Source organism: Diadema setosum, chromosome 22 (assembly GCF_964275005.1).
Source record: "Diadema setosum chromosome 22, eeDiaSeto1, whole genome shotgun sequence".
NCBI classification, from domain to species: Eukaryota; Metazoa; Echinodermata; class Echinoidea; order Diadematoida; family Diadematidae; genus Diadema; species Diadema setosum.
The window spans coordinates 24375182-24519360 of NC_092706.1; the positions used below are offsets into that span (position 1 = coordinate 24375182).

A 144179-nucleotide genomic window follows, 5' to 3' on the forward strand; every position below is an offset into this window, starting at 1 on the left:
GTGTACAAATAAGTGATTTTTCTCACCCACATAATTGTTTAATGGTAAATCTTAAACGCCATGTAACATGTGCCTGCATTTAGTTGAAAAGGCTAGTGGCAATGGCAATGTTTACATTGAACAAAGAGAAAAGTCTGAACTTTCAAACAGTTTGCAAATATTTTGTTCCTGTTTTGTTTTGTTTTCTAGCAACTAACAAATGAGAGAGAGAGAGAAAGAAAGAGAACAGATAAGAATGCACTGGGTAAATTATGCATTACCAGTGAGTGGGCAGAAATTTGTGTAATGGGTTTAATTTATGTGTGTATGCACATATGTGTGTTTTATAATATCTGTATGCGCATGTGGGGGTGGGGGAGTATTTAGATGCGTGTTGACATTATTGTAATTTCAGTATAAAACATGCTATGATGGTAAAGTTTTAATCTTTACCACACCCCTCATTCTGATTCAGCAAAGTATAGAAGTTAAGAAAAAAAATCAGCATTTTAAGTCTATAAATCATGGAAGAAATAGTTATACAAATGGAACAGGTCATGCAAAACTGCTCTAGCAACATGCACAAGAAAGTCCCAGAGTTTTGAGAAATGCAGAGCATTTTGAGACTTCGATTGTTGACAGAATAAAAAACAATTTATGTATTTCTAACAAATATTAAATTTGTTGCTGACAAGTTGTCGCATCTTTTGGGGATTTTTTTTTTTTTTTTGTGGTCTCAATGTAAGCACAAAATTTTATGAGGTCTTTCTTTTTCTTTTTCTTTTTATGTTGGGGGTACAAATCATACTGTTTTTCCCTCAAGCAGAAAGCCATCCATGTCATTGCAGTGGTATCTCACAGTCATACATGTACTTGTCTGTCGATGCTGCTAATTACGCCAACATATGCCAAGGTAATTACAGGTTGTGCGACTATGCATGAAACCACAGGAAGTGCGACGACGAAGCAACATCTTTCCCTGTTTTCGAGTTTTCTGGCTCCGGGGTCCATAATTGCTTGTAAGCTCAGATAGCATAGCAGTTCATGCAAATCAGATTTAAAGGGAATGATCTGCCACTGGCCAAGGATACTGTGAGTGCTTACACTGAGGCCATTTCTGAATCAGACAGGTGATATACATCCTGAACGGAGATGTTACATACATTTGAAAAGGTCATTTATAATGAATGCAGTTTGATCAACTTCAAGGATCAGTGAAAAGATTAATCCATTGAGGACGAACTGATTTTGCTACAACACGCATTTCACACAGACACCTGCCCGAGTATACTCGAGACTCATCCATTTGATTATGTTTGTTTTTGAAGTGATGCATTATATACTTATTTTCCTTGAAATTTCTGTTTTGGCACAGATGATATCACCTACATGTATGCAGATATTATTTTAATGTGCTGTCACATGGAAACTACAATACATGTAGCCATCTTGATCAAGTGATTGCGATATCATTTCACTTTAGTTGATGAGAAGTTTGCACTTACACGTAAACGGATCGTGTATAGTTTTGGTTGAGACCAAACTTCAGGTTTCTAACATTTTGGTGAGATAATGAGAACCTCTTATGAAATATGAAAGAGCATGTAATTCCAAAAGGAATGTACCATTTATTTGATGAAAATTGGTCTTGAAATGGCTAAGATATCCAAAACAGAGCGATCCTAATACAAGGTTCTAACCACCTTTTATTACGGTCGCTTTTTTTTTTTTTTTACTTTGTTTATGGCTGTCTCAGCCATTCCAAAAGCAACTTTCATCAAATAATTTTGAATTCCTCTTAGAATGGTATGCTCTGTACTACCTCATGAGTGATATCTTGGTATCTCACAAAAAGTTAAAAGCCCAATCCTCATCTCCACCAATACTATACCATCCCTTTAATGTAAAGTTACAATGTGTGTGAGATTTTTTATAAGAAGCAGGAGAAATATTATTCTCTTCCATCAGTATACTCCAGAGACACTAAAAGTTACATACCCACATCCTGCAACTTTAAAGGTACTAGCCCACATTTGTAAACCTGCAGCAATTGGTCTCATAGTTAGCATGGAGTTTGGGTATGATTGCAGTAACACCTGTGCAAAATTTCGTTCCAATTAATCCATTACTTTCATAAAAATAAATGAAAATGCACCGTATGCATGCGTGTAACGCTCGCTAGCTCCGGTCCACATACGTACTACTTGCATACGATACATGTGTAAGTTACATGTACGTATAGTAGCTAGCCCCGGAGACCGCGCCGCAAGGCATGGTCCTGGCGGCTACCTCGCAGCTGAGCGGGAGCAAAAATCACTGCCACATTCACGGCGACTTCACAAATAAAGCACGGCTAAATTTCTATCATAAACACAGTGACAATTAATACATTACCTTTTCGACTTGGTTTTTCTCACCCATTTATCTAGAAACTGCAAAATTTTCTACATTTTTTTAGGAGTGATAAGCGGCCTGCCCTAGTGCAACAGTGGAGAGACTTGCTGCTATATCAATTAGTACGCATTACGCATGCTCTCAATGCACTGCACTGCATGCATGCTGTGCGCCTGTGCAAGTGATTGTGAGTTTCAGTGAGCATCGGTGAGCTGAAGATATTCGCGTTAGAAGACAACATTCTCTGCATCATAAGCAATGAAATGCATCAAACAGTCGCCGAAATTAATCATTTAGGTTTAATCGACCCATGTAAGTATTCCTAGTAGTTTTTGTTAAAAAATTAAGGAAATATAGCGCCGAAACGGCACCTGTTTTGTACAACTCCTCGATCTGAATGCGAAAACGGCACAGCCCCAACGCTGCACGTTGGGGCTCGTCGCAGTTAGTACGTAGCTAGCCCGCGCTCGTAATTCGATTTTGGGTCGGGTTGACCCAGTTTGAAAATTGATTTTAAAACGGTGATTTTCTCTCTTTTATCGAATGGTATAGACAAAGAGCAACAGGTGAGGTATGTTACTGTTATAACTTGTACTTGAAGTCATATTGGACCTGTTTTATGCAGTTTTGATTTTCGTGGGTTTGCAAATGTGGGCTAGTACCTTTAAGAAATTCTTTTTCTGCATTGTTCGTGGAAATGGTAGATTTGAGACATTTACATTTTATGTGTGGGATGATAGCAGCACTTTGACTATTAATCCTACTTGATCGTGGAATTTCCACTGACTTTGCACGGGACCTTATTTCTTTTTCGACAGTGCTGGCCTCATGCCATGCATTTGTGTGTGTGTGTGTGTGTGTGTGTGTGTGTTTCTCGATGGCCATGTTATTTGTGGTGCACGGAAAGGAAAACTGTGCAACGTGCCCGGGAGGTGTAAGTTTCACGTCTGACCCTCTCTTCCCCTTCTCCCGCAGACGCTGCAGACTGAAGCATCATGGGACGAAAGCTCAACCTGTCGCACCTGTCGGACAACGAGTGCCGGCAAATTCTGGACGTCATCCAGCGAGACTTCAGGGTGCGACACAACGAGAAGGAGCGTATAACGTGAGTACTGTCTGAATCCCGTCCGCATTATGATGAATAAGGTAACGTGTCTGTGAACGTGTAGCGACACATCTCACAACACGGTTAATTTTAATGCAGAACTACTCATTCCATCACACATAAACTGGAAGATGCACCCACAAGAATTACAAACACAATCTGAAGGGACTTACATATGTAGTTCACCTCTGAAACACTGAGAGGTATGAACCTCCTTTGGCAGTTTGTTCCAGATTGTGGGACTACGAGAAGAGAAAGTGCACTTACCAGCCTTTGGTGATGAGTTTTAGTGCTTACTGGTGCAGTATGCAGCTGATATTGGAAAAGAAAAGGAATTACCTCCTGTAATATTTTCGGAACATGCCAAGATAGTCAAGCAATTGACATTACTGTAAAATACATAGTATTATGTTGCAGTGATGTCAGTTGTTAACATTTTATCTTAACAACTGATATTTACTTCTTTTATGGTATATGCATTTTTTTTTCAGTCTTTTTGCTTTAGAGTAAAGTGCCTTGAGCATTTAATCAGAATGAAAAATGGTTGCATAGAAATAGTATGTATGTATATGTATTATTATCAAGATATATTACATATATGTATTAATAATTAATATTATCAGTTTATGGTGTCAGAGGAAGTAACTTCTGATGAAGTTTGTCATGATGACATATAAGATACAACTCATATGAAAGATTGAGAGGAAGAAACCTGCAATTGTATGAGATATGACATGCGATATAAAGACAAATAAATCATAGAAGTGAACAGACACAAACACAGATGCACATACACACACACACACAGACACACATACAGTAGATTCTCTGGCATCATAACTCTGTTTTTTATTGAATAATCATCTGAATGTAAGAATGTAAGAATGTACAGCTTATCACAGAGAAAATGTGACAGCTTTATTTCCCTGGTCTGGGTTCAAAGTGAAAAATTATAGATGAATACATGAACATGTACATTTTAAGTACAACCGTACATGCACACACATGAGTGCTTATCCAGAGAGGAATGTTTAGCATATTCATGTAAAGCTATGACATTTACCTTGATTCACATGGATGTGGTTCAGTTGCCAGAGGACAACGGAACAAGGCAGTCTTCAAATGTAAAGGCATTCTATTGATAACTCACTTTAGAGGAGTCTGTGCCTTTGAATGTTTCTGTAACAAATATATGGTGTTATACAAATGCTGTGGATCACCATATCATCATCACATTAGGGAACGCACACACAAAAAATGTATCCTAATTATACAACTGTAGTATATTGAGTCACTGTGCTTGCATGCCTATATTCCTTGAAAGGAATAAGATGAATTTTATATATTGGCAAAAGAAAGACACAATCTTATTAATCATGTTAAAATGCAGACATCTTGCAGAGGATAAAATTTTTCTTTGGGAGTAATTATGATATCATGTATAAGCCAGAGAGAAGGAGAGAATTTACTAGTGTTTACTTTAGAGAGCCGTACTCTTTAAATTTGTCTTAAGTCTTGTCAAGTGAACGCTGCATTAGCAGTGCTTGCATCACCAGATTTCATATCAGATGAAAGATAGTTGCGATGACGATAAATGGCAGAAAACTAAGGAGCATGTCCATGCCAGCCAATCTTGTCGGCATATCAGGGCCAAAAGACATTTAAACTACCTTAGCAATGGAGGATAAAGTGTTTTGTGCAAATTAGAAAACAAAACAAAAATCCATTTTCACTTTCAGAATAAAATAAAATTTCACTGCAATAGTAATTTTCCCTACATTATGGAAATTAGAAAACAAAACAATTTTTTTTTTTTCTTTTCTGAACAAAATCAACTTCACTCTAGATAGTAATGATTTTCTATACAGGATGATTATAATTCTCTAATTATCTGCCATTACTCTTCATTAGGTACATTGACTTCTGGCTCAATGCTGATATGAGTTTTATCTATTTAGTGCTAATTTGATGAGATTGTTTTTTTTTTTTTATGGAATGAATTGATTTTTTAATAGGCTCTGTATAAATAAGTGATTTTTCTCACCCACATAATTGTTTAATGTAAAATCTCAAATCCATATAACATGTGCCTGCATAGTTGAAAAGGCTTGTGGCAATGGCAGTGTTTCCATTGAACTAAGAGAAAAGTCTGAACTCTCCGAGCAGTTTGGAAATTTTTTTTCCTGTTTTGTTTTGTTTTCTAGCAGCCAACAAATGAGAGGGAGAGAGAGCGAGAGAGAGAGAGAGAGCGAGAGAGAGAGAGAGAATAGATAAGAAGCGCTGGGTAAATTATGCATTACCAGTGAGTGGGCAGAAATTTGTGTAATAGGTTTACTTTATGTATGTATGCACATGTGTGGGTTGTATAATATCTGTATGTGTATGTGGGGGTGGGGTGTATTTGGGTGTGTGTTTGACATTACTGTGATTTTAGTATAAAACATGCTATGATGTTAAAGTTTTAATCATTTTCCATACCTCTCATTCTGATTCAGCAAAGTAAAGTCATGGTTGTTTACAAGTATGTTACAAGTATTTAGTATGCAGTGTAGAGAGCCGTACTCTTTGAAGAAATAATTTACCATTTGCAGATGAAACAAAAACCCAAGATTAGTGTTTTATAATAGTTATAAAATGTGAGATAGGGATAGAAACAACCACCCTAAAAATTGCAATCAGTAAAATCGATGTTAAGAATTGTTAAATTGATACAAAATGTGAACAGTAGTTATAATAAAATGTTTCCAGACTAAACCATCTACAGTTATGGTTTATTGAGAAAAATACAGATATCTCCTCATATTTCAGGCTTTATTGCAAAAATCTTATATGATAGGATGTTTTATGGTACAACAGACCTACACATATATATGCATTAGATATCATATCTTGAAAAATTTTTTAAATCACTGTTCCCAAAGGTAAACAGAACCTTTAAAGTTGTCATGGTCACGTCAAGTGAACGCTACATTAGCAGTGCTTGCATCACCAGATTTCATATCAGCTGAAAGATAGTCCCGCTGACGATCAATGGCAGAAAACTCAGGAGCATGTCCACGCCAGCCGATCTTGTCAGCATATCAGGGCCGGAAGACATTTAGGCTACCTTACCAGGTTGTTGGATCATTTAGCAGATGAGGTGTTGCTTCACTTCACACCCAGTTTCTGATACGTGCTTGCCGCTATTTTGTTTGGGAAGCCAAAGAAGCCGGGGTACCTGTTTCACAGCAGATGTTTTCCTCTTATGTGTCCACTTGCTGCAGATTCACAGACAAATATAAAGCTGAGCTAGAAATGTCTCATTGATCCAGTTATTTTCCATACTACTGGTATGTATTAATCGAAAGAGCTGTTTCAAGACCTGGGTAACATTTCATAAAAGATGTTAGGGTAGCAGCTGTTGCTAGAATAGCAATTTCTGGTAGCAACAGCCAATCAGGAAGCTGGATTTGTGCTGTTACCATGACACTTGCCATTCCAGCAAGAGTTTCTTCCATAGCAACTATTTTTTTTTTCTGTGAAATGGAGCCCTGGCATACCCCATATCCACTAGAAAGGAGTGTCTGCAATGACAAATCTTCATGGAGTATATTATGGTGCCCTTTAGGCACATTTTGTTCTAGCTAGATCATATTCTTTTCTGCCACGCATTCCTGATAATGTTTGCAGATCTACAGTGTATTTTGTTGAGTGTTTGATGCCTTCACTGATTGAAAATCACATTCTTAGTGTAGAAGAAAGACCAGGAAATTCAGTGAGAACTCTCCAGGGGAGATTTTGACATTAGGCGTTTTCACATCAGCCCAATGTTTCGAAATAGAGCGCTGTTTTCTGACTTGGGAAATTTTCCCGACAGCGAAATAGCGCGCTATTTGATAATGTGAACACAAATTAGCGCGCTAATTGTATCACTCTGACCGAGAAAATTTCTCGTCTCCAACTCGAAAAATTTCTGAAATAGCGGGATAGTAGCACGCTATTTGATAATGTGAAAACGACTCGAGAAATTAGCGTGATGAATCCCATCATGCCTAGCGTGTGTGACCCGATCGATCGAGACACACTGCACACAAATCATGAGGAATTTTTGAGAGGGCACACACATTACTGATGCTGTTTGCACATACTCAGCTGTCGAATTAGCTATTTTAAAATTTCTAACTATTCGGGCTACTCGCTCTTCGGGCTGATGTGAATAAGAAATGAAATAGCGCTCTAATTCGCAATGGCGGAAAATATTTCGAGCTTGGATTTTTATCGGGCTGATGTGAAAACGCCTAAAGCTCGATACATAATGTGTGTCTGCTAGCATGTATATCTCAACATCAGCTGTATTAATGTGCAACGCATGACAAGATATTGATGAAGAAGAAGTATTAGATATTTAAAAAGGGATGGTACAGTATTGGTGGAAATGAGAATTGGACTTTTAACTTTTTTCGAGATACCAAGAAAACACTTATGAAGTAGTACAGAGTATACCATTCTAAGAGGAATTCAAAGTTTATTTGATGAAAATCGGGTTTGGAATGACCGAAACATCAAAAAAACAAAGTAAAACAAAGTGATCGTAAAAAGTGTGGGTCCCACACTTTATTAGAATCGCTCTGTTTTGGATATCTCAGCCATTTCAAAACCAATTTTCATCAAATAAATGTTGAATTCCTCATAGAATTACATGCTCTTTCATGTTTGATAAGAGGTTTCTCATTATCTCACTAAAAAATGTTAGAAACCTGAAATTAGGTCTCAACCAAAACTATACTATCCCTTTAAGGTATAACGCATGGTAGAAATTAGGGCAATTATTCACTTAGCAGGGGACACTGCTCTCAAATCAAAGCAGAGTTTCAAAGCGTAGTAGATGTAATACTATGCTGCCAGACATAACGACACCGGTCACAACATGCACACGTGCGTGATGTTTCATCTCATTTGATTGTGAATTAAAAGCAAAACAAAACTGTTCCCATGTGTAATGCATATCTATCTGTCTGTCTATCTATATCTATCTGCCTATATATCTACATCTATATCTAATATCTATCTATATCTATATATATATATATATATATATATATATATATATATGTATATATATATATATATATATATATATATATATATACACATATATGTATATATATATATATATATATATATATATATATATATATATATATATATATATATATTTCCTTACCTTGTTTGTAACATGACTGTAGAATGAACAGGGTTTTGAAAGCCCACGTCAGTGTGCCCACAATTCCACTCTTTCTTCACCATTTATTTTAGGTCCCTTGTAGTGGATGCCACGACCAGCAGGATTTGCATTTGATCAATTCATGAGATAGTGTTGACAAAGTGAACCCCAATATTGAACCCCATCTCAAACACAGCTTTACGGAGAGCTTGTAGTCTTGATCCAGACTGTTTTTCTTTGTCTTCCTCAATGAGGTATTACATTGTATTGCTTTCTTCTTTGTTTGTGACTGACAGAGATTAAGAACAAAGAAAAAAAAACCAACAAAAATAAACACTCAAATTTCCTTCGGAAGATTACATTATCATTCATATCACCCAGTCAAGATTCTGTTTTATAGTAAAAATTGATTTCTAGTAGAAATGTTAATATCATGGAGAGAAATCTACTTTTTCAGCCTTGAAAAAATGGGTGAGAATAAAATTTCCCTAGTCATATGCTTCATAATATTATGATTTGTAATAGTAAATACAATGGATAAAACATGGAAAAGGATAAAAATTATGTACGCTTAACCTGTTGAAGACGAGTCCTAAGTATACTCTGGCAGGTGTCTATGGAAAATGGAAGTTGTGGCAAAATCAGCCTGTCCTCAACGGGTTAATTGCAGGTACTGCAGGAATCAAAATCATATTGGTGTATTGTTTGGTAACAAATATGAGCAGGTGTGAATCATTTAATCGTCAAAAGTCAGAAGTAAAGGGATGATTTTTTTTGGAAATGTTTTGAAATATTTTGATTTTGAGTGCAAGAGAAAAACGAAACCAAAGTGGGAATTTTATTAGTCTAGGATTGGGTAACTGGTTAGGATGTGGGCGGTGCAGGGAGGAGAAATTGGGTATTTTTGTTAACCGCGCAGCTTATCTGTGTCTCTGTCGGCCCACTCTTCACGCCTCTTGTTTGCTGCTCCCCCTCGCTATATTCCAAATCAGGTGACGACAGACCTGGGTCCTCCTAATGTCGTCTTGCTCCCACTGTTTGTGAATTCGGCAACATACCCTCCCCCGCACAATCCCTATTATGCATTGCCTCCTACTGCCATCCATTTATACATAAACAGATAGTAAAAAGAATGGTGTAAATCTCATGAATATTAATATATATTGCAGTAAAACAGTCTTGAATTCTTGAAAAGTAGTATTGGATAATACTTTCTAAACAAACTGATTTAAATGCCATACATTGTAGCATGGTTTTAGCAAAAACAAAGACAAAATCAAAAATGAAACAAATCCCCCAAAGAAGCCTGAAACAAAACAAAACAAAACAAAACAAAACAAAAAAGAATTGTTAGGATAATTAGAAACAAGCAAGCACATACATAGACTTTAAACACTTTCAAGTCTTGAACAGTGCTTACATTTAAGCTCTAGGTAAGCTTATTTTTTGTTGCTTTTTTGTTCTTCACGAATTTGCACATGATTCGGCACGCCGTACACCGGGGTACCGTTGTAACCTGGGGTTCGGCATTGTGTAGCACCGTCTCGTGTCCATTATCATACAGTTGTACAATGTTGTCATGGCGACTCTTTTCTCATCATCAGCACCGATATAAATGGATCCAAATGCCGATAATCCTTCCATGTCAACTTTTAAACAGTGAAGATTACATCAGAGCTTGTAAATGAGGGAAAAAAGTTATTATTACATATAGCATGCATACACATGTATTGTTGCATAATCACGAACAAGAAAACATTTTTGTACAAAATAGTGCAATTTTTTTTTTCTATGCATTTTAGATAACCCAGGGTACAACGCTGACAAAGAAATAAATAATCCAACAAAATGGTGAATTTTCATTCAGTAGGCCTATCCCAGAGGACCAAATATTGCATCATACACTACATTGTACATTGGATAGGATTTTAAACAGATACATATTAATCCCATTATTATCAGAGACAAGGCATGTCACCATTACGTCACCTCTTCAAAAGCTGAATTTGGCATTAAGAAGACAAGATGGTAGAACACAACATAGTAGAATGCAGTAAAATAATCAGTGGCCAGTATTTCATTGAAAGTAATTGGTCCAGGTTACATTCAGTACAACAAGCCATGGGTAGGGCAATGTCAGTTTACTTTGCATTATATTCTGTTTGCCATTGATGGAAGCCATGTGTCAATTCTCACATCGAAGCATTGCAACTTTGGTTGTTTTAGTTCCTTTTTTTTAAGAAGAGAAATTTAATTTCAGCAACAGGTGGAAGGTGGTGGTAAATACTGACTTAAACCTGTTTAACCTGTTGCAGACTAATTCCAAGTTTACTTGGGCAGGTGTTTGTGGGAAATGCATGTTGTAGCAAAATCAGCCCATCCAGCTGGCTATTAGACATGTTCCACTTTGGGATATGTGTGTTGTAGGAAAATAATCTAGTAGTCAATTGGTTAAGACCTTTGTTTTGCCCAACTGGATGCTTTATGCCATTTCTACACTGTATCTTTTCCTACTGCAAGATATTTTGAATTACTTTTGAATCATGATTTAGGACAAACTGATTTAGTGTCTACTTTCATAGCTGAAATTTCCAAGTACACGTGTATGGTTATTACATCTACAGATGATGTGAACCTGATAGAAATCCCACTCTCATACAATAGCAAACCTTCACAAACCTACTCACACACACAGACATACACATGAAGGGGGCCACAGATAGGGCAGTTTACGTAGTGATATCTGAGGGAGGCCACCATGGGCAGTTCATAACCTTATAAAAGACATTATTTACCATTTGCAGATGAAACAAAAAGCCCAGCTTTAGATTATTGCTTCAAAATAGTTCTAGAATGTGAGTTAGGGATAGACACAACCAATGTAAAAAAAATTATGTTAATCAGTATAATAAACATTATGTGTTGTTTACAAAATGTGAACAAAAGCTATACATTGTTTCTAGACTAAACTGCCTACAGTTATGGTTTATTCCAAAAAAATAGTGATATCTCCTTATATTTCAGGCTTCATTGCAAAATTTTTATATGGTAGGATGTTTTATAATACAATTGACCTACAAATATGCATCAAATGTGATAAATCAAACATTTTCTTTTAAATAATTGCTTTCAAAGGTAAACAATACCTTTCCTGTTACTAGGCCAAGTTTCACTGATTTGATATGGCAATGTGCTTCAATATTGCATCATAGCATGGAACTACATGGATCTCACTCTGCTGGTTTCACAGTGGTCTTTACTTCCTTCTGCATTGCTTTGTCACAGTGGAATATCAAAGGCAGAAAAATATTGTGTGATGCAAATGTGTAAATGCACTATATCAGATACTGTATTTCCTTTCATTTTTCCCGTCTAGCTGATCATTTTTTCCCCACATCAATATAAGAACAATTTGCTGCAGCAAGAATACAAAATAAATAAAAAAATGGTAAAGTGCACTTAACAGCATTTATGAGATGTGGTTCTGAATGATAGGATCAGTGTTTTTGATTCATTATGTCTACAATTTGTCAACATGGTGAATAAACAATGCATTCTCTAGTGACGCTATAATCGAAAGAAAAGAGAGAAAAAAAAAAAGGAAATATGTAAATACCCCTTTATTATTCATGCAACAGACCGAGGTTAATGTTAAAATACTTTGTGATATATATCATAGCTTTATATTTGAGTTGAATATGAATGAAAGTAGAGTAGGTTTCTTACTTTACAACAAAATATGCTACATACTGGTCAAAAGAATATTCAAATCATCAAAATACAATGCAAGGCATAGAATTATTTACAATAGTATTTAAATGAACAATGAATGGATAAATAAAGCAAGGCTTATTTTCTTAAAAAGAATAACAAAACCAAAGATTTAGGTTTGTAATGAGAGAACTATGAAATATGATTGAACCAACTGAAAGTGGTGCTTGCAAATTCAACTTGGTTCCTCTGTAAAGATTTGTTGTTGTTGTTTTTTTTTTCAAACTGGGGGGTAATTCTATATCATCAGTACGTGACTGAATTAAAAATAAATAAGATTAGATCTTTCTAAAGCAATTGCTTGTATGATTTTATCAACAAGGTAACCTGAAGGTTGTTTCTATGACACTGTACACAGCAGTTTCTATTTGGTGGCTACATGTAGTTTAGGCCTTGCTCGGTCCATTGTACCTTGTTATTCCAAAATCCCCAACTCCATGAACAAAGGGTTTAAAAAAATATATATCTTTTCCTAACCAGATTTTTTTTCTCGTTCATAATCAGTGAAATTGTAATTTATCTCTGCATGGTCACGCAAATTCTAAAATAATTGATGAATGAATATTGAATGCAAGCGTAGGTGAACGCACTAATGAAACAGTTCCATTACCAACAGTTCGTCTGTTGAGAATGAGAAGGGCATTAAGTGGTCGTGAACACTATGGCCCGAATTCACGAAGGTGGTACAAATGAAACCATGGTTTAAACCATGGACAAAAACCATGGAGCGCCGAGTGTCGCACGGAATATTTCGTTACGAAATTGGTCATTTCGTCGACAAAATGACCGTTTCGTTAACGAAATTATCATTTCGTGGACGAAATGTTCATTTAGTTACAAAATGTTGTCATTTCGTTACAAAATAATCATTTCATCGACGAAATGACTGATTTCGTAACGAAATATTTCATGCGACACTTGGCGCTCCATGGTTTTTGTCCATGGTTTAAACCATAGTTTCATTTGTACCACCTTCGTGAATTCGGGCCTATGGGTTTAGTTGCAACTTAACGCCTTTATCATTCTCAACCGACGAGTTGCAAATATTGTAGCTGTAATTTGTAGCCTGTCGCTGCATTATCTGATGAACATTAAATCCAAAGCATTGTAAAATGTGGTCTTATCTGTAGTTGAAAATATACATAGATGCAAATAAGTTTGATACCTCAGTGGCCACCTGTGAATTGTAATGTCTGTAGTAAGTTACACAAGATAGGTTCTTCTTAAATTGTCCTATTATGTGTGAATTCCAAACTAAATTTATATGTACCTGCTTCTCATTCAACTGCATGTAAACACTGAAGCTCATTGTGTCAAGAACCAGTCATGTTATAACCCGCTTTTGTTTCTTTCTGTTCCCGCAGTATTTTCTGTTTTATGATGTTTTTTGTTGTTGACATAAATAGGGACAAATTCTATACCTTTGGAAAATGTTAGGATCAAACGATGCCAAAACCAGTGTTCCCAGAAACTCCCTTAGGCTCTACCAGACTGATCGCATTTTGTGGAAAAGCAATCGCATTTCAGCTCTGGTAATGTACAATGTAATATCAGTACGACAGCTTTGGGAATACTGCATTTCTGAAAACTTGGTTATGCAAAGATTTATTGCAGATGTTTAATTATTCAATCCTCCCCCCCCCCAAAAAAAAAAAAGAAAAAAGAAAAAGAAAAAGAAAACAACAGCAACAACAGCAACAACAACAAAGCCAAAATAAAGGTTCCTGTGGTCATGGTTAACCTGGAAAAGTCAAGTAATTTTGAAAATTTTTTTCCAGGCCTGGAAAAGTCATTGAAAATGCAAAATTATAGATATATCATGGAAAAGTCATGGAAATCTAGAAATGTGTATGTTTTTTTTTGCAATTTAGTGATATTCTTTTTTTTTTTTTTGCCATTTTTTATTTTTGGAAAAATTTCATCTAATAAAATTGGACTAACTCGTTTGCTACAGACAGCATTAGGGTGATATGATTGTATACACTGTCACTTTACATGGACACTACTATCTAATAATAGATTTTCATTTATCTACCACTAACCTCTTAGGTTTTCTTTAAGTTACTATCTGGAGAAAGTCCTGGATTTCTTAAATTCTGCATAGAAAAGTCATGGAAAAGTCATGGATTTTTTTTTTAATGTAAAAGGGGCAGGAACCCTGAAAAATGAACAAACATATAGCAATGCAAAGGAATTGTTTGTATTTAGAGTGGTGATGGAAAACTTCTTTTTTTTTTTGTTAGCATGCATGAAGAATATTCAAGTTTACTTCAATGTGATACACTCCTCATTTATCATACGTACTTAAAGGAAAGTCTGTCATCTTTCCCAGTATGTGTGATTTGTATCGCATCATTGGATACCTATTACTCAGAAAAATTCCATCTGCTTTCCCCAAATAACAATTCATCATGAGAAGTGGGCCATGGTTTCCTAGAACACCTTGAATACTTCCTGATAATGCCTTTTGCAGTCACAAACTTTCCATTTGCTGTGAAATGATTCGGAGAGGTGTTAGGAGCTAAGGATGAAATTGGGATCGAGGGTGATGCTCGATTCGTCAATCCCCTTTAGAATGGAAACGACTGATGGGCTGTGTGCAGCTTTATGACATTTTGAATTGTCCTGTTACAGCTAGACAGAGGGCATTGCGTTCTTCTGGCTTCACCACCATTTATTTCCAACTCCTGTCAAATGAAGTTGATGCATTTTATGATGTGTGTGATATTTTTTTGTGTGTGCATGTCACGAGACCAACACCCACGAGTCCTACAGCCTACGAGTCATACAGCCCACGAGTTTGACAATAGGCAAGCAAGGCCCACGAGACCGACACGTTAAACCCCGTGTTGTATCTGTTGAACTCGTGGGCTGTTTTTACCTAGTGTCGGTCTCATGGGTTTTATTTGTCTAGTGTCGAACTCGTGGGCTGTATGACTCGTGGGTGTCGGTCTTGTGGGATGACCCCATTTTTTTCCCCTTCAAAGCTTAACACCCTTTGTGCAAAGATCTTTGATAATTCTGTATTTAAGTTATTCAAGATATGAATGAAGTTAAGGGAAGATAATGCACAATTTTGCTTCTGTGGAACCAGAAAGGTTTGTATGCATTTTAATTTTGCAAATTTTGCCAAGATTTGCAAAATTAAAACACACGTGAAAGTTTTTCTACACTATTCTTTATATGCTTTGAATGCCATTGACAATTCATGAAAATTTCATGCCGTGAAATGTCTGGCTTTGTACAGTAAATCTATACACATTTTTTTTTCTTTTCACACCATATTCTGTTACAGTATTCTACAAGATCGATTGTGTACAAAAGTATATCAGACTAGAGTAAAATTCAGGCTGAAGTGCTCTTTGTAATATATTCTTAATTTACAAGATTATCTTACATTTGATAACTTTTTATCAATTGGTATTCATATTCACCTCTGTAATCTAGCTCATATTGCACTTTTGTTAAACTGACTGAATCTGCTAACAATTGCAGAACTGCTCAAATGTCCAATAACAAGCCGTCAATGACCGTGGATCATGTAATCCTGTATGATCCCCATTACGTGTGCAGTGGCCTTCACATGCTATTGTTGCCTGATTTTACCTCTGTACATATAACTAACTTGACTCTCTGATATTTTCCTTGGCTTTATCTGTAGTTTATCCCTGGAATATGATGATATTAAAGTGATCAAGCCCATACAAGCATAATAAAATGCTTCTGTCTAACTAAAAGGTCATGGTAACATAATAGGGAGGGATGGAGATTAGCTAATATTTGAAGAGTTTATTTTCAAAAACGACAAGTCCATTTTTGAAGATTTTTAAGTACGGTCTCTGTCATTAAGTACAAAATAATACCTTTTAAATGATATATTGGTCACTATTATAAAGGTACATTTTTGAAGTTTTGGTCAAAAGAAGCAAAAATTTTCTCATTATTCTCTTTATTTTTCTTGACCTTTAATCAGAAATATCTCCATTTGGCAAATATGGACTTATCGGTTTTTGCGAACAAACTCTTCATTTGTTCATTCAAAATTTTTAGACATCTGCCGCGATCTGCTAAAAGCAGTATAGTTCACCCATTGAGGACAGACTGATTTTGCTATAAACACGCATTCCCCATGGACACCTGCCCAAGTATTCTCAGGACACGACTTCAACAGGGTAATAGGGTTTAACATTACAGCCAACTTTCTAAATGGGTTAAGGTTTACAAGAATGACAAAATATTTATTGATTTATTGGTTATAACATTACTATACTACATGGAATGCAGCATCTTTTATTTTTTTATTTTTTATTTTTATTTTTTTTTTTATTATTTTTTTTTTTTACTCCAGTAGTAACATTTTGCTCTTGGAGATCATCATTATTCATGGCATTCTGTTTTATATAATCTTTATCATTCATGGTGCACTAACATAGCCTTCGATTAGCCTGTCTTAGGATGAGATGACTTTGCTATTTAACACACATTTCCCATAGACACCTGCCCTACAGTACATGAGTTTACTGGGGACTACAGTTGTAGTCTTGAACAGGTTAACCCATTGAAGACAAGTCCCGAGTATACTTGGGCAAGTATCTATGGGTAATACGTGTTGCAGCAAAATCAGTCTGTCCTCAACGGGTTAAGCACAAAGTTGGATGACTTCAGGAAGCAGACATGAAAGAGGGGCACACATTAGGCACTCTCGGAGACTTATTATTCTACTTCCACATCATCTGGAGATGGCATCCTTTATACAGTCATTGGTTTTGATTTCTTTCTGGCCTTTTGTAACATTTTATGCCGCCTCCGCACAACTTCCAGAAGGTTTTGTGCCAGCGTTGGTACAGATGTGCACTGGCAAAATGTAGTGTGTGTTTTTTGACCTTTCATCACAAGAGCCCAGAAAGAGCAAAAACAAAAACACTAGCAAAAACATAAAACGAAGAAAGAAAGAAAGAAAAAAAAAAACATGCTTGGGTTGAGTTTCCAGAAGTCCTGGAATTGCATTTGGGTTCAGCTGTGGGAGATATATGTTTACCTACTTTTTTTTCTCTCTCTCTTTCAAGCAGTGTTCTCTTTGCACATTTGGCAGAACCACTTTTTTCTGTTTCAGGTCAATGCTCCATCTTTCTTTTTTGTTGTGTATTGTATGAAAAAGCTTTGATAGCTTTGAAAACTTAATACTGCATTTCTCTCTTTCTTTTTTTCCTCCTCCAGTATCAGCAATATGCTTTCAGAGATCAGTCACAGTATTTTGTTTTGTTTTGTCATATCTTAACATGTTATTGATAATTATAATGTGCCTTCTAAAGTTGAGAATCTGTTCTGCTAGAATTTGTCACTATTCTACAAAGAAACAAACAAACAAAATTCTTATTTGAAACCTTCTTTTGTGTGTTTTCAGTATTGTTTTGCCATCAGCAATTCCGGAAAATATTATAAATGCTTTCCTGGAATTGCGATTATGGGTAATATACCTCTGTACTATGTTTTCCGATGAGGTGTTACCTTTTAGCATGTGATACATGACACTGTCCTTTCAAAATTCATGTTAGATTATTTTTACTCTCTCTCCGATGAGGTTATTATTCCACACCTCATTAAAATTTATTGGATGTCTCATGATTCTGATAATCATGCATTCAGTGGTATCTACCAACTCCATGCATGAATAATGTAATTAATATGCTATGAAAAATTGCTTTATCATCACTTTCAAAGACTCGTCCAAAATAAAGATATTAAAGCTCACTTTGATATTTGCTACTTTATTCACAGTGCAAATACTCAAATTTGATTGCTGATCAGATTTTTTTATAGCATTTGTCAGACGCCAAAGAATATAGATGACTCGAATTTATGACATGAAACACAAGTGTATTGCCACTTCTGTCCTGTTCCTAGAGCTGTTTGATGGTAAGAGCACATGTGCATGCAGTTTTTGTAGTATTTTACGATTGATTTGTGTCAAGCTGTTTTCAGTGAGATGTTAATGATAGGCCATTGCACTTGATGGCTGTATTTGAAGCTCCAACAAAAGAGTACAACTTGTAAGACATTTGGATTCACAAATACATCAGTTGCATTTAATTTTTCCACTTGCACAACTGAAATCATTATGACAAAAATCAACAATTTCACATCAAAATATAAATGACAGTACCCCCACCCAAAATAGACATAATTACATGTATACGTACAAATATTTCATCATATCTTGACCCGTTGAGGACGGGCTGATTTTGCTACAACACACATTTCCCATAGACACTTGCCAGAGTATACTCGCAACTCTTCCTCAACGGGTTAAGATGAACAGGTGGAGGAGACCTGCCATTAATAAGCAATTGGCTTGACAGGGATAATGGACTATGGCAAATATGTCTATAGAGTGCTCCCTTATTTTTAACTGAAGGAACACAACACATACACACAGATGAAAGGGATAGTATAGTTTTTGTTGAGATGGGGATTCAGGTTTTAACTTTATGCGAGATAATTAGAAACCACTTTATGTAAGATATGAAAGAGCATAACATTCTACAAGGAATTCAATGTTTACACATTATGAAATTCTGTTTTGAAATGGCTAAGATATCCAAAATAAAGTTAAACAAAGTGGTCTTGATAAAAGGTGGGACCCACCTTTTATCAGGATCTCTTTGTTTTTGGATATCTCAGGCATTTTAGAATCAATTTTCATCAAATAAACTTTAAATTCTTTGTAGAATTGTATTCTCTTTCAGATTTCATTTAGGTGGTTTCTAATTATCTCGCAGAAAGTTAAAACCTGAATTCCCATCTCAACCAAAACTACATTATCTCTTTAACAACTTTAATTTCCAAGCATTTTTAACATTGTCAAAGTTAATTGTCCAGAAATATCACAAAATTAATTGCTCAAAATACTTTGAAGTCAGTTGCCCAAAATAACAGGTATGGCCTCTTTGTAATGAAGTAAGGTGAGCATAAGAGAAGAAAGTGTAGTGTGTTTTACAAATGTGACCTGTCACAACAAAAGGATCCTAAAGTTGCTGACAGCTGAGCCGAGAAAATCAAGTTTGAAGTCAGATCGTTAAAATCGGTCAAAACGAACAAATTTCTGTTCTTGGTGTAATTTTGTAGTCTAATGTATTGTCTATCATCTGCCGAAATTTCGAAGCAAAATGATCAAAGGTAAGGCAAGAAATTAGTGTTTTTCTGGGCCATGATTTTTCAACTTTCAACGGAACAGAAACGTGTCCGAAGATTTGGATTTAGTGCCGCAGCTAGACTCTGCCCCTAGCAAGGAGAGAGTGATATTACTGGTCAGTGCGTAGCATCCTGGCTACTGATTGGTCCTGCATAGACCACTGGGGCTAAGCTTGAATGAACATCTGGGATGTTGTTAGGAGCATACTGTCTATTGTCAAGAAGTGAAAACTGTCTTGCCTTCCCTTGAACATTATGGCATTGGAAGGAAAACTTTGAAGGCAGTTTTCTCGAAACACTGATTTCCTAAACCACTTGATATGTGCTAATAAAATCATTGATATCTCCTCAACCGAGTACTTTTATGACTCATGTTATGTATGAAATTAAAGCGGAAGAGAAAGGGAATAATGAATGTTATTTTCAGAAAATTGTTTCTCCCTGACTTTTGGATCCTTTTGTTGCAGCAGGTCACAAATGTATTTTCTTTCGGCAAACCTGTTTGGTCTTTTGGTGCCCCTGTAGAATGCTGCAAGAGATTACCACCCCATTGCTTGGACTGCATCCCCCACGTGATGATATGCATTCAGACTATGGGTGCCACGCTGCTGCAGGGACCCAACGATGCATGCTAGCCAAACCTCAAGAGGGGCCCTGTTTCTCGTCAGACCTCATTAATATTCACGGGGCTCATCTGGCATATGAAATACATGCGGGAAATCAATATTTATGACGATCTTGTGTGGAGGGACAGATAAAGTGGAATGACTGAAAGAGAGAGAGAGAGGAAGTTTGGAGTGTGTGTGTGTGTGTGTGTGTATGTGTGTGTGAGGAGATAGATAGATGGATAAAGAGAGAGAGAAAAAGAGATAGGTAGATAGAGAGAGAGAAAAAGAGATAGGTAGATAGGGAGAGATAGAAAGGTAGATAGATAGATAGATAGAGAGATAGATTGGTAAATAGAAAGATAAAGATAGGTAGATAAATAGATAGATAGATAGATAGAGAGAGAGATAGATTGGTAAATAGAAAGATAGAGATAGATAGGTAGATAGATAGAGAGATAGATGGAGAGAAAGATAGGTAGATAGAAAGATAGAGATAGAGAAATAGATATATAGGTAGGTAGATAGATAGATGGATAGAGAGATAGATAGGTAGATAGAAAGATAGAGATAGATAGATAGATAGGTAGGTAGATAGATAGAGATAGATAGATAGATAGATAAATAAATAAATAGATAAGTAAATAAATAGAAAGGTAAGATGACAGATCTGAGAATATTTTCTATTCCTTCCAAGTCACTTTGACTACCAGGTCATAATATTAAAGCAAGCTGCTGAAAAAGGAGATTTACCTTTTCCATTAATTTTGTATCATACAAAGAGCAGTTATGTGCATTTTGAGCAGGGAAGTGGTGACAATTTCAAAATTTGCCCAGATGTCCTAAAACTGTCAATGAATGGGGTTATATAATCCCAGCAATCTCGATTGATTTGCAATGGCCTTTTTGCAGGACTGTCAGATTGTATTACCGTAGTAAGCTGACTAATATGATGAATTCCTGTAAGCTTTTTGGGGGGCTGGAGGAATTAACCACATGCCACTATTATTGCTTAACCATTTGAACAAAGTTGATGAGTTCAAAAAATTATTAGTTTGCTTTCTTAGCCTACTTGTTCTGTGGTTCTTTTGTATGCTGTAGGCCTATTTGACAAGTGTGACTATTGGCGCAAAAGTTCCCTCGCCGAATGTGACCTTTTGCACAAACACAAGTACCATGCATGATATGTTCTACTACTTAATGTTGATACAGTGAACTTCAAACAATATTTCATTTTATGTGTGTGTCACCTGTGCCTTTTTGTATTTACGTTTCTACCTTGTTTCTGCTTCGAAATTCACCAAGCTCCTTCTTTGTAATTATTATCGTAAGTGCTCAGTTGCATTATCCCGTTGAGGACAGGCTAATTTTGCAACAACACGCATTTCCCATAGACACCTGCCCGAGTATACTCAGGACTCGTCTTGAACGGGATGATAAAGAATTATGAAATGAAGGATACAAAGGTTCCACAGTAATCTTATGAATATTGCAGTGCATTAGAATGAGTCTGGAGGTGCAGACTCGAACAGAGAGTTGTGTGTGTGTGTGTGTGTGTGTGCTGAATCATAAGATATCATTATCAGAAACAGGTGAATTATCAGATAACAGCATATTTTAATCAAAGCTTGGTAAACTTATATTCTATTATGCATTGTGATGAAATTTTATGGTATTCAATTTCTGCAAAATATTTGTTTCTGTTGGAAATGCAAAAAAAAAGAGTGAGTGAATGAATGAATGAATGAATGAATGAACGAATGAATGAACGAATGAAAGGATGAGTGCAAGTTTCAAGACATTGCATACCATGGGGGTATGCTTTATATGCATGATTGGAAACTGCTTTAATACTGTTTATTCAATAAATCATCATCAAAAGGTTTTACCAATGTATTTTGCACAATTTTTTTCCCCCATGATACCCTAAAATGATGGGATGATTGGAAAAATATAATTTAGTGCATTCTTTTCTTAGACAAGTAGTTTGTACAGACAATTGCAATTGTCATAAGTTACTGTAATGACAGAAGCTATTGCTGCATCGAAAACAAGTGTTTTGCACTTTCTCTATGGCTGCTTCCACTGCAGTAACAGCAGTGATTTGAAGTTGCAGTTTTTGGAAACATCCTTTGAGAAACTAGAGCCCGATTCCTTCAGCAATTTCTTTCTGAATCCAAGGCAGCAAAGAAGGACAAAATTAGATTGTAAGATTTGCTATATATGGAAGATGGGTTTAGAGACCAGATTGTGGAGGTATTGCACGGCTCCTGAATTCCCTCAGAGACCCAGGATCACACGTATACTGGACAGACTTATTACCCTTCCACCACTGGCAGAGGTTCTAATATTGATGCCAGTTTGTGGGATAGGAGGTAACAGCGTCACATAGAGATGCATCATCCATTTCCTGCATGGTAAATGAAAGGTTCAAGGTCAATGAGGGAGAAAGGGGGAGGGGGTGGGGGTAGGGGGAAGTATTGGGAAGAACAGGCGCCGGGGAGTTAAAGCGGGGCAATAAATGCTTGAATGGTGCGAGCATTTCGCGGCAGCCAAACAGCTTGCCGTCGATAAGTGACCTTGCGGAGGCTAAGCATTACACGACTGAAGGGGAGGCCAACGCCATCTGCGTGTCCCTGATACTGACGGCGCGAGGATTACGAACAACAGCGCTTAATTATAACTTGATTAGCTCCCCATACAGAAACAATCAGTGAGTATGCCGAGCGCTGTCCCTGAATACTGCTCTGAATTGGATAGGCCATGTGTGCTTGGCTCAGATTAAAAGGCATTTTCTGAGAACAAATTACCACCAGTATGCAATTTTTAACAAGCGCTTGTCAATCTGTTGAGGATTTCATGCTTTAATCCCTCTTTTTGTCTTTATCTGGCAAGCAATACTTCATTATGGTAGTCAATTGTTATTTCTTTTCTTTTGTATTTTATATCTTAATGTAAAACAATGCCGGCATGACATAGCATGACCCTGAAAAAAAACAAACAAACAAAAGTTTACCATTTGTTGTGGGATTGCAGTTTAAACATGAAAGTTTATCTATAGATTAGAAGATGTACCATTCTTGTTGCCATAGCAGCATAGCTCCTAGGCTTTAGAATCACCAGATCTCGTAAATACAGTAGATATAGTGAATGGAGTACCTATGCTCACCTTGCTGATAGCATGCCTTTATGCACCTTGCATCGCTTAGCCATTGAGGCATGTTACTGTGTGTAGAAGAGTTAACATATTCACCTTGGGCACCTGATAGTCCTGTTTTGAAGTCGAGTGAGAGCTTTGATTGTGTTGGAGGAATCCTGTCTAACCGCTTTACCCTTTGTATGCTCCTAGTGCTGATTGTTGCAGAAAATACCATGGTTTGTATACACTGTCCAAAGCCCTTGACATAGAAAGAATTAACCAAGACCCTCCCCCTTCCCACTGACCATGTGATATTATTGATATGATTATTGTGATATCGGATTAAAAAACCCCCAGAAAGAATTAACCAAGACCCTCCCCCTTTCCACTGACCACGTGATATTATTGATATGATTATTGTGATATCGGATTAAAAACCTCCCAGAAAGAATTAACCAAGACCCTCCCCCTTCCTACTGACCATGTGATATTATTGATATGACTATGTGATATCAGATTAAAAAAAACCCACCCCATATGAATTGAATTGAATTGAATTGAATGGCTATAGACCCATAAAAGATATAGTGTTCTTTGCACATATCTTAAACTGCAAATTGGCAATAACCATGTGCTTATTCTTCATATTCTTCAGAAGGCTTATCATTTTAGTTAACAGGATAAACAAATTTTAAAGTACATTGTGTGCAAGTAACAATTCATTTTATCCTTTTCTTTTATTGAGAACATTCAGTAGTTGAGTTGTTATACATGTACTTGTAAATAAGAATACTCAAATATTTGTCACTGTGAGTGTGCAAATTGCAAATGATTTAAAGAATAGTAAAGTAAAGCAAGGAAAGTGAAAGAAATTATATTTAGTAAGAAACAGATTAGAGTGGAGAACACAGCGTATTGTGTAAAATGCAAAGCTGACTACTGTGGTTTTTTGAATGAGCAATAAATCATGAAGCAACTTCATAAAATAGGGCACAGAGTGAATATCTAGACAGTTCTATAAAGAACACTTAGTGGCTGGGGTACAGTTCGTCTCAGCAACTTTGCCCTTTTTCCCCTCTCCTTCCTGCCCTCCCCCTCCCCCTTCGATAATGGACTGACCCACTTCTGTCCGTGATTTGGAGTGGTAATTCAGTCACCTGAATAGCCCAGATGTGACCTGACACACTAAAATGTCACCCTCTCCGTTGCCACGGTGAATGAAATCTGAAGACCCTCCCCCTACCAAATCTAAGGAAGATGTAGAACTACTGGGCCAGCCAGTGTACTAGAAGTAGAGGATGCCACATTATTATTACTATCATTGTTATTATTGTTATCTTTCTATAGGCCGTGCTTCTGTTTACAGCTATTTCATTAACAAGGTGTCCATTTTCTTCAGCTTCCTTTAAAGCAGACAAATAAAAGACCAAATGCCTCATTATGGATAAATGAATGAATAACTCAATTTCTGGAATGAGATATTAGCCTTTAGATAGCTCGAGTTTTTCTACTGCCAAACGGATCTTGCTTGTGTAGTCTTCATTCTTCAGCCTTAACCCGTTGACGACGGGCTGATTTTTGCTTCAACACACATTTCCCCTAGGCACTTGCCTGAGTATACTCGGGACTCGTCCTCAACGGGTTAACCTGAATTGTATGATATATTTCTGTCTTTTTATAACGGTATGTCAGTGAATGTACATGATTGTGATGCCCTACAACTGTATTGCCTGATGTATTGGCAGCTTCTATGATTAATTAATAATTGGGTAATTTCCTCCATGTTGTAGGTATTAATCAATTGCAGTGTCTAATTTTAGTGTGAATACGGTTCAAAGCTTACTGTAAAAGTGGACATTCTTTTTTTTGCACATTTTGTGCAATCAGAAACTTGTGCCAAAAATAAAAGCAGGCCAATATTTTTGCTTTGCCATATGTTCCAGCAAGTAATGTCTTTATTTCGTGGAATCAAAAACACAAAATCCATCTTACCCAGGCAAGCGGGAAAACGTTACTCATGCAAAAAAAAAAAAAAAAAAAAAAAAATTATTCACTTTCAAGTAGTCTATTTATAGTTTTTTTTTTTCTTTTATATGCTTTCTTAAAATGCATGATGGATTACTGCAGGTGGTACCTGTCACAGTTCTTTTTGACACTCGGTGCTTTTCCTGAAGGTTTCTTTTTTTCTGTGTTGTCTCATGTAGTTGGTCTCATTACCACTGGCAACCCTATTTTGAGCTTAGCCCATTTAGAACGAGCTGATTTTACTGCAACATGTATGTCCCATAAACACCTGCTTGAGATACTGCGGACTAATCTTCAATGGGTTAACCGACTAGCCCGACATAATTCTGACAGTCTTGTCCTGCATTGTACTGTAAACGCAGAAATTCTTGTGGTTCATTAACCCATTGACGACGTGTCCCCGAGTATACTCGGGCAAGCGTCTATTCGAAATGCATGTTGTAGCAAAATCAAATCGTCCCCAACGGGTTGATCTTTGTGTATTTCACACTTCTGCTGGGTAGTGCAAATTCTAAAACCTGTGAAAATATCTCCGCAATTTTCTCCGCACATTGTGAATGGGTTGACAATTGTGCAGGTCGAATTCAACAACCCGCGGATATGTTTTTGAGTGGGTCAGTGCAAAAAATTAATCATGCGAAAAGAGAGAGAGACTAGGGGAAGGGAGAGAGAGAGTATGTGTGTGTGTGTGGGCTTGCTAACTTTGTGATAAGATCAAGTTTGCTTGAAGTACTGAATGGTAATGGAAAAGCTTCGCAAGATTTAAGCTGAATGTCTTGGTACATAAATGGTCATAAATGAAGTCTTAGCATTTTCATAGCTAGTCAATAAAAGTATATATGAAATATGACTTAGGAAGCCTCCAACAGTCCCTAGTAATTGTGTAAAACAGGAATGAAATAAAAGCATGTTTCTGAAATTATATTTTTCTATTCACAGTTGTCCCAACTCAGTCTACCCATGACGTAAAAAAGAATATCTCAATGGCTCCTATGGGATTTGTCATGTCTCTTAGAAATGCCATACATTATATTTTTGTCATTTTTTGCACATCAATTGGACCCTTGACATGTGGCATCCAAAATGGCCACCCAGACTGTGAAGTAATAGAAACGGCAAATTTATTCAGGTGAGCCGTCAGCCAGCCACAGATTTCTTCGCGAAGCTGGCCCATAACTCCACAGATGGGCATCTCCCCGACCCAGACTAGTCGAAGCCTGATATTTGCTCTTACACCCACTGGAGAGTTAATTTGGAGGTGGGAGTAAATGCCGTCGTCGCTGGGAATAGAAAGCCTTGCGAGCATGCGGGCATTTGGAGGGGAAATTTTCCTCGGCTCCTGAGGATGGAGTTTCATGACTGCTTCATCTTGCCCTTTAGATTATCCTCACAGACATTCCTAAAAGTTGTTACCTCTTTTTTTATGGCCTTTTGTGGGGATAAAATCCTCCTCCTCTTAAATGCAGGTGTGAGGAAAAAATGAAACCCACCATACATCAGTCAAGCAGAGGATGACGACTTTAGAAGTTACACTTATCCAATGGCATCTATTTTTGTCCTTTGATACATAACCACATTGATTTTAGCTGCTGGGTCAAGAAGATCACAGATCAGATAAGAATATTTTTCTTTGCTTAATTTTTCACTAGATAAAAAATATAGATGTTACCTAACTTTGTGTTACAGTGTTTAATAAAACCTAGAATATGCGTTCATATTAACGTGCATAATATCAAATTGATAATGTTTAACTTATATTATTGTCAGAGTGATGACTGGATATGTTCCTTTCTTCCCTGTAAACTACAAAAGAAAGGAAGAACATAATTGTGAGCTACATATGCAAATACAAATGGAAATGAGGGGTCCCTGTATCTCTTCATATTGCATGTGAGTCAGTAGAATTTTTTTTTTAATGCACTTTTTGCTCACTCCCTCCCTTGAAACCTATCACAGCCTTTGAATCTGCGATCAGCGTGTGTCATTACGATTAATCATAGCATCTTTTACTGGGGAAGATTGTCTTGAAAATAGCTTTCATGGGCTATTAGGAGAGATGCAAGAGCTGATTTTGTTTTGATATCTTTTTCGCCGTGATGGGGAGTGTCTGATGATTATTTAATGCACACAAATTTAAAGTCATTACGGTGATGTGTAGATCAATGGAGTGGACAGACCTGTATTGAAAAGTCAGCTTTGCTTCTGGAAAGATGCTTTCTTTGTGGCCAGATTTACTTGATTGTCTCTTTACTTGAAACAAGGAATCTTTACAAGTCATGGGAGAAAATCTGTGAAATGTTACATTAGGTTTCCCCTGTATATATCTTCTATTCTTTTCCACTCTCATATACTCGATCCATACAATGTGATATCCAATAAGAAGTATGGTGGCTTTCTGATACATAAGACTTTATAATTCTAATCATATAATGGAGAGAGAGAGAGATAGATACACAGATAAATATGAAGATATAGAGAGAATGAGGGAGAGATAGAGAGGAAGAGAGGGAGAGAAAATCAGAAAGAGAGGTGGCATGTGTTACTTGGGATTAGTAAGTCCTGAAGCCAAAATCCATGGAATAGTATGCCAATAGGATATTAGGAAGTTGGATATGGACAAGTGGTTTGGGACCTATTTAGAGAAGAAAACCGAAACTTTGACTTGATTGCCACAGTTTATCACAGAAGATAGCGAGGGCAATTTCCTTATACCAGATCTAGCAGTGATATTTGCTAAGTATTAGCAGGAGAATCATTCATCAAAATAATGACAGGAAACTTGAGTTGTATCGGTACATTTCGCGATCCATGTTTCTCATCTGTCAAATGGGGCAAGCTGTTTTTCATCCCACTTACACCTCGGCCCGTCTTGTCGACATGGATTCCGGGAGATACTCAATTCTGTCGCCAATTTTGACGAGGGAACATAATGCGTAGGTGATAAAGCATACAGGAGATGCATCCTTGATGCCCAGTGAACGCTGTTGTGTGGGAGAAATTAGACGTGAGCGAGTTAGGTAAATCTAATAATGAGACGATTGAGACACAAGTGTCAAGAGATGGCAGAGGACAGAGGAAGAGTAGAGAGAGAGAAAGAGAGGGAGGATAGATAGAATGTGGGAGAGAGAGAAGGAAAAGAAAGAATGAAAGAAAGAAAGAAAGAAAGACAGGCAGGATAGAATGTGGGAGAGAGAGAAGGAAACAAAGAAAAAAAGAAAGAGAGAAAGGATAGAATGTGGGAGAGAGAATAGGAATAAGGAAAGACAGAAAGAAAGAAAGAAAGAGAGGGAGGGATAGAGTATGGGAGAGAGAGAAGGAAACAAGGAAAGAATGAAAGAAAAAAAGAAAGAAAAAGAGGGAGGATAGATAGAATGTGGGAAAGAGAGAAGGAAACAAGGAAGGAAGGAAAGAAAGAAAGGATAGAATGTAGGAGAAAAAATAGGAACAAGGAAAGACAGAAAGAAAGAAAGAAAGAGAGAAAGAGAGGGAGGATAGAATGTGGGAGGGAGAGAAGGAAATAAGGAAAGAATGAAAGAAAGAAAGAAAGAAAGAGAGGGAGGGATAGAGTATGGGAGAGAGAGAGAAGGAAACAAGGAAAGAATGAAAGAAAGAAAGAAAGAAAGAGAGGGAGGGATAGAGTATGGGAGAGAGAGAGAAGGAAACAAGGAAAGAATGAAAGAAAGAAAGAAAGAGAGGGAGGGATAGAGTATGGGAGAGAGAGAAGGAAACAAGGAAAGAATGAAAGAAAGAAAGAGAGAAAGAGAGGGAGGATAGAATGTGGGAGGGAGAGAAGGAAATAAGGAAGGAAAGAAAGAAAGAATGAGAGAATGGAGACCAGGGGAAAGAAAGAGCAGAGAGAAGCAAAAGATAAGAAAGATATGTTATGGTGACAGCGCATTCTTCGTTTGTGCCCCTCTTCTTTGGAACAACCTTCCTACTCATATTCAATCCCCTACTTCCACTGACATTTTCAAAAAGAATATTTCTGGAGCAGAACTGATGATTATGTATAGCTGATTATTTGTATTTGAAGCTGATTTATATGTTTGTTTGTTTTGATAATTGTAAAGCATTTCAAAACATATAGTATTAAGCATTATATAAATATTTCATTTTTATTATTATTATTATTATTATTATTATTATTATTATTATTATTATTATTATTATTATTATTATTATTACTATTATTATTATAAGAAAGGATAGAGAAAGAAGGTAAGCAGAAGATAGAATGAGTAAGGATAAGAGATGTAAGGGGACAAGAAAGAGAGAGACAGATTGAGAGAAAGAGAGGGGAGAGCATAGCAGGAGAGAGAACTTATATAGGCTGAGAGATACAAGGAAATAAGGAAATAGAGAGAGGGGGAGAAGCTAGAGGAGTTTGGACTGAGATAGAGGGACAAAGAATTAGAGTGAGGATTACTTGAAGAGAGCAAGGAAAGGCAAAGTACATACATGATAGTTGGGAAAGGAAACATTTTTTTTTTCTTCAAGATATTAAAGTATACTATGCTTACCCTAAACAGTCAATTAATTTGCAAAGCCACCCACTGTTCATAGTATCAACAGGCAAAAAATAACAAATCAATATCCAGGTTTAAATTTGTACATGTATTTGCAGGATAATGTACTGTATTTGCTAAATTAGATCTGGGCTGGATATAAAGTTTGCCCATATCTATTCCTAGAGTAATATGAAATATGATATAACGTAAATTGCGCAAGCATCGTCTCTCATATTTCACCCTTTTGACCCCGACTAGAGTATATTATATACGTTGGAATATATTCTCAGAAGAAAGCGATATCATACTTATCTGAGAAAGATTAGGCCTACATCTTCTCCTGGCTCAGAGGTAAATTATATTCGTACAGTGCTTCATGACATACGCGGCTTCCTTCTACAAGCTTACATCACTACAGGCACTCGTGAAATGGATGATTCCTGACATCAAACTTGAGTCAAAGCTTTTATCTTTGATTTGTATTTTCTCTTTTAAATGTTTCAGTAGACCGTGCGACAGATGCATCCTTTAACAGTGTGTTTGCAATACAATGTGATGCTGGTGTGTGTATGTTTATGCATGTACATGTGAGAGGGGGAGAGAGAGTGTGTGTGTGGGAGTGTATACTGCAAGTGGTTAATAGAGAATAGTGGTAATGCTCAGTTCTTATAGGCAGATGAACACTATGTAGGTCTCACCACCAACAATATATTACTCCAGAGGGTCTACCCCCCCCCCCCCTCAGTTGGGGTGCTCAGCCTGTTGTGAAAAACACATCCCAGGTACTCAGTCATTAGTTAGACCATAATGGCATCTGTTGTTGAATTCCAAGATTTTTCTTCCCAGCCCCATCCATGCATAAGGCCCTCAGGTACTATAAATGTACACAGGCATCTTATGAGGCTTGTTAAAGCATCTGTTGGTAGTGGAAATCAAATGCAGCAAGATACATGGTATGCATCGTTTTGCAAGCCTGGGCACAACTGGGCAGAAATGGACTAAAGTGTAGTTGTTTTTCTTTTCACTACAAGCTAGCCAGAATAACCACACAACATTGATATGCACAATGTGTGAGATCTGTCAACACAAAAACTTGATAAATTTACACAAAGTTGATTTTCCTGATTTTTATGGTACCCCTGAATTATCCAGGACCAATCTTTTTGTAGTATGCTTAATTTGTCTCACCCTATTGTCATCAGGAAATGTGTTTTCTATTTCTATTACAGGAATATATCACCTTAATTGCAGTTTCTCTAGTTGCTTTTTGAGTTGTCGTTATATTAATGTCTGTACAAGCTTGTCATTTTGTAAAAAGAATGTCAATTATGTGCAGAGTTGCTTCTTTTAGAATAACTCTTGGTGCTTCTCATACTAATCAGTCATTCTTTTCTTTTTGTTAGAATGTGACATGAAGCACAATGCATACAAGTGCATAAAACTAAGAACTTTGTCAAATGAATATCAATATCCTGAAATAAGAACAAGGGAAGCAATTGCTATGCAAGACAAGAGACAAAATCCATAAAGTATTCCTGGCACCTTTGTAAGGGTGATAGATACTGGATGGTGGGGGGGGGGGGGATGGGGGACACGATCACGGGAACCATTACTATTTGAGTCATCAAGAAAATGCTGACAGTTGAGTTAAACCATCATTGCTCGAGTGTGTGTTGATGGCGTTATAATGACAATAACATATCGTAAATCCCCGAAGCGTGAACTGCGGTGACGCAGCGACGTGCGACGAGGCAGATGGGCCTGCGGATTCGTGAGGGGACTGGCAAACTCGTCCTGTTCGGGTCTGGTGGTGGGAAAATGGCATTTTGATGAGGGATGATGTTCTTCCCGCAAGATTTGATATTTATCGCATCATTGACAGCACGTCTTTGACTGACAACGGCCACGGAAAGTGACGAATAGGGTTTTCAGATAGGATATTGCGGTGCAAGTATTACAAGAACGTTGGTGGTATAAATGTGGCAGTGTATACTTTGTCCTCATCTTAACCCGTTGAGGACGAGTCCCAAGTATACTCGGGCAAGCGTCTATGGGAAATGCGTGTTGTAGCAAAAGTAAACTATCGTCAATGGGTTAACCATCTGACACTAACCCTTTCCGTTTAGCACTGTTGACTGAGCACTACAGCCCTCATTCCTAAAACATGGCTGGGAGTAGTGGGCTTAGATATAATCCATGCTATCATGTAGCTATACATTGTTGAATGCCAAGGAGAAGTTGTATGGGATGTTATTCCAGTTTGAAAGTTCGTTTTTTTTTTTTTTTTTTTTAAATTTGTTTAAGGTCGAAGTCTCATTTTCTTTAAACCCGTTGATGACGGGCTGATTTTGTTACAACACGCATTTCCCATAGACACTTGCCCGAGTATACTCAAAACTCGTCCTTAACGGGTTAAATGTGATCCTTTTCCCATCTTACTATGTAAGTCTTGAGGCAAGAAACAAACACAAAAGAAGCAAATTACATTTCATTTTAACACCTCACTTGCTTTGAAATCTGATTTACACAGAAGGCCCCATATTACTGTATACTGTCCTAAGTCCTGGCACACAAAAAAGTTAATGCTTGACGTAATATATTTTTCTTTGCTTTGTCTTCACTTGACTATATTCTGCATTGGTTATGTACATGCACTGTATGATATAATTAAGTCAAATAAGTTCATTCCTGAAGTCCCTCAATATTGCATTTCAAAGAATGTTTCTGAATCATTTCATGCACATTTTACATTAATTGTCTAACTCTGCTGATAACATGCTGTATTAAAAATGTTGCTTGTAAGACACTCCACAGATTACTGCACAAGGATTCTGCTGGTGTCAATTACTGAAATTTTCCAGCCTTGTTAATTTCTGTCTGGCTGTCTGTCTGGCTGTCTCTCTGTCTGTCTGTCTATCTGTCTACTTATCAATTCTCCTTCCTGTTCTTGCTGGCGTGAGAATAAGAATGACGAGCACATGGAACATCATATCTGTGTGGTGTTACATACCATAATCATGATGACTTGGCCTCAATTCTAGCATGCGCATACAGAATTGTTGGCTCAATGGCTATGCATGGCCATGTGGAAGGGAGCGTATATACTGTACTTGATAAATATACACAGTATCCCATGTGAATGTGAACATGTCATCAAGTCCGTGCCTGAGCATGTATCAGTGGTCTTCAAGAAAATCGGAATGCTGCAGCGTAAAGCAGATACGAGGCTTACATACGCTTTCTTCTAACCCTTACTGCGCTGTACTCAATGATTAACATGCACACTGGAGTTCTTTCTTTGCCTTATGGCACGAACGTCTAGAAACTAATTGTCAATGAATAGAGATTACCCAATCCCCAAGTCCCTGTCGTGTCACAGTGACCCTTCTGTGCTGGATTGCAGCACATTGTTAGACCGGAGTGAGCTCGCTAACTTTACAATTAGATCAAGTTTGGATGGATTAGTGAATGCTAATTAAAAAGCCTAGAGTGATTACAAAATATGTACTTACACGTAGGATTAGTGCCTGGGTGTGTAAATGATTAGACAAAGGACTGTTCAAATTTTTATTGAAGATGAAAGACATGCTGATAGTGATGATATTATGTGAAGAAGTGGAATTTACAGAAAGGGTGTGCAGATGAGGAGAAGAAGGAAGTAGACATAGGTGAAAAAAAAAATAAGATGGCGTGAATGACATAGGAAGAGTAGAATAAGAAGAAGAGTGGATGGAAAGATGTACACCTATACAGTGTGTGGTTGATAGTGATGGAGAGTGTAACAATATGCCTGCAGTCATCCCACTATTTAGTGATTAATACTGGCCGATGCCTAATTTATGAGCCTCACTGAATTTTACAAACTATTTTCCTTCGCTAAGTTCAAGGGCAAACTGTCTTGCTATGTGCTTATAGCTCATGTATTATCTGAGATAAACTATCACACCTTTGCTCATTGAAACTACACATAGGTATAACCATGGATAAATTCTAAGGGGCCATTGATAGCAATAAAAAAATCATACCATGATCTGTGATGTCACATTAGGGCAACCATGCTCAAGAAAATATGAGGAAAAGTCAACCATATTTCCATTGTTCTAGCATAATGACAGAACACTTGACTTGCATCTTTAAGAAGACAGGGAGAATAACTATTATCCTTTTATGTCAGTAAGAAGGATATAGTAACAAGAAGTTTAAAAAAAAAAATTGATATGATTATTTACATTTAGCATTTATATAGGTTTACAATCATAAGTATTTAGATAAAATCAGGTGTATGAGATAATGCACAGCCCTTTTTCTGCCTTGCTTCACCACAAAACTGAACTGTGGCTGGTTTATTGCAGATCAGACAAGAGACACTTACCTTTTCAATTCAACGGACTCAGATTAAATTTCTAGAGGATTATTGCGTAAATATAGAAAGACAGTGGTTTAATGTCTGGTATGATCCTCATTGCCAGTAAGTTAACCCATCTAAATGTATAAATCAGAAAACACATTTACCCAAGACTTAATAAGAATTTATCTTTTTTTAATTTTTTTTTTTTTTTTTTTTTTTACCCGTTGAGGACGAGTCCGGAGTATACTCGGGCAAGAGTCTATGGGAAATGTGTGTTGTAGAAAATCAGCCCGTCTTCAGTGGGTTAAAGATATGAACACACTTCATTTTCTTTTGTGTTATATAGACCCATATATATTTTTCCTTTTCTGTAACAGGTGGTGGTCAGAGTTGATTTTAACTCAACTAGTTATGCCCGGGAGCTGACATATTTAGAAAGATTATCCTTAATTTGCGTATATATTTCTGGCTCTGTTTTTTCGGACCCGGTAAATGTCATCGCAGTGTTTGTGGGCAGGGGAATTTAATAAATCAAGATTAATGCTGGCCCGATGCTGCCTGAGCTGTGGCTGTGCAGTAGAGAGTAAAAGGTCTGCCGGAGAGAGAGAGAAAAAATGAGAAGAGAGACAGAGAGAAAGGGAATAAGAACTGCGGCAGACAGACGTGTACTCTGTACATTGGCTGCCTGATGCCTGTGTCTTTATGCATGCTCCTGGATAAAAATCAGCATAATGCGAAGCAAATTCGAATCGTCGTGGTTACATCGTCTCACATTTTGAGAGTATGAGTCACACGCAGAATGTGTGTGATGTGGGGGAAAGGGAGTCAATAGGTATTCTTCTTAGATTATATTCTGTGTCACTCTCTCTCCCTCTCTCCCCCTCTCCCTCTCCCTCTCTTTCTCACCCTCTTTCCATTTCACTCACTCACTCTCTTTATCTCTGCATTGTTGTGTTTATTTCTCTCTTTTCCTCTCTTTCATTGTATATATTTCTCTCTTTATATCTCTATTCAGATATATATTTCTTTCTTTATCGTTAGGTATATATTTCTCCCTTAAGCTCTCTATTTAGGTATATATTTCTCTCTTTATCTCTCTGTTTAGGTATATATTTCTCTCTTTATCACTCTATTTAGATATATATTTCTCTCTTTATCTCTCTATTTAGATATATATTTCTCTCTTTATCTCTCTATTTAGGTATATATTTCTCTTTTTATCTCTCTGTTTTATAGGTATATATTTCTCTCTTTATCTCTCTATTTAGGTTCATATTTCTCTCTTTATCTCTCTATTTAGGTATATATTTCTCTTTTTATCTCTCTTTTATAGGTATATATTTCTCTCTTTATCTCTTTGTTGTTGTATATACTTCTCTTTTTATCTCTCTGTTGTTATATGAATTTCTCTCTCTGTGCTGTGATCTTGAGAAATCCAAATACTGTATATACGCTGTTATTTTCGCGTACAGATAGGTCATTGAATATTGTTGGTGTCATGTGTCTCGTATACTAGCATTTTTTCACTGTTCTTGCACACTTGTGCAGTGATTAATCTTTTCACATGTTTTCTATGTTTATATCTTAAATACTTGTTGCATCCTTTCATTTCTCATAGTAAAGCCACCATGGAGAAGACATTGTATTGCTTATTGACAACAAAATATGCCACCTTGATAGAAAACTACAAGATAATAGAAGTCATTGTGACATGTATTGTCAAAAAACTGTTTCTAGTAATTATCTTATCCCAGAATTTTTTTATTGATTTTTTTAGTCTGTTTTTACTTTGTTGTACATTTTTAACAAGTGAGCTTTAAGACTAGTAAGGTTACTCCTTAAGTCCATTTGCCAGTTAAGAGTATGGCATAACATCTCTTGTTGGACCATCCTCTTTCTATGCTGTTGATGTTGTGCTATTCCATCTAATGCAACTGTACTCCCTCTGTCTTGAAAATACAATCAGTTTATCACATTTGAAGAAATTAAGACTTATTGCGAAACAAGTTAATGCAATTCCTTGCCATACTGAGAAATTTGCAATTAATCCTCCAAAAAAGGAAGAAAAATATTAAGACAATATAGAATATTTTAATCATAACTTCAAGAATATTCCTTGTTTTGCAACAAGTGAGATATCATTGCAAAGGTTTTATTTTTGCTCTATCTGATAATGGTCTTACTTTGAAATGTTTAATATGGTGCTTATAAGCTGTTTTGCCGTCAAACTCTTCAAAGACTGTTTTAATCACCTAATTTCTCTTTCATGAATCCAGACAACATCAGAATTGAATCTGAATGGTGACTGGACTTATGACCTTATGACATAAAAGCATAGGAGACAATGTGAGTGTTTCAATATTTTTTGTCTTTCAAGCCTTTGGGACATGTTAACCCATTGAGGACAGACTGATTTTGCTAGAACACACATTTCCCATAGACACCTACCTGAGTATACTCAGGACTCATGCTTAATGGGTTAAACGGGGCACCAATGTGCATAAGATGTAAGAATGGCCTCACAGTGGTTTGTGTGTAGTCAAGCATTCAATTTGTTCTCATTCACAAAGGCTGTAGAGCATGTTGGTGTGTAACATGGAGTGTATGGTGAATGTTTGCTATTATCCCATTGCTTGCCACAGCTAGGTGCACAATGCATTGCAGCTATGGCGAGTGGCAATATCATGTAGACCATGGGTTAATGTACCATTTGGATGTATGCCATATAAATCCTTAAGATCAGTATATATTTTGCTTTCCATTTGTACACATGTATGTTGCTGTAATTATTTCCCTGCAAGTTCTTGAATCCCCTTAGATCGACATTGAAAAGATGGCTATGATTCAGCAGGAGTATATCATATCATGCAATATATGTGAGCTATATAATACCAAGTAAATTGATTTGCACATTCTGTGGTTAACCCTTTAGTTCTGTGATACTGTAATTCCTATAAAATTATTTAGTAACATATCCATTTTAGACTTAAGTAAGTCAGACATGCCCTTGTGAATTTTGAAGTATGAGAGCCCCATAGAAATGTCATAATGATACATTAGGGATTAGGAGATGTTCATATCCAAAATGTCAAAGGAAAAGGGGATTAATGTTGTAAAGGACAGTTATTACTCGGTGGTTCAAATGCTGACATGAGCTAATTCAGTAAATGCAGCTGAATATTAAACTAAATGCAAACTAGAAGCAAACCTAGATGGAAAGTGCCATCACATAGAGTATAGCAGTGTGTGCCCTTGGTAATTCTTGCAGTGCACACTTCAGTCAAAAGAAGGGAATCAATTTGCATTTTGTCACCAAAAACAAACAAACAAACAAACAAACAAACAAACAAACAAACAAACAAACAAACAAACAAACAAACAAACAAACAAATAGCTAAAGCCAAATACTGAACAGACAAACAAAAGTCAAGTATTGAAGATGATTTCATTTTATGCAAATTCATGAGTTTTAAACGGTTACCTCCATGATAGAATAAAAGGTCATATTTTCCAAGATGTATACATTGCAATAGCTTTTTATGATAATGATGATAATAATACTACTTATGATGATGAAGATAATGATAATGATAATGATAATGATAATGATAATGATAATGATAATAATAACACTCACAATTATTATAGGTGTCGTTACTAACCTGCAGAGGACGAGTCCAGTATATGCTCGGGCAGGGGTCTATGGGAAATGCGTGTCGTAGCAAAATCAGCCCATCCTCGATGGGTTGAAGGTAGCCTCTTCAGTTTTGCCACTTACTCTACCAGTGGGCCCCAACATTCTTATTACCGTAGTGTTGCCAGGTACCCATTTATACACCTAGGTTGAGAGGGACATTGTGGGTGAAAACCTTGCCCAAGGTCTTTTCTTGTTTATTTAAAGATGAGTTTAAAAGAAGTTACAGGAAGTGTATATAATTTGTACCATGAGACTGTGTAAAGAACATGTGCAAATCAGGGTTGATCATACATTTCTCTTACTGTGAAGGTTTAATGTTGCCCAGACATGTTCTTCCCTTACCATGAATGTCCTTTCGAGGTTATGACATTCATTACAATATTTACCGGGAAGTGGTTACTGTATTTATATGTGTGTAGTTATTTCCTGTGAAGTACGGGCCATCTGCAGCACACAAAGAAAGCTGGTAACAAGCTTTACGACAACAACAACACCTTGCCCTTCAGTGCCAGGGAATGGATCAGCCATTACTTTTTTTTTTCTTTTCTGTTACTACTATTGGCAACAAGGAGAATGCAAAGTAGAAAAAAGCAAAACCCACAAACTCACTCACACACACACACTCACACACAGCAAACCTACAGTATCATGAAATATATCAGAGCAAAACACGCACACACTGGCGTAAGTCTTGTCTGACATCTTTTTGGATAAACATGTTGCTATTTTAGTACTACAACAAAGATACCAAAACCGGTAGCATTTACTGGCTACAATCGTAATACTTGATGTATGATTGATGTACATGTTTGCTCCTAAAAAAAAGAATGTCAGATGAGATTTGGTAAAATGGCACAAGGTTTAGAATGTAAAAATGGCACAAGGCTTAGAAAGTAAAAATGGCACATGGTTAAGAGAATGATAATGGAACAGTTAAAAATCAAAGATAGTCAGAGCTCCAGGCTGATTTAAAGACTATCGCTGCAATGATATGATATGTTCAGATCTACTAAAGAAAGCTGTTGTTTTAAATGTGAGAGGTATCATACTCACACACTCGGCGTTTTTCAAGATAGGTGCTTCTGGTCTGTAACCTTACATGTAAGAACTGTTTTGTTGGAAGAGAATATTGGAGCAAGTATCTCCTCTTTTGAGCATTGAATATATATAAATATATGATAAAAAAAACATGTGTTTTATAAGCTGAAATGTATTTACTTGTCAAAAATAGGTTTGAATTTGAAAAAATTGCAACAACAACAAGGAATTTCTATACAGAAGAATTGTGAATTTTGAAAATAACATATGTACCATATTACTCAGTATCATTTCTGTATTTAGTTTCTGAGCAAAATATGTATTTTTGTTACAAAGTTAAATTCATATTTGTGCAGGCAAAAATATATGATTACATTATGTAACAGACTTCACACAGTAGTCCAAAATAATTGTAAGTTTAAATAGAAATATCAGGAATTCTAGAAATTACACTCTAACTTGTATCCTTTATGAAAGAAGATGTTGATAGAGTACTGGTACCAAAGTGTGATGTTATAGTCATTCATCGCCATGGAAACTGGTTTTAAACAGCCTCATCTGCAGTCAGTCCGCAGCACGTATGCTAATGAGCCGATCCGGCAAGATTTATTCAGCACTCTCGTTGACGATCTTTGCGTTCGAAAGGTGTCTCGTCGTGCGAGATTTTGCGAGACTTTGATAGGGCTATGGTTTTCACAGTGTAGCGACTTGTACATACATTTGTCATGGCTACAAGTCACGGTAAATTGTTCTCCAGACTTTGATCTTTATTTTTATACTAAATTTGCGTATAACATTGGATCTTATCATGACTATATAATCAGTTGAATTTGCGTAAATTTTACCTGCTTTTCACGGAAGATTTTGTCGTCTAAAGTTCTTTTTTGGTTCCTGACTGGATTAAGAAACTGTTGTTTCTGATTTTGGCTTTTTCGTAGAGAGGAAACTTAGATGCTCATCATATATTGGAGTCAAGGAGACGCAAGCATGATTTATACTAGTTTTTCCGTTTTGAAATGTCTGTAAAATTCACTCCTAAGCCGGAAGTATGCTCCACACAAAGTGTACAGTGGCGCGAAAGAGCTCTCTCATTGGACAGTGCTTGCATTCAGCGCTTGAACTACACGCGTGCCAAGAAACCGCAAGTGGCATGAAACCGTTGTGTAGCAGCGTAATGACGTAATGCAAGCGCTGAATGCAAGCGCTGTCCAATGAGAGAGCTTACTCTTGAGATTACACGGTTTCAAGCTGATCAGCACTGACATCGATGTATATTTTACTGGTTCCTGACCGGATTAAGCAACAAATTGTCAAGATATTTACATGGATACAAAGATTAGGAGATGGACTACCAAATAAAGCATTTTCATTGAGACGCAAGGTGAATTTGATATTTTTTTGACGTCTTGAACATGTACTGCACGAATTACTTTTTTCATCATTTTTCAAGCTCAAATTACGCTATGATATTTTCATTTACAATAATTTGAGTAACATGTGACGATAGTTTACATATTTTCCTTGAATTTGATACCAAATTTGTGAACATAATGTGTATTTTTGTTGCCGAAAGCCCAAGGACAAAATCCCCTTACGCAGCTCATTACGAATGCAAGCCTAGAGCGGGCTTGCATACGAGTTGAATAAATACGAGCGAATTATCGGGTGCTGCGGACTGACTGTCTGGCCCAAATATCTATGAACAGTATTGTTGCTATTAAACTGAGTTTGCACCTGGTTCCCCAAACTACATGTATTTTGACATCGGCACTTGGGTACTTTATTCTGTAAGCAATGATGACACCCAATTTTGTGTGCAATAGACCCACAACACTTTAGAAAATGAAAATATGTTCCCTGGGAATGAAAGAATTAAAACCAAAATTGGAGCCAAGATAGGAAGGGTGGAATGTAGATAGACACAAAAGACACACACATTCACACATAAAAACACTATACACACATGCACATCATTAGATCCACAAGCACAGAGACAGGCATTGTTCAGGGACATGTTGATGTCAAAACAGAACAAAACAAAACCAATTTACAGTCTGGCATACACCTGCTTTATGTACTTACATGTCTCTCATTCTTCCATGCACATGGGGGGGGGGGGGGGGTGGTGGAAAAGAAAAGAAAAGAAAAGAATCCCTGACAAGATGACACTTACGACAATAAATATCATTCATTTTTGGGTGTGTATTCTAACAAAATCTTGCACCTGTGTGTGTTGAAACATCTATTCTTCCTATTGTCTGCAATGATGTGCATAAAAACTACATGTTGTAATGGAAAGCCTTTGCCCACTGATTTACCGTACATTATGGCTCTCTGGCTCTATCATCTATCAGATCGGATGGCTCTCAGGGCGTCCTTGAAAAGAAAACCTGTCTGTCCCTTGACACTTTAAATGCCAATCGTTGACCATGAAACCAAATAGCTATCTGGCTGGCTGTATTCTTCCTGCTCGTGGCAGTTAAAGGGAAATTTGCATCCCGATATTATGTTACTTTTTTTTTGAAAACAGAGAAATCAGTGGTATAAATCAGTGAAAATTTGGGGAATATTGTATGCATGAAAAGAAAAAGTTGTGTTGGAATTGTACAATGTTAGAGAGTATTATACAAATATGCTACTGTATGTGATCTACGTGTTGAGCAGCTTTCGATTTGTTTTATACAGAAAATTTCAATAATGTTCATTTTTCTGAGATATTTTGGTATGGACAGAACTTACTTGCTGATAAGGACACACAAAATGTATACTACTCTTACATGAATCAAGAACAGGTCTGAAGAAAATATTGTGTGGGTGAAAAATGACAGTTGGTGTCTTTTTGTGTTTAAACCAATGGAGAGACGCACAACACTTGCATTATATAGAGTTGCCATTTTGCCTTACACTCTTTAACTTTACCAATTCATAACTCTCTTGTGTATGAGTTTTTCCCCAAATCTTCAATGATATCCACTTCTCTGACTGCTATGTTATTGTACAGAGCAACATAAAATCAGGATGAAAGTTTCCTTTAAATGTCAGTTGTCGACCATGAAAATGAAAAGCTGGCTGGCTGGCTGTCTTTTTCTTTCTCATGGCAGTTAACGCTTCTGCTAAGATCAAATGCACTGGATGAGCAATCATGCCTTACAAATAACATCGATAACACACATCGCTAGAAGCTTTGGAAAGGTCAAGCAACTATAATGATTCTAAGCAGGGATCTTTAATGATCCGTTTGCATTTTCTCCTAAATTTGGAATCTATGGACGACGATTGTATCATCAAATCATTAGCATGATGTTATTGTATATTTGTGTTTATTTGTATATATTTGGCAGTAACTTTTTTTGTTTTATTTCTGTAATCTTACATTTATCAATGTCATGCGTGAAATCAATATTTTTCAATCTTGACCTGGTCATGCCAAAGTAATATGTTTATTTTTTTATTATTTGTTTTGAGAGATTGTATCGGCATTTGAGAGATGGCTTTGTAGATTTACAACTGGGCAGGACTTAAGCTTGGTGATTTCACACTTGTGAACACTGTCAGCCTGTTTATATGTGACATAAATTACATGTCAAAGTAATATGTTGGGGAGAAGAGTAATAAAAATACCATTAATCCTCCAAGAGATAACTTTGTAACTTGAATGTCCATATTTCATCTAGCAGTAAAAGTTATTTGATTGTTCAGGAGAAAAAGAAAATGAAACATGATATGGAATGGAACATCCTTGTCCCTCAGAAACAATGCTATTATTGTCTAATTACCCACTTCAATGGGGAAATTAGCATTGTCCGTCATAGCCTGCAGTTTTGATATGCTGAAGCAAAATGTTTTTAAGAGAAAACAAATTGAAACCATATTATTTTAGGGGATTGAATATATTTTACATTAGTGAATGGAATTATGGCATGAAGGAATAAAAGGTTAATTAATTGAGCCCTTTCTGTTGAGGACGAGTTCAAAGTTATTTCCCCTGGACTGACTTGGGTATAAAGCTTGTGCTAATTAGATTAAAGCTGTGTAACCCATTACAATCCATCCGTCACAAGTTTATGATGCATCCCTTCAATGGTGCTATATCTCTCAAGTCTGATATCGTGCAGATTTCATGGACTAGTCTCCAAATCGCAGACCATTTCTCACATTTCACATCACCGTGGCAACATGATGCACTTTCAATGCGTTACCTGCTGACTGGAACCATGGCATCTTCCTGAGAGAAATTGAAAAAAAAATTGAATTGAAATACCCCCCCCATGTTTATCCTCCACATCAAGGACATTAATCATTTCCAATTTTTACCGATAGATTTATAATTGAAGGACATTGTATCCTAAACATTTGCCTCTTTTTTTAACCCAATGAAGACTAGTCCCAAGTACAGTGTATACCGGGGCAGGTGTGTGTGGAATATATACATGTTATAGCAAAATAAGTGCGTCCTCAATGGGTTAAGATTGAAGCTTGACAAGTGGATACGATAGTGCGTGTCTCTAAACAAACAAGAAAAATTTGATGGGTCTTCTGGCGTCTAGACAGTGCAGGCTATACACTCTGTGAGGTCATGGGTAATTAGGCCTTAGTGTTGAAATTTAGCAGTTCTAAAGGATGCGAGATGGATACAGTGTTGAATGGAAGCAAGTCGCACTTCTATGATTAAAGTAAGGGCTCCGAACTGAACGTACACAACGAACATGAACATTAGCCTATATGCACAACTCATTTCCATGCAAACACTTCACATTCTGTACGATGTACCGCTGCTCTTTTTTTTTTCTTTTTTTCTCCTCAATCTTCCCTCTCTCTTTCTCTCTTTCTCTCTCTCTCTCTCTCCCTCTTTATCGTCACTCAGGTGGCGACTTAAATATTATATTCTTATTATGTCACATTGTTTAGACATTCATATATATGGATGAGGCCATTGTCCTCATCAAGCGTTTGCTTATAATGATGGTCTGCTGTATTTCTGTTACATCCAGAGTTGCTTAATTTGTCTTTGAATGACAGATATATACGGGATTCTATGTTTGCATAAATATTAATATGCATAACGTAATGCCTGCTTGTTTTCATTGTGTTAGAAAAAATGTTGGACAATCGAATTAATTTTTTATCTGTTTTAACTGTCAGATTCAAATTATACTGTGCTCAATTAGTTCATTCAATTGACTTTGTATTTCATTTATGTATGAAAAAGAAATTCAGAAAGAAAATAAAATCAATCAATCAATCAATCTAGGGGGTTAGAGGAAAAAAAATGAAAAAGGGAGATGATGATGCTGTATAATGAAATGAAGGAGGTACATAAAGCAGAGAGAGATAGAGAGACCTAGGGTGCGTTTGAGCGCTCTCCTAAAGCGTACGGTATTACCGTACTGTACCCACGCCAGAAGAGTGCGCGAACGCTCCTAAAGTGTACCGTACCGTACTGTACCGAGCCAAAAGTGGACCACTTCCCAATGTGCTCCAAAAGCGTACCAAGGGCGTACCAAAAGTTCGCTGTAAAGCATGCGCGTATCATGCGAATACGTCACAATGCAAAAACATCATTCTCTTTGTTCGGGAAAGCTGTAAGTAGTTCAAGCGCCAGGTGAATGACATTCTTGCTACAAAAATGTGTGGCCTTTTCTAAAAATAACTCTTGAGGTACGCTTTCTCAACAGAGCGCTCGAATGCTCCAAAAATGGCACAGTTCGGTACGGTATGCTTTGGTTCAGTTCGCTTTGGTTCGCTTTAGAGAGCTCAAACGCACCCTTGGACATTAGAGAGGTGGTAGAGAGGAGATGCCATCAAGAATTAATCAGCTTAGAAGTTGACTTCCTGGTAAAAAGATGACCTTTCGTTTTAGAATATGAATATTTTCTATAGTGTCTAACCATTTCAGTGTTGTTTTTATCATTACCACTATTAAATGTATCTGTGTATGTATGGATGCATGTCAATGTGGATGTGCATGTTTGTACTTTGAGGATGGTTTGATTTTGCTACAATACATATTTCCCATAGACACCTGCCCGAGTATACTCGCGACTCGTCCTCAACAGGTTAATTATTGTTGTGACCTGGAAGCGAAGAAATGTATTATAAATTATTACGGTACATTAGCAGGATGAGAAAAGGAACATTCTAACTTGATATCCTGATATTGAGAGAATCATTTCTGCAACTTTCTCTCTCTGTATTCTAATGAGTGTAATGGGATTCAAGGCTGATAAGACTTAAAAAGTGAGAATGCTAGTGGTTGCGACCTAAATGCATAATTAGATATAACATGTAAAATTTGTCCTGTAGATTGATTGGACAATATGATACAAGCCAACCTCAGTTGAAGAACACCCCACTGTGAATGAGTCATGGTCAATATACTACATCACTTTTGATTCATTGCGCTGTATGCCGCCAATTTATGCTGGACGTGCACTACCATCTAGCCACCTGCTTCCAGTTTGAGAGATGGGGGCAGACATGACCCCTTTGTCTTTCCTGGTGATGTCACGGCGTGGGCGTGAGCATTCGGCGGCCCACTTGTTATGATGTCCGTGTTTCTTGCGCGATGACTCAGCCACAGCATCTTCCTAGGAATAATCATTGCTGTGTAAACAAGATGGCTGAAATGCTTCTTTTAAGGGGGGAGCACTTGGAGATTTGTTGATAAGATGGGTTCGGCAGAGAAAAAAAGGGGCGCGTCGCACCACTTGTCTCAGAGTGCAGTCAAGAGAAACCGAGACGGTCGTAAATTGGCTTTTCATTAGAGCCTTCTAATCACCAGCGATAATGTTCCAGACAGTATTGTTTCTAACATGATTTGAAGTTTAACTGTTGACTTGTGTGTTGCAGATAATCACATGGCTGTGTCCAATCTTATCAAATGGTCCAGGTCAAAGTTCAGTCTGTCTTTGAGTGAGGAGTGGGATGTTTTTCTTATTTTTTTTGTTAAAATGATTTGTGAAATTTCAATGAGATATTATTTTAAAAGAGAGCTCTCCTCCTCCAATGAAATTAGAAAAAAAAATATGAGATGAATTTCAGCTGTACATTCAAGATTGTTTTATTCAGATTTGTTGAAGTATTTATCCAATCTGTTTTCTTTCTTTGAGGAAAAGCAAGTAAAGGACCCTTATAACTACTGATATGACTTCTTTTGATTGGCTTGTCATCTTTAATGTACAGCTGTAGCTTTATATCACAACATTTTCTTTCACTCTGCGTGGAAAGTGTTTATGAACCTTTCCAGTAAATTTAATGTCTCTGCCATATACAGAAATATTGTTTTCATTTCAAAAAAAAAAATTATGACATGAAATTAAGGAATACTGAAATGGTGTTTTCATATCAATGCTTGAAATTTCATGTAAGAAAATTAAGAAATTTATTGATTACAATTTACCAAAATATTTACTGACAAAGATCCTTACATAGCTTACTGACATTAAAGGTAGGGAATCCCATTTGCATGCCTTAAATGAATAGTTGTATAAATACAGTGGTATGTTGAAGAGAGTATCATTTTAGAAACTCCCATTAAGTATTGAAAGTGGAAGGTAACATTTAGTACATTTTTATTGACCGTTAGATTTTGAATTGAATTTTTTTCGGGGCTCACCGTAAATTCCAGTACATTACTAGGCTACCTTTGCAGACCCATGCACTGCATGTGTGTCCATCATGTATATTTTGTGAAGAAAGTTCATAAAAACTTACAAACATTTCTATATACATTCTTGCCACACACTCTATATGTTATTACATCAGGTCTTATACTTTTAGATTTGTGTTTATAGATTTAAAAAAATACAGAAGACTGCAACAAAAAGGCTTAGGTGTGGCTGACACACAGAACTACTGAGTAGTTGAGTTTTGTGCATTATTCAAATTGTAGATAACTGTTGACTTCCAAATTTCTCAGCAGTGGCCTAAACAAGTCCCCTGAGGTTCATATTTAATGTTTTTCTGCATTTTGGGAGGTCTTTAAAAGGTATCCCCTACCTTTAAGGAATATGTTGAAGATCTGACAGCCATTTTTCTTTTACTTGAACATAACTGTGTCATTACTATGCTTACTATGAGCATTGTATATCTTAAATGGTTGTAATGCATAAATACAATGATATGACCATGCATGATTTAACTAATTGGAGAAAGTGATACCAAAGTCAAATGAATAAATTGAAAATAAAAAAAAGATAAATATTATAGATAATTTACTCATAAAAGTTAAAGGGAGAGCTCTTAAAGGGCATACCATGGGAATCAATGTTAATTTTTACTGATAAAGAGAGTTGGATAAAGCATTAAGAAGTGAAGTGCTCCAATGTTCTGCAGACCATGCCTTATTATCTGGAGTTGATGGCACCCATCTTACCTTCACCACCCCCCCCCCCCCACCTCACTGCTGAGATAATGACCTGTCTTTGGAATGACCAGTTTATGCTCCAGATGAGCTTGGGTTTTAGGCATCATCACAAAACCCCCGCATTTGGTTCCCTGGGGTCGTAATGTAGCCTTATTACAAGACTTTCATTACGCTCGGGTCATGTTAAGATGTTCTGCCTGGTTTTCATTGATAGTCAAGATGTTAAAAGTGAAGATGTACAGCTAGCTCTGAAAATGCAAACACAGTGATGTCTGAACTTCTTCAAAATTCATACGTAAATTGGTTTCATGGACTTTGATTAGTCCTATTCATGTTCCTTTTAACCCGTTGAAGACTAGTCCAGAGTATGCTCCGGCAGGTGGCTATTATGGAAAATGCATGTTATAGCAAAAGCAGTTCATCCTCAACATGCTAAAGAAAAAGCAGTTGCAGTGTGGAGGAAGCAGTAAAGATCCTTGTCTCCATGTTAGTGATCCATCTTTTTGGATACCTTGGCAGATTTAGAGGATGACCACTTCTCATGCTAATGATAAAATGATAACGTACCTCTTACTGGCAAAGCTTGAATAGGTCTGACATTGACGAACAGTAAAATTTAAGGAGAAAAAGAATGTTTGTTTGTGTGTTTGTGCATGTATGTGTGTGTGTGTGTGTATGTTGGGGTACCTCTTGTTAGTAGGCTTTATGTTCCCCTCACATGTTTCGACATCGAGAGATGACCATACTATGTAAGTTTCATAAGTGAGTATTGCCTTGGTGGAGTCAATATAATGATAGCTGTTTGACAAGAGGCTGTAACAGATGAACTCTTTGTATACCACATTAATTCCCTGTCCATGTATTTGCCTGTCCATGTATTTGCCTGAAATTGGTGCACATTCAAGTCAATGGCACAGAAAGAGTTAAAGTTTGAAAATCAGCATTTGAAGAGTTTGTTTGCAAAAACCAATAAGTCCATTTTTGAAGATTTTGAAGTACGGTCTCTGTCATAAAGTACAAAATAAAACCTTTTAAATGATATATTGGTCACTACATATAAAGGTATATTTTTGAAGTTAGGTCAAAAGAAGCAAAAATTTTCTTATCATTCTCTTTATTTTTCTTGACCTTTAATCGCAAATATCTCCATTTGACAAATATGGACTTATCGGTTTTTGCAAACAAACTCTTCATTTACAACGCCGTTATACCATTTTTCTTGATGAAGCATAAGTTTCCCTGTCTTAACCCATTTGAGGACGAGTCCCAAGTATACTCAGGCAAGCATCTATGGGAAATGCGTGTTGTAGCAAAATCAAACCGTCCTCAAGGGGTTAAACCTCACTGTTTAACTCTACTCACTGATTAGCATGTTTCCTTTCTTTGCCCATTGGCTTGGATGTCTGGAAACTATCGGGCAATGGATTGAGTGGTCAAATTGCCTAATGACCCCAACATCAGCAGTAATGTGGACCCACCCCACCCATCATTTAAAATGTATGGTCAGGGGCAGATCCAGGAATTCTGGAAAGGGGGTGGGGGGAGGGCATAAAAAAAAATATATATATAATTAGGGGGCGCACATGCCCCCTGTCATTTTCTTTCAGTTTAACAAAAAAATAAAAAAATAAGGGGGGGGGGGGGGCGTGCACCTGGTGCGCCCCTTCCTGGATCTGCCACTGACTGTAGCACATGAAATGACGTTACGAAGATACATGAAGCTCACTTTGTGTGATAGATACAATGTACTGTAAAACAAGAATGTTCATGTGCATTTTAATTTCATGAATTTTGATACAGTCAAGATTCGCAAAATCACATCACACACAAAAAATCCCGTCTACACTATGGATGCATTGAATGCTAGTGACAATTTATGAAAATTTCATTTTCATTCATTTCAAATTTCCACAAAAATGTTTGTCGACTCCAAGTCGTGAAAATTTCATGCTGCAAAAACATCTTGCTTTACAGTACGTATTTTATCTGTCACCATTACCTTTGGTATTGTGAAACCAAATAGAAGCCAAAAGTTCATAAGGACGACAGGTAATGCAACTGTGCTACCCTTCAAGAACTGTGGTCATGTTTTTGTAAGCTGAAAGACTGATTATCTTTGATTAATTGCCAAGTTTTACTGAGTTCAGAGCCAACAAATCTGTCTGCAGTAAGTACTAAATGCTGTATAGGATCTACTGTGTACATGCGTAGTTTTATTTTGTTGCTTCACTTGAAAGTGCCTCCTTGGAAGATCAGACTAAAGTGTCGGCATTAAATCAGGAGTGAGAAATTTGTGTGCCAGGCACATTGAAGATCCAGTCATGTCCAGCCAATTGCTAGCCTTTGCCGACATACACGTCCCAATTTTATGGGTGTCGGCCTTCGCTTTGTAGGTGGAAGTGAAATAACCTTGCTTGGATGCAGTATAATTAGGAAGGGGGATGGGCGAAGGTGGTGGTAGCAGGTGGTGTACAACTGGTATCAAAGGCAGGGTGTGGTATTAACCTTGTATGTTTCCAGTCAAAAGCTGTAACTTGGCGGGCTAATTCACCAGCATTTCATTAAAATGTGTGTTGTAGCAAACTCAGTCGGTCCTCGACGGGTTAATCCCCTTCAACCACCCCCACCCCCCCCCCAAAAAAAAGAGAGAAAATAATGGCAGTGTTAAGAGAATGCCCCCTCCCCCTCCCCCTCCCCCCCCCCCCAAAAAAAAAAAAATTATACAGTGAAGACAAGAGGCTTAACCTGTTCAGACTAGTTCTTAAGTATACTCAGCCAGATGTCTATGGGAAACATGTGTTGTAGCAAAATCAGCTCATTTTCAATGGGTTAATGTGATTCCCATTCAGTGATAATCAAAAGTCACAGGATGTATGTGTAGAACAGGGAGGAATGCAAAGCAGCAAACGTGGCAATTGATACAGGTAGGGCTGGTCAATAGAACAACTACAAAACAATGTTGTTAAAGGGAGAATATAGTTTCGGTTGAGACATAACTTCAGTTTTTATTTGTTTGGCATTTTTGGTGAGATAATGAGAAACTTCTCATGAAGTATGAAAGAGCATGTAATTCCAAGAGGGATTCAATGTTTATTTGATGAAAATCGGTTTTAAAATGGCTGAAATATCATAAACAGAACATTCTTAATAAAAGGTGAATAGATGTCAAGTGAATAGATCACCATGTGACTTGTCATTAAGCCATGGGAATAGTCTTTAAATAGAGTGATCTTTGTGGGTAAAAATAAAAAAAATAAAGACATTGTATGTTTACAAATTAAAAGTGAACATCTTGGCTACTTCCTGTCCAAATTCTAATCTAAATCAAAATGCAAAAAGAATATATATACATTGTATGTGTTTATATATATATATATATGTGTGTGTGTGTGCGTGTGTGTGTGTGTGTGTGTGTGTGTGTGTGTGTGTGTGTGTGTGTAGATATTTAGATAGGTATAGATATATAATTTTCCAGTGTTTCTCTGTCATATTGTTTTATGACTACATTTTGATATAAATTCTCATATTGTGTTTAAAGAGACCTGTACCTTTAATATTTATGTGGATTCAGTAAGTATTAGAAGCTTGCAATATCGAGAATACAAAGTACAAACATTAAGAGAATTGATGACTGTATATCTCTGTATTTTTTTGTGGTGGTGTGTCATTTTTTGATAGAGAAAGTAGGTATCGTTTAGCATGAAAAGAGGAATTACATTAAGAGAAAGACTGGAAAAGTAAGTATCAGGAAAAAAGCTGTTAACTGTTTTGAAAAAAAAAAAGCAATTTAGCACAAGCTGAACTGGGAAATATTTCATTTCAACTCAGATGGTTCTTTTAATTACACCCAGAGAAAGAGTGATACATGCACATAAATAACTCAAATTCAATATAGAGTGAATCTGTTATGATCCATATATTTTAAATGGCATAAACTGATATTGCTCTATTACAGTATCAAAAGGTAATTTGCAGGAAATGTCATCCTGTACATTGGAGGCTGCCATCCGCTGAGTGCCGTCGTACTGTCGAATGCACGACGATATTACAGATCAGCATAAATTGGGCATTACATTTAATGGAACAATGCGTCAATTAGTAGTTATTTTTAACTTGGAGTTAACAATGTATTGATTTCCGCTGTGCCAAAGGGAAACTGGATAATGGAGCAATTTTTGAGCCGTGCATAGTTTCATCGCTGGTTTAGTCCATTATATTATGGGGGGGGGGGGGAAGTAAAAAAGCCTGAAAATGTGAGATGCAAGGAATGTAAGCAATTCTTTGGAGAAGAATATCAGCATACACCTTTAATACAGACATTTAAGTTGTAACTATAGGTATAATTGCAACCCTTCTTGTTTGTTATTTCATTAAATGGTTTCCACTGTATGTTTTGTCATTTATATCATAACACCCTGACCATAGATTGGGGTAAAACATTTATGGCTATACCTGAGATGTGGGCCTTATTTTGTTCATGATATCACTGAAAGAGGTAAATTATTGGTCAGTATCAAACCCAATAATTTCACATGCAGTGAGACCTGAAGGTGAACTGTGTTTTATTCAGTGTACAAGTGTAACATAAAATGATAACGTAGACTGATGGAGTTATTCCATGACATCAAATTTCAGTGCATAAGGAAGGTTAGATGTTTGTTTGTTTGTATGTGTGTTTGTTTTCTGTGTGTGTTTGTATAATTGTCTTTTTGGTTTTGTTGACTTTAAACATCGTGATATTTAAATGTAACCTATTGTCAGTAGAAGTTATATGAAGGAAGTGAAGAGTTTCTTTGCAAAAACCGATAAGTCCATATTTGCCAAATGGATATATTTACGATTAAAGGTCAAGCAAAATAAAGAGAATAATAAGAAAATTTTTGCTTCTTTTGACCACAACTTCAAAAATATACCTTTATATGAAGTGACCAATATATTACTTAAAAGGTATTATTTTGTACTTTATGACAGAGGCCGTACTTCAAAATCTTCAAAAATGGACTTATCGGTTTTTGCAAATAAACTCTTCAAGTTTTTACAGCTTAATCAAAGTTATATGAAGAAAGTTTTTACTGCTTAATGTAATTATAAAATGTAGAAATGTGTTTCTCTCCTTTTTTTCCCCCACTACATTTCATGTATGGTCTAATGAGACAAAGAAAACTTTTTCCTGATTTTGCTGTGCTGAATCTGTGTAAGACTCAGTTCAAACAAATACAAGTTAAGCAAGATATTTTGTTTTTGTTTTTCTTGTGCAAGCATCACAGAATGCAATGTGTGAAATTTCCACACTGTGAAATATTCAACATTTATGGTAATGATGAACCATGAGTTGTCTTCTCACAAACTGTACATCTACTACTTAACCTGTTGAAGATGAGTCCTCAGTATACATGGGCAGGTGTCTATGGGAAATGTGTGTTGAAGCAAAATCAGCCCATCCTCATCGAGTTAAAGCCTATTCCATCAAATGTAGACTGTAAAGTGAGATATTTTTACGGCATGAAATTTTCATGAATCGGAGCCTACAGTCTTTTTCGTGGCATGAAATTTTTTTGCGAATTTCCACTGGCATCCAATGCATAAAGTTTAAACAGGAACTTTCATGTGCATTTTAACCCATTCCATACGGGAACCTGGTGGCCCGTGTATCAAGTCTGTGGGGATTTTGGAATTCAGTATGGAACGGGGTAATTTCGTTGATCTTGGCTCGCAAAATTTAGCAGTAATCCCCAAATGAATTCAAACCCTGATTGAATCCAGAAGAGAATGCACATGTTGTTATCTCTATAATTGTCACAATGCTCATAGACATGTGATCTACAGAAGATGTAAACCCATTGAAAAAGGATTCCATTTCCAGTGATATAAACCCACTGAAGACGAGTCCTGAGATACTCAGATGAGTGTCTATGTGGAATTTGTGTTACAGCAAAATCAGTCAGTCCTGAATGGATTAACCTTTTATTAAGCCTGGTGATTTTGCTGTGTAACCTGCCATGCTGTTGCATCAGTGATGAATACTCAAAACTTGATCTTTCCATGAGTTAGCCAGCAGCAGTGAGGATAACAGTTTGCCTTTAAAGTTCAACCGTAAATCCATGTTTAAAAAGTAGGGATTAAGGGGATGAGATAATCTCTATTTAATTGATGAGTTTGCAGGCATCTGTGCCAATCAGCAAAGACGACACTCCAGTGGAAGTGCCAATTAGCTAACAAAGCTAGAGCATTAAAATGCCTTGTAACAGGTAAAAAGTAAAATAGGTATTTGTATTAATCAGTGTGTAAGCACATGCTTTATTATTTGTTTGAAATAGAAATATATTAACCGTTGTAAAGCTTTAGCTGAGAAGCCCTTTCAGTGAGAGGTAATTCTTGTACATAGTCTATGAACTTTTATCCGTTGGATTTGTAGTGTGCAAGATATGCAGCGTAATACTAGTATCCATATTCTGTCCTACTTTCCCCTGCAGTACCCAGTCAAATATAAGATGACAAGGGTTTAAGCAGCTTTCTGTAGTCCAGTTCTTTTCCTCGAAAGCTACTTTTCATGGATTCTGCATTATTCATGACAGGCTGTTAGCTGACACCCTGTGGTTTTGTTGCCAACTTGCATCCACTCTAGTGATTTATGGCAATAAATCATGGTAATACGATCCTTTCCTTTGAGCTAGCTGGTTGCTCCCAATTACCTGGGAAGGTAAGGAAAAATATATATAATGAGAGCAATAATTTCATCCCATGTATCTGTGCGGTTGGGTCTTTGTACACGGCATCCATTACAGTATCTTGTCTATTGTTGCAACAGCAGCGCTAATTTTTTCATGACTTGATCACCATAAAGCTTTGTGATCAATGGGTTGTACCAGAATGTTGTTTTGTATGCATGTGCTTTGTGTTTTTTATCCAGCTTTTCTGGCGATTTGCAGTCATGGGCCTCTGCATATGGACCCGTGTCTTAACCCACTACCTCCAATATTTCATAAGTCTCTGCAGAGTTAACCTGCTGCACTCGGTTCCTGGAAGCAAAGAGTTAGCCCATTGAGGACGGACTGATTTTGCTTCAACATGCATTTCCCATACACACCTGCCTGAGTATACTCAGGACTCGTTCTCAGCGGGTTAATCTTAGATTCAGTGAAACAAAGGACTTTTTTTTTTGGTAACTGTTTTGTTTATCTGCTTTATGTTAATTCAGTCTACTGAATTCCTTTTGTTTTAATGATGATAATGATGATGAATAAAATGTAGTGCTTCATATGGGCATTTCTTATCGTAATGATACAGAACAGTAAACTTGCATTAAGATACAAAATATGATTAATATTGTGATATGTATAGCAAATGACCCCAGAAATTAATTTTCATATCATTTCCGGCATTATTTCTTTTTCTCTTAATAGAATGGTATCTATTATATTACTGTATAAAGGGAAGTGCCTTTTGACATTTCCATCAGCTGTATTTGCTTTCAGTGAAAATTATGTCAATACCCCAGCTAATTGTTTCTCCCCTGCACTGCATTGTACTTGGAAAGCATGTGTGACCTTTAACCACTAACACCTGATTAGTAGCCTAACACTGGCTTCACTGTAGGAGTTCTATGGAAGGTGAAGGCACTCCTTTGTGCATTGTGAAGTCATAGTATAATAGATGGCAATGAATGGTATACTAGGGAATATTGCATGACTTCTGAAGGGCCAGTATTGCACAAATTGAAGATGAGTGCAATATTGGGCCCTAACGAGTGCAATATTCCCTTGTATTCCATGAATTAAGCCAATCAATGTCGTTATTATCATCTATAATCATTATCTAGAAATGGCATAAAATTTTATTGAAGAAGTATACCGCAATTCTACCACACACACTGTACTCTGAGTTCAACACTGCACTGAAAAAGGAGCGGCTCACACTGTACTTTAATACACAAACGTACAGTGGATATGTAGCAAGATATTTGCGCACCTGTGAATTGTAACAATTAGAGTTTGCGCACTTAGTACATACCAAGCATTTGCGCTACTGCTGAGACAATGCTATACGATGTATTATTGAACGGCCAGTAACAACGGTAGCCTAAGGGGAATTCATACATTGACCTATGCATTTTGTTCAATACGTTCTCACATAATAATAATAATAATAATAATAATAATAATAATAATAATAATAATAATAATAATAATAATAATAATAATAATAGTGAGACTCTTATAGAGTGCACATTTCTACCTAAAAAAGATACTCAAGGTGCTATAGAACAGAGTACATATTGTGTCACGTTACAACAGTATCACAAAAAATAATAAGACAATAAACCAACAAACAATAGGCCTATATATGTACACATACTATACATACAGGTATACAAAATTGTCAATTTAAATTGAAAATATAAATATAAATATAAATATAAATATATGGAACAGTAAAAATTGAGTGGACAACAATACGCATTTTTAATGCACGCTAAATCATCCTATACATATAATAGTGTACATTATGGCATTTACTTTAAATAACCTGTTGAGTATGGCATGATTTTGCAATAACACGCAGTTTCTATAGATACCTGCCCGAGTATACTCAGGATTAGTCTGCAACAGGTTAGTGTATGTTTAATCCTTACTACGCTTCATTCATCGATTGGTGCACATGCTTGTGTGTCTTTTGCTTTAGAATATGTAACTTTGTGAAGATAAGTTTGGTAGAACAGGGCTTATTTGGTCTTGTAATTAAGTGCTTTTTAACACGTGATGAAGATGGGCTGATTTTACTACAACACGCATTTGTCATAGACACCTTACCGAGTATACTCGGGACTCGTCCTCAACGGGTTAAGATGAAATCTAGTGAAAATTCATCACATAGGTTCCGCTGTGTCAAATGACACATAACATGTGTAAGATTTTGATCAGCTGCAACTGCAACTGTTCAGTATTAATGGTCTCTTTAGAAGAACAACTGAACATCTCATACCTTCTCCCCCATTATCATGACATGGGAGAGAGAGAGGGAGAGAGAAAAAAAGCATTGCAGATCCTGTAGTGATGTCCTCTTTATCAGTGAACTTTAGATGGAGCTATCAGATCTTTTTTGAATGAGACTGTTAGTCCCACTAAAGGAGATATCAGCCACACTTTAGACAGATCTCATGAATATATAAAACTTTCTAATTTCCCCACAGTGTTATTCCGTTTCTAGACAGCAGCTAGAATCTCTATCTCTCTCTTTCTCTCTCTATTACCCACTTTCTGTCATTTCGCTCTCTGTCTTGTTGAGGCCATTAATGTAGAGGCCTTGATGAAATGAGTGTAGGCTTTATTAAATATTCAGTTTCAACTGACTCATGCCAAATCACCACCCCGTCCGTCGACAAATACTCTCAGTCATGCCAGATCCCGTCCAATGCCAAACTCACCACAGTGAGCATGTTTCTCGGCGTGAGGAGGAGCAAATGGCGCCCGTTCGTCATGTGAGTATCAGGGAGCGGTAATTCCCTTTTAATCCAATCTTTCGTGATCATATTAACGTTCTGTTGCACAGGGTTCCAAATGGACTCGTACTGCCGGTGAAATGAACACTAAGGTTTGAATGAGGAGAGTTTGATTTGCTGTTGTGATTTTTTTGTCAGTGAGATGCAGTGAGGGAGTGTAGATTTTAGGATGTGGTAGCCATGCCATTGTACATGTATGTACCGGATGCATGTGGATGTAAGAACGCATCCCTAATAATGGGTTGGGAAGCTGATGGGAGGGTGATGCCACTTGTGTGAGATGCTGTGCCGTATCTCGCTACATGAGAAAGGGATGTGTAAGTGTCTCTTTTTTTCTCATTTTTTTTTTTCTTTTCTGAAATAGCCTACTTTATGTGTGATGCAAGTGTGGGGCTTGAGTGTACATACGATAGCTTTTCATCATCATCTTTGCCATTTTTGCTGCCGAGAAATAAGGCGCCTTTTCCTGTACAACATGAATCTAATGCCACATGTGTTCCCTTGGATTGTAAATCACCAGATTGTTGTGTTCACAGAAAAACAATGCAAACGCACATGATTCAAGGAAGGTGTGTCTTGAAGAATGATGCCAATGATGGCGAGGCCCGTAAGTGTAACTCGCGCCTCCCGTAGGTTCTTGTTGTTCTTCCAGGCAAACAACAGTACAATGTCATGAGATGGAGAAGTTAGTTACCTTTGCAATAATGGTACGTGCATATGTTGGGACATTTACACGTATGTAAATTTTATGTATCTGTGATGAAAAAGCAGGACTTGTAAGGTTTACTTTATGTCGGCACCTTGATTCATGCAATAGACAGGAATGAGGAGCTTAACCCATTGAGGATGAGTCTATGTGTCTGTGGGAAATGCGTGTTGTAGCAAAATCAGTCCATCCTCAACAGGTTAAGATGGGAGAGAAAAAGTTTGACGTACATGTTTTAGAAAAACATCAATTGCAATAGCAAAAATAAAAAATAAAAATTGGTGTATACGCCTATGGGGTAACTGGTCACAGAAGATAGATGGATAGTTATGGGTATTACTTTTTTAAAGTCTTTCCTGTCCAATCATTTAGCAAGATATGCAGTGATATTTGCATGGATATTGCCCAAACTACATGTAGAGACGCTGAGTGTGCAAATTATAAAAATGAGGTTAAACTGTTGCTGACATTGCTCAAAGCACATATTTTAAGGCAGGAAAATGACTATTCTGTCTGTAATACGTTAGGGTTTTCTGCACTGCAGATTTGATTGCAGAGGCAGCACAATCATTTGTGATATTGATACAATTAAAAAAACAACAACAACATAGGATAAGGGCTATATCTAGGGTTGGGAGGGTTATGCCAATACGATACTTTTTTTTTCTTAGATAAGTACTACATAGAGCTTGTTGATGGATCTGATTTTGGTTGAAAGATAACTCTACGACATCTGTATATGATTATACACTGTAGGGGATTGAGACAGATAATATTCTGCATATAGTGTATAATTATGCATAGCATCGTGTTGAGTTGATGGTCAATCAAATTGTGATTCAAGGCAAATTATTCCATGGATGGGAAAAACCTAGGAAATGGTTTTGAGTTGAAAGACAAAGATTTGATAATAGGTATGTGTGTGTGTGTGTCTGTCTGTCTGTCTATTTTTTGTGAGGTTTTGTAATCCTTGAAACAAATGCAAATGCTATTCAGCTGTGTAAATAATCCAGCCATTCCCGTCATTGAACAGTATAGCCCTGAGGTATGAATTCTTTCTGTGTTCCCACCCGGCGTCAACATACATGTAACATATGAAACACAGTCAAAGTATGGTGAGATATTACACCCTCTGCTTTGCAACAAAAATTTTGCTGATCTAAAAATGTATGTATTGTTTTATCAAGGGATTTGCTAAGGCTTGTTGTATCATAAACAAGCTTTCTGTGATTTTATCATCATCAAGTTGCAAATTTTGTGATTTTTTTCTAGCATTAGATAGAATACGTTGTACGCTGTATGTACCGTAATTATGTCAGTCTACTTTATTGACTTATTCAAATTTATTGTGTTGAATATAATCCCTTTTATATAATGCCTGAATAGATCCTTGTTATTTGATTGGTTGTTTGACATTGATCATTTAGCAAATTTCACTCTGACATCATCATCCGTGCAAATGTGGCTTCATTTACCTTGCAATTTCAAATCCATACGAGTTGCTCCATTGCCCGCGTGCCGAGAGCCTGGCACAGTACGCATGTAAACGCTTGTGTTTGCAGTGTGTATGCGACAGCGCACTAGTGTAAAAGGCACTCAGTGAGCACTCTCTCGATCTCAGATCCCGCATATTCTCTCTTGTTTCTAAATTCATAAAACATCAAATGACAAGGAGTTTGAACAAATACACAAGGTGTTTAAACAAATAATAAATGTTTTTCATTCGTTCAATGGACAGAATATTTCATTCGATGAAAGATGAAATTTTTCTGATCCATTCAGCAAGGCGCAGCCGAGTTGAACGGATTGCTTCATCTTTCATCGCATGAAATATTCTGTCCATTGCACTCATAAACATTCGTTATTTGTATACTAAAGTATGGCATCATTTTGTTTTTATAGTCCACAGAAAAAAAAATGTCATTAGAGTATTGTATTTTTTTATGAGCAAACATAGTGTTCCACCATCACACAATCAATTCATATCACTCACTGCTTTCCCTTTGGCAAACCCATGCGATATATAGTCATCTATCATTTTGTGATGAAGTGTAGATAAGAGCCAAAGCAAGTTCAGTAGTACCAGTACCAGTAAAGTGGGTAAAGGTCATAGAGGCTCTGCAAACACCTACTTGCAGCTAGCCTAAAGTTGGCAGCCTTTTTAGTATGGGCATAAAGCCATGAATGAACTTCATAGATGCGTGTGATTTAGAGTACTTAATTGCATTATCCATGTGGTGAGGATTGAGGGAGATAGGGGAAAGGGGCAAGAGACAGGCACCAGGTAAAAAGCATCGGAGTGCGGTGTTTGTAGGTTGCCATGGTAACACACTTATTATGCCTCAGCAAGGGATGTTATGTAATGACCTGTGAAAGCTAGGGATCTGGAATGGGTCATTTTTCATATCTGAAGATCCCCAGGATCATCCTAATGAGCCCTATTCCACTGTTATTAACCTGTTGAGGACGGACTGATTTTGCTATAACATGCATTTCCCATAGACACCTGCCCCAGTATTATTAGGACTCACCTTCAATGGGTTAATGATGCAAATATATACAGGATAGATATGTGTAGATAAGGAATCCACAAAGAGGACACTCTTATTTTTTTCTGATGGAACAGTCTCAAGTTATCGAATAAATTTAGGGTGCATTCTTTGTCCACTTTATCACTGAACTATTACAGAATGGTTTGGTTTTATTTTACAGTTAAAGGTATCATTTCTTGTTTTCATTTTTAGTTTCTTAGCTAGGAAACTGACTTTCTTTTTCTCCCTTCTTTCCAACTTTGTTACTTTTTTTTTTTGTCTAGATGGTGGGAGGGTGATTTAGGAATGTCAGCTATAAAATCTGCTTTCTACATTAGATCATATTCCAGTGAAATTCGACCACACTGCACTGTTTATATTTGATGATGAGTTCATGATTTATTGCTATCTCCCTCAAAGCCACTGAATCTCACAAGGGAAAGGATGGTCGTTTAGTGATCAGCTGACTATGAAATGTGGTTTTGGGAGCTAGAGACAACAGTGCATGTCAAGTATGTCAGAAAGAGAGAGAGTCAGAAAGAAAGAAAGAGAAATGATATACACTTAACCATTATTTGGACAAATTAGTAGACCATACCTACAATACATAATGTCTTTTAGTGACTATAATTATTCAACATTTTTGGAGTGATGGTGAGAAAGCTTAGCATGTTAAAGTAATGTACCTTCAACAGCTTCAACATACACACCTCCATCAAGGTTATAGGGTCATAATACCACAGAGCTCTTTGTTTTGTGTTTTTAAGTTTTTATTTCACATTGCACATTTTGCAAGTAAATTATATATGTAGCAAGAATTAAATGTGCATATTGCCAAGTACACCAAAGAAAAGAATGAATACATCTGAAATATGAGAAATCCACAAAAAGGCATTGCTTCTCAGGCATACATGCTCAGAAGCTGTCATAAGATTAATACTTACTATGAATTTTACGGATGCAAAGCATTACAACTTGTAAACTTGAAAAATGCAGACATCAAAAGAATCTTAAGATGATATGAATGTCCATTAAACTTCACTATAAAAGAGCCGCCTTGATCACCCAAACTGCATTTGTCCTCTAAAAAAATTATCTTGGATTGGGATCATGAATTGGCTCACTACCAAAAACCTATAATTTTAGCTCTCTCTCCACCCCCTATATATTTCTTTTCTGCTGCATCTGCCCCCACCTGTCTGTCCCCCCTCCCCTCTCATATATTTCTCTTGCTCAGTCTGCCCCTTCTCTCTATATATTTCTCTTGCTCAGTCTGCCCCTTCTCTCTGTATATTTCTCTTGCTCAGTCTGCCCCTTCTCTCTATATATTTCTCTTGCTCAGTCTGCCCCTTCTCTCTATATATTTCTCTTGCTCAGTCTGCCCCTTCTCTCTATATATTTCTCTTGCTCAGTCTGCCCCTTCTCTCTATATATTTCTCTTGCTCAGTCTGCCCCTTCTCTCTATATATTTCTCTTGCTCAGTCTGCCCCTTCTCTCTATATATTTCTCTTGCTCAGTCTGCCCCTCCCCTCTCATATATTTCTCTTGCTCAGTCTGCCCCTCCCCTCTCATATATATTTCTCTTGCTCAGTCTGCCCCTTCTCTCTATATATTTCTCTTGCTCAGTCTGCCCCTTCTCTCTATATATTTCTCTTGCTCAGTCTGCCCCTCCCCTCTCATATATTTCTCTTGCTCAGTCTGCCCCTCCCCTCTCATATATTTCTCTTGCTCAGTCTGCCCCTCCCCTCTCATATATTTCTCTTGCTCAGTCTGCCCCTCCCCTCTCATATATTTCTCTTGCTCAGTCTGCCCCTTCTCTCTCTATATTTCTCTTGCTCAGTCTGCCCCTTCTATCTCTATATTTCTCTTGCTCAGTCTGCCCCTTCTATCTCTATATTTCTCTTGCTCAGTCTGCCCCTTCTCTCTCTATATTTCTCTTGCTCAGTCTGCCCCTTCTCACTATATATAATATATCTCTCTTTGCATCTCTCCCTCTCTCTGCCTACCCCTTTTCCTGTCTCTCTATGTATCTCCCTCACTATCTCTCTCTCTCTCTCTCTCTCTTTCTCTGTACTCTTTGACTTGCTTCAAGTTCCACTTAATAAGTATGAATCAAGTGACATGCTAGCCCATGAGTTACAGTGTTCCTTTTTCATGTTTGATACATGGTAACATCGTGGCCAGTTGAAAGATGGTACAAGACAGGGATATATTGTATTATTATTATCATTATAATATTTATTATTCCTCAGGTAGCCGAGACAGGGATATATTGTATTATTATTATCATTATAATATTTATTATTCCTCAGGTAGCCGACCTCCTTCTGAACCTTTACAACTCATTTTGATATTAAAGGCACCGTTACTCAATTATTTCATGAGAACTACCTCATTTAACATTATAATTCATATCGATAGTGCATCGTCATTTGCCTGTATCACCAGTTTCATGTTTTATGATATTTTACTCTATCTTTTCATACTATGACTTTTTTTTTGCCTTCAAATTCCTATTTCGTACTCATCAAGCAACAACCGATCGATCAATGTCATATACTAATGGAGCAAAAACTGGCTCCAAATGACTCTGCCATACGTTGAGGAAGAGAGTGTCTGTCGTGACAGCCTCTTCTGGGAGCGACCACCGCTTGATGCTTCCACGTGGTCCTAAATTATTCCTCCAGCAATATGTCTGTATCGCACAGTCATCAGCATGCTTTCGATCAACACCATTTCTACTGTTATTTTCTTTCACTCTCCCTATATCTCTCTTTTTATTAGCCTCGGTTCAAGGCTCTTATCCTTTCTGTTCAAGGTCAAGTTTTATCCATAATGATGATTATGCACTGCAAAAAGTCAGGTGTTAAATATGAAACACTGAGCTGGTGTTAAATTTCAGGTGCTCATTTGGGGTGTTTATGTTAACACTTTGTGTCACTTCAAAATGTAAACTTAGAAAAAAAAAATAGGTACTTAGTTCCTGTTCTTCTTGTTGATTTTGAACTTCAAAAAAGATGAACAAGAACTTCCTGTTAAAAAGAGAGAAATGTGAACACATTTACACCAAAGTAACACCACTTGGTGTGGTCTCCTGTTCACACTGGGCGGGCATTATATCATTGAAATTAACACTAGCAATGTCAAATCAACATCATGTAGTGTCATTGTTGAATTGATACCACCGCAGCTGTGAGTCAAAATGCAGTATCACCAGCTACAGTGTCAAATTAACACCACAAAGTGTCAGGTGAACACTTTTCAATACCATCACAACATACTGTCTACACCTGTCGGTGTGATCCTTTATTGACACTGGTTTGTGTTAGATTTAACACACGTGGTGTCTAATCTAACACCAATATTTTTACAGTGTGATGTCATTGGAGTGTAGCATGCTTTGATGAGTCAAAAGGGAATTGAAGTCCTTTGATCCAGAAAGATATGAAGTTAAGTGCCAAGATAAAATTTTACTAAAATGTAAATAAGTGATAAAAACACAAATTACCTGCAGTCATTTTTTCCACATGACAGCCTTAGCATCTTCATTTGTCAATTAATGTCGTGTGACTTAAAGGTTATTTTTACTTTCTTTTCATTTTATAAAGGTTGCATTCACATAAACTCTTGAATTGCTGTTCAAGAGTCATTTGCCATCTTTGACATTAGATTAGGTTCTAGTAACTTTCCTGATGATGCAAGCATGTTTTTAAGACAGATTACAAAGTCTCTTCCATCTGACATTGAGTGGAAGAAAATATGAGTAAAATGAAATATGAGAAAATATGTGAGGTATATCGCCACTGATTAATAGTGGTCACACACGCAAATAATTATATACGTGTATGACCCATTTGGCCAATTTGAGTAGGCCTACAAGTACTTGTTCACTTCATATGCTGAAATAATCAAAAAGGTATTTTATGTGTAGATCTATATTTATGTATATATTGTTTTTCATGGTTGTTAATTTACCTCTGTGTGAAAGAAAAATTCTCCCTTGATCAAAGGTGACCTTCGACCTTTTCGACCTGTTCAGAACACGCCAAAAATACACTTGCACCACAGAACACTATCCTATGTCATGAATTCATGATGTATCTTGGGGCTAGACTATTTGTCTGACTGCCTATCTTCCCTTACTTCTCCCTTCTACTATCCAGGGACCTCCAGAAGTATGTCTACGAGGAGGCACAGAAGCGGATGGTGTTGTCACGGCAACAGAAGTTCAACGAGAAGCACTGCATCTGCTGTTTCTCATCCTTCGGATTTATCCTGAACAGGAAGACCCAGTGCAGGGTACGTTGGCAGATGCATGGCTGCGGCGAAGTAGACAAGACTTCATCCCTTTCAGGATTAACAGGATTACTGCATTTCTTGAGAATAGAGATGCTGATGTAGAACTGTACGTAAAAGAACGAACAAAGAAAAGATAGAAAGAAAAATGAAACAAAAAAACAAGGACTGTGAGAAAAAAGCATATGAAATAGTTGTCCTTCAGATTTTAAATTATTTCTGACCATGCATGCTTCAACATCCTGATGTTCTACAAAGCTTTTCCCACTTTTTTTTTTTTCAATTCATTACATGGATGTATATAAAAATGGGAGGGGAAGATGGCAGTTTTCTTGTTTTGAATGAAGAAACTCATGTTAATCTTTGCCAAAAGAGTAAATGCATAGTGAAAAAAAAAATAGAGCATAATGAATTGCTTCCATTTATAGAAATCTAAGTGCTAACTTTGAGATGTGTGGTTATCATTCAGTAAATTCCGTGTCTCCAGTATTTACCAAATTTGCTTTATAAATGCACATATCATACTTGCCAACTAGTAAGATTTTATCAGATTCAGTAAGATTTTTTTACGTTAAAAATAGCAAAATCAGATTTTCTGTCAGAGAAATCAGATTTTTAAAAAATATTTAGATATACCTTTCATGTGTATTTTTGGAAGATTTGACCGAAGGTAAGATTTTTAACTTCAGTTTGCATATAAAATAAGATTTTTGCAATCCACAAGTAAGATATTTCATCTTGAAATGTTGGCAGGTATGACATATGTTCATATAAAATCATTACATTTATATGAAAAGGTCAATATTTTACTATTCAGTGGACTTAAAGGGAAAGTTTACCCAAATATACATCCAAATTGAGTGAATGTATCATCATTAGTAGAACACATCAGTGAAGTTTGAGGAAAATCGAGACGATCCACTCAAAAGTTATGAATTTTTTAAGTTTTAGTACTGCTATCGCTGAATGAGAAGACTATAACAGTTTGTGATGTCATGGCAGAACAACACTATCTTTATATTATAAAGAAAGAAATTCAACTTTTTTTCATTTTCATTTTCAATTGTTCATTTTTCATTCTCAAATTTTCATTTCTTTTTATCTAAGTATACATTCCTGTGAAAAGAAAGTGAAATAAATGTTGAATTACCTTTAAATTTCCTTTGTATTTTCTTTATATCGTCATTCTGCCATGATGTCATGAACTGCAATAGGTTTTCTAATCCAGCAATGGCGGAATTGAAACTGTTAAGAAAAAAACAACAACAACAAACAAACTTTTGAAGGGATTGCCCAATTTTCTTCATATTTCACTGATTTGTCCGACTAATAATGCTGGATTCAGTCAATCTACATGACCTACGGTATTTGGATGAACTTCCCCTTTTTAAACCTAGCTGTTGAGGGTGGACTAATTTTGCTATAACATGCATTTCCAATAGACACCTGCCCGAGAATAATTCTCGGGACTCGTCTTCAATGGGTTAGAAATCCCAAAGAAAATTGTGACAGGAAGGCATGTTGATCATTTCTTTATGCACACTAAGGTTTCAGTATTTCAATGTAAGGAGAAGTCAGATACCAACTATAGGGTTGCAGTGCTTCTAATCTGTATTGGAGTACTGTGTGTCTTGTACTGGTCAGTGTTTGATCAGCGATTTGATCAGTTTAAAGATAACTTTTAAATAGTGTGGTAGCTTAATCTTAGAACTAGAGGAACTATGGTGACTGAACTCTGTAATGATGTTCAAACACATGAAAAGAAAACCCTCCATCTTAAACAGAGAAAAAAATTAAGAATTATGCTTTCACTATCATCAGATCTGTAAACAAATATTACTCGTGTCAAGAAAGTCTTAAAAGAATGATATTGTTTGGGCTGAGATGGAGTTTCAGGTTTTTTCATTTTTCTAAGATATTGAGAAACCACTGATGAAATTTGATGAAAATCGGTTTTGGAATGGCCAAGATATCCAAAAATAAAGTGGTCATAATAAAAGGTGGGTCCCAACTTTTAATAGGACCACTTTGGGTGTGTTTATGCTCAATTTGCAAAGGTAGAATCAGCGTTTTGAAACACTGATTCAAAACGACGTTCACGGGAGCACTGTTTATACTGTATATACCTTTTTTTCTTCGAGTCTTGGAAAGAGCGTTTGCGATTGCTTCGCTGACCTCAGCAGAGGCAGGTCAAATTGGGGCGCGCGCTGCGATCGGTGGCCTGGCCTGGGAGAGCAGCTGGGAAAGACATGCGTATGCACAGTACATGGGAAAACTGCACAGGCAAGGGTAGCTGGCTGGCCGGGCGCGCGCTTTTTCACGTGAACCGGAAAGGCGTTTAGATGACGTCACTCCAAACACGTTTAGAAACGCTGTTGCGTTTATGCTTCCCCGTCAAACGTGATTAGTCAGAAACACCGATCGTAAACGCACCTTTTTGTGCATTTTGGATCGGCGTTTTGGATCGGCGTTTTGAATCAGCATTTCTATCGAAGTGAGCATGAACGCAACAGCGTTTTGCACTAATCACGTTTCAAAACGCTGATTCTGGCCCGAAAGGGGAAGCATAAACACGTCCTTTGTTTTGGGATATCTCAGCCATTTCAAAATTGATTTTCATCAAATAATTTTGACTTCTTTTTAGAATTGTATGCTTTTTCAAATTTCATAAGTAGTTTCTTGTTATCCCACAAAAACAAAGCCAAACAAAACAAAGCAAAACAAAACATAACCAATTGTCAATCAGTTGCAAAAAAAAAAAACAAAAAACATAACCAAACCAAACCTGAAGCCCCATCTCACCGAAAACTATACCATCCCATTAGTAAGTGAATGGTTCATTCAGACACTGTTGTGAATGGGATATACTGAGGAGGGGTTGGTAGGGGTGCATGCACTGGTTGTTCAGTTTTCTGTTGATATAATTTACATCATCCGTACACAAGAATTGATAGACCTAATAGAATGCCTTTTTTTTCCCCCACAAGTTTCTGTGATCACAAAAACCAGCTAAGAAATTAAAATAGTTAGATTCAGTGTCATGATTATCTGACTATCACCTCTGTCATTACTTTCCACTGACAAACTTTCCTCTTTTTCTGATTCATTCAGGTATGCCAATTCTTCATTTGTAAGAACTGTCGAGCGAAGGCAGAAAACAAAGATGACACCATCTGCATTGCGTGCATCCAGCAACAGTAAGTCCTCTAGTCTCGCTCCAAGGCTGCTGGAGTTGTATACAACTTTTATGTTTGAAGTTTTAGCCATTATTGTTGCTGTTTTTTTTTTTTTACCTCAATGTCTCAAACAAAAACATGATGTATGTAAAGGCATGTCTCTCCCTTATTAATCTGTAAGAACTGTAGAGCAAGGACCAAGCAAAAAGATTAAATTGTTACACCTGTATGCATCAAAAGCACTCCAGTCATCTTGAGTCATGTAGGCTTGCTTCAAGGCTGTGAGTTGCACAGTGAATAAAGTCTTAAGTCATCAAAGCGAGGCTGCTGTTGGTTTTGTTTGTTTGTTTGTTTTTTTTTGTTTTTTCATCTCTCTGTAGCAAAAGTGGCATGCAATACGTGCAGCTTCTATACCTGTGAAAATAATATATGAAGAGTGCTGTTTAATAAACAAAAGTGACCTTACCTGCCCCATGCTGCGGTACAGCTTGATGTAAGAGGCTGGTGAGTCACTGTGACTAGTGTCAGCATTTATGATCATTAGTTATAATTTAGTCCCGAGTTCAGTTACCCGTGGCTGAATTTAGGCGCGAATGCATGCAGGTTCTTTACCAATCGAAACCTGTAGAGTGACGTGAAATATGAAAGATGACCTTACTAGGAATGGCGCCTTCGTGTCAAAGCAACCTGTATTAAGAGTGAGTCACCAGACCTCGCTTCAATTCACATCAGCTTTTGCTTTGCAATTTTATTTACAAATTCTTGTAGCAAAATGAATGCGTGACAATATGCTGAGTCTACATTTTGTAAGAGCAGCAAAACAAAACAAATAAAAACAAATTTAAGCAAATCAAGTCCACAAAGACAGCAACTACAGAAAGACAACAAACTTGCCTGGTCTAGTTTGAAGCCTTCTGGAGTGCTATGAAAACAGACTAAAGATTAACAGAATTAAGAATTTCTCCCATAATGAACAAATCTGCTGTTCAGCATTCAGTGTGCCACATTTATATCTTTATCGCACAGGGGGAAATTGTGAGCGTCTTTAACTCATGAATGTTGCATAGTCAAAAAGATCTCTCTTATGTATGTAAAGTCATTCTACAAATTACATGTATGATCTTGCCCCAGGCTAAAGAACCCAAGTGGTTGCTTTATAAATACACCCACTGCATATCAAGAGAACATAGTAAAGGCTTGTGTTGTATCTCTGTTTGAAGTTGTTGGCACACTTTATACAGAGGTTGTCATCAACAGACAGTTAAACAAATATTGTCACTGTGTGCACTGGTGATAATCCCCTATCATACCCACTATTAAAACTCTGGTTGTCTGGCAAGACCACAGTAGAACATGTTTGTTTCACTAATTGCTCTTGATACAGAACATGCATCCTGTAGCTTTAACCTGTTGAGGATGAGTCTCGAGTATATACTCGGACAGGTGTCTATGGGAAATGTGTGTTGTAGCAAAATCAGTCTGTCCTCAATGGGTAAAGGCTATTTAAAGTCATGTGCTACCTGTAAGGCCAAAGCTCCTTCATAAATAGGCTTTATGAGAAGTTAGTGTACAGTGCAGTTGTGTTCATTTTGTCAATTTAGCCAGAACCAATGCATCCTGTGCTATTGAGGCAGATAGCTCCTTTGTAGCACTATTTACCAGCAGGACAAACTTGTACTGTAAAAGTGGAAATTTTCGCGGTGTTGAAATTTTAGCCCATTTCGCGCAACCAGAAACTAACGTGAAAATAAAATCACGTGAATATTTTTAGCATGCCATATGTTCCAGTAGTTGATGTCTTGATTCCATGCAATTAAAAACATGTGAAACTCTTCTTACTGGGCTGAGCGCGAAAATATCCACTTTTACAGTATATATGCCAAACTTTACCGGGCTGTGTCCAAAAATCATTTCTACAGCTACATCCAACTATGGCTAGGAAAGTCAAATAATGATATTTGCTCATGAGCAGAAGCAATTCAAAGAATGGATTTGCGTATTTTGCCCTGTCATGCTTAGTCTTTTGCTCTTTTTTAAGTAGTTCTGGATGTTAAATTGTTACAAATCATTCATTTTACCTCATGTGCAGATGAACCACTACACAGAGATGCTTTTAATTTGTGACTGTGCATCACAAAGCCAACAAAGATGTGCACATACTAATTTTGTGTGAGGACTGAAAATAGGTGAAATGGGTCAACCTACCCAATTTGACTTTTTCATTTTTCTGAAAGAGCAAGTCTTATTCTACGTTATGCTGAAATTTGGGACCATAAGACGAACAGGAAAGTGTGTTTTAGCAGTTTTTCTCTGACACTTTTTTTTTTTTTAGAATAGTGTGATTTGGCAGGGCTCCACACTAACTTTTATTTTTGATGGCCCAAAGGCAAACATCTGACCTTTTTTGGTGGCCCGATCAGGCCACCAAATTCTTCATTTCTGAAATTTTGGTGGCCCGACGTGCGTTTTTGGTAGCCCTGGGCCACCGGGCCACCGTTAGTGTCGAGCCCTGGATTAGGTGTATCTTATAGTATCCTTTTCATTTCTTAAAAACCCTGTATACACTCTTCACTTTCAACTCCGATAACTTTAGAAAGAACAATATTACTGCTTTGAAAGTTCACATTAATCATGGACAAAATATGTTAATAGAGCATGCTTAATTTCAGCTTAATCTGATAATCCCTTCATTGTTGCTCCGCTGATTTACATGCTGTTTTTGTCCCATTCATCGCACAGCTAGCTTGGCTTGGTAAAAATTAAGCACTTGAATAGACCTTGTACTTCAGAGCCTCTTTTCTCAGTTCACACTTTTCTGGAGTGTGTGCTTTCTTACAATATTTAGGTAGGTTAGGAGCATCCATTTAAATTGAGTTATACATCATATTAATATTAATATCTGCTCTTTTAGAATATGCTCTTCACTAAAAATTCATGTCTGGCGACTTTTTGTTGGTTTGAGATGCAGGGTCACATTTGGTGCACACTTTGAATCTTTGCTTTAACTGTGCTAACCTGAGACCTTCAAAGAACATGCTCTCGTCAGTATTATGATGGACATACTTTCAATGACAAAAACAGAAACAAAAATCCCCTAGGATGAAATTGCTCCTGGCTTTGGGACTGCTGTGAGGGAACTAAAGAAAAAAACAGGAAAGAAAAATGTAAAAGGCAGAAAAAAATAGATGATGGAGTTGTTTTTTTGGTAAAAGAGATAGAGGAATTAAGGGATGCAGAAGACACATGGCTTCTTTTGCTGTAAATGACAAGTGTGGAAGCCATAGGGGGGAAAAATGTCAAAAACAAAGTGCATGCTCTTTTGAAGCACACATACAAGTGGCTAGAATTTGCAGCACTCCAGTTCGCACATTCGCTGACGCACTCTTGTTGTGCTACGGGTTGGAACGGTATGAAAACATGTGTGCGTTTGTGTGTGTGGGATGAGATTTCTGCCGCAGTAACCTTTTCCTGAACCCAGCCGAGCGTGGAGCTGGAGTTATCCCAAGACTCGAATGCTTCAGGGAGATGACGAAGGCAAGGCAAAATATCCATCTTGCGTGAAGGAGGGGGGGGGGGGGGAGATAGGTGAGATGATCCTATGGGACATGGGATACAGCGGAAACAAATATCCTTCAAGAAGAATGTGGTTAACACACTTTTACATGTATTGCATACCATTGTTGTGTGTTTCCTCTCATTATTTTTTTCTAATTTGAGGCAAACTTGAGTTAATCACCACAGCTTCAGGGTAATCACACTGGTGCTGTGATGAATTGGTACCCCTGTTTGGTGTTTGCTGCACAGCTCATGTCGGTTTACCTTTTCAACTTTCAGGTCTGCTATCCTAGGGGACATGTTTCAGAAAGGGGGGAAAAAGTTGCCAAACAGAATCAAATATATCTAGTTCTTTCTATATAGGCATCCCACACTGCTAGTGATGAAATTTAATCTAAAGGGGGTATCTCACTGAGCTGCTAATGTCTGCAAACGTAGGGAATTTTAGGTTGTGTAAAGGTTCATAAACACCTGCAATCAAGTTTGCGTTCTTGTAAACAGTTACAATTCAATTTGCAAACAGTTTTCATTGGCGCAAACAGTTTTTCTTGTCACAGATAAATTCGGAACACGTTTAAATAAAATCCACTTTTTTTTCCTACCGTGCTCAAACTGTCAAAATTTGCTTACAATATGTGAATTGTTATATATCTTACTGACAAAATGCAAATTGATAGGCTGATGAAGTATTTGTCTAACCTCGGGTATATCTAAGGGGATCAGATTGTTGGCACACCTTATACTTCTCCCACACTCCCAGTCCAGGAAGTGAGGAAGAATGTAAACACTCTGATGTCTAAATATGTATTGTGTTTGCGTAGAATATCTCTGTGTACTCAAGAGATGTCACACAAACACTTAAACACACATACAAAAAAAAAACCCATACCAGATATAAGATAAAAACAACTATTGGCCTTTCTGCCACATGTTCAATAATAAAGGATTATACACGTATCAATCCAAATTTCTTCAAAGATTCTGCGATATTCCCTTAACTTCTGGGCCTTGCGTACAAGTTCAGTTATTTGATTTTTTTTTTTTCATACCTCAAAATTAAAAGGAACTCTGACAGACTTGGAATGTCTTATGATATCTTCATTAGGCGTTTTCACATCAGCCCAATGTCTCCAAATAGCGCGCTATTTTCTGACTTGGGAAATTTTCCCGATAGCGAAATAGCGAGCTATTTGATAATGTGAACACAAATTACCGCGCTAATTGTATCGCTCTGATTGAGAAAATTTCTCGACTCCAACTCGGGATATTTCTGAAATAGCGGGATAGTAGCGCGCTATTTGATAATGTGAAAACGACTCGAGAAATTAGCGCGATGAATCCTATTATGCCTAGCGTGTGTGACCCGATCGATCGAGGCAAACTGCACACAAGTCATGAGGAATTTTTGAGAGGACACACACATTACTGATGCTGTTTGCACATACTCAGCTGTCGAATTAGCTATTTTAAAATTTTTAACTATTCGGGTTCCCCCCTCTTCGGGCTGATGTGAATAAGAAATGAAATAGCGCTCTAATTCGCAATTGCGGAAAATATTTCGAGCTAGGATTTTTATCGGGTGATGTGAAAACGCCTATTGTTTCCAGAAAGTGTCAGTCACAGTCCTCAAGATTTTTTTTTTAGATTTATGTTTTCTTTTTCATATTTCTTTGAGATAAATATTTTGTTAGTAGGGATCTATGAAAGTGCTGTATGTTCTGTTTTAATGATGTAACCTTGCTGAAATATTGAGCATTTATTGAGTGTCCATTGGAGTTCAACAGAAAGTAATATTGAATATGATAATATCATATTATGGTAAATGAGTTATGGATTTTTCCTTTTAAAACTAATTCTGTCCAGATTATTAAAGAGTGAGTGTGTTTTGATGACCTAAGGTTGACCAAAATGTTCACAAATGGGACATACTTTCCAGACATCAAGTCCAACCATTAGTTCATTGAAGCACACTTCTGGAATGCTAAAGGTTATACAAAACCCCGACCTTGCACTAACACCAGTCCCTCTCATCACCTTCTTTCCAGCCGTGCGTCGCTGCGGAAACGAGCGCATCACCTCTGCTTTCAGTGTAACAGCTTTCTGTCCTTGAACTTTAAAACAAAAACAAAAACACACAAAAAAGAAAAGACTGAACTTGTTTTCATGTGCAGAAAATGGATTTACAAGACAGAATTCTTTCGTCAGTTTCTAATGTCTGGATGTTGTCTATCCAAAGTCTTGGATTAAAATCTTAAGATCATAACTTAATAGGGGGATGTATGAGATACTGCTGAAATGTAGTATTCCTCTGTCTGTCTGCATTAACCCTTTACCACGCATGAGTTTTTCGTTACATCTGGCTAAAGTCGCTGTTGGAATCACTTCAGTTCCCATAAACATTTCCCATACACACCTGGCAGAGAATACTCGGGACTTGTCCTCAACGGGTTAAAAGTTGTTTTAACTGCTCTGAACAGTAGCAGGCATGTGCCTGGTGAGAAATGTATCCCTGGTTGTCCAGGGTGAAACTTCACAGTATCCACAATTGAAACCTCATAGGAGAACAGACAGACCGACAGACAGACAGACAGACACACACACACGCATACAGACACTAAGTGCAGTAGCATACATTGATTTCTCAATGAGGATGGCTGCGGGAGATTCAGGTGCGATAAAATCCTTGCAATCTAAGATACTGTATTGTAGCAGATGCTTTTGAAGGGGTTTTCCCTCTCTTGCCAGCTATCTGCATTTCCTATGTTCTTGAGTGACCCTGCATATCACACAACCCACTAAAATATGCATCCATGGATTTTCCCTAATGCCTGAAGAAAAATTTGAGTGCACTCGGCTGATTTGGAGTTTTGGGTGTTTTCTATCATATTCAAAGTTTCAAGGAATAAGGTTAATTCTAAGTAGTATTTCCCCCAATTTGTGTAGGTCATTTTTTTTTTTTGTGGTTTTCAAGTTGGTTATGCCCATGTTCCACTCATGAGATTTGTGTAAGTATTCATATAAATTCTACAAAAACCTGAAAAACAGCCAGGAGTAGCTTTGAGACATTTACACAACCCAGTTGGAGAGTAGTAGAATAATATTTCTGAGTGTACGAATCATTACCCTAAAATCTAGATACTGTACAAGCTGAAATTTTTGCGGTGATTTTATTTTCGCGAATTTCGCGAATCGCCTTTGAACTGCAAAAATAACAACACGCGAAAATAACAATGCGCAAATAGCTAAGTTCAGTTAGACCCTCGCAACCGCAAAATTAACAACACGCGAAAATGTCCTCCAAGTAGCAATTTGCAAAAATATCTGTATGCAAAAATTTCAGCTCGTACAGTAGTCTGGATAATCTGGAAATATATTCATGTACTTCTTCTTCCACAACATCACAATTGCAATTCTCCTACTTCTTTCCACTTTACAGAGAACTGCAAGTACGGGCATGTGAGTGGTTCTACGCCCAGATCCGAGCCAGGTACAAGAGATTTGGCAGTGCCAAAGTGGTCCGCTCCCTCTACAAGCGGGACCGAGACAGAGGTAAGTTAAAGGCATTGTTTGCCATTTGCAGATAAAACAAAAAACTGAGCTTTAGTACTTCAAAATAGTTATAAAATATGAGGTAGTGATAGAAACAACCAATGTAAAAATTTGAATCAGTATTTATAATTAACCTGTTGAGGATGGGCTGATTTTGCTACAACACACATTTCCCATGGACGCTTGCCCGAGTATACTCGTGCGTCCTCAACTGGTTATTTAGGCCTATTGTTCAATATACAAGTATATGATAAAATTGTTTCAAGAATAAATCATTCACAGTTAAGGTTTATTGAGAAAAATAGTGACATTTTCTCATATTTTAGGATTTATTGTGAAATCTTTGTATGGTAGGAGGTTTTGTGATACAACTGACCTACGGTTGTACACATATGCATCAAATGGATAATGCAAACATTTTTAAAATCAGTGCTATCAATGTTAAACAGTGCCTTTAGGTTTGAGAAAGAAGAGAGTATTGAGTTCCCAAGCATCTATTTGTATACTTTATTTTAGGGTTTTCAAACAAATAATAATTGTTTATTAGTGCAGTGGACAGAATATTTCATGAAATGGAAGATGAAAATAATGATCCAATCAATGAGGCACAACTTTGTTGAATGGATCAATGATTTGTTTGATTTTTGTTTGATAGATACTTTATTTTCTGCAAATCAACGTACATAAGTTACATAATCATGAGCATGTAGGAAATATACAAAGTAAATTCAACACAGAGTCGTTTGATTTGCGTAAACAACGATATACATAACTTACATAATCGTGAACATGTAGGAAATATACAAAGTAAATTTAACACAGAGTCGTTTGACTTGCACAAACAACGATATGAAAAAAAATTAATGATATAATATACAGTATGCATGTCTATGCAGCAGTGATTACAATAACAATTGTAGTTTAGAAACGATTATGCAGAAGGCCGCCATTATAAGCATTGCTTGAAAAGATGGCCGGCCCGAGGAAAAGATAGGGACATACTAGATTCGTAACAATACAAATTCTGCTGCGAAGATAGTAGGGGAAAATATACTATGATGTGTGATGGTGGTGAATGTGCATGCAGGTGCTTGAAAGTGCATAAGGGCAGATATGCAGGAATTTAGAATAATAAAATTGGTTTGCTGGAAGAGGGGACGATATGCGATGTTGCTATCGGGAGACCAATATTAGTCATATAAATTGTTTGTTTTTAGTTCATATTTGAGATATACTGTAATAAAATGTACTTCTTTAAGTTTGCTTTGAATGAAAACAAGGAGGCACACTGTTTCAACTCCTCATGAAGAGTGTTCCATGTATCCGGACCGTGATGTCTAATCGACTTTTGAGCAAGTAAAAGCTTTGGATTGCTTAAATGAAAATCATGGGAACGACGGGTAGGGTATGAGTTCATCTTTCTCCGAATGAAATTTTCTGTCCATTGTACAAATGAAAAACATTCATTATTTGTTTTATATAACACCAAAAAATAGTTCCTTGTCATTTGATGTTTAATGAATTTAGAAACAGGAAGAGAAAATGTGCGAAATCTGAGATCAAGAGAGTTCTGAGCATTGTACGCTAGCATGCTGTCCGTCAATGTGCTTGATCGCATGCACACTGCAAATGCAAGCATTTTACGTATGTAGTGTGATGGACTCTTGGCGTGCGTGCAAATGGAGCAAATCGCATGGATCCAAGATTGCATGGTACAACTAAATCGAGCCACAATTGCACGAATGATGACGTAATAGTAAAATGTGACTAATGATCAATATCAAACAACCAACAAAATGACAAGGATCTCAGGTGTTGTATAAATCATAATTATTGAGAAGGGAAGGACTGGGGTGGTGGGGAGGGGAAGGAAGGGGTAATCAAAAAGAAAATCAGAGAGGTTTCTGTAAAACGAGGAATGCATTTTGATTTTGCGAATTTCGCGAGGGCAAAATTAAAATGCATGTGAAAGTTCTTGTCTACACTTACGCATTGAGTGTTAGAGGCAACTCGCAAAAATTTCATGTCGCGAAAAAGGTCGTCAGCTCTAATTCGCGAAAATATCGTGTTTTACAGTATCAAAGACCTTCAGAGAATTGCTTGATTTTAGATAACTTCAAGACGCAGCAAAGTGCTATTTCTACTGTGGAGTCATCATGAGATACTTTTCTTAAAGGACAAGTTCACCTTCATAGACATGTGGGTTGAGTGAATGCAGCAACATTAGTAGAACACATCAGTGAGAGTTTGAGCAAAATCGGACAATCCGTTCAAAAGTTATGAATTTTTGAAGTTTCTGCTCAGTCACGACTGGATGACAAGACTACTATAGCTTGTGATGTCACATGAGTACAATGGAATAAAGAAAGTATAAAGAAAATTCAACATATTTTTACTTTTCTCGCGTAACAAAAGAACACTCGACTTCTCTCTTTCAGAAGGCAAGGGGAAAAATATTACCCTTAACATACGTCAGTAACAAGTCAGAGAAATGTGCACTTTATTCAAAAAGTAAAGTTTTGTGAAATTCTCTTTTTATTTTCCTTATATTGTTTTATGCATGTGACATCATACACTGTAGTAGTCTTTTCATCCAGCAGTGACTGCACAGATACTTTAAAAAAAAATCATAACTTTTGAACGGATTGTCCGATTTTCCCCAAACTTGCAGTGATGTCTTCTACAAGTATTGTTGTCTTCACTCAATCCGCATGTCTTTGAAGGTGGACTTGTCCTTTAACCCTTTTGTGTGCTTGAATATCATTTAGGAGGGAAAAAACCCTATAGCATTGTACATAATGAACTTGCCTCCCTGACAAAAATGAAAATGTACAAGTTTCCCCATATCCAATATCTGCTTTAGAGGTAGTAGAGTTTAGATTGTCACATTTCATAGCATTCATGTTTTCATCTTCCCTGTGAACGTAATCCATCCCCCTGTACACAACGTGAAGTCTAATATTTGTATAATAGTTATGATAAATTTGCCTGAATTGTTCATGTAAGCTACATTTCATATCCATGACTTAATCTTTTTATCCTGAGCTTAAACTCTTGTAGGTGCCAAGAGCATCATTTTGTGGAAGTTGGAATTTCATTAGCAGCATTTGGCCAATTTCTAGAGTAAATCGGAAGGAAAACTCCCTCCAGGTATCGTTTGCACATGTACGCCATCCACCAACGACACACTTGTCCCCTTGGGGAATTGGGCTGGCATATATTGGTGAGCTGCTGGAATACAATATGGCTCCTCCACACCCCCATTCCGCCCTACGGATATAAGAGCAAGCATCACTTAGCTAGTCTTAAATTTCAGACATTTACCAAAGCAAAATCTACAACTCCTACAACAAGCTTACTGAAAATGATGTTGTACAAAGCAGATTAACCAGAAAATCGTGGATGTGGTCCACACAGTAGTATATACTAATACAATGTCATTATATCATTATAGCATAAGGTGTGAATAAAGGCTCACAAAAAAAAACTTTCCCACAGGAAAACACTGACGTGGTCAACATGGTAGTGTATACTGATACAATGTCATTATATTATTATAGCATAAGGAGTGAATAAAGGCTCACAAAAAAAAAAAAAAACTTTCCCACAGACAAAAGGCAAATTCTGTGTGTCAAAAGGTAATGTAAATTTATACGTCTAAGGACTTTTAATGCATTGAGGAACAGTCCTGAGTATGTTTGGGCAGGTGTCTATGGGAAATGTATGTTGTACAGTCGCAAAATCAGCCCGTCCTCAATGGGTTAAAAGAAATTAGCAAATACATGCATGAGTGCACCTTGATTTCCAGTTCTCTTAAAGTATATTTCTCTTTCGTGGTATAATGTGAATGAAAAAGGAAGAAAGAAGAATGATTTCTCTTCACCATTGCATGTATTTGTGACCTGCTACAACAAAAGCATCTGAAGGTCGGGGGAAGACAATTTTCTGAAGATGGCATGAAATTGTTCCCTTACTCTTCTACTTTAACTTCATATATAACACAAGTCATAAAAGTACTCGCTTGCGGAGATATCGATGATTTTATTAGCACATGTCAAGTGGTTGTGGAAATCAGAGTTTTGAGAAAAACGCCTTCAAAGTTTTCCTTCCGACGCTATCATGATCAAGGGGAGGCGAAACAGTTTCACTGCTTGACAATAGAAGGTATGCTCGTAGCGATCTCCGCAATGTTCATTCAAGCTTAGCGCTAGCGGTCTATGCATGACCAATCAGTAATCAGGATGCCACACGCTGACCAATAAGATCACTCCCTCGTTGCTAGGGGCGGAGTCTACGTGTAGCTGCCGTGCTAAATCCAAATCTTCGGACACGATTCTGTTACGTTAAAAAACGGAAAATCATGGCCCAGAAAGACGCTAATTTTTTGCCTTTCGTTTAATCATTTAGCTTTGAAATTTCAGCAGATGATAGACAAAACATTAGACCACAAAATTATGCAAAAACAAAACCAGAAATCCGCTTGTTTTGACCAATTTTGATGATGTAACTTCAAACTTGATTTTCTCGGCTCAGCCATCAGCGACTTTAGGATCCTTTTGTTGTAGCGGGTCACATATAACAGAAACAGCTATAATACATGTATGGGACTGCATTCACGGAAATTACGTATATAAAGGCATTTTGCACGGAGAGTTCCATATCTGCAGTGGATGTGAAAGTGGTGTAGCGTAAAAGGTTAACAAGCAGGTAGCACTTAACATTTTACATGGATGAATTGTTGGATCCATTACTGGCACAGGGCCATCAAAAGCTGCATGTACATGACTTTATAGATGATGTTTGATATTTGGAGGAAAAGTAGGGGGGGGGGATAGAAAGGCAGCTCAGGAGTAGGGAAAAAGATGTGGAAGGATGAGAATGTCCTATTTTGATATTTGAATGAGGTTCATGCTTTGCAGTTTGCTTTGTCCTTATTAGTGTTTGTTACTTGAAGTGCAGGAGTTTGTAATATTTCCATTGAGTTCCACATTCAATGGCAAGTTTTGGAGATTGCTCTATGCTTTCAAGGATGCAGATACTGTATTTCCATGTGAAATACTTACAGTATCTCTGGCGTAATTCCTTTTTGTGTGTACATCCTTAAGGAAGAGTGTGTTTTTCCCATTTTTGTCTGTAGTGATGAGTTCTCACAGTGGGTCTGAATCCATTTTTGTGTGCATGCAAACAAAGCGTAATCTTCTTGTCCCTCTGGGCAGCCATTTCTGTCAAAGGGTCTGTAAATGGAGCCTATGATAAAGGTGACAAGCCAACATCACTTGACAGTGTACATCAGTGGCGTGCCTCAAACCTCCTTGGGCAGAGCCTAGAGTGAGATGGTGTGAGGATTGCTTTACTCTTGCCTCACCTCCACCTCAACATGGCATTGGCCATGCACACACACACACACACACACACACACACACATAGCTTGTAAATGTAACACATAGAAGGGATACATGGAGGGGAAGGGAGGGGGAGAGGATTGTTTGAGGGGATAGGTAGAGGGTGATTGAGCAGATAGCAGGGGTGTCCTACATCATCTAGAGGCAAGGGGAAAATCATCCAAAGCTACTCGTACATGTACTTCATTCAACATCTTCCATGGGACTGAGAATGTTCTATTTTGGTGCCACCCTTTCTCAAAAGCAGTGCATGGGCACATTAAGGATTATTGTATGTGTGAATATGTGGGGGGGGGGGGTAGGTGTTGGGCTCTGAATGAAGTCTGTCTCGCTGCACCTATTGGGGACGCCTTTCAGGGAGAAATCACAGGACAAAATCCAATCAGAAGTTGTCATGCTATTTGGGATTTCTTTTTCTTCTTCTTTTTCTTCTTTTTCTAGTTTGTTTTAGTTATGCAACTGTACAGCCCTTGTCATACTGTCGAGAAATATTGGTTTACATTTTGATGTGATTTTATTTGTTTTGTGCATTAACATATAAATATAAAATGTCAAATGATGTATATGTGCTATCGATACATGATTTTGACAAAGCGTATGAAGTGTAATCATTTTATTGATTGAGGACGAGTCCCGAGTATACTCGTGCAAGGGTCTAGGGGTAATGCTTGTTGTAGCAAAATCAGCCTGTCTTCAGTGGGTTAAAGATTGCTTTTAAAATCACAACCTGTACATTTGTAGAACAGATATAATTATTTTGTTATCTTAGAAAGATAAGTCACAAAATTGCAAGAGACAATCATCCTCAATAAGCAGTAGAATCAATGATGGCTCTGAAAACAAAGGATAATATATTTTAAATGCGGGCTAAATGGAGCCACAGATTTCATGATGCTTAAATTCATTCAACCTGTTAACTCATTGAGGACTGGCTAATTTTGCTACAACACGCATTTCCCATAGACCCCTGCCCGAGTATACTCGGGACTAGTCCTCAACAGGTTAAAGTTCAGTCCAGAGTATACTTGGACAGGTGTCCATGGGAAACACATGATATAACAAAAATCAGCTTGTTCTCAATTGGTTAAAGCAAGTGCCGGGATATGTTGTTTGGTGAGGAAAATTAGAGGTACATGTAAATGCACTTGTTTGTAATACAAACCAAAATGAGTGAAGAATCATTCTTGATACAAAAATCTGTGAGTTATAATGGATGAGAGGTAGATGACATAATTTATTATCTTCCTCTCTCTTTTTGCTTCTTCATCTACCTTCTTCTTCTTCTTCTTCTTCTTCTTCTTCTTCTTCTTCTTCCTCTTCTTTTCCAGGGAGTGGCTCTGAAGATGAGGACAGTCAGAACAGCGATTCCGGGGTGGACAGACAGCGCAGTCCCACTTCATTCGGCTCTGGGTTTGATCTCTCCTCCCTCATCCACGGCCCTCGTAGCGACCAGGAGACCAACACCGGTCAGTATGACATTTCACTTTCCACCCCCACTATTTCTTGCCTTGCCTCAGTCTGTGCATGTTCTTTTCTTTTCTCTCATCATTTCTTTTTTTTCATTTATGCAGATAAGATCTTCAGCAGAAAGTGCACTATTACAGTGCAAAGACATTTATGGATCTCAGCATCAACTGCAAGAGCATGCTCACTCTTGAGTACCTTAAGAGCATTTGCTCTTACAACATCAGTCAATGCTTACTGCAGAAAGCATTCAATTTCACACCCTTTGTAAAAATCACATTCTCTCACATCTTGCTTAACTTGCCTTCACTGATTTCTCTTCATTTTAACCCGTTCCTCCCGCAATTTTCTGAGAGCCTTCAGTGCTCCGAAAAGGGATTCGTTTTTCCCGTCAACAAAGAATAATGGACAAGTTGGTAATCATCCTGTGTGAATGCAGTCAAGCAGTGCATGTTTCCCCTTTCCACTGTCAACTGCATGTGCTGTCGAACAAAGCAAAATATTGATCACATGCGAGGTATGAATAAAGTGTGCCCTGATGGGCTTGCAAACTCTTTTGTTATACACGATACGGGCATCTGAATGGGGTCAGGGAAAGTCAAAATCTATTGCGCTCAGTCCTGATTGTTCATGTTCTCATTAGAATCTTATAGCTAAGCAATATGTTGGAAAAGTGTGAAGTAGATGAAAATGCAAGCAGTCTTCATACAAAAAAAGAAAGAAAAAAGAACAGATATTGATAGAAGAAATTCTAATCATTCGATCAAAGTCTTTTTTTTTTTCTGGTCAGCTTAACTCAAATAAACTTGAATTTAGACCATAAATGCAGACACTCCTGTCTACATTATAGGAAACTGGTATACCAGGTTCTCATAATATGAATACAATCGTGTAGCTGCCGCTGGTATACCATATTCTCATAGGGAATGGGTTGAGCCTATTTTGTGTTTTTCTTGGCTGTTTTATTCCTTATGCAATAATTTCTTCTCTGCAGTCAAAGTTCGTTCCATTTCATTTACTTGTTGGACTCAGTTTTCTTGTGTGTGTCTTTGAGTAAGCATTACAGGGGATCATGCTTGCATAAAAATAATGCATTATACATATGAAAGCACATAGTGTTGTTTTTAGCTTGTTTTATGTAAAAAAAAAGTTCATATTTGTTACAGCTGTTGAAGGCTAAAGCAGGATATATCTTGTGTTTGTTAAACCTCTGTTTTCATCTTTGTAGATACAGGCTTTCATCATCTTTGAAAAGGAAAACGAAAATACAAATTGACCTTCAAAGATAAGATCTAGAAATGACTCCTCCATCTGTTTCTTAATGTGGAAATAAGAATGCAACTTCGAACAAAATATTTGTTTCCCAGCCTTCGGGCATTTTATGTGACATTGATGACAGCATCTTCTCAAATGAGCAAAACATGTTGGAAGCCCAAGAGGAGGAATGGTTATGAATGTTTCTCCACATGTTTCCACAAACATGCCACTAAAAAAGGAACTTTTGTATTTTTTTTTTTTCAGATCCATTGTCATTCTGCAAATTGAAAGTGACGTGCGTCTGAAGGTCAATACTTCTGCCTGAAATCCCATCAATTTGCTTTTTTTAAAAAACAATTTTTGCCTGTTTGGAAAAATATATAATATTATATATTCATATATGTAATGTTTAGGTATGCAAAAAGAAATGGCTGAATATCACATTCTACACATTCTATATAGAGTAGCCTTGATATGAAAGAAAGGAAATGAAACATGACTAAACCAAGCTATCAAAAGGCACCCTTCACTCTATGCCTTTGTGAAGAATCATAATATTCAGAAATTCAGACGTTTCAGCAGAATGTGCCCTACGCTTCGTGATAGTGCCGATGAAGATGACAGTAAAATGTCCGTGACATTCATCAACCATTGATCAAACAAGTGCCCATATGTCTAGGACATTTGGCATTTTATGGTGCAAATGTCATTTCTAATGCACACTTTCAGGAAATCACCAGGAAATGATATGGAACTCTAAGTGCCTACCATAATATGGCAGTAAGCAGTTAAGAAATAGAACAGACACATGCAGAGATAGGAAGTGATAATGTTGCTTATGATCTAAATTTTGGCAACCAAATTTCTCACATATGCTTTTCAAATATCGGAAAAGCGTCATACAGAACCTAGATACCCATTACAACCTACTTATATGTCAGTGCATATCTTGGTCTTGTACATTTTGTTTGTTTGTTGTCGTTGTTTCTTTGCTAAGTTGTGAAGAACCTGACAAATAACATTCAGAAATGAACATGAAGAATTTACAAATTTGCGATAGTATGCTTTTGTTGCGTTTGTCCCTCAAACCAGAATTGGCAGCCCCATGGAAGAAATTTGCCGAGACGGATTTCATTTTTCTTTCGATAGTGATACCGTTGTTGTCTAGAGTAACCCCTCTTAGGACAGAAATCCTAACCAACTCTGACAGCTTTCACACTCCTTCTCCATCAACAAACTCTTATCTTTAATTACTGGTTTAGGTGGGTTCTTATAATTTGCTCGTGGAGAGAGACCCTGTGTGCCAACATAAGAGTTCAGAAACCTAAAGAGAAAGGATAGATTGGGATGGGGGAGAAAGGGAAGTCAAACAGAGAGAAAAAATAGCTATTAACCCATTGAGGCTGGACTGAGTTTGCTACAACATGCATTTCCCATCGACACTTGCCCGAGTATACTCATCCTCAATGGGTTAAAGGGATGGTACAGTATTGGTGGAGATGAAAATTGGGTTTTAACTTTTTTTGCAAGATACCAGGAAAACACTTATGAAATAGTAGAGAGCATACCATTTTAAGAGAAATTCAAAGTTTATTTAATAAAAATCGGGTTTGGAATAGCTGAAACATCCAAAAACAAAGTAAAACAAAATGATTGTAATAAAATGTGGGTCCCACACTTTATTAGGATTGCTCTGTTTTGGATATCTTGGCCTTTTAAAAACCAATTTTCATCAAATAAACATTAAATCCCTCTTGGAATTACATGCTCTTTCATATTTCATAAGAGGTTTCTCACTATCTCACCAAAAAATGATAAAAACCTGATATTAATGCTCATCCCAAACTATACGATCCCTTTAAGGTGAGATAACAATTTTTGTTTTATTAGCCTAGTGATTTTAACAGAAAAGCAAATGCAAAGTGTTCTTTGTTAGAGTTTCTACACATAATTGTAGTTTCTGTGCTACTGACATGTTTAATTATAGAAGACTCACATTGGAAGCATTGGTACCAATTCAAGTTGAAGTTGCAGTTGGTGTTTATGTGGGCAAAAACTGTTTTTTAAGATGCAGATGAGTTCAAGCAGAGTTTTATGTATATCATATCACCTTTAACCCATTGAGGATGGACTGATTTTGTTTTAACACACATTTCTCACAGACACCTGCCCGAGTATTCTCGGGACTCGTCTTCAATGACTTGACCCGTTGAGGACAAGTTTCGAGTATACTCGTGCAGGTTACTATGGGAAGTGCATGTTATAGCAAAATCAGGCAGTCCTCAACGGGATAAACCACCCCTCTCCATGAATTTTCACACATTCACACACAGGACACCTACTGCACGTACGCATGTGTACAGTAAAAGTGTGAACTTTACATTTGGGGGCTGGGTTGGGAAGGGCCCATTGATTTGTACATCCCTTGATTGGATTACTGGTTCCCCTTAGCAGATGGGCTGGCTGTAGGGGTCTGTGCTACATCCTCTCAATGACATCAATTTCACAGGATACATGTTTGAAATCAATAGGTCAAGAGACCAGAATGAGGGGCAGTGGTGTTCATGGGTGGGCATTTCGTATCCTGCCGTGTATATTAAAAGTATAATTATGTCACCTTTATGTGCGTCGGCGTGTTTGTGAGTTTTTGCGCATGTTAGCATCACAGAGTGTGCATTTGTGTGTGTGTGTGTGTGTGTGTGTGTGTGAGTGTGTGGTTTTCTTTCTTAGGTCACAATGTGTAGGTGTGTGCTTGCACATAAAATGTATACTCAATCTTGATAGTCTCTATTATGTGTATGTGTCACAACACATTATGTACATACACCTTGTAAGTGTGTGATATATCTGCCACAGTGTGTGTGTGTGTGCATTTGGATGTGTGCATCACAGTACCTTGCATTTATTTGTGTGTGACAGGGTGAACCAGTTTGTGTGGGGAAGATGAAAAAGTGGTTGGTGTAATGTTCCCTGATGTTTCTACATTCATAGCTTAAATTTGCCGTTGTAACATTTATAATTAACGTCCCACATACTATTACACTAGCTATTATGCTCCTTCATGCATGTACTTTAGGCACTGTTTGGCAGAAGGGTTGAATCATAAATTTACAGACTCCGCACAATTTGCATTTGTGTATGTAACATTTATATGAAAGGTGATACGTTCAAATTGAATGTATGTGTTTCCTTGCAAACCAGATTTTTACAGAAAAAAAATGTGTCAATGTGCTCTAAGTTCATTCTGTTTTGTCCATCAGAGAAGACCAAAATATACCAATATAGGCACTACTAATTAATATGCAGAATTTGATTGCAACATCAAATGGTGCTTAACCTGATGTACGACTAAACTTTTCAGATACAGTAGCAGCTCCACTGAAGGGACCATAAAGAAATATATCTGTGGATAGTTTCCAGTTCAGTCCAAGCTTCCCGATGGTTCCAAATAATATCTCCCGATTGGGGTGACCCTTTTCAGGGAATTGGGAAACCATTCAATAACACATCATCTGCGTCCATATACGTCCACATGTGGGGAAACGCAAATTGGATAATTTCTGTTGCCAGAGCAGCGCCGTCCACCAGATTTGCGGGAGTAATTTCGCGGCCGCGCTCGCCCCCTCTGATAAAGATGCGCTCTCGGTGATAGCAAACCACCTGTGCGCGAGAGGGAAATTAGCCAATTACGAGAGAGGGTGCAAAGCCCTACAAACAGTGTCATCAGTATTCGCTGAGGCAGAGAAGGATATATGCTTTGTCAGAGAGAGAGAGAAAAAAAAAGAAAGATAGATGGATAGAGTGAGTGTGGGAGAGAAAGATAAATATAAATAGATAGGTAGAGAGCGAGAAAGGGGGGGGGGGAGAATAGTTGATAGGAGATAAAATGAAAATGTCAGGTTTGGGAACTTGCTATGCATCTTCTTGGCTTCATTCCCAACAGACACTTCTGAAGGTCAGGAGAAATAGGGAATACGTTTAAACCCCTTCTGTGCATGGGACTCTGAACACCATTATAGTGCTATGGGTTTTTCTGTGTCAATTGGCATTTAAAGCATACATAGGCTTAATATTATCTCCCCTGCCATGCATATTCTGAATTCAAGCAATGTCAAATTTACCCACCTGACAGAAATCAAATCGTGAAATATGGGGCATTCTTCAGACCATGATTGAGATTTGATGGTTTTGATACAGTAGCAGAAAAGGACATTATTTGCTTATTTTGATTGCTACTGTTTGTCTGTCTGTACATGTAGGACTGTAAGCTACATTGTACATCATGTTTGGAAGGAGAAAGGGATGGGTAATAGATACTGCAAATGAAACTTTTGCATTACAATGTACATATACAAAATCAGCATACTAACCTTTTGGTCTTTTCCCTGGGATTTTGAAAAATCGATTCATTAACAAACAGTTTGTCCACAACAACACAAAGCATCATTCCATATATTTTATAGTTTTCATGAAGAAATGATGACTTTTTGTTTCAAAAGTAATTGATTGAAGCTTAAGAATGTACTTCAGCTGATGAATTTGGAAATATTTCTCAAACTTTCATTGACAGTCAGGTCATAAGTTTTGATGGAAACTTTGTTTCAGGTTGGTTTGTTTTGACACAATGAGTTGACAGCTGTTAAAAAAAAATAGAATAAAAAATAGGTGTATACAAGATACCCTGCCTGGAAAATCACCTCTCATGAATAATGACGTTACCTCATTAGCAGAGGATATTGCTGTGTGTAGGTTGAGGTAATGGCATATCACACCAAAATTGAACATGGTGATTAAAAAAAAAAAAAAATGTAATGTCTATGTGTATGTGTGTGCGTGAGTGCCGTGAAATATAGCTACACTTGATGACAATTCTAATAATATCTAATTGTAGAATTCTGATAAATTGTCTTAACTTGGAGATGCTGTACAGATGCTTCAAGCATTCAATTGAAAAGAAAACAAACAAAAAGAAAAATTTAAGAACTTGTGGGTGAACTAATGAACTGTGAACAAATTGCATTTGATGACTTTTCCAACAAAATGATACTGCTATTTGCAGAAAAACTAGCTAGGAATTTGAGAGTAGGCCTTGTGCTTGTTCAAGATTGCCTGCGTCTTCTGTCAACATGACCCAAAATTTGACAGAAAGTGGCTAGGGTAATCCCCGTGATATAATACATATGATTCTGTAATTGGATTGCCGGTCACCGCTGCAACATTCCCTCATGAATGAAACCAGTGATGAATTTCTTCCTGTGTCGTCTTTATGAGTCGTCTGCGTGCCTGTCAAGAGGATGGGTCACGTGTGTCTGTTTTATGTACCGACACGTGTGTGTACGTCTGTGTGTGTGTTTGTGGTGTGTGTGTGTGTGTGCGCATGGTGTTGCTGTTCTTGAGCATGTAGTCATCCTTGTGCACTGTGATCTACTAGAAGCAGCATCTAGAACAGTAATTATATGTGTGTGCATCTGTATCTTTTTTTTTTTTTGGGGGGGGGGGGGAGGGGGCTACTTTGTAGGGAAATGGGGTGGGGGGATTTGTATGATTACACATGTGTGCAATACGATTGGTTTTTCGACACATACTCAATCTAACCGTTTTCATTTAGGAGCTGTGCTTGTGATGGGATGGGGTAAGGGGGGGGAGGGGAGTTGGTGCTGGTGGTGGTGAGGGGGGGGGGGGTGTATGATGGCAGTGGAGACTTTAGATTAGGCTACTCTATCTTTAGAAGTGAGGAAATTGTTCTCACTGTCCTTGTGGCCCAACGCCGTGTTAGCAATCTTTGATCTTACCGATGGAAGGGCTCCTTTCCGTCCCTGTCTGAATTTTAAATGTGTGACTTTGCACTGTGGCTGATGCCGGTTCATCGTAGCCTGGAATGTGGGCTGTTATTACCTGCAAATTAAGCTGGAAAGTCTGTGATGGGACCGTCATTATCATTATTGTTATTATTATTTTTGTACAAAGGAGCATTTGCCTCATTTGGAATTTGTCTTCATTCTGCGTTTGATACCTGGATTAGGAGAATTTTCTGAAATGGATATGAGCATAATCCTGCAAGGCATTTGAATTCTTTGCTTCAATAAAGAAAGGTATTTTGTATGCTTCTGAGTAAGTCTCAGCATTTCTAAATCATTGCACCTTAAAAGAAAATTTTACTTGAGTCTTTGCATTGCGACTTGTCCTCCATTATCTAGGACCTATGTTAATACATGAAGAGTTTGTTTGCAAAAACCGATAAGTCCATATTTGCCAAATGGAGATATTTGCGATTAAAGGTCAAGAAAAATAAAGAGAATAATAAGAAAATTTTTGCTTCTTTTGACCATAACTTCAAAAAGATACCTTTATATGTAGTGACCAATATATCATTTAAAAGGTATTATTTTGTACTTTATGACAGAGATCGTACTTCAAAATCTTCATGGACTTATGGACTTATTGGTTTTTGCAAACAAACCCTTCACATGTATTTTTTCTTCCTTTTTAATGAATCACGATCCTTTTTCATCTTTTCTACAATTACCGTGTCTTTTTCTTCTTGAAGAATGTCACCATGCATTCTGCTTCTTTGCTTAAATTTAAAAACTATATTTTGTGTATTCCAATCAGTGCATTTTCCCAATGTGTGAGTTTGAAGTTCATTCTATATAAAGTTTTTGTGTGTGCTAAGATATTTCAGTTTTTCTTTGGGGATGATAATTCCAGAATAATATGTGTGGCGCTCCGTCGGAATGAGTCAAAAGTCGCAAAAAATGATATCGTAGTTATGCCTATACGCGAATTCTACAGACTCTAAGCTTTACACTGATATGTAATACAACTCATTTCGACATCCCTATAGATCATAAACACGAATATTAACCACGTTTGTATATGTCAGTTGATTTTCTAATTAACGGAGAAAATCGCTCTCAAAGTTCAGGCTATGTTCAAGCTCACAAACTGTTTCTTTCACGGGACGAAACAATACAACTGTCCTGCTTAGCGACGGCGTTTACGCTCCATCGCACCCACTACCGTATAAGGCGATAGCTTGTGTATGTAAGATAATCAACCAATCGCAGGACAGGTCTATCATTAACGATTCTGACCAATGCGGCAGCCCGAATGTAAACTTCGGCGCGTTTGTGTCCGTGCCGCTGCCGCCGCATGAATGAGTCGGTACGCGTTGTGTGTCGGCTGCGTTGTGGTTTGCCGCAAGTTTTTAACTCACAAACAATAGGAAACAGTAGAAAGAAAAGAAGGCACGCAATGCGTCTTACGAGAAGCGTCTTTTAGCGAGGGCGTTGATCGCTTCCATTCTCCTCCCATGTTGTTGTCAATGGAAACTAAAGAGGATGCGTTTAGTAAGTACCAATACCTAAATAGAACCTGAGAACCTATTGTAGGCGGGCACGCAATGCGTCTTTCGAGAAGCGTCTTTTAGCGAGGGCGTTCATCGCTTCCATTCTCCTCCCATGTTGTTGTCAATGGAAACTAAAGAGGATGCGTTTAGCAAGTACCAATACCTATTAAATAGAACCTGAGAACCTATTCTACGAGTAGGCGGGGGTTCAAAAGACAGCATCGGTAGAAAAAGTCAATGAAGTTGATTAACGATAGTCGTCTTTTGAGATCGTGTTCTTTGCGTGTACTTAAAACCCTCAAATTACGCACATGGTCGTAATGTTGCAGAGCATCAAAAACTGCTTTCGCGTCTGTTCTGCTGCAGCTGTATACAGCCGTAACATTATGAATTCCCGCCATATTAAAGGCACATTTCCTTTATAGGCGTTGCGTGCACAGCCTGCTTATCACGCTTGCCAATGGTGCACATATTATACGTATCAGAAGCAAAGGTTGATGTAGGCTTGACAGCTTCACGTTGGGTTTACAATGATTGTATCATAAATATACTTCTTATTCTCAGTCACTTTTTTAATAGCATAGCAAATAAAAAACCATGAACTTGTAGCTTAAGCTAAATTATTTTTTTTTTTTACATTACATTTGCAGTTACAATCTTTCTGCGTTTGAGAAGTGGATCATAAATAATAATACTGAAAAATATTCGGAATTAAAACTTAGGCCTTCTTCACCTTGTTTTGTATTCACAAACCTTATCAGAAAAAAAAAAATGATTGCTTGATTACTTTCGGGTAAAGGAACTACCGGAAAGGAACCGCATTTAATTTTCTTGTTAACGAACCTAAGCTGATAGCGAACCATATTTCATTGTGTGATTAACGAACCTTCAGAATAATCAATTGAAGAGTTTGTTTGCAAAAACCGATAAGTCCATATTTGTCAAAAGGAGATATTTGCAATTAAAGGTCAAGAAAAATAAAGAGAATAATAAGAAAATTTTTGCTTCTTTTGTCCATAACTTCAAAAATATACCTTTATAATAGTGACCAATATATCATTTAAAAGGTATTATTTTGTACTTTATGACAGAGACCGTATTTCAAAATCTTCAAAAATGGACTTATCGGTTTTTGCAAACAAACTCTTCAATTGTATTAACCCCCCCCCCCCCCTGGAAAAAAGCATGTTAATGACATGCGTTGTCAATAGTGATAAAAGGCCCGTTTTTATTTCGTAGTGTGTCTCAGTACTCAGGTGTGCTTATTTCTAAGGATGTGCCTCTCTTAATGATTGCGATTGATGTTCAACTATTGTTCTTTCACGCAAGCTTGAACAGGAAGAAGCTTAAATTCAGGCAAGGAGACAGGTTTTCTTCCATGAGATGCAATCATTAAGACACATCTATTCACGAAAGTTGTGTGATTGCTTATGTGCTAAAGAATTGTGTCTATTACATGAATCAGGCACTATTCAAAACGGTTGAAATCTACTGAAAGTCGAACTTCGTTTTTTTTTTTTTATTTCATTTCAATTTTAAGTGGGGACAGACTAGAAATTAGTTTGTCTATACTGGCAGGAGACATTACAGTTTTCCAGTACATGCTCCGCATTTAAACAGTCGCCATATTTTCGTGGTCAGAATCAGATAATGGACACGTGATATATTACAAAAATGAAAATACAAAACAACGAACACGCCATATGTACAAACATTATGAACTTCAATAAATTAAACTTACCTGTCATATTCTGCATTAAAAAAAAACAAGCTCGCCGATTAAATAATTAAATAATCAATAGAGCACACAGCGATATCATGCATGGCAGATCAAATCAAGCTCAATTGGTGAGAAAGCTAAATGAAGTTAAAAAGTTGACTTCTCTTCGTTTCTCTTTCAATTCATGAAAACAGAATTACATTGTACATCTATTAAAGAGGATTGTCTTTGTTGCGAACGATCGCTATATATAGCACTGTTAGTCTTCTGCGCAAATCCGAATCCCTAAATACTTTAATTTTTGCTTAATAATGTAATAACCCTGCTTATAATTTCATAAAGGACTCGCAAATTCAAAGTTTCAAACCGTATACTAAAACATTATATTGTATACGGTGTATTTCAAAAAACATTTTGAATGCGTTGCGTGTTAGCATGTTAATAGCACCAATCTGCCTTTTATTTTCCGTACGTAAAGCGCACAGAAACGTAACCAAATGTTACAAAATACAGTGAAATGCATTGTACGGCGTGGTACTATCATTAGAAGTATATCCCATTCCTTTTTACTTTTATTTGCTTGACCCAAACCATGTGTCATTTTCGTAGCGACATCACTAGGAATTAGAATATATGAAGATAATCGTTACTCATTTATTTTGCGCTACGTCCATAGCATTTACATTTTCCAACTTTTATTGACATGCAGTACTATGTTACTGTATTGTTACGATTACGAATGTTGGTTATGAATTCAAAAGACTGGTTTATTAATCGAACTACAAAGGTAATAGCTGTTTTGAAAGTAGTTCGATACAAGTTCAAAACGCAATCGAAGTCATTGTCATAGGGGGAACTGATAGCTCTAGAAAACTTGTTTAGGCTAGTAAAGATTGCCGTATAGGCAATCTTTGGAGAAAGTTTTGACTTAGGCCATCTTTTGAGTATTTTGAGAAATTATATAAAGAATTATTTGTTTTGATTATGTCACGAATTAGTTTGAACTATGAGAATAAAAAGGCGCGGATACCCAAACAATGTCGTAGTTCGATTAGACATGATGGGTAAAGTGAATTCACGACTTGACTAATCCTTATACTGAATTGGTGATCACTTCTGTAAACCATCAGTTATGTCTTGTAATCGTAGTCAAAATTCTTTTGAGCGATGAGACGAAAACCAACAAACAAAATGCCGTGTATCATCGCTCGAGATTCCAACATTTGGCGTCACCCGACCAACAATAAGTGACAAATCAAATGGAATATTATGTTGTGGGATAGCAGACTGTGTTACGATTTTTAAATGATTCGAGCAATTGTTTAAAAAAAAAGAGAAAATGAGGCAAAGTTCAAGAAATTAGAAAAAAGCACGTAAATGCAAGCGATCATGTTTGATAATCAAAGTAAGAGATTACAATCGGCCGTGCGAATGTACATGATTGCCTTATTTACGTGTCTGATTTCTGTAAACTATGTGATATTTAAATTTAAGTTCCCTTCCCTCCTTGATAAAAGTTTTGTTGGGTTTTCGCTATAGGCATTTATTAGGAAACGCTGTAAAAACGACAACAAATGCCTACTATACATCAAGAGATGACCTTGCATACATGAAACACAAAAATTCTCTACATTCTGATATAAATCAACTGCTTGTTTGTTTGTTTGTTTGTTTTTTTGTTTGTTTTGAATTACCATGGTCTTTGTCGGAGGAAAGATGAAGAAAAGTAGTAGAGTGTATCACTCTCAAATCCGGATGATTGCGATAAGTGTGTATCCTCGCCCTTTCTATACAGGTACACGATTTAAGCTTGGTATGCTATTATAAAAGCCTGCATGTGTCACGCGGAAGAACTGATTCCGTGATCACTTTTAACTTTTCATAAAATTCACGTTTTAAGATGGTAACGATAGCTTGTAGGAGATAGAGTAAGTTAGCGTCCCTGACTGTGGTTCTGAACACAAAAGGAGACTGCAAAATTCCTTTACAAATTAGCAGACATAATGCCGATCCTCCAACACTGTTGCTCCATTCCGTCACTGATTCTGCTATCAATGGCGAAGAAAGAATACTGGTTGCGTGATTATCCACCCCTTGATAGCAGGAAGTTTACCTTTCATTGTTTAAGGCTTCGTTGATGCGGGGTTTACTCGGATACAAGGCGTGAACATTGCCGTCCGAGTCCTTTCATTCGAAATTCCTCAGAATACGCAATTCAATGGGCAATTAGCGCTGCTACTTGGCAAAGCTGTTAGCCATCCTAATTCTTTGCAGACTTAACCTCTCACATGTCAGCTACACGCAATACACGGCAAACAGCTATCATTACAAACATTCTAATTAAAAAACAAAACAAAATGAAGAAGCACACTTTTGAGTAGCGACACAGCTTTCCGTCCCTTTCTCAAATAGGTCCTACTTCTAAAAAATACACAGATGACAAGAGTCAGAATATCCTCCAAAGAAAACACGAGCTATCTGGGCATTAATAATGTTTGTCTTCCGATTTCTCTCCGTGCCGTCACGGCCCAAACCATCAAAAGAAATAAGGCAATAAGTTTTATTAACCAGGGAAATAATAGTAAGCATTACATACATTTGGCGAATTATCACACAAATTGTCAACTTTATAAAAACGAGAATAATTGACAACTTAGGCCCTACTATATCTCCAGAGATGAACTTTAAACAGCAAGTCACATACCAGGGAACGAAAGTTATGATTATTTGAACAAATTCATTAATGAGGCCAATTAATAACCGTTGTAAAAGTACACACATGCATGAAAAGATTTCAAGTTCGATATGTGATCATTGTATTAGCTCATAATAAAGTATCATAAATTCTGCGTGATCGTTCGTTGGAAATATTTTTTTCAGTGCGATTTGTGCGTCATGTCAATCACCACTTCATGAAATGGAGTGCATGTATCAAACGCAACTCGCTGGTCATGCAATCAATAGCCTTGGTCAGCTCACTATTATTGCGTAATTCTATAGCCCTCGCCGCTTGGCCGCCGACGCCGCCGCGCGCACCATGCTTTGTTTTGTCTTCAATGGGGTCAAGAGCAATGCCTCATTAGCATACACCCTAGCAACGGAGGCGGAGTCTCGATCTGGCAAGAACAATAGGTGCGAAACGCAATGCAAAGGCGAGCGTTCGAAAAAAATTTAACCGAAAAAAATTGTCTCAGAAAAACTGTGATTTGGGACACTTGTACTCATTTTTACACGCTGAAATTTTCTGTACAAACAGATAAAAGATAAAGGAATCAAAATCCGTCATAAAAAAATTTCGACCCGAGCAGTGCTTCCCCTTCATTTTCGGCTCATTACGGGAAAACTCCCCGTGCGACTTATGACTCATTTTGTCGGAGCGCCACACATATCTTAAAACTTGTGTTTGACAATACGACTTTAAGAAAAATTGTGTGTTAGTCTAGTCTGTGCACAACACCCACATGTCAAACTATTTCTTATTTTACTGTTCCAACAAATCAACCCAAATGCCTTTATTCTTGTGTACTCAATTCCTCTAAAATCACATAAAATAATATGTAGATAGTTATCTTAATTCTATAGCTTGTATCGTGGCTTATCTCATGGTATTTATATTCCCTGAACTTTTTGACACAGACCTACAATTTACATACGTATACAAAGTGTGGACGAAAGAAAAGTTATTCTGTAAGTGATATATTTGCATAGTAACTTAAGGTTTGAGCAGCTGATCATCAGAACAACAATTAGACAGTTTCTGGTTACATGTTTCACAATAACAGTCTTTCTTTCGGCTGTTAATATGGTTATAGGACAGTTATGGGACATTAATGGTTTGTATATTACATTTCATATTATTGTGTTGCTTATTCCCTTTTTTAGATGTCCACTATTCAGCTTACAATGTGTTGTAATATTCACTGAAATGTGATCAGTTTTAGATATTCGATATTCGTTATTGAAATAATATAAACTGTGGAATAGATATCAGCCATCTAATAGACAAATCATTTCTTCCTGATGTCATATTGAGCAGCGTATGGATACATACCGATTTGAGTAGATTTGTATTACGAGGTTTATCACATTGTGATTCCCAAGATGTTAATATTTCGTGGCCTGCGTGAGATATTTTGCAATCTGTGTAGCAGACTCATCAAGTCGTGTTTGCTGCTTGTAAAGTGGGTATAAATGCCTAAAAGATGAACAGTTTATTTGAAGTGACAGATCGGCCCTGTTTTATCTGGGTTAAGGAATAGTAGAATGATACAAATTACGTCACAGTTTGAACAAAATTTGTGGTTCTTGATATGCATTCAGTGAGTCAGGTAATGTCATTATATGAAGCAAAGTGGAGCAAGTTATTAGCAGATGCACACGCAAGCCTAGAGTGTCATAATCATACCTACATTGTAGCACAAATGCGTTAGCAATCAAATTTAGCATGGAATATGATGAAATATACACATGTGCTATTCCCACTGCAAACACAGGCAAGATGTTACAGAGCTCTTCTTGTTTGGAAAAACAGACTGAGGTTTATTTCTTGATTTCTTGTTGGCATTATCCTGTCTGTACTTGGGCATTTCTACAACATAACCCGTTGAGGACAATTTGATTTTGCTAAAACACGCATTTCCCGTAGACACTTGCCCAAGTATAGTCGAACTCGTCCTCAATGGGTTAACCTGCCAAGATTTTTTCATCAGAGTTCAGCAATCCATCCAAACTTGACCTACATTTGTAGTTGTGGATTAGTTATCCTGCTCAGGTATAGAAATGTGTCTCAGTCCAATCAGAGAGGGCAATGGTGACGTGATAGGGATTAATTGGATTAGCTGATCTCTATTTATGGACAATGAGTTCACAGGCAGCTGTGCCAGTAGGCGAAGAAAGCACTTTAGTGTGGGTGTAAATCAACGACCAAAGTGCAGTAAGGGTTAAGATTTGTTAATGTTCGAGTTATATGAAAACTCAAGTCAGGCTCTTTTCATGAAGTCCAAAGAAACAGGGATGGTTACGCTGAATGTTGGCAATTCTCACTTACCTTTATAATTGTTTTCTACATGTATGTCTCTTTTCTTTTTCTGATTTGTCTCACATAGATGATGACTGGCTGACCCTCTTGCGACCTGCCATGACCTCTGTTGGTGTTCAAGCACCTCAAGACAAGACAAATGAAGGTGCAGACACGATACTCTGTTGGTCATTATATATCTGGGTGTATCCACCCTCCTCATTGCAAATCCTCATCGCAGCTAATCATTAAGCTATATTTTTCAATAAGAAAACAAAATGGAAAGGCATTTTTTTTTCAATGACTTACTATTCTTAACCCGTTGAGGACGAGTCCGGAGTATACTCAGGCAAGTGTCTATGGGAAATGCGTGTTGTAGCAAAATCAGTCCGTCCTCAACGGGTTAATGATGATAATGACAATAAAAGTGAAGTAGTAGTAGTAATAAAAATAATAAGCAATAGTAATAGTAGTAGTAATAGTAATGATACTAATAATATTGATAATGATTATGATCATGATAAAACTGATGATAATAATAATATTGATAATGATTATGATCATGATAAAACTGATGATAATAATAATAATAACAACAACCATGATAGTGCTTATCGTCGCTGGTGTGACAAGACCTTGTATCGGCAATTTTGGTGAAAATGACTTTTTGGATTAATGGTCAAATAGTGAGTTAGTGATGTCCTGTCCAAATCCCAACTGTCTTGCTCCAAAAATGAAGCCACCACAGCATGTCAAAGGAAAGGCTATCCCATTCGCAACAGTGCTTTGGCCGCCATGTTTTTTGACATTTTGAAAATTTGACATTATGTAGATACGAGGTCTTGTCGCCCCAGCGACATTATAATTGTAATAATGTAATAATGATAATGATGATAAGTATTAGATATATAGTATTCGTTCATTAATTCATTCATTCATTTATTTTCATTCTTCTTTTTCCAACAAAACATAACACATAATAAATCTGGAATTACATCATAAACATAAACATTCAACTTTGCAAAAGATAAATGATACAGATAAACAAAAGGATTCATACTGGCAAAAAAGTACAAAGTTATGCTTCAGTTGAGAAAAACAAAAGAATTGAGGGGTCCACTAAAAAGCAAGCTTGTATGTTGTGAACTACTTAAAAAAAGAACCAATTCGAAAGAACAAATTCATAACAAGCATGATGATAGTGTCAGTATAAATGTGACCCGCTACAACAAAAGGATCCTAAAGTCGCTGACGGGTGAGCCGAGAAAATCGACTTTGAAGTCAGATCACCAAAATCTTTCAAAACGTTCGGATTGCTGTTTTTACATAATTTTGTAGTCTAATGTTTTGTCTATCATCTGCCGAAATTTCGAAGCTAAATGATCAAAGGAAAGGCCTGAAAATAGCATTTTTCTGGATCATGCTTGGCTTGCCCGTCAGCGACTTTAGGATCCTTTTGTTGTAGCGGGTCACAAATGTTAGTTTTATCATCAATAATATGGTTTATTCATTATTACAATTATATACTACTTTTGTCAGTGAAGTTTTAGTGTTATATTATTTATTTTCTGTAAGCATGCTAACTTAATAATGCTGTTGGAAAACCAAATGCAGTGGTGGTAAATAAGGGGAGAATATTATCAGAGAGAGACTTAATCAAATCAAGAGAAGAAACGTCCCGATAATGGAGAGAAGAGCAAATAGGGAGATAATGTACAGTACAAAAGAGAAAATAAATTCAGGTAAGAGGGAAATACCACTATAAACCCATTGAGGACGAGTCCCGAGTATACTCGGGCAGGTGTCTATTGGAAATGTGCGTTGTAGCAAAATCAGTCAGTCCTCAATGGGTTTGTGTTAATGTGTGCATGCACCTGTTAACTCTCAAGTAATTTTATCTCTGATCGTTATCTGCTGTCCCACTTTCACTCATTGCCAGATTATGCCATGGAAGAGATGATACAGGCCACAGAGACAGGGGCAGAGAGAAGTGTGAGTATCCGCAATGTTTGATGCTAAACAGACATATTGATGTCTTCTTTTTTTAATCGCTCTGTGCATGTTACCCAATACCATGAAAGCTTGATGAAGTTGCCTAACATCGATTGTCTGATTCACGGATGTTTATGTTATCCAGACTCTTAGGCCCAGATTCACATAAGATGGTACCATCTTTGTCCATGCTTTAAACCATGGACAAAGACCGTAGTTTTGTATGGGGCGCCCAAGTGTCGCATGGCCTATTTCATTACGAAATGTTAACATTTCGTCAACAAAATGATCACTATGTTTCAACGAAACGGTCATGAAATGACTGATTTTGTAACAAAATAGGCCATGCGACACTTGGTGCCCCATACAAAACTACGGTCTTTGTCCATGGTTTAAACCATGGACAAAGAATGACCATCTTTGTGAATTCGGGCCTTAGGTTTTTTTTTTTCAGAGGACTGTCCCACCTTAATCTGAAAAAGAAAAGTCAGAAAGGATGAGAAAAACCATCCAGCGGATGTAGTTTTGCCCAAATCGGCTGTGAAAGTTGGATGCTGTCTAGCAGGCTGAAGATGAGTGATGAAAACACAAAAGGTCGATTCAAAACTCATTGCCAACATGACTATGAGAGACCAAGGAAGTTTGCGTCCAAAGTAGGCTTTGAAGATTTGGATAGGTCATTCTGATATCAAAAGTTTTGATTTTGTAAACAAACAACAAATTCTTTGGTTTTCAGCCAAATCTCTTCATCGTAGAGTTTTCTTGACTTCAAGATGTCTTCAACTTTGTCAGGGTGATAATGGTGATGTGTATTGTGTAAATATTTAAGCATATAAATACATATCTCCATTATATCACTTTTAGATTCTTTAGAAAAACTTGCCACTGTCGCACACACTTTGTGCAGCTCTTCTTTCATATATGCTTTAAAGTTTTGTATAGCAGAGATTCTCAAATCATTGCATCATCACAGATTTGGGATTGTGTTTCATATTTTTCTGTCATTTTCCATCATAACAGCATAGACAGACCCATGTAGAATGTCATGCATATCATTATCACTTTGATGCCTACACTCCATGTTGCATGCTCCTCATTCATGCTTGTGTGTGGTTTGTTGACAGCTGTGAAGAACATTATGAATGTTTATGGTTGGAGTATCATTTGAAAAAGAAAATAAAAAGCATCAGCAAATGTAAATAAATACACTGCTACAATTTGTTGATGGAAGGAAATATGTTGTGTACAGCATTGTGAAGGGTACAAAAATAAGTAATTATAAATGCTATCACAAGTTGCTTATTTTAATTCAGTGTCAGTGTCAGTCACGATTTAAACATCATCTTCAACTTTTACATTTCAAGTTTGGTGTGCATAAAGGCACCCTGAGTTGCCAATGTCACGTAACATTGTTTATGGATGATTTGAATTTTAATGAATGCAGTAATTTCTGAAGACATTTTGTGAATAAGTCCATACTGTGTATTTTCCACTATTAATGCAACCTAAAGCATTTGTCTTTTGATGTCAACCAGTTGTTGTGCAATATGTTTCCTTTATAATGTTTCACTTCTAGTTCTTGTATGCTTGTCTGATCCTCATAGCAGAGTGTTGTTTGGGTAACAGTGTAATGCTGACAGTAAATGATGAGATTTTGAATCATTATAATTATCATTTGCAAAATTGATGACATAGTAGGTGTAAAGAATTGTTAATTTTGGGGGTTGAGTTGTTCTTTAAGTTGATACAAGTATACGTACCACAACATAAGTGTAGTCATTCTCTCTGTGCAAATGGTCACATGTGTGAATATTAGCTGGTAAGTTATTGATGATAATAATCATTGTAGTCTCTCTTGGGGCAGTGTTTGATTTCATTTGTGGCAATGCTTACCCATGAAAGCTGTTTGTTTGAAGATTAGTCATTGTCAGTGCTCCCCTGTGTTCGTCACCCTGACCTGTGCCTCTGTTTGCATGCTCCTTCTATGAGTAAGTATAAGTTTGTCCCTGTTTTTATTAATGTTTTATGATTTTATATTTTTATTTTGCTTTTGTTCTTTGTTATGAAACAGTTGCTTCTTGAATCAGTGTAAGAGAATAAATCTATCTTTTTGCTTCTCTCTCTTTATATCTCTTAAGCTAAAACAGGGCTCTGACAAAATGTGGCAAAGTGATCATTTTCATAGATTTAAAGTTAAAATCTTGTTCCACTAAGGTGCACATGTTTCCTTTTTCATTTATGTGGATAATGCTGATAATGTAAAGAAGTGTAGTAGAATACATACCATGAAAATGTCATTGTCACTGCTAAGGATTGTATATACAATGGCACTGAAATTTCCCAACATCGATTTTGTTTCAGGGAAACTTCTCAGAGAAGGATGCTAGTGAAAGCCCCAGTCTGGTGGTTTATGATCCCCATGGCGACAAAGTCTCCAAGAACTCAGAGAGTAGTGGACAGAAGACCCCACCTCCAGTCGCCAATGGTCGCCAAGGCGATGCCATGCTCTACCACGTCCTGTCTCCCATCGAGGAGATGTCATCACCAGAGTGCTCCGACAAGGGATCCAGCAGCAAACCCGGAAGCCCCGCTGTCATCAGTGATGGCAGCAAGCTGGAGGACATCAAAGGTCGCCATGGTGATGTGAACACAAGATGCACAATGGAACCGGAAGTTGAGCAAGAGGGAGATGGGGAAGAGGAAGATGAGGTGAGCATTTCACCCAGGGAGTTGGACTCCGGTATCCACCTTGCCTTCTCAAGCTCTACTGATGGGGATGCACTGCCCTGTCCCGACGCCCTGGAAGCAGACAAGATGCTCTCCCAGAGACTAAAGATGCAAAATATAGGATGCTCTGACTCTTTCGAGAGTGTAGCAAGTGCCAGTTTGAGTCTGCCGAGCCTTGATGCCAATGATACACTAGATAGCCTAGAGACGCACATCCACTCCTCCCATAGTGATCTTCACTCCCCTCCACCAGACATCCATGAGGACTTTGATTCCACAAACAGCACACTGGTGGGAAAGACGGAAAATGCGGAGGAAGAATGGAAGGGTGCAGAGCAAAACGAGAAGGCCATTCTCAGTAGGAGTTCCAGCGAGGAAACCCTGAAGAGTGATGAGGAGGGTGAGGAAGGAATCGGTGGTCGAGAACTCTCGATGGAGGAGTTCCTGGACCAGATCCACACCCGGACGTCTTCCATGACAGAGGAGGGTTATGAGGATGAGGAAAGAAGGAGGCTGGAGGATGACAATTTCGAGGATTCCAAAGATAACTTTGCCAATGAAGAAGAATCAGAAAATAGAGATCATGTCTCTTTGAATCTCGACTTCCATCCTCGCTCCTTTTACAAGCGCTCGAGATCTAGCGATGACTTCCGTGCGATGAGAGATGTGGATCAAAGTGAGGATCCAGGCAGTAACAGCGATGGAGAGGAGTCAAAGGCAAAGACCAAAACTCAGTCGGGCAGCCGTGGCAAATTTTCCTCAAACAGATTTATTCGATACGATTCGCTTCCCCTGGTTGTTGAAGTCTATGAAGCGGATAGCAACAGTCCGTCCTTTTCGCCAATAGAGTTTAACCGATCACGCTTCATCTATGACAGTGGCCAAGACAGTGAGTCAGCCAATGAAAGCAAAGACTCGCCCAAACGACAGGCTCCCAGCCATGCCAAGAGTGGAAAGCGCCCTCACACAAAGAATGGCCACAGTACTGGCAACAGTCGCCAGTCTCGCCAGACCTCGGTCGAGTCATCAACCACAGAGAGCACCCTTCCAAAAAGCACTCCCATTTCCTCAGGGCCAACAACACCAGATTCTGATCGCAAACGACAAGACAGCCACGCCACCATCTCCTCAGAATCCGAGTACTCCCCTGATGCAGTCCGCAAGGACAGGATTCTTTTCACCAAGCAACTGCTTCAGAAGCAAATGGAATACTATCAACAGCAGGCAAGAGAGAGTCGAAGGATGCAAGGTCTTGCAGACGATATTATGGATGAGGATACATCTCCGTACAGAAGTAGGAACAGAAGCACAACGGGTGTTCTCCAGAAGCAGTCCTCACTTCCAAGCCACAGCAGTATTCACGAAGATAAGGAGATACCTACTGGCTACAGAAGACTATCTCACCATGGCACCCTCCCCTCTTACTATGATTCCAATACTCTAGGACAGGATTCCTACAACACCGAAGAGCAGCATGGGTATGAAGATGATGAGAGAGATGACAGCTGCGTGTGCAACAGCGATGAGATTGTCGGTCTCCTGTCGGAGCAGGATATGTTTGACAACAGTGATGATGAGGAAGAGGAAGAAGAATTTGAAGATGCCAACACTACCCTCACTGATGATCTCAATGGGAACGGCGACAGCAATCACAATGATGACATCCTGCCGAGCACAGAAGGGTGTGGCTACGAAGGGAGAACAGAGGTAGTGGAGCTGGAGACACAGGCAGATGAGAGAGGAATGAGCGACCAGAAAGAAGAGATGATGGAGACAGATCTCTCAGAGAAGTCTGAAGTGCGATCCCTGGATGCAGCAGCATCATCAGTTGGCGACTTCAGGAGCCATGGTGATGCCACTGATGAAGATGTTGGTGTCAGTGCTCTCAACAATGAGGATGAAGATGACGGTGATGATGATGTTGATTGCAGTGAAATATTCCCAACAGACCATTGCCATGGTGATGCTCATCCATCAGATGATGAAGAGCTGCAGGACAGGGATGATGACCTCGATTCAAGAGATGCTGCTGAGGATGGTGCTGAAGAAGACACGGATGAGCGAGAGGATGACAGCAAGACATCGCAGATGCTGCAGCGGAAGACCGAAGCTGACTTGACCAACCTGACCCAGAAACTTTCCATCAAGCAGGGAGAAGTGCTCCAGTCTGCAGAAGAAGTCTTGTCCTCTGCAACACAGGTTGGTATCTCTTGAAAAGAAAAGATCCTCTTGAGGTGTCATTTTGCTATAAATAGAACACTATTAACGCCACCTTGACTGTGAGCCGCCTTTGTTTCCACGGCATTTAGCATACCATACCTCAACCGGAATTTCACCTGACAAGTGTTCCATCACAAACAGTTTTATTAGAGCATGTATACTAGAAACTGATCAATTTTCACGAGAGGAAACATGTCAAGTTCATTGTATTAGAGTTTCTAGTCTAGTTTTTAAATATTTCTTCAAAATTGAATCATTGATAATTGTTTTGTTGAGCTCTTGTTGGCAGTTGAAAGATAATTGAGAAATGTAAGAAAGCAGCATTATTCATATGGTTGTGTAAATTCATGGGAGAGATGAGAAAAGTAGAGGATATACAAATTGTAATAGAACGCCTCTTCAGTGATTCAGCTAAAATCAAGTTTTGATCCCAGACCACATATGTGACCCTGCACCTCAAAACAAACAAAAAGTCGCCAGACATGCATTTTTGGTTAAGACCATATTCTAAAAGAACAGACTTTAAGCTTTAAAATGATGTATAACTCAAATCAAATGGACTCCCCTAACCTATCTAAATATTTGAAAGAAAGCACAAACTCAGGAAAAGTGGGAACTGAGAAAAGAGGCTCTGAAGTACAGTGTCTATTCAAGCGCTTACTCTTTACCAAACCGTGCTGGCTGTGCGATGAATGCGATGAATGGGACAAAAAACAGGAAGTAAACCACAGGAGTAACAACAATGAAGAGATTATCCGATTAAACTGAAATTAAGCATGCCTTATTGACACTTTCTGTCCATATTTAATGCCAACTTTCAAAGCAATAGCGTTATCCTTTCAAAAGTTATTAGAGTTGAAAGTGAAGAGTGTGGACAAGGTTTTTCAGAAATGAAAAAGGATTCTATTAAGTACACCTAATCACACTATTCTACCAAAAATGTTCTAGATAAACTGCTAAAAAAACACACTTTCCTGCCCGTTTTATGATACCAAGTTTTAGCATAATGTAAAAGAAGACCCGCTCTTTCAGAAAATATGAAAAAGTCAAGTTCGGCTAGGTTGACCCATTTCACTTATTTTCAGTCCTCACGCAAAGTCAGTGTGTGCGACTTTATGTTCGTTTTGAGGTGCACGGTCACATATGTGACCGTGCACCTCAAAACGAACACACACACACTGATTTTGCGCGAGGACTGAAAATAAGTGAAATGGGTCAACCTAACCGAACTTGACTTTTTCATATTTTCTGAAAGAGCGGGTCTTCATTTACATTATGCTAAAATTTGGTATCATAAAACGGGCAGGAAAGTGTGTTTTTTTTAGCAGTTTATCTCGAACATTTTTTGTAGAATAGTGTGATTAGGTGTGTCTTTAGAATCCCTTTTTCATTTCTGAAAAACCTTGCCCACACTCTTCACTTTCAACTCTAATAATTTTTGAAAGGATAGTGCTACTGCTTTGAAAGTTGGCATTAATTATGGAAAGAATGTGTTAATCAGGCATGCTTAATTTCAGTTTAATCTGATAATCCCTTCATTGTTGTTACTCTGGTGGTTTACTTCCTGTTTTTTGTCCCATTCATCGCACAGCCAGCACGGTTTGGTAAAGATTAAGCGCTTGAATAGACACTGTACTTCAGAGCCTCTTTTCTCAGTTCACATTTTTCCTGAGTTTGTGCTTTCTTTCCAATATTTAGATAGGTTAGGAGAGTCCATTTAATTTGAGTTATACATCCTTTTAAAGCTTAAAGTCTGCTCTTTCAGAATATGGTCTTAACTAAAAATTCATGTCTGGCAACTTTTTGTTTGTTTTGAGGTGCAGGGTCACATATGAACTAAAGACTTGTGAAACTGGATGGAGGTAGTGTGTGTGTGTGTGGGGGGGGGCTAGGGAAGCAATCTTTCCTTTTATTTATTATTGATGAGAACAGTGCAAACAAAGTCCTGTGGTCTGTATAATTGAAGATCCTGTGTTTGATTTTTCCCTTATGTGTATTTTTGGGCTAATTAAATGTTTCATCCGTGCGTCCCTTACTCTAGGGTATGAAATGGACAACCCCTTCTGACTGCGTAAAAAAATTACAAGGCCCTTGGGGACAGCATTGCTAACATGATAATGATGTGGGTTTTCATTATAGGACAAGTTCACCTTCATAGACATGTGGGTTGAGTGAATGCAGCAATGTTAGTAGTACACATCAGTGTGTACACATCAGTAGTACACATCAGTTAGTAGTACACATCAGTGAGAGGAAAATCAGACATTCCGTTCAAAAGTAATGAATTTTTGAAGTTTCTGCTCAGTCATGGCTGGATGAAAAGACTACTATAGCTTGTGATGTCACGTGTGTACAACGATATAAAGAAAGAATAAAGGAAATATAACATATTTCCATTTTTCTTGCATAACAAAAGAACACTCGACTTCTCTCTTTCAGAAGGCAGGGGGAATAATATTACCCTTAACATACACGTTACTTACAAGTCGAAGAAAATGTGCATTTTGTTCAAAAAGTAAAGTTTTGTGAAACTCTCTTTTTATATTCCTTGTACCCTTGTATGCATGTGACATCAAACACTGTAGTAGTCTTCTCATCCAGCAGTGATTGCACAGATACTTACTAAATTCATAACTTTTGAATAGATTGTCCGATTTTCCTCAAACTTTCACTGATGTGTTCTACTAATATTACTGCATTCTGTCAATCCTTACTTATATGCCATGGACTTCGTACAATGTTAACCATGCTATAGGGTTTTCTGTGGCAATCAACACTCAAAGAATGCAAAGGATTACAGAGCAGTGTGAAAGTGTCATCTATGAAAACATTAATTTGTGAATTTCTATGACTCTTCCCCCATCCTTTATCTTGCAGCTCTCCATCATCCAAACTGAGGTAGATGCTCTGGACAACATCCTCACCTCACTGGAGCGGAAGGTTGCCAAGGGGATCCTCTCCAGCCAGACCAGCAGCGAGTACGAGGAGTCCGACGGTGGCGACTTTGACGTCAACCCACAAGTGAGTGCGGGGGACTTGCTCTGAAGCGAAAACAGGGAGGGAAGCCAGTATTCACAGACAATCTAACTCTTTTTGTGCCCACATACTTACCTGTAATCTGCCATGCTTGTTCATCAGCATTCAGATAATTCCTGCAAACTTGACCTACCTAGGTCCCGTTGCATAAAACTTTTTTCGCAACCTTAAAAAATTCAGGTTGGGATTTGCCCAACCTGAATTTTTTAAGGTTGCTAATCTAAGAATGTAAAATCCGTTGCATAAAAACTCTGGTTGGGAGCTTCCAACCGGAATTTTGTGATTTCAACCGGAAAAAAAATCCGGTTGGAGTTTTATGTAACGGGCCCCTAATTGTGAATTAGACAGGCCACTCATTTGAATAAGTGTGCCTCAGTTCAGCAGAAAGGCCATGATTATAAGACGATGAGGATTAGGTTATGTGTATTCATTTGTAGTTTCTATGACATCTGTGTCTATTGAACAAACAAACAAACAAACAAACAAATAAAAACACACCAGCTATCTGGCCAGTCAGCAATCAGAGCACAGTAAGGGTCAAATCATTATCAAAATGGACATTTTATTACCTGTTGAGGACAGAGTGATTTTGCTATAACACGCATTTCCTATAGACACCTGCCCGAGTATAATCGGGACTCGTCCTCAATGACTTAATTATCATTGAGTTTTCAGGATTTTTTTTTCAATTCAAAGTTTATTTCAGGACCACTGAATTTGATTTGTTTATGCTTTTGTAGAAGAGAATGTTTTGGTACTGAATTTTTGTATATTTTTCAATATATTTGAATTTTCATCATTCTGTCAAGTAATGCTGCAGACATTTCATCAAAATTAGGTAAACAAAAAATTTCAGTACCTGTGTGCAATCATGCATGAAAATACATCAATCCTGAAAGAGGTTTATTTATTCAGGAAGGATATCAGGCATACATTATCATTACTTTTATGATTATCAGTATTATGACTATTTTTGTTATTATTGATAGCATACATTAGTGTTATATTGTATTACTTGTATTAGTATGATTGTTATTAATATTATGGTTGCCATCATCATCATCATCATCATCATCATCATCATCATTGTCATAATATAACAAACTGAAAATTGAATAATTTTCATCATAATTTTCTCTTCATATTCTTTTACTCCAGGAGCTTGTGGAAGAAGATCTCTGTGAGCTGGAGGTACAGCTAGCTCAAACCGAGGATGATAATCCACACTCACAGGTAGAGATCTTTCCCAAGTTTTTGTGTATGTCCTAGAAGCTGCACTCTAGCAGTTGTGTGCATAATTACCTGTCTAGTGAATTGGCACCAACAACATTAAAATTGCCATTTATATGTAAGTATTTTCTTTAGTCTGCCTAGGAAGAAAAGAAAGAAATGACATAATATGATACTCAAATTGCAAATCTTCACCCACTGAGGATGAGCTGATTTTGCTACAACACATGAAGAGTTTGTTTGCAAAAACCGATAAGTCCATATTTGTCAAATGGAGATATTTGCGATTAAAGGTCAAGAAAAATAAAGAAAATAATAAGAAAATTTTTCCTTCTTTTAACCATAACTTCAAAAATGTACCTTTAAATGTAGTGACCAATATATCATTTAAAAGGTATTATTTTGTACTTTATGACAGAGACCATACTTCAAAATCTTCAAAAAATGGACTTATCGGTTTTTGCGAACAAACTCTTCACATATTTCCCATGCACACCTTGTACCTGAGTATATTCGGAACTACATGTACCATAGTCTTCAACAGGTTCAAGGAAGCTATCTTTTTGAAATGTTAAAAAAGTGTGTAGATAAGTATCCCTTCATTGAACTCTTTTGATCACACTCTGATTCATTCAGGATGACAAAGGATAAGATGTGATTTGAAGCTCCGCCTTTCCATCAATCTTTTTTAACCTGGCATTATTCTATTGAATTTGTTTCAAAAAATAATTCAGACTTCTCTTATAGAAGTTGCCTTTGATATTGCTAGAAAGAGAGACATTGCCTGGTTGTTCATGTCACTTTTTATTCTCCCTTCTGAAGATCAATATGGCCTCAGCAGTTCGCATGATCACTGCAACAGCGCTGAAAGTACTCAACACGACAGAGGCTGCTATAGAGTCGCAGCAAGACTTGGAGCTCGAGCAGGCCGCCTTGTGCAGCGACATCCACCGGCAGCACTTTCCAGAGGAGGAGGATGAGGAGGAGCATCACCATGGCAACGGGCCTCTCACAGACTTTGGAGTCCAGGAGGGGAACCGAGAACCAGAACTTATTGTAGATAGGGACAATAATGTCTTCCAGAACGACCTTGAAAGGTTTGGGGAATTCCCCGCGGGTGTGGAAAGAGACAAGAATGCCAATGCCATTGCCACATCTCCAAAGATTCTGCCTGCTCACGGAGATGGGACCGATAAATCAGCTGGTAGGAAGATGACCCCAAGCAAAGTTGCAAAAGAGAGACAACCGGATGAGCTGAGCTTTGAAGGAGTTGGCACGGTGAAGGGGGAACGTGAGCCCAGTTTGGCCTCAGATGTGGGAAAGGAGATGGGGACGTGTGATGGGGAGAAGAGAGGTACACCAAAGAATTCCTTGAGACTCACCCTCCCGAGCAAGAAAGCAAGCGAGGACAAGAGGAAAGAGGCGGGTGGGAGTGCATCCCCCAATTCTGCCTCCACCAAGCCAAAGTCTCCAGAGGCAACGGTCTCCCCCGGGTCTCGCCACTCCGGTAGTCCATCCTCCGGTCCCATCCTCCATCTCACGTCGGGCTCCACCTCCCCTCCCACGGCCACGCTTCTCTTCTCGTCGGACGACTCAGTCTGGGAGTGCAGCGATCGCGGATCGGTCCCGCCGAGCAGCTCGGACTCTGATTCCATCTTGCCTGTGGAAACAGCTCCAGACGAGGGCAAAGACATGAAGGATGTCTCAAGAGAGGACACATATGGTGAGATACGAAAATGATTTTGACTGATCAGTGGTGTGAGGATCAGTGTGTCAATTGGTGTTCTGTGTATGTTGAGACTATCAAATTGCCACCTCCTTGATAGGGACATGCAAGTCAAATCACAATAGATATCCCCTGCAGCTCGACTTCAGATATAATTGCTCTGATGCAATGTGCAGCTTTGTTACCAAGAGCACTGATATGAAACAATAGCTGATCTCTAAACCCATAGAAGATTAGCCCTGGTGTGAATTAGTCTATCTTCCAGAAAAATGTCTTGCTTTAAGATTGGATTCTCTTAGAGAGCTTAATGTCATGTGCAAAGAAAAGAAAATATTATGTAAAGATATATTTGATATGGAAAATTATGAGAATCTAGACAAAAAGTCTTTCATGTACACTTATCTCTGTTATTCATCATAGTACCTTAAATTGTGTATAATGATTAGCAAAAAATAAATACATTCATTGTGAAGCAATATATGAAATCAGCATTAATGCACTTGACATAGAATTATGAAAAAACATAATTATCTACAAGCAGAAGCTGTGGAGTAGATGACAAGGCTGAATAATAGATTTTTTTCAGGGTTGTCATGCTTTCATGAGCTCTGCTTTTTGTGTTTACCCTGCAACCCATCAAACAAAAGCAAACATGAAGAGTTTGTTTGCAAAAACCGATAAGTCCATATTTGCCAAATGGAGATATTTGGGATTAAAGTTCAAGAAAAATAAAGAGAATAACAAGAAAATTTTTGCTTCTTTTGACCATAACTTCAAAAATATACCTTTATATGTAGTGACTAATATATCATTTAAAAGGTATTATTTTGTACTTTTTGACAGAGATCGTACTTCAAAATCTTAAAAAATGGACTTATCGCTTTTTGCCAACAAACCCTTCACATGATATTTATGTCACTCTTTAATTTGGGTAAGCCTGTGTTGTGTTACATCACAATGTCAAAATGTACAGGTACACATTCACTTATTTTTCTGATATCTTGAATGATTATACATTTTCTTTGTAGAATTTTGTTCACAAAAAAGCTGCATGAAGCAATGTTAATGAAGTGATATGCAAGTGAATGAAATTTTGGCATATCATATTGGCATTCGCTGTAAATAATCTTGAACATGGTGAGGACAAGTCGCTTGTATCTCGAGCAGGTGTCTATGGAAAATGTGTGTTGTAGCAAAATCAGCCTGTCCTCAACGGGTTAATATTGATTATACCTCACTCTGCAGGAATTTCAGTGAGTCCAGCCAAAAAGCCCAAATCAGCCGAGGTCTCAGTCTTCGAGTGTCCCTACATCTCCTGTAATGGGGAGAACGACCTTAGTCCAGACTTCCTATCTGCCTTCTACGATCGGGTCTCAGAACTGGAGGAAAGGGTAGGTCCAACTCTCCATCCCAATACCATACATACCAAACCAAAAGAAGACCACTTTCCGATGTGGTCCAAAAGCGATATATGGTAACATAAGTTGACATAAGAAGAGTGCATTTACACTGTAACACACACTGCATCATACAAAGATTTGATTCTCTTCATTAGGGATGCCTGTATGTAGCGTAAGCGTACAAGGTGAATGGCCCTGTCCTAACGTAATGTGTAAGGTACACTTACATACGCAGAGAACGCTCCCAATTTTTGCCCTGTGCGGTATGGTACAGTTCACTCTTTGAGTGCTGGAAGACAGCCTTTGTCCATTAAAGTGCTTTATAGTGGAATATGGTGGACTGAACTCACAAAATCTACACACTATAGATTATTAGTAGCCATTGGTACTGTACTGTATGGTGTAGATAGTATGCAAGTTGAGAGGCATCGATTTTCCCACTATCAGGATCCACAGGGCGTATCATTGACACAGAATTTTATGGTGATACTCTAAAAACTGTTATTTTCACCTACAGATATTACTGAAAGTTGATTAGAAAACTTGGCAAATTGAGCTAAGTGCCTGAGCAAATAAAGAGTTGAGGGTATGAGAAAAGGGTGTACATTGCAGTAACATTTAAGCATAAAACGGGAAAAGACAGGGCTATCGCGTTATATGAGCTGAAGAAGTGAAGTGCATTGCTGTTGTATGAACCATGCGACCATGCACCCTACCTCCTGGTCTTTTACCCCCTCTATGGCTCCCTCCACACCCCCCTCCCTGGCTCCAGGTGTACCTCTCAGCTGGGAAAGTCTTCACCCTGGAGGAACGACTCCACCAGCTGGAGCTGGAGGTCAACTCAGTGGACTGCACCCTGCCGGACGACATCATGGCCGTCCTAGAGGACAAGGTGGCCCTGACGGTGGCCCAGGTCCAGCAGTGTGAGAGAGAGGTACAATGTTGCCACGCCCGCATCCCCCTGTCTTGCCTCCCTACCCCTCTCTGTTTGTACTGGTGTTATGATTAATTTTGTTCTATGTTGCTTCCAATATTATTAACGCTTTATGTGCCAGGTTTGCACGTCCACGTGGACGGCATGCCAACTTCGCATATTCCGCTCAAATGCACCAACCCGCCCAAACCGATCGATAAATCGCCAAATGACACAATACAATGAGTGCGTTTCTCGTGATTCCATTCTTCTCGTCATATCATTTTATCTGGTGATTGAATAACAAGGAGTGTTCCATAGTGGATTTGCCTTCAAATTTTAAGTTTCTGTCTCTGCTTTGTGTGTAAAATTCATAGATTACAGTAATGTAGCTACTGGGCATTTGAAAGAAAGGCAATGATAGATTTGACATAGAATTTACACCAATGCAATTCTTGAGATTTTCTCTACATCTTTGCTCACTTCGTCTACAATTTAACATAAATTTATAAAAGTTATGTAGATTTGAAAAACAGTATGTTTTCTCAACGCATGACTTCGTTGGTGTCTCAGAATAATGTGGCATACAGGGGGTTCCTACCATGGCACATGAAGAGTTAAAGACATTTGGTATTTGTAATAAACCAAGCAAATTTTTTAATCAGGACCAAGAACTCTATATCCTCTCCAGAGGACTAAAGGATAAAGTGCCTTCCCACGGGACCAAACAGGGGGACTTGAGCCAAACACCCCAGATTGACAGTCCAGTGTCTTACCCACTGAACCACATAAACTCTCTCAAACGTCTACCACCAGTCTCATTTCAACTGTTTCTTAATCTTTTCTCCATCTTTTACCCCTCTCTTACCCTTCTCATATTCCCCTTGTACTGTTTCATTTCCCCTTAGTACACTTTCTGCTCTCTCTCTCTCCCTTTCCTCTCTTCACGGAGTCCCTCTCGCACTATAATGATTTTCTCATACCCTCTTCCAACCAAGATATACACCGTATAACTTTTAACAAATAATGAGAATCAATCATAGTATTCTATCTGCATGCAATACACTATGTTTAGGTTGAATATATACATAGTTGAATATCACAAGATGATTATTTCCCTTTCTGTAGAATTATATGTTTTATTAGAAGTATGTGCATTGCTGCAACAATGTTCATTTGTTGCTACATTGAGCTTCACTTTGTTTTATTTTCTGTGCAATTATACATCACCAGTAGTGATTCTATTTATTTTTATATAAATAAGCAATAATGAAATAAAGGATTTTCTTATTTTGAGAAGGAGAAAGCAAACAAACCCATGGACTTGCACTGCATCACTAAGAATGTTTACATACCCTTTGTTTGAAATATTTGATGAATGAACCTTGTGTAACACCACTTCTTGACTGATGGTCTGTGAATTAGTAGTAGGGTATGCATTGTATTGTATGAAATTTGTGTAATTTTCATGCATGAACTGTACATATTACTGGAGTGCTAACTGCAGCAAGGTCGCACTTTTATTATATCAAAGTAACAATGTTTTATTAACCCCTACCACATTTTGTTGTTTGTTTGTGTGATATAGGTATGAAGGTATGAAACCATTGGAAATTCCCATTTCTCAATCATCAACTTCTGTTGATATCAAATAGTCACCTCATGGACAACTTCGACATTTATTTGCATGGCCTTGTTGATACACTTGTATCTTTCATTCTATTAGCTCAAAGTTCCTCTCTGGTGTATATTTTTTATACTGTCACAGTGATTTTAGCAGCTCTTGTTCACACAGAAAGTTTAGTGGTGAGCTTGGGAAGTAAATCAGATTCACATTCATACATCCATCAACCTTTGGGGCACCTACATCTGTACTTTTTTTAACCTTTCATGATAATGGTGGTGGCTTGTACATCCTTGGCATTTTGTCTAGAGGCTATTTTCATAATCTCTTTTCTTACATTAAATGTTGCATGTTGTATGGCTCAACCCAGTAATCGCAATGCATTTAGTAGCTCGTGTCCACACAAAAGTTAAGTGGTGAGCCCATGAAGCAAATCACATCGAAATTCATCCATCCATCAACCATCCTATTTAGGACACCTACATCAAAACTTTTCAAGCCTTTCTTGGTGGTGAAGCTGGCTTGTACATTGTACAGTGTACATCCTTGGCATTTTGTTCAGAGGCTATTTTCATGATTAGATTTCAGACATGAATATTTATGTTGCATGTTATATGGTTCTAGCCAGTATCTGTATTTCATTGATGTCATCCTGGCTAGTCACAATCATTATCTTTTTTCTTCTTTTTTTTTTTTGGGGGGGGGGGGGTGTCAAGCTCATAGCATTATTTGAAATGTTTAACATCTGCTCCAATGCATGACACCGGGCATCAGACATTGCAAGTGTGTTTGTGAAAAATCCAAAGTGAAAAAAAAAAATGCAAATGGATTCTACATCTTGTAAATCACAGTGAGTTAGAAAGTCATTGGACCTTTCTTTCAGCAATTAGCAAGAAATTATTCGGAGACTGATCCAGATGATAATGTTTTTTCTATTTCATAGCATTACTTTGCTCAATGCAATCCAAGCATGTTAAGAGGAAATAAAGGACTTATACTGAACATTTTTGTGTAGTGTATAATCCCTGGTGAGATATGTAATAAAGTAATAACCTGCTTTTCTCTCTTTTCTGTCACTATACTTTCTGACAACTGTCATCCCTTTATACCTTCAAACTACCCTTTTATCTGTCTAGTCATCTCTGTCATCTTATGTGTGTCTGGTTTTATCTGCCTCTTTGTCTGCTTACGATATGTCTCTGTGTCTTCCAATCTTCTTTGTTTTTCTGTCTATCTCTTTCTCTTCTCTTTTAAATATCTCATTGCCACCTCCTGTCTATATATCTCTCATTATGCTTCCCTGTTTGTACTCTTCTCTCCCTCTCTTTCTCTACTGATTTATTTACCTTTCTATCTATCTTTATCTATTTATCTTTATCTATCTATCTATCCATCTATCTATCTATCTATCTATCTATCTTTCTGTCTATCTATCTATCAACATATATGTGTCTTTACATCAATCAACATCCATTTTTTCTCTATCGATATCTGTCTATCTATCTATCTATCTATCTATCTTTCTATCTATCCATCTATCTATCTATCTATCTATCTATCTATCTATCTATCTAGCTAGCTAGCTACACTGTATCTAAACTGTATCTACCTATCTATCTACAATGTATCTATTATATATTTATGTGTATGTCAATCATCATCCATTATTTCTCTCTATCTGACTGTTTCAGGTGAACACAGTGGAAGACAATGTCACTAGCCTCGACCACACCCAGGATCACATCTTCTCCACCATGTACAGCGTGGACCACATACCCACCACACCCAGGAAGCTGGAGAACATCTCGTCCGCATCCTTCCTCTTAAACCATCCAGGTAGGCGGGTGTGTCCTCCCACCATGTCCATAAACCCAGGGGGGGGGGGTATCCAGAGTCCTTGGTCCAGGGAATGACTGCTCCCGTTGGCTCTTGGTCCTTTCTTCATTTATCCTTGTGGTATGATGTTCCTACTTTGCTACCCTTTGCTGACTGGTGCTACTCACCTTTTTGGTTAACTGCAAAACGGTCATTTGCACTACCAAATTTTGGTTTTGGTGATGTCTCCATTATAACCCCCAGTTTCCAATATCTGATACCTCTCAGAATATCCCTGCTACATGTTGAAACTGTCCCACAGCATATACATATTAACAAAAAGATTTCACTGTATTTGCCTTTTCTTTGTTTTTATTTTGTTTTGCTTGCTTTTGTTAGCCAGTTATTTGATTGAATTGTTTTTGCTCTGTCAGAAAATTTGATACTTTGTATGTTGTACACATTGCTTTTTTATTTTGATTTTCTTTAAATTAAGTGCAGTGATTTCCATGCTTAGCTTATGTATTATGTTTTTGTTGAAAATTATGTTTCTGCTTGTATGTCCTTTATGTATTCATTCCTGCAAAGAATAGAAAAACAAGAAAAAAAAAGTCAATATGCTTAAATGCAGAATGCTTGCTGCTTATGCTCGTATTGTGTGGAAAATCCATTATTTCTTATTTTGGTGCTTGCATTATTTATCTTATTTTGCATTTAGGCGTTAACCCTAGAAAGACTGGGGGGGGGGGACTTTTTGGGCTCCCCCTCGACATTTTTCGCAATAAATCTGTAACGTAAAAATCTCGCGCCACGACGTTTTATGACTCTTTTTTTTTAAAGTCTTGCGCAACTTTTGAGATCAAATTCGCGACGCCCAGGTACGCGGTTCTGAAGTTACGCAATATTTTGTAAGTGCATGTCAGACCCGAAATTGCTCAAAATTCTGTTTCTGACCAAAATTCATAAATGTATCGTTATTTTTACTCTTTCTGATCAAAGTCAATGAATTTCATGTTGTTTATGATCCAAATAGTGTCGCCGATGATTTCCATCAAAAAAAAAACAAAAAAACAATAAAATACATAAGAAAGAAGAAATGTTGATACTGCCGTTTTTTTTTAATGTACATTCAATAAGAATCCTACACAGATTACCTAAACCAAAAATCAGCAGTTTTGGACCTTTGATTACAGATTTGCAGCCATTTTTTAAAGATTCATGCATATATTAGCATAATTAATTCATTAAAAAGAAATTTGAATATTTGTGAAATAATTACCTATTCAGTTTTGCAAATTGCCTTGTGGGTGACGCGCGTGCCAATTTTCCTTGCGATCACGCGGTCAACGGCCAAGATCTTGGGGGAGCTCAATGAGCCCCCCCAGTCCTACGAGGCATCAAAATAGCCCAGTCTTTTTAGGGTTAAGGTTGCTACCAAATAAGCCAGTTTGTAATCAGCTTTCTGGTGCATTTTTCCCAATTGACCTTTCTTTTTTCTCATTTTGTAAAGCACTTTATTTGTTTTCAAAGTTACACAGTGTTTAAGCTTGCAAGATGTTACAATTTATGGAATTCAGGTCCAAACGAAGAATGAACTTGGCTACACCAGGTGAACATAATGAAGCAATAGTCCCTATAAATGACCATTACGTGTATATTACAGATGCTCATCTCAGCCTGTTATCTGAGATTACCTTTTTTCTTTTCACGCACAAAGTGGAATTACAAACTGGCTTATTCGCCTCCCACCCCCCAAGAAAAAAATATAAAAAAAACACGAAAATTTCTGCATCTTGCTGTCAGCCCTGAAGCTTGACCCCTCCAGTGGCCTAGGCTTGGTCCAGATTGAGATCCCGCGGAGTCGGAGACGACTGAGCTGTGCTTCTGATGGAGACGTGTCCTCCCCTCTCTCCTCCCCCTGCACCTCTCCCGATACACTGAGGCCCAGCGGGGCCCTCACAGAGACAGACGGAGGCGTGATGGTGTACTCCTGGGGCGACATTGTCGTCAAGTCCGTTGAACCCATGGAAGAATGCGAGTGACCTGACCACGCTTTGCATATTATGCCTGCTCCCTTTTGTTTGTAGAAAAAAAAAGTTAGTGTTTGTTTTTGTTTTGTTTTCTTTGATTTGCTTTCAGCTTATAGCTAGATCATTTTGCATATCATTTGCAAGCACTTTCTTGCCCGTAGCACTTTGATGTGATGTAACGGGAAAGTAGATACTCTTAATTTTGTTCTCTGGTCAAAAGTTTTAGTTATGGTGTCTACTAATTCTCTAAAAGTTGATTTTGTCATGCATTTGTACCCCGTGGAATCAGCTAAATATCAAACGATGCCAAATTTCATAGAGGCGACATGTGTTTTCGCAATTGTTATTAGCAAAAATGTGCATGTTCTTTCAGTATAATTATTTTTTTAATGTAAGCTGTTCTAGTTGAAAATAAGCTACATAATGTAGTGTCAGTTGTGTCAATATAATTTTTGTTCACACTGATTCTGATAAATCATCAATTTGTTACTAGAGTCAATGAATGATGATGGCATTTGATGTAGTAAATATCAATTAATTCCAATACTTGAAAAATTTTCTAGAATCTCATTTATGGATCTGTTAGTCTAATGGGTAAAAAATTGATCTGTGTCTCTTGTATTCACTTCAAACTATAAAACTGGATTCAGGAGAATTCTGGACATATTCAATATGATAACCATTTTAGCCAAGATAAGTCGACAGTCCAGGCTAAAACAGTCAAGAGTATTCAACGGATGAAAGCCACTGCAATGTAGTTACTGCAAAAAGGACAAAACATTAAAAGAAAAAAAAAAGACAATGAAATTGTCCATAAACTGAATATATTTGCTGGTGAGCTACTTTACATAATTTTTGGTTTTGTTGCTGGAGCTGTGTCTCTGGACGCATCAAAACTAAGTATTGGTGAGTCTAGAGAGTTGTAAAACTATCCCAGGATATGCAAGAATTACAAGTAGAATGGCGCGTATTTCAAACAAACAGATAAGCAGCTGTTTCATCACCAGCATGGAGCATCGAAGTGATAATGTGACAGTCTCTTGTTGTAGCTTGGGTTGGAACCAGATGTGAGTATAGACACTCAGACCAGGTTTCCATGGTGATGAATGGCTATGACATAATACTTTGGTACTCCATAAAGAACCTTTCACTTGTGAAATGTTCAGAGGTTGTTAAGAGGTGTCGGCAGTGACATCAGCACCATGAATGAATATGTTGAGCACCTTACTTATTTTTCCCACTGACAATTTGAACCAACAGATAATGACGAGGATGATGTTCATGGACATTCAAGTCCACCAGAGGTGAGAATAGTGCCCTCTGTTGTTGTATTCTTTGTAAAGGAAGTGTAATATCCTCAGTTTGCTGATGGAGCTTTATGAGACTATTATTTAGTATGTGCATGTTGAAAGTGCAATAAAGATGATGTTATGTTCACCACAAGTGGAGTTTGCCTAGGTCAATGAACTTTCCTTCCTTGCTTTCTCTGTCTCTCTCTCTCTCTTTCTCTCTCTTTCTCTCTCTCTTTCACTCTAGGTGTGATTTACACTCAGCTGATTGTCTTCAATGCTTTTTTTTTTTTTTTTAAGAAAGAAGACTAAATACAGTAAAAGACAAAATCACCCCAACAGAATAAAGCAATAATTATCAGAACCAGAATGCTGTTGAAAAGTCTGTTCGGGGTTCTGGTATACAATTGTATACTTTTCTATTGTGTGTGTTTGTGTTTGTGTGTGTGTGTGTGTGTTTGTAATTCTATAATTTAAGCCACCATGGTAGCAAGGACGATGCTCAGTGTTAACTGGTTATTTGCCAGAGTTCTGTCACAGTAACCAGTAACGTGGGAGTTCAATTGCAATAACATGATTAATTGATTGCAGACTGAATCAAACATTTCATTCCTTCTAAAAGCAACATTAGCTTCAACAAACTTACAAAAATAAAGGGCACCTGGATATATATGTAAAAGTTTATAATTTATTGAGATGGTTGATGCAAATTTTCAAAACAGAAGAAGAGAAGGTCCAAACCAAGTATAGTTTTGTTGCGACCTCTCTATAGTGAACTCATGATTATTTTGCATTTTGGTCTTTTTCTGTTCCAATACAGGTAACGGACAAAAGGTCAACCCAAACAGTTGAAGTCATGCACTAGAGTTAAAGGCCAATGCATTAATAATTGAGTACAACGAAGCATAGTGCACCCACCTCCGTGTATGTGACATACTAAGTAAATCAAGACATATACATTTGGTACTGTAGATTACATTGGTGATTTTCTTTTTGACATTACTGCTATTTACAGATATAGATATATTTTGTTTCTGCTGGTCTGAACTATTTAGAATGCATTCCGAGTGTCACAAAGATGTAGTTATGGAGATGTTCAATAATTTAAAAAAAAATTGATGATGCAATTTGAGTGGCTTTTTAATATTTACCATTTCATTTGTATACCAGGGTACATTTATTTCATACTTCTTATTTGTTACTTTATCACAGATATTGCAGCTGTTTTCATAAAGTTCTAATATTGATGTAATTGTATACCCATCTAACATATAAGTTGTGTAATTCTCATGAAAATTATCTTAAGAGAAGCAACAATGGAAATAGGGAAATTGAATGATAAGTTAGAGGAAGAAAGGAATAAGTACATGTTAATGTAATAATAATTTACTGTTTTCATTGTTAGAACCACAGCATTATTTTTACAGTATGTGCTATTTTTATGTCACATAATGACAAAATTAGATTTCAAATAGGTCATGAGACATACATTGTAATATATTTATATGTGCATACAACCAAAGTTGTGGATGCAATCTTATATAATAATACCTTGCAAAACCAAGTTTGGTTTTCTTTTAGGAAAATTCTGTACAGCAGACTGAAATACGTCTATACACCTGCAACCTGATGTATTTCTTTTGTCATTTTAATATTTGGTCATATATGTAAAATTGGAATGCACATAAGTGCCATAGGAAAAACATTGATAACTTAACTTAATACATGTTAGAGCAAAGATATCAAACTAATCATTGATATTGACAATTCAGACATTTAGTAAATGTTTTGTGTGTATAAAGAACTTTTACACACAAATGTAGGTATATATTAGATTAAAAACATAATATGAAGGGATTGTTTACAAAAACCGATAAGTCCATTTTTGAAGATTTTGAAGTACGATCTCTGTCATAAAGTACAAAATAATACCTTTTAAATCATATATTGGTCACTACATATACAGGTATATTTTTTAAGTTATGGTCAAAAGAAGCAAAAATTTTCTTATTATTCTCTTTATTTTTCTTGACCTTTAATCGCAAATATCTCCATTTGGCAAATATGGACTTATCGATTTTTGCAAACAAACTCTTCATATGCTACCCATTGAAATTGAAGTACCATTTTTATTATGGAAATATTCTAAGATTGTCAGACTCTGTGCTTTCCAGTGGTGTTTGAGAGTCATCTCATCTTTCATAGAAATCAGAAGAAAACTGATTATCAATTAAGCACCAATTTGGAGAAAATCATAAGAAATCAACCATGTAGTCAGGTGCATCAAATATTGTATCAATGTAATAAAGAGTAATTCATTAGGTTATGATGAAACCAGTATTGTAAGAAGTTCATAAACCAAAGCAGAGGTAATTGTAAGAAATTCTTAAATGTTACAAGTGCAATGGGAGCTCTTGATTCCTTAACCAATGTTTCATTTCTGTTTCATTTGTTTGTTTGTTTGATTTTTACAACAAAAAATCTGATATAGCAGTTTACTGTATTGTCAACAATTTGTGTCAACAAAAACATGGCGACTGTTCACACTCAAATTTGTATTGTGTGCATTTTTTCAGCATTTATATATACCAGGTCAAAAATATTGAGGGTTTCAAAATAATGTTTATGCATGTTAGGTTGTGTTCAACTCTCACACCTTTACTCCTAAATACATCCTCAGTGATAGAGTTAGAGTGCTCTCATGGATTTAATTGCTGGTCCCTAAGGAAACACAGAGTCATCCTACATCCATTGTCTATGTGAAACCAGTGAGTCATGTAGGGATTTTAGAATATTTTAATTTATAATTTTAGAATATAATATGGTGGATCTGTCTCCACATTCCATGTATAGTTACCTTTTTCTTCATTCATTACAAATAAACTTTTTTTTTTTCCAGAGGAAAACTAACTACTATCTAGTGTTTAACAAAAGTCAAGTTAAGCCATTCTCTGTAAAATCTGCTTTGCTTTATATGAACATATTTCAAATTTTGAAGATGGCCTTAATATATATATTCCTGAATTTTTACATTTTTTTCCAATGGTGTAACAAAGGGCAAGAAATTCTAGAACCCCATTGGCTGCAGTGGTGATTCACCTGATGACACTCTTCCCAAATTCTTGCATTTATCTTTTAAACCAGTGCTACAGTTTTCTTTTTAAGTGAAATATATAGCATTGTATTAAACCAGAAATGATCATTACATTCCTATGGCAAGCATGCCTATGCATTTTCTTTATTTCTTTGTTTGATGATTAGTAGATATGTAAATAATTATGAACTGTAAAGAAATTCCAGAATTTCCTGGCATAACTGTCATCAATTATAACAAAATTATATATATTTTCATGTAATCTTAAATTTTACTCCCATGCGGACTTCTTGTGTGATTTTTACACTACAGAGATTGTTCTATGTTCGTTGGTGTTTTATTTTTGATTTCTCCACCTTTTTAATGTGTTTGTGCGTATTGTTCACAAATATTTTACTCTGTGCAAAATTAGATATTTATTTAAAATATCTGTGATGCCTTTCGTTCTGTTTTTAATCTCTTGTCAATATTCTTAAAAGCAATAACTTTTGTTGCATTATTTACTACACTGTAATTCCTTTGTTCCTACTCTACTATAAACAAAAATAATGAAAATGGATTACTATGTACACTGTTAACATATTTTTAGTCTGTATAAAAGACTTTTAATGGAAGCACATGTGGCACTTTTTACTAATAGCTGTTCTTTGTCGTGTTTACATCAGCGTTGCTGCATTATTTGGTATTTGATTGTCGTAGAATGTTTCAGCAAATGGTATCTACGTTTATTAACTACGTAGTTGTGACTTGAAGATGTACTCTCTTTGAAGGCATGTACTGTGATTTTACGCCAGTTGTAGAACTGCCCAGACATGAGGGGCCCTCTCAGAAGTTCGATTTGTGATTGCTGACGTACTTTTGGCAAAAAGGAGACAAATGGAAATTGTCCAAATTAATCTCAATTATCAACGTTGTTCAGAATAAGCTTTCATAATCACTGTATGACCATTTTTTTTTATCCGCTCCTCCAAGTGAAAGATAAGTATAAATCTAGACGTCTTTGAACTGCACTAATTTCACTGTAAAAGAATATAATCCATACTTTGTTCATTTTCAAGATTGTATGAGAAATACAATGAGGGATCGTTTTGTCAAATAAGGATGAGTTTATTGTTTTGAAGATGAACATTTACACAAGGTGGGTATCCATGTAAGATTGTCTAGTATTTAATTGTATCTGTTCTCAGATGAAACTGAGAAATGAAAATTTTCATTCTGAAATGAAATGTAGACTTCATCTGTTGAAGATACATTTTCAGATTGTTTCCTTTTGGAATGTCTAGTGATGTCTCGTGCGTAATCATTTGACGAATACTGTAAGCATCTATACTTATCAGACAAGGAGGTAGCACAGAATTTGTATGAGATGTAGGCTATTGATGTATATCAGAATTGTGTTATGGAAAACTAAATAATAATTGAAAACTTAATACGTTTGGAAGGATTGATTTTTGTGTGTGTGTGATATGCGAGACGATTATTTATATTGGTGGATATCTGCAAGTAACGGGAACAGTGTAACAAATTACTTGATTGAAATGCAAGTTCTTCTGGAATTTAAATATTTTACTAAGGTTTAAGAAGTGGTATACCTTTTTAATAGATATGTTTGGAGTAATCCATGTGAGTGTTGAATTTAACAGAAATAGGCGGGAGATAGAGGAAAACGCTTATGATGTTGGTCCATAATCTTGATATTTAACGTTTTATTTCAATATAATACTATAATGCAACACGAAGAGGAATAACATGTCAGTGTAAGTACAAACAAAAGAGTATATTTAGAACATGTGTATAGATGATATACGACTGACAATACGGATAACAGCTCGTGCATTTTTAAGGTGTTTGGACGATTTCTGTACTTACTGGAAATAATAAGTCTTCCGTTCATCGTTAAAGTACTCATGATGAAACAATGATATTCATCGCCAAGTAAACCAGCACTGCACAGTTACTCTTTCCAGGAATACTTAATCCACAGCATAAACAGTGAAAGAAAAGATGGCTCCTCCAACGAAATTTACATAAATTTTCACAATCAAAACTGCTACATTGAGCTTGATGTGATGGGAAAAAAAATTAGCAACAAACTATTTCTCGAAGAAGTCAACAATACACATAGGCTATTTTACCTCAATTAAATTTTGTTTGGAGACTGTATTACCATGTAATTGCTTTTGTTTGTACCCCACCCCTTCCCCAAATAACAATTCATATAAGGAAGATAAACAAATTATTTTAGTTAATTTGAACATGTCATTCTAGAAATTAAACCAAACAACAACATATAATTCTAAAGATTCGATGCTTATGGACATTTAGAAATATAATTATCATTCTAAAGATATGCTGAAGATCCTAACACTGCAATTATATTTCAGAAACAATATACAATGATACAAATCTATGGCCCATAATTTAATCACAATATATGGTGCTGAACCCCCCAAAAAGGATTACTAGTTATCTTTTGCAGCTGGACAAGTCTCAGTGCTAGTCACATGGTGGACTCAGTCGTCATAGTGTGACCTTTACTGAGACTTGTTCGGCTGTACCTCTTTCTTTTGAATTGTTGAACTTAAAAAGAAAACAAAATACTTAGACACGTCTCTTTATGATGATTTCATAGGGTCACATACCTAACAATTTTAATGCAAGAGAGATTGAAAAATACAGCTTTTTTATTATATGATTGTGTGGGCAGTTGACATTAATATAAATGAATTATTGAAATAAACATCTATATCTATGTTATCTATTTTGATGTCTTTTCACTTTCAATCTATTTACCAAACAATTAATCCAAAGATCAGTGAATATTTCTATTTCAATTTATTGGCACGGGTATGAATATTTCGTTACAGCAAGTTGAAACAATTGGTTATGATTGTTATTAAACTTTTATTGCCAGAACTATAGGCATATGTGCTATTGTTGTTATGGCAAATCAGTGATTACACATAATTGTCAAATAGATATTTTGGAAAAGTAGTATGTGATCTGGGAAGAACTGCTAAAAGCGACTGGTCTTAATTGATTTTACCAGCGACTGTAATTTGAAAGAGTGACTTTGGTTTCATTGGAGATAAAGTACAACGAATGAGGAACATTTTTGGAGTCGTTTATCGAATGCGGTATATGAGTAATTAAATCTCCATTTGTTTTTTCTCTTAAGAATGTAAAGCACGTATTTATTGAAATCATTGATTCATCTGTGTATAGGCAATCTGTAGTATGTTTGTTGTGTGTATTCAATGTTCAATTATCAGAAATTGTAAAGAATACCATATTTGAAACTGTATTTTCTTCCATGTATTTTATTTCTCCAATTTTTCTTTTTTGTTGTTGTGAGCGTTATCACATACATGTATGTATCTATCCCTTGATCACGTATGTTGTGCATTGACTCTTTATTTATAATCTGTGAGAAATAGTTAACATTAATTGCGCTTATGGGATAAATGTCTATTGTACTTTCATATTTGACGTCAAGATTTCATTATGATTGTCATAATCTACTATAGATAGACATTATTTTCCTCATCCAGTGTAATTGACATTTTTTTTTCTTAATAGCGATACTAACTATGAACACAAAATTTGTTGATTATAGAAACATTTGCTGTCAATTTATTTAAAAAAGGACATAAGTATACATATACATTTTAATTGAACATTATCTATCCATTGATTCAAATTTGACAGGTTTTAGTGTGAACTGCTGTTCTTGGTTGACAGGCTTACATGTACATGTACAACGTGACTGTCTTATGGGTAGGACGAAGTTCCCATTTTGATAATTATCGTATCTCAAGGGCCTCTTCTATTTCTGCCGTACAGTTAGAAAACTGCAATTAAAGTGCTCCTTGGCTCTGATGTACATTGATTCAGTTTACAACGTGTTACGTACTTGATTTTTGTTTTCAACTAATGTATTAGCGCAGAACGAAAGAATGTCTATCTTTCTAAAGGACTGGAATTATTCCCTACTTTGAGCAAAAAAAAAAAAAATGCATAGCGAAACGTTTTTTTTTTTATTGTTTTACTACGCAGTTACACCATTTTCAACACATTTCTATCATTTTTGATATTTTTTAAGTTTTTGAAACTACACGATGTAACTGTCATACTTATTATTATTGTAATTATTATTTCAATATTAAGAATGGTAAAGATTATTATAAGAATTATTACTTCCTTTTAGATATTAAATTCCTATACAATTGTGATGTGGATTTTGGATGTATGTATGTACATGTATTCCAGCCCCTAGCAATTATGCGTATTGTTTCAGTATATGCATTTTTGTTATAAACCCTTGTTTTGAATCTGGTTGTTCACCAGTTTTGTATTCACAAATTTTGTCTTTTAAATACCACTGGATCGTTAACTGGGACTGGAGATGACGTACTCGGTAATCTATCGTATGTTGTTGCGTGTTAAAGAGTGTAGAACCCAGTGTAATATGAAGCTGCACATTCTGCACGAGTCAATTTTCTCTCAGTTACATAAGTTGTTCAAACGCACATGGAAATACTATTTTCTTTCAAATGTTCGAATACGTAGACCGATCCTCCCCCCCCCCCCCCTATACAAGGAGTAAAAATGTTATACATGTAACATACTCACTTTTCCCTTGACGACTACTGCACGTCGTGATTTGTGCAGGAGTCAAAAAAGTACAGTGTGTAATCAGGAATGAAGAGTCTGTGCATTTTTTTTTTCCTAATGGGGCTCATGAAGCACGTGTGGTTGGCTGTATCGAAACATGCAGCATACATATAAAACAACGGATAAAAGGGGGTGGGGTTGTAACGATTTCTCGGTGAGATATTTAATACCATTTGTGCAGTGTTCCTCTGCTGGGTCTCATGTTTTTAAAATTTATTTTGCATGATTCTGCTGTTTCTTATACTGTCAGTAGAATGAAATGTAACATGTATTTGACTGTTCTGTTTCACATCATAAATGATAAAATTATGCATGTTTACGTAGTTCTACAGCATTCCATGTCAACTAAATAAAATGGTAGTTGTCATGTAAATACAGTATTCGTATTGAGTAGGTCGTTCGATTAGGATTATGTATGACTCTTTATCATGTTTAGCTGTGTAATATATTCACACACAAACGCACTGTAGACACTAATTCAGGAATAAAATAAGTCATCCTGTTCTTACACCTCCAAGTATGCCTTTGTACACGTATTACTGTTTAGTGATTAAGCTACTAGCATTTATATGTAGCTTTGCTGATTACTTTTACTTTCCGGTTGGAAGTTTGTTGTGGTTTTTCTATAAGGCTAAGCCAGCGATACATGAACTATGATATCTCTGATAAACTAGAAACCTTTTATCATAGTGCATATTAGTTTTTATTTCTGTAACATTGCTAGTGAGAGGGAATTTGACAAATGCATACGTATCAGAAAAAAAGAGTTAGTCATTCCATGGAAAGTGCATCAAAAAGAAAATAATAATCGCGTATGAGTAAAAAAAAATATTGCCCGTTTTACGTAACATTGCTTTAGTACAAGTAGCCTACGGCCGATTGTTGATATAATATATATATAAAAAAAGAGAAAAACTATGTGTGTGTAAGTGTGACGTTTTCATATTCAGGAGAAACCCAAAATGTGTTGCAATTATTTAATGATCACTTGGCATGCTTGGTCGGCACATAAGTGCCCGTGCTTGTGTAATATGTGCCATAACTGTACTCGTGATTCTGTAGCGTTTCTGATTTTAGCTGGGAGGTGCTGAATTTTAAAGTTTCAGAGTTTTGAGAATCTTTAAAATCTACACGTTATATCTTGAGCGATTTTTTTTTTTAACTTAAAGCTTACTTGAACTTCTTTTGATGTCATAATGATATAACATTGCGGTATAAGATGTCGCCACCAGCTGTTCTACATGTGACGTTAGTTGAATATGAACGAGAGTTCGAAATTACGTGGGCGAAGTCCGTGTTTTATGAAATACAATGTACACTAATTCCCCCCCCCCCAAAAAAAAAAGCACATGTCCAAATCTTGCATTCCAACGAAGTTGCTCAAGTTTTTATTTCCAAGACCTCGTTACGTATTATATGGGGATTATCCGTTGTTAGTTTCTCAGTAATGCATTACGCATGTCTTCAGTTAATTTCAGTGACAAGACCGCTTCTTCGGTATGTATCATATGTAATTTATTATGTAAACTAAAAACGACGGCCACCCGTAATGAGTAATTCATTATTACACATGTATTGTTATTCTTTTTTTTTTATTTGCTCCAACATGCAGCGAGATCAATACCGGCAAGATACAGTATAATTCATTATTTTCATTCCTTCCCCAATTCGCATTTTTTATTTTGTTGCAATAATTTTGGGGTTTGTTTGTTTGTTTGTTTGTTTCGTATAAATGTGTCACTTTGTAATGTCAGATCAGTGTAATGTTAATATAATACAGGCTAATTTTGGAGATGTCTATGTCACGATGTATGACAATAAAATGCATAAGTCAATGTCATATAATGTATATCAATCATGAAATGAAATTTATCATTAAAGTGCGCAAAGAGAACGGAAATAAATTTGATGATGTAAGAGGAGCTTTGTGACAATTTTTTTTTCCTCGCTGCTTTATTTGCGTGTCATTTTGTATTCTCGTGACAAAATTGTCTGCTTTCATCCAGTCTTTACGCTCGCCATACTCGTTGCAAATCTCCATCTACAATCCACTGTGCCACTTTGTTTCATCTTGACACAAATTGTCGGTGGTATTAGTCATACATATCTACTTATTTGAAATCATAGAATAGTCCTAGCTATACTAATTTTCCCGCTGACCACAAATACTCGTATAAAAGGTACATGTATTATACTAGTATACATTACCGTCACCGCGAAAGCCAAATAAAATCACCGATCATCGCTATTCTTAAAGGGACATTCCAGACGATTTTCATAATTTCACATCATGTAGTACATAAATCAACAACTCCACGTATAGATTTGTTGAATTTATTGTGGTTCTTGAGCAGAGAAACAATACTTTAAAAACCCTTAAACAAATTACACTGAACAAGGATGATGACATAGGAGGCTCACATATTTCAGAAATGTAGCAGTGTAATTCCCATTACAATACCGCTTGCTTGCGAGTTCACCTGTGTATAATCTATGCATGCCTTCTTCTTTTGTTCTACTTCCTTGAGCCCCAACTCATGCATTCTTATGGTGACTCTGCCATGTCATCATCCTTGTTCATTGCAATTTGTTCTAAGTTTTGAAAATATTCTTATTTTTCATCTGGATTATCATAAATTCTGAAACTCTGTCCTCAGTATAACTAATTTATAGTTGTTTAAATGTAAAAATCTGAAAATCATCCGGAGGTCTCCTTTAATGCAAGTGTACATGTAATCATGTGTAATTTCTGCGATTTGTAGACTCGAAGCTTTTCGTAAAAATTTCAAAACCGTCCACGGACTCACTGTACCAAGGCTGTCAACATGATTATTATTCAGGTTCAAGAAAATTGGCGCTGAAGTTTAAGATTCAACTCAGCGAGAGTTTGCAAACATAAAATAAACGTAATAGGTGAAAGATAATACGTAGATGTGCTGATTTAAAGACTGCACAACATGTACCAGTAATATCAGTGACGTTTTATTAGGAAAATCGGACTGTCCGTGAAGAAATTATGAATTCATTAAGGTTTGGTTACATCCATTGCTGCATACGCAATGTTCTTGTATAACAAACCGTGATTTCACGTAGTGGATCGGTATAAGAAAATCAAAGAGGATCCAATGTTCCTGAATATGAATCAACAATCTCTTACACAAAATAGTGTATATCGAACAATATAGAAGTCTAGACGGACATAAGGATATCCATTAGGGTTAGGTTCTCACGTTTAAATGGAGAGCTCTTCCTCTTCACAAATGACAAGTCACTCACGTCTGTACCACCTACACGTACTCGAAATGCGCAGTATTCACTGTGTACACACGTACTGATCGACCTTTGAGAGAGCAAAACTTTGCAAGACTGACGGAACAACAAAATAATATAATGCATTCAGTCGTCTTTGATATTGAGGTGTCAGTGTAGTACAGTTATATAAATGCATTTTCTTGTTTAGCTTTTTGTTCTTAAATGCTCGCTCCTTGGAAAAAAAATCACTGATTTGGTGAATTTATTTCAGTGATGTAACATCTCATATGAATAATATTACAACCTATCATCAGTCTATTCAATTACATGTACATGTATAAATCAATGTGCGGGTTGTTTCAAAGCGTAAACAAAATTCGATGTTGATTTCACATAGCTAGTGCAGTACACACTCTACTTTGTTATCCAGAACCCTAATGATACACTTTCTCTAATACGTCCATGACTTCTCGCGTATGGATTGACGAGGTGCACATACAAAATGTAAGCGTACAGATAGGCCTACATACCGCTTGTACAATGTATTATACCACTGTCCCCCCCTTTTTTTTTTTAAATTCCATACAACATTAGAAGGCAAAATGTCACGTAGTTAAGATGATGATTCAGTATCCAGCTATTGTAAAAGACCTTGCTCCCGATGAGAAGATGAAGTCATCGTGGTTGGCGCCATTTCCGATCATGCATAGTGACGTCATACTGACGTATGTGAACTGGGTGCAAGAAGAGAAGGCGTTGCATAGGCCAGCACACCGCAAGAGGGAGCTTGTCGCTCTTTTGAAGAAAACGTTTTCGCCCGGCAAAGCGAGATCTGCTGCGATGGAGCGTATGAGTGATGATCGGAAAGCCGCTATTAAATTGAAGAATACAAAAGAAAATCGCGTTAATAATCAGATTGAAAACTGTAAGCAATGGTAATTGCTGGTCTTATGGTCTAAAGTCTAAATGGTCTTAAGACTGCTTGCTGTGAAGCAGGCAGTCTTTGGAGCAAGTGTGAGTGAGAGTAGTGAGAGAGAGAAAGATAATAGAGAGGCAGATAGAGACGGCAGAATAAGAGGGAATACGGGGAGTGGGGGAGAGAGAAAAAGAGAGAATATATACATATAAATTATATATATATATATATATATATATATATATATAGTTGAGACAATGTAGATAACAGAAGATGTCGCATGAAACCGGCAGAGTTGTGAAGCTTTCGTCCGTGGTCTTCCTCAGCTTTAATGTCTGTTTGTGAAACGAAATATATGTTTTTGAGCATAACAAATCTGAAGTCATATACACAATATATTAAATATAAGTTGAGCATGAGTTAATAGTTACATGACATACTTGGCAATATTTTTTGGCACTTTGCAACACATTCAACAATGTATAACTGGAAATGAGTGTATAGTGAGTATATATAGCATACAAACATATCATACAATAAAAATTATCAAACATATATCATAAATAAACTAAATAATATGATTACCTGCTAAGCAGACGTTTGCGTTGCCTGAATGTCTTGTGGCTGTCTTGTGGCTGTCTTGTGGCTGTCTTACGTCTGCTTAGCAGGTAATATTTAGTTTATTTATGATATATGTTTGATAATTTTTATTGTATGATATGTTTGTATGCTGTATATACTCACTATACACTCATTTCCAGTTATACATTGTTGAATGTGTTGCAAAGTGCCAAAAAATATTGCCAAGTATGTCATGTAACTATTAACTCATGCTCAACTTATATTTAATATATTGTGTATATGACTTCAGATTTGTTATGCTCAAAAACATATATTTCGTTTCACAAACAGACATTAAAGCTGAGGAAGACCACGGTCGAAAGCTTCACAACTCTGCCGGTTTCATGCGACATCTTCTGTTATCTACATTGTCTCAACTATAATTTCACTTAAGATGACAGAGGCGTGCGGTAGGAATATCAGCATCATCACACTATATATATATATATATATATATATATATATATATATATATATATATATATATATAAATATATATATATGTTTATGTTTCCTGTATATAATAAGGTACATGATGGGTGATACATATGTCACGCAGAGTGAGAAAGTAAGAAGCAAAGCTGAAAGGATTTTTTTTTTGACAAGACGAACTACAATACAGTCGTATATTCTTTAGTCATCGCTAATTTAAGGTGTTATTTAAGGATAAAACTAACATCAAAGTATATCCTCATTTACTTCACCTTTCGGATATAACGAGATTTCGATATAACGAAAGAAAGCCGCGGGTCCCGAAGACTTCGTTATCACGAAAGTGCACTGTACTTAGCTCTTCTATCAATTCTATAATCGCCATAGAAGACGGAATTACGGAATAACGACACAACAATACTTACCTGTTTCTTTTTTGTGTGGCAGGTAATCCGTCACCAGCTCTCCGATGTCCGAGGAGCTTTCGGATCCTTGAGAAAATAAAATGACAATCGTACAATCGAGTTACACCTTGTCCACCATCAATAACACAAGTACAACACAAATATGAAAATGCTGCTGCCTGTGTTCTACTTTTTCAATTTCTGTTTTCAGATGTCCGTAGGAATGTACCAAGTAAACTATATTTATTGCCCTTATGCTCTGCCATTCTGTACTGGCAATCCACAGCCCTGATTAAGATTTAAAAGTATCAACATTCATTCCTGCAATGGTTATGATTAAATTATATTGTGTTACAACCATCCTCTATGATTTGCAGTATTATTTTTCTTTTTTTTTAATATTTAGATTATACTTCCATATATTGTATATTTCCATATAACAAAAAGTAATGCATAGTACTAAGTGTACATTTGACAATTCATATTGCTTAACAATTTGTTAGAAATGTACGTGTGCAAAATATATATATGCACGCATGACTGTACAATAAGAAAACAGTGCATACTTTAATACAGGTTGAAAAAACAGTAAATACAGCAGTGAAAAAGAGTGGTCTATTGAAAAGCGAACCTTGTTTAAGACGATCACTAAAAACAATATAACAAAGACATGATATGCTCATAGTATAAAATCACAATGTAAACGGTACTTCTTTTAAATTGCAGACAAAATACAAACTTGAAATAAGATATCACTATTAACAGCACATCATACACTGTACATTGAGCAATACATACAAGGAATCATAACACTGGTGACAACAATATCACTACACATATGGCATTGTCCTTATTCCTGCCGCAGATGGTTTTCTACCACTCACTTAATTATATTCTCCAAAAGAGGAGTTCTTGAGGAACACAGAAAGAGAAAGAGAAGAGAGAGAAAATGAAGAAGGGAGGTGGACAGAGATCAAAACGATGAAATACACACCAGTAGACACTATGAGGACGTCATCAACGGTCGTAAAACAATCTATCGATGAGAAACGAAAATGGAGAATAAACAATGATGAATGCTCATGACGGGATTGTCATAAATAGAGCTGATATTCATTTTGTACATACGTACACAGTCGTGTCTAATGAGTGTGGCACAATTATTTCCTCATAGCTATTGATATTTACCCTACGTGTGTATGCGCACGCGCATGTGTATCGAAAACAAACACAAATGTGTATCGAAACTGCACACACACACACACACACACACACATACACACACATTCATGTACGCACAAACATTTGGAGTAATGACTTTTTTTTGACGTCGATGCTTTCCTATCAAAGGCAAAAAACAAAACAAAAAATACGACACTCCATATTTTATGGGGTTTTTTTATATTATACGCGATCTCTCACTGAAATGACAAAACATATTCCACACAGGTTCTATTTTCCAGATCTTTAGCGTCGCTAAGTCCAGGTATAGGGACTAATCTGTCGAATGAAATGAAACAAGTAGGGGCCTACTAGGAGTGTTCTTGCGTATTGATGATTAACTACATTGTCCGGGGCTTGCCCATTTTAAAATTCTTTCTTAAGTGATCACCAGAATAATGCTGCTAATAGTCTTTTCTGACGGTTGATTTTGAAAGTAGGAGGTAATTTAATTGCAATCACTATCTAGGGTAAGTGGAATTTATAAGCTGTCGCCAACAAATGCAGAAACTATATAATGGTGCCATGGACATCAAAAGGGGGAGGGCCTACGGCTACGAGGACTCCTCCCCCTCCACTTTTTTTTTTTTTTTTTTTAAAGAAAAGTGTCTATTTCTGTTTTAGATTTCTTGGCCACAACTAACAGTTTCTGCAAAAGTTCATGTCATTTGGAAAAACACGCAAATGTATAATGCATAAAGAAAGATTAAAAATGAATAACTTAATGAATCCTAAATGGTATCAATGGATTATCAATCAAGAATAATAATTACCACATGCAAATATCAATGCGTATAATGACGTGTGACATTACTCAAGTAGAGACTGACCGTTCTCGCGTTCGCAGACGTGTCCGTACTCTGCGCCACACTCCGTGGTCAGCCAGGCGTACCCCTTCTCTCTGTCTGCTCGCACGCACGTCGCACTCAAAGTCTCGCCTGCAGATGTAGCTACATTTGGTATGTTCGTGTACGAGGCAGTTTTCCCATTCAGCCACTGGAGCTGCTCTGTGCTGTCGAGCGAATTCCTACTAAGACCTTTTGCAAGGAGAGATAATGCAAGATACAAATGAATACTTTTCCCATCTTGTTCGTAATCACCTATGTTTTCACGCACATACTCTAATATTCCTGAGTCACGTTAAAACGTTTAAGTTAATCACTGAAAACCCCGAGCACAGAATAATACACACTTACTCTACATACCTTTATTTCAAGGTGTTGTTGAAGTTTTATTCAATTGGAAAACTCCTTTTGAAGTTCATTAAGAACAATGACGGAGAGATCATGGTCGTATCTTACAGCTTTATTGCCCAATGCACACTATGATAGGGTTGACCTTACTTAGTGTGAAGCGCAATACCACGCAAAAATTCTAATTATTTGTAATACATCTATTATAAACAGTCATAATAGTCGTGATGACAATGATAATTATAATAACAATGATGATAACGATGATGATTATACTAATGATAATAACATGGTCTTCTTTATGTAGGGAAGCCTTTTCAGTGTTACCACTGCTTCACCAGAGAAGAAGGCCCTGCCATTATAGCATTGCCAGATACTCGTTCATATACACCTGGCACTCCAAGGTCCACATGGACATAGCGGGTAAAAACGTCGTGTCCAAGGACACAAGTATTTGGCGGAATTTTAAATCGGGAATTCTGAGAGTCATGAATCTTGTCCACTATGACACACTTTGCCCCCCCCCCCACACACACACGCACACACACACACACACACACACGCACACACACACACGCACACACACACACACACACACACTTTTTTAATAATATTCTTTGAGTTTCATTCAATATCAAATCCATATTAACAATAAAACTAATATGTCCACCAACAAAACAAAAAAGCAGCTGTATTCTTCTTTCTTGTGCTACTAAATCATTTTTCAAACATACAGTACGATATATTTGGGTCTTTTTACCAAATCATACCCTGTTTTTATAAGAGAAATGACATGAAATTCTGCATAATTCTCAGAAAAAGCAATTTTGATCAGCCTAATCAAGCCAATCCGAATGTGCTCTATCACTCACACACCCAATAAGAAATTTGTGTTTTTGCACACACACACACACACACACACACACACACAGTATCCCTTTGGCCATTTGATCGAGATAAGCTAAAGATGATGCACAAATACAGCTGAAGGTGATGCCTTAAGGTACCAAGAATTCCGCTTTAATTAATGTTCAGACAATACGATATACAGATATATCAATTTGTTCTGCAGCACATCTTAAAACACCATCATTTGAAATTTATCAAATAAGCGATCATAATTTGAAAACAAATACAATTTGTGACAACAGATATTTACAATGAGACAACCACCAAATAAAAAGTAATTGTACAACGAATAGATATAAATAGGGCCTACAATTTAATAATTGCTACTGCGTACCATCCCGCCATCAAACAGCGACAGAAATAAACCTCAGACTCACCTTATAGGCCATCAAATTTTAGGGAAAGTAAACAAATGGGGTGGATTACCGCTGGCATTTCAAGTATTTGTCTGACGTCAGTGCAGGAATTAATTGAAAGTGCCAACAGAATAAGTACACACTTAGGAAGGTACGAGGACGAGTGCGGGGAGCAATTGTCAGAATCATCGAGTCTTATCATGGTCAAAAAACCCAAACAAATAAAAAGAAAACTACCATTATTAATGGGTGAGTAAGGCAGCACATTTACGGTTAATATTTAACATTCATGTTTTGTGGCAGAGTGTCCTGTCACACCATCTAATCAGGCAGGAATTGTACGCGAAGATCGTTTCAAATTGCCACAGCCAAATGGAGTTATAACTCCTTGCCACAGCTAAAGGTCATAATCATAAGAGGTCGTAGAAGCACTATAGCTGTATTAGATGTGGAAGGTGCTTTGGGTGTCGTTTGCGACATTCTGGTCTGATAAACGAAACGAATATCAAACGTGCGTGTATATAGGCCCTACATGTAACATTCATACAAAAAAAAAAAAAAAAAACAACAACACTACAATTCATATGAAAATTTTCATGAGTGAATAAATGAATGACCGAAAAAAGATTCTTGAACTCTCTCTCTCTCTCTTTCTCTCTCTAAAAAAACAAACAAACACACAAACAAACACAAACGAACAAAACAAAAAACCAGTGAAAATGTTCACTCTTGAAGGATCTAATAACAGAAATGAATGAATTTTGAGTGATTTTTTTTTCACTAATTTTGGAGTGACCTCAGGGTCAGGATCACTGCAAGATTTTGGAGTGATCCCTGAGGTCACTCCTAAAGAAGTAAAAGAATATTTTCACTCCAACTTCATTAAGACTTCACACTAAATTCACGCTTTTCTGAAATTCACTCCTTCGTCGGTGAACTTTTCACTGTTTTTTTTTTAAGAGAGAATATTAATGGAAATTTGGTGCCAGCGCATCGTCTCCTTTACAACCACTAAAATGCAACAATAGGAGAACGAGCGTGATCCCTCACCTATCCAGAAGTCGGTCTGAAAGTTAGGGTCAACTTGGCCGATCTGCTGCACCAAGAATTCCTGTTCCTCGGGGCTTTCGATGTAGACTAGGTGCGCTCCGAGATTGACGCAGGTTTCCCTGGCGTTTTCGAAGGAGCCGGGTGTACCGCCGATCATGTAACACGAATTGTTGTGGAAGATTAGGCCAGAGCTGTCGCAGCTGCTCGGCGCTGTTAAAACAAACAAACAAACAAACAAACAAACAAACAAACAAACAGACAGACAAGCAGAGAAATTCAGCTCAATTCATAAGCGATTTGGATTAAATCTTCCTGAATGAAGAGTATCATCAGAGATGTAAAATGGGAGGGGTAGAAAAATACAAAATAAATCTTGATGTTCGTATCATACGCATTTGCTCATTGTACAGCGCTCCAGTACAATGAGCAAAAATTTTGTTAGAAAAGAGGAAACAGTGAGAACTACAGTGAGAACTTTAAAATGTCAAAGATAGTTTCACCAGCAATAGAGATGTCCACAATTTTCTTGAAGATACATGAAAGTGGAGGATAATCTGTAGGGCTTTGACACTTTCAACTTTGGGACATTGGACGAAATTGGTATTAACATAATTATAATTGTTGCATAGCTACGAACCATGAGGCAAATCTGTTAAGAGTACCAGATGGGGTACCAGTTTACGGCTGCAATAGGACCATGTCATATACATCAAACACAGATTGTGAAATGCGTATGCAATTATAGTGATAATTTCTCCTACTTTCGTCCCGTGCCCTCGCATAGTGATGGTCGCACTTATAATACGTCGCGTGATCGCTTTCGATAATTTTACACCACCGGTCAATATTTACAAACTGGTCACCTTTAATGAAGATAACGTGACTTGCTGACAATATGACTAGCGTTTGGTTTGTAGGAACGTGACTCCGCTCTTCATCAGTAATATTCCCAATAATGTTACATTAGCTTCGATCGTGACCGACAGAGAGGTGGGAGCAAACCCTGCCCGAGTTCAAGTGAATAGTGGCTCTATTAAAGTAGAACACTTTAACCATTATCCCAGCCGCCATCAAATTAGGAAGTGAAATCAATATCAAATGGATTACCCAAAAATCATAATAATGATAACCAGCATTTATTCGCTCTTGCGAGAAAACACTAAGAATTTGAAGTGTGTTTTGTTTTGTTTTTGCTTGTTTTTTTGTTTGTTTTTTCTTAACTGCAGTGCTTATTTCGTCAAATTGTGACTAAAAAAACCTGCCAGTTCAAGTATCTGTAGACGGTATGAACACAACGAATAGGCTTATTTTATTATGATGTATTGACACCTTTTGCTAGGTGGAAATAAAATATGAATGATTTAAGTTTCATTGGATGGAAATGATGTACAATTGAATTGAGCCGAACTGAATTAAACTGAATATCATATCAGTCCAGTTCACTGATAATCAACAGTATGCAAACTTCCTGCATACAGCCTATAAGAAGAAAGAAATACTCTTTTTTTTTCTTCTTTTTTTTTTAGATAGGCCTGTAATGAAGAAGCCTTACGTGACACATTTGGCTACAACGTCAGCATGGAAAGGGGCAAGGATACGTTACCCCATTAATAATAATAATAATAATAATAATAATAATAATAATAATAATAATAATAATAATAATAAAATTTTGGAAGCAACACAAACGGAAAACACCGTATTCATGATGTCTGTTCAACATAACATAACAAAACATATTTACTACTTTTTGTCGCCATTTCAAAATGCGCACAATTTTCTCGTTTTGTATCTTTCGTACATACACACGTTTTCATACTTTTGACTCGCATACCTCTTTCAATTTGTTTAACAAAATGAATTGACAAATGTCAACTTTGTATTCTGTATTTTTTGTTTTTGTTTGACTGAAATAAAGTATAACTGAATCGAACTGATTTGAATTAAATAACTATAAAAGATACACCCATATACTTGTTTTCGCGGTAAAGGTATAACGCTATTCAATTTGTTGTTTTGTTTGTTTGTTTGTTTGTGTACATATTTGTTCACTTTTTACCTCCCCCAGGAAGGTAGAGTTTTTGCCGGTGATTGGTTGCTTGTCTGTCTGTTTGCGATATTTTGATACTCAAAAGTCATGGACTAATTTTCGACGAATTTCAGGGATAGGTCTGTTGAGGTAATATTGGGTGGCTATTATTTTCAGTAGAGTGATGATCCAGGATTTGTTTGTTCGTTTGTTTGAGATTAATGTACAAACGTACAACAATCGTATTGTGAATGTGTCACTGTAATTATATTTTGAGGAGATCTGGGTTCCTGGAATGCTTCTAGTTCGCATAATTACCTGATGCATTTTCACATACATATCCATGTTTAGAGGAGCAGTCGGTTTCTACCCAGCTGTATTCAAAGTCGTGCCTCATTCTGTAGCAATCGTGACTGACATCGCCGAGGCTTGACATGTCAAACCAATTCTGGTACGTGAGCTCTGATTGGTCCAAATACGCCGATGTTCCTTCCGCGTCCTGGGTTACTCCAATCCAAACGCTGGGTAGGACAGGGAAGTAGAGTGTTGCGTAGTTCTCGATGAACGCCTGCTCGGCTTCCGTGTCGATGTAAATGATGTGTCCGCCTCGCTCAGAACACGCAGTTCTAGCATCTAAGAAACTCAAAGGGCTCGTCTCGAAAAAGTAGCATGATCCTTCGAACGATTCCCATTCGGCGAGGCATTCTACATAATAAATAGGTGATGTTCAAAATTCCGAAGATTCGTTAAAACGCGTTAAAACGCAAATGAAATAAGGTTCGTTATTCCGATACCCACATTCTCTTTACCTAGATGTTCATTTATACGAAAATGAAATAGGGTAACGCCATGAAGCTATATGTCACGTTAACTCCAAAGGTTCATTCGACGAAGGTCAGAAGAAAAGAAAAGAAAGGAAGATGAAATAAAGTTCGTTAGTGAAAAATGAAAAGTATGAAACAAAAATGTTCGGAATAACGAACATTATTTCATTTTCGGCTTACCGAACCTTTGGAATAAGGAACTGCATCCTTTTATATCCTATCAGCAAATAAGAAAGAATACAATCATCAAGGCTATTATAGAGTCAAAGTTAAGTCTCTCCTTCCAGCCTCCCCCTCTCCTCCCCCCCCCCCCCCAATCCTTCAACATACCCTCCACCTGTTGGTGGTGGACTGAAGTAATGATGCAGGTCATTGTTATACTTCCTGCGTAGTTGCGGAATGCCGGGGGATGGAATCTATTATTGGTTATAACTCAAATTCTGATGGATTTTCCCTCCTATTGAATGTTGTCCATAAAACAGTTCTATAGTTCAACGTTCAACATTGAGAGAATGTGGGGGAAAGTATTCCATAACCAATTAAACTCATAAAAAAACAAATCCAACATGGTAGGGAATGTTTTTGATTAAAGAAGAAAAAAAAAACTAATAATAAAAGTTCCAATGTTTATGTTCTCATCACGAATGACATATTAATGACATTAGTCACGATAAGATTAAAGAAAGCAGTTGGGTGATCACGTTATAGCCTGATGGTAGCATTATAAACAAACAAAGAATACAACATTGTTACAACTCAATTATATACACCTTAAATGAAATTGTCATTGGTAAGCTGCTTAGTAATTGAAACTCATCTTGTTAGAAATAAGTTATGCATCGATTGGAAGCAGTTTCGGGTCACAAAATGCTTCAACATCACCAAGCAACAAAAAAGATGAACGGAAATGGATTTTCTTCATTTTTTCGCATCCGATTTGGCTCTTCAATCGGAAAACTAGTGAAAAGTGAAACATTAACACCACGGAGAAAGCAGTGGAGAATTCCTGGGAGAACAGTTACGTGTGGTCAAAAGGAATATCCTACTTTCTCTTGACACACAATTATGCACCATGATAGTGTGTACGTTCGTAATTGGTCTTCTGTTTCCAGTGCACACCCCTCCAAAATTTATTTTCGTTGTTTTGTTTTGTTTTTTTTTTGTTTGTTTTAAGGGGGTGGACGTGCACTATATAATATAGTTTGGCAGCCTTCTGCATATCACTGCCCAGCTGAAAATCCATTAAAAAAAATATTATGACAAATTTAATTTCCACCTTCCTACATACTTCAACAAAGTAAAAAGCTTGAAAATGATATTAATGACTTGTAAAAAAAATGGACCATCCAAACCTATTCCAAAAGTGAATGAAATTGAGAAAGTAGGAGGTTCACTTCCACAGAAAAGGGAGAACCGTACGATTTAAAGAGTAAGATCACTCAAGCGTGATTGCTGTGCGCAAGTATCAATTTCGAAGTGAAGCAGCTCCTATCAAAAAATATGGCGCAGAAAAGAAGTGCTAATATCTTGATTTTAGTTTTGTTTTAAGCCGCCAAATTTTAATAGTAGGTAGACCAACGATAACTCGCCCAGTTAAGACAAACTCAAAAAGTTTGAGTCCACAATCCCGATCAAATGTCATATTTTGGTCCATTATACACAGAGGATCTTAATCTGCGACTTTTTTCTTCTTTTTTTTTTGCGCTGGGCGGTCAAGTAAATGGCTGTAAAGAGAGGGATAAACAACGTTCATTTCAACTTCTCGTTTGTAATGAGTCCCATTTGCACGCTATATTCACCTTTTCACCGTTTCATTCGTAGAGAACAGCGACAGTATCTTTGGAATCGGGTATAAGTATAGATTTAAAAGATGTACGTATGTGCTTTTACGAAGCAAAGATATTGGTAGAATCTACGTAACCAACTAAAAAAGGTTATGATATCATCACCTAACATTACTCCCAAAATCATTCTTGCATTTTTTTAAATAAAAAATAACGAAATTATTTGTTGGCTGATTCATCAAGTCAACCTATATAGATAATTATGAAGTGTCATTGCATATGAATATGTTAATATCAACAAGCTTCTTCCTTTTTTTTTATTGCTTAGTGTGGACAAGTACCTTTACTCTCTCCACTCATTTTACTCTTATTTTATTTCTTTTTCAGGAACCCTTCTCTTAATGACCCTTGGTAATAGCGTGAATAATTCAATATGTACTCTAGAAGCACTGCACACAGACTTAATCAAAATCGTTACGACATATCAATATTATCCTCTCTAGAAAGTACAAGATTGGTTCATAAAATTACTTCACTTGCACGCTATCGAGACACTGTCGTTATTAGATCAAATTCGTCACTTCCTATACACACCTGAACATTCACCTTTGATCTCCGTGATGAGAACAGAGAAGACAACACCTAAGGCAAAGACGCGAGCCTGAAGTGGAAAGATTGGATATAAAACACTATTAAAATGATCATTGAAAGTCATGTAATGTTTAATATATTTTATATAGTAAATAGGTTTCTGCACATGTGGAAAAGACGCTTTTCGTGGAGACACTTGAAGATAATTATACATTATCACCGTTTCATGAAGATATTAGAAACTTTGAAATTGCCCAACTTTCATGATCTCAGTCCTATTTCAATGACGACGTTTCCATTGTGTTTGCCTTAATACACTCCATTTATTGAAGTCAACATTGCCGTAATGCAAAAAATTACACCATTAACCCACACGGTCAGTAAAGTCAGCAGAGTTATTTTGAGAAATCATTTCAAGTCAATCATTTTAATGTCGGCAGCATGATGTCAGCTTCCATCAAAGTTGTGGGCTTCATTGATGGGGGTAACGTTTTGCAGCAAAAGACGAACACAGCAGATTCCATTTCTGATGATATCGTACAATGTGTAGTCTGAAACATTTCGATCAAGTTCAATCAATCTTAATTTAATTTCAGTTTTGCCATATCATTGAAAAAACAAAACATTTGAAAGTACTGACAATTCTTTTCGGTTTACACCGCTATGACTACCATGCAAGATGAAATAGTTGACAATTGTATGAGGTCAAGGGACATGCAAAGTGACGATTTAAACAATGTCAGTGGTTTGTGCCTATATCTGCGTTCTATATAGAGAAGGAATTGATATATTAATCGCAAACAAACCTGTTACAGTATACATCAGAACAGTTGTTTGGTCTTGATGGCCAATAGATTCTGGGTTTTTGTTTCTTTTTTCGATAAAAAAATAATGGACGGATATAACTTGTCTAGTAAAACCTTACCATGACTCCTGGAACAGTCTTGTTTCCCTCAAGGCTTATTGGCCTGCAGCGCAAGAACAAGTCAGATATCAGGAACCACTCGAAATGATTGATGCGCTCCTTCAAACGACGCAAAGGAAAATGCTCGATACAACAAGAACGGTAATGATGCTGAAAAAGCAGACTTTACACAAACCGTAAAAAAAGATACAAGGATCTGTCGTCGCTGGCAAACGAAGCAAAACTGACGCATATTTTGATGAGCAAGTTTAGAGAATCACTTTGCGCATGAGCAGGTACATTGTACATCGCAGTCACAGCTTTGCGATGATATTTGTAAAATTCATTAAACAAATTCCTAGCCAGTTGCCTCGTGGAATGATAATTCTCTCTACAAACAATGTCTACTCTCAACGTCCCTGTGGACAGAAACCGTCTTTTCTGGGTGTACAAAGACAAGCAGTTTTCAAAATAATTGTATCCTCATTATTTTGTGGAGTAAACAGAGCAAAAGGGGACACTTAAACCCAACCAAATAAAGAATAAAAAGACCAAACAATCGTACAAGCACCCCAGTTTACCTAGTCGTAGAGACAAGTTTTTAGGATGTATACATGTGCACAGGTCAGGAAAACATCAGTATTAAATTTTGTCCTTGTCAGCTTGTCCGGTGAGAGACATTAACTTTTGTTGTTACATTTTTCAAATAATTAAATGCATTGATCATCGTTTGATCGGTTGTTAGGGTCAAATGTCATCCATTCGTGTGCAGCACTAGATAGACGATGGTCGTGATGACCGTACAGGTATTTCTCATTATGATGGGAATCCAATGGTTATTTTTCCAAGCAGACAATTATAAAATGGATGGACGCCATTGCCAGAACCTTGTCCCCTTGTTTGATATTAATTGATCACTGTCATGGACACATTTTACTTAATCAGAAATGATTATGGTTCTCGCTTTTCCTTGTTGTTTCAGACATATGAAGTGGGAGACAGTTTAGTTATCGTGGACAGTGTGCATTATTCTGC

General features: G+C 37.1%; 1 protein-coding gene across 1 annotated transcript; it reads left to right on the forward strand.

The window, feature by feature from the left end:
• The first annotated feature begins 3368 nt into the window (after positions 1 to 3368).
• LOC140245224 (uncharacterized) lies at positions 3369 to 119823 on the forward strand. Its single transcript, XM_072324811.1, has 17 exons — positions 3369 to 3478; positions 64268 to 64403; positions 67512 to 67597; positions 74568 to 74680; positions 81411 to 81548; positions 96977 to 97054; positions 98828 to 98880; positions 101242 to 103537; positions 103586 to 103806; positions 106705 to 106848; positions 108022 to 108096; positions 108916 to 109816; positions 111065 to 111210; positions 111992 to 112153; positions 115448 to 115592; positions 118862 to 118905; positions 119711 to 119823. Exons 1-17 carry the CDS (start codon positions 3369 to 3371, stop codon positions 119753 to 119755), a joined length of 4893 nt encoding a protein of 1630 aa, XP_072180912.1. The 3' UTR covers positions 119756 to 119823.
• Positions 119824 to 144179: the final 24356 nt, after the last annotated feature.

Bases quoted from the DNA above. Each gene is read 5' to 3' on its own strand.
- LOC140245224 (XM_072324811.1), top strand. From the start codon at position 3,369: ATGGGACGAAAGCTCAACCTGTCGCACCTGTCGGACAACGAGTGCCGG. The intron at 115,593-118,861 runs GTAGGCGGGTGT...TTGAACCAACAG, and splicing joins CTTCCTCTTAAACCATCCAG to ATAATGACGAGGATGATGTT. The intron at 118,906-119,710 runs GTGAGAATAGTG...GTTCCAATACAG, and splicing joins GACATTCAAGTCCACCAGAG to GTAACGGACAAAAGGTCAAC.